Source organism: Zonotrichia leucophrys, unplaced genomic scaffold (assembly GCF_028769735.1).
Source record: "Zonotrichia leucophrys gambelii isolate GWCS_2022_RI unplaced genomic scaffold, RI_Zleu_2.0 Scaffold_128_129040, whole genome shotgun sequence".
In the NCBI taxonomy this organism is placed as follows: domain Eukaryota; kingdom Metazoa; phylum Chordata; class Aves; order Passeriformes; family Passerellidae; genus Zonotrichia; species Zonotrichia leucophrys.
In genome coordinates, this window is record NW_026992333.1 from 1 (window position 1) to 129,040 (window position 129,040).

Below are 129,040 nucleotides of genomic sequence, written 5' to 3' on the forward strand. Positions count from 1 at the left end.
CCCAAAATCCCCCCAGGACCCCCCAAACCCCACCAGAAACCCCCCAAAATTTTCCCCAAATCCCAAAAAATCCCCCCAAAATCCCCCCCAGCCCCACCTGGTTCCCATCACGGAGGGGTCGAAAAATTCCTGAGCGGAGCCGAAGCCGAACCAGAGCGCGGAGCCGGCGGAGCAGAGCCCTGGGGGCACGGAAATGGGGAAAATTCACCCAAAAACGGCAAAAATCGGCACAGAAATGGCGAAAATCGCGAAAAAATGGCGAAAATCGAAAAAAAAATGGTGAAAATCGACCCAAAAATGGCAAAAATCGACACAAAAATGGTGAAAATCGACAAAAAAATGGCAAAAATCAACACAAATCTTCCCCAAATAAATCCTCCCAAATCCCCCCAAAATCCCTCACAAAGCCCCCCAAAATCGCTCCCAAACCCCTCCAAATTTCCTCAAAATCGCCCCAAATTTCCCTCAAATCCCCCAAATCCCTCCCAAAGCCCCCAAAATTCCTCCCAGAATTCCCCCAAGTCCCCCGAAAACCCCCAAAACCCCCCCAAAATTCCCCCAAATCCCCAAAATCCCCCCCAAATTCCCCCAAAAATCGTCAAAATCCCTCCCAAAACCCCCCAAATCCCCTCAAAATCCCCCCAAATCCCTCCCAAAATCCCCCAAAATCCCCCAAACTCCCTAAATTCCCCCAAACCCCCCCCAAACCCCCCCAAACCCCCCCAAAACCCCCCCAAAATCCCCCCAAAATTCCTCAAAATCCCTCCCAAAACCCCCCAAATCCCCCCAAAATCCCCAAATCCCCCCCAGAATTTCCCCAAACCTCCCCAAAACCCCAAATCCCCCAAAACCTCCCCAAAATCCCTCCCAAAATTCCTCCCAAATCCCCCCCAAACCTCCCCAAATCCCCTCTAAATCCCCCCAAAATTCCTCAAAATTCCCCCAAACCCCCAAGACCCCCCAAAATCCTTCCCCCACCCTCCCCCCACCCCTAAATCTCCCCAATATCCCTCCCAAACCCCCCCCAAATCCCTCCCAAGCCCCCCAAAACCCCTAAAATCCCCCAAAATCCCCCTCAAAACCCCCAAAATTCCTCCCAAATCCCCCCCAAACCTCCCCAAACCCCCCAAACCTCCCCAAAACCCCCTAAACCCCCCAAAATCCTGAAAATCCCTCCCAAACCCCCAAAATTCCCCCCAAATTCCCTCAAAATCCCCCAAAATTCCTCCCAAACCTCCCCAAATCCCCTCAAATCCCCCCCAAATCCCTCAAAATACCCCCAAATCTCCTCAAAACCCCCCAAATCCCCCCAAACTCCCTAAATTCCCCCAAACCTCCCCAAACCCCCTTGAATTCCCTCAAACTCCCCCCAAATTCCCCCCAAACCTCCCCAAAACCCCTAAAATCCCCCAAATCCCCCAATCCTCCCCCAAACCCTCCAAAACCCCTCCCAAACCTCCCCATAACCCCCCAAAATCCCCCCCAAACCCCTCCAAATCCCCCAAATCCCCTCAAAACCCCCCAAAATTCCCTCAAAATCCCTCCCAAACCCCCCCCACCCCCCCCAGCCCCTCCCCCACCTGCCAGCAGCAGCAGCGCCCCCCCCGCTGCCCGGGGGCCCTTTCGGGGTCCCGCGAGCCCCCCCAGGAGCCCCCCGAGAGCCCCCAGGGCCGCCCCCAGCACGGCCAGGGCGCGGCTGCCGTGCAGGTACCCTGGGAGAGGGGGAAAAAACGGTGTTAGGGACCCCAAAATCGACCGGAATCACCCCAAAATCACCCCGAAAATATCCCCAAAATCACCCCAAAAATATCCCCAAAATCACCCCAAAATCATCCCCAAAATCACCCCAAAAATATCCCAAAAATATCCCCAAAATCACCCCAAAATTATCCCAAAATCACCCCAAAATCACCCCGAAAATATCCCCAAATTACCCCAAAAATATCCCCAAAATCACCCCAAAAATATCCAAAAAATAGCCCCAAAAATGGCCTAAAATTAGCCCCAAAAATATCCCAAAAATATCCCAAAAATACCCCAAAATCACCCCAAAAATATCCCAAAATTATCCCAAAATCACCCCAAAAATATCCCAAAATCACCCCAAAAATATCCCAAAATCACCCCAAAAATATCCCCAAAATCACCCCAAAATCACCCCAAAAATATCCCAAAATCACCCCAAAAATATCCCAAAATTATCCCAAAAATATCCCCAAATCACCCCAAAAATATCGAAAATATAGCCCCAAAAATGGCCTAAAATAGCCCCAAAATCACCCCAAAAATATCCCCAAAATCACCCCAAAAATATCCCCAAAATCACCCCAAAAATATCGAAAATATAGCCCCAAAAATGGCCTAAAATTAGCCCCAAAATAGCCCCAAAATATCCCTAAAATAGCCCCAAAATATCTCAAAAATCTGCCCAAAAATAGCCCCAAAATCACCCCCAAAATATCCCAAAATCACCCCAAAAATATCCCCAAAATCATCCCAAAAATATCCCCAAATCACCCCAAAATCACCCCAAAAATATCCCCAAAATCACCCCGAAAATATCCCCAAAATCACCCCAAAAATATCCCAAAATTCCTCCAAAAATCCCCCAAAAATTCCCTTAAAAATTCCCCAAAATCTGCCCGTGGTGATCCACGGCAATGGGCCCACAAAGGTACCAAAAACACCCCAAAAATATCCTAAATAACCCCCAAAATATCCCTAAAATTACCCCCAAAATATCCCTAAAATACCCCCAAAACGAATCCAAAATATCCCCAAAAACAGCCCCAAAATAACCCGAAATACCCCCAAAGTATCCCTAAAACATCCCTAAAAATTGACCTAAAATAGCCCCAAAATACTCCAAAAAGATCCCTAAAATTATCCTAAAAATATCCCCCAAATAATTCAAAATATCCCCAGGGCGCGGCTGCCGTGCAGGTACCCTGGGAGAGGGGGAAAAAACGGTGTTAGGGACCCCAAAATCGACCGGAATCACCCCAAAATCACCCCAAAAATATCCCAAAATCACCCCAAAAATATCCCAAAATTATCCCAAAAATATCGAAAATATAGCCCCAAAAATGGCCTAAAATAGCCCCAAAATAGCCCCAAAATATCCCTAAAATAGCCCCAAAATATCTCAAAAATCTGCCCAAAAATAGCCCCAAAATCACCCCAAAAATATCGAAAATATAGCCCCAAAAATGGCCTAAAATTAGCCCCAAAAATATCCCAAAATCACCCCAAAAATATCCCCAAAATCACCCCAAAAATATCCCCAAAATCACCCCAAAAATATCCCAAAAATTATCCCAAAAATATCCCAAAATTATCCCAAAAATATCCCAAAATTTCTCCAAAAATATCCCCAAAATTTCCCAAAAATTTCCCAAAAATCTCCCAAAAAAATCCCCCCAAAAATCCCCAAATTCCCCCCAAACCCCCCTTTCTGTCACCCCTCAATGTCCCCTCAATGTCCCCAAGGTCACCCCAAGGTCACCCCAATGTCCCCAATGTCCCCAAGGTCACCCCAAGGTCACCTCAATGTCCCCAATCCCCCCAATGTCCCCCCAGTGTCCCCAATACCCCCAATGTCCCCCTGGGGTCCTCCCCACTGTCCCCAATGTCCCCTCCCTGTCCCCAATGTCCCCAATGTCCCCAATGTCCCCCCAATGTCCCCCCATGTCCTCAATGTCACCCTCAAGGTCACCCCAATGTCCCCACTGTCCCCAATGTCCCCCCAATGTCCCCAAGGTCACCCCAATGTCCCCAAGGTCACCTCAATGTCCCCTCAATGTCCCCAATGTCCCCAAGGTCACCTCAATGTCTCCAATGTCCCCACCCCCTCTTTGTCCCCAATGTCTCCCCTTCAAGGTCACCCCAAGGTCACCTCAATGTCCCCAATGTCCCCCCCCCCAATGTCCCCCCAATGTCCCCAAGGTCACTCCGATCCCCCCAATGTCCCCAATGTCCCTCAATGTCACCCCAATGTCACCCCAATGTCCCCCAATGTCCCCAATGTCCCCCACCCCCTCTTTGTCCCCAATGTCCCCAATGTCCCTCGATGTCCCCCAGTGTCCCCCCTCCCCCCGTCCCCGTGTCCCCTCCCTGTCCCTTCCTGTCCCCATCGCTGTCCCCTCACTGACGTCCCCATGTCCCCAATGTCCCCCTGTCCTTCCTGTCCCCCCCCCTCCTCATCCTGGCCCCGTCCTGCTGCTGACAATGTCCCCAATGTCCCCAATGTCCCCAATGTCCCCTCCCTGTCCCCAATGTCCCCTCAATGTCCCCCCAATGTCCCCAATCCTCCCCCTGTCCCCAATGTCCCCCCAACGTCCCCAATGTCCCCGCAATGTCCCCTCCCTGTCCCCAATGTCCCCAATGTTCCCAATGTCCCCAATGTCCCCTCTCTGTCCCCAATGCCCCCCATGCCTCCAATGTCTTCAATGTCCCCAATGTCCCCTCCCTGTCCCCAATGTCCCCTGTCCCCAATGTCCCCAATGTCCCCAATATCCCCCCAACATCTCCAATGTCCCCAATCCCCCCAATGTCCCCCAATGTCCCCAATGTCCCCCAATGTCCCCCAATGCCTTCAATGTCCCCTCCCTGTCCCCAATGTCCCCCTGTCCCCAATCCCCCCAATGTCCCCTCAGTGTCCCCAATGTCACCCCCAAGGTCACTCCAAGGTCACTCCTAGGTCCCCAATGTCCCCAATCCACCAATCCCCCCAACACCCCCAATGTCCCAATGTCCCCCAATGTCCCAATGCCCCTGATGTCCCCAACCCCCCAATCCCCTCACTGTCCCCAATGTCCCCAATCCCCCCAACACCCCCAATGTCCCCAATGTCCCCAAGGTACCGGGCAGGGTGACAAGGGACAGCAGCGGCACGCAGGACATGACCCCAATGTCCCCAATCCCCCCATTGTCCCCAATGTCCCCAATGTCCCAAGTCCCCCAATGTCCCCAATGTCCCCAATCCCCCCAACACCCCCAATGTCCCCAATATTCCCCAATGTCCCCATTGTCCCCAATCCTCCCAACACCCCCAATGTCCCCAACTCCCCCAATGTCCCATTGTCCCCAATGTCCCCAGTGTCCCCAATGTCCCCAATGTCCCCCAATGTCCCCAATCCCCCCAATCCCCCAATGTCCCAATGCCCCCAATCCCCCAATGTCCCCAATCCCCCAATGTCCCCAATCCCCTCACTGTCCCCTCTGTCCCCAATGTCCCCAACACCCCAATGTCCCCAATGTCCCCACTGTCCCCAACCCCCCCATTGTCCCCAGTGTCCCCACTGTCCCCAATGTCCCCAACCCCCCCAATGTCCCCACTGTCCCCAACGTCCCCAACCCCCCAATGTCCCCAATCCCCCCAATCCCCCAATGTCCCCACTGTCCCCAATCCCCCCGATGTCCCCATACCGGGCAGGGTGACGAGTGACAGCAGCGGCACGCAGGACATGACCCCGCTGTCCCCAATGTCCCCAATGTCCCCAATGTCCCCAACGTCCCCAATGTCCCGAACACCCCCCCATTGTCCCCAATGTCTCCAATGTCCCCATTGTCCCCAATGCCCCAACCCTCCCAATGTCCCAATGTCCCCCAATGTCCCCACCCCCCCAATGTCCCCAATGTCCCAAATCCCCCCAATGTCCCCAAGGTACCGGGCAGGGTGACGAGTGACAGCAGCGGCACGCAGGACATGACCCCGCTGGCGTCGGTGCCGCAGTCGGCCCACAGGCCGCGGGTGACAATGACAGCGGTGACAGCGCTGGTCTGGCCCCCGCCCATCCCCCACACGCCCGCGGCCACCGCGGCCACCAGGAGCCCCCAGCCGGACACGGCCACGGCCACCGCGGCCAGCGCGGCCACCGGCGCCTGGGGACACGCGGCCGGCGCCATCGGGGACACCGGGGACACCGGGGACACCGGGAGCGCTGGTCAGTGGTGGTCACTGGTGGTCACTGGTGGTGATGGTCACTGGTGGTCACTGGTGGTCACTGGTGGTGATGGTGGCACTGGTCAGTGGTCACTGATGGTCACTGATGGCACTGATGGCACTGATGGTCACTGATGGTCACTGGTGGCACTGGTGGTGATGGTGGCACTGGGCAGTGGTCACTGGTGGTCACTGATGGCACTGGTGGTGATGGTGGCACTGGGCAGTGGTCACTGGTGGCACTGGTGGTCACTGGTGGTGATGGTCACTACTGGTGGTGGTCACTCGTGGTCACTGGTGGCACTAGGAGCACTGGTCTGCAGTCAGTGGTCAGTGGTCACTGGTGGTGATGGTGGCACTGGTCAGTGGTCACTGCTGGTGATGGTCACTGGTGGTGATGGTCACTGGTGGTCACTGGTGGCACTGGTCAGTGGTCACTGGTGGTGATGGTCACTGATGGTCACTGGTGGTCAGTGGTGGTCACTGGTGGTCACTGGTGGTGATGGTCAGCGGTCACTGGTGGCACTGGTGGCACTGGTGGTCACTGGTGGTGATGGTCACTGGTGGTCACTGGTGGCACTAGGAGCACTGGTCAGTGGTCACTGGTGGTGATGGTCACTGGTGGTGATGGTCACTGGTCACTGGTCACTGGTGGTCACTGATGGTCACTGCTGGTGATGGTCACTGGTGGTCACTGGTCACTGGTGGCAATGGGAGTGCTGGTCAGTGGTCACTGATGGTCACTGGTGGTCACTGGTGGTGATGGTGGCACTGGGCAGTGGTCACTGGTGGTCACTGATGGCACTTATGGCCACTGATGGTCACTGGTGGCAATGGGAGTGCTGGTCAGTGGTCACCGATGGTCACTGGTGGTCACAGGTGGTCACTTATGGTGATGGTCACTAGTGGCACTGGTCACTGGTCACAGGTGGTGATCGTCACTGGTCACAGTGGTCTCTTATGGTGATGGTCACTGGTGGCACTGGTGGTGATGGTCACTGGTGGCAATAGAGTGCTGGTCAGTGGTCACTGATGGTCACTGGTGGCCACTGGTCACTGGTGGCAATGGGAGTGCTGGTCAGTGGTCACTGATGGTCACTGGTGTCACTGGTGTCACTGGTGGCACTGGTGTCCAGCACTGGTCAGCGCCATAGGGTCAGGATGTCACTGATGTCCAGCTGGGATGTCACTGCTGTCACTGGTTTGTACTGGTGTCCAGCACTGGTTTAACTGGTTTGTACTGGTGTCCGGCACTGGTGTCACTGGTGTCACTGGTGTCCCCGCTGTCCGGCACTGGTTTAACTGGTGGCACTGGTGTCCAGCACTGGTCACTGCTGTCACTGGTGTCCAGCTGGGATGTCACTGGTGGCACTGGTGTCACTGGTCAGCACTGTCCACTCAGGATGTCACTGGTGTCCCCGCTGTCCGGCACGGGTTTAACTGGTTTGTACTGGTGTCCAGCACTGGTGTCACTGCTGTCCCCACTGGCCGGCACTGGTCACTGTGTCACTGGTGTCCGGCACTGGTCACTGCTGTCCAGCACTGGTTTAACTGGTTTGTACTGGTGTCCAGCACTGGTCACTGCTGTCCGGCACTGGTCACTCTGTCCCTGCTGTCCGGCACTGGTTTAACTGGTTTGTACTGGTGTCCAGCACTGGTCACTGCTGTCCGGCACTGGTTTAACTGGTGTCCCCACTGTCCGGCACTGGTTTAACTGGTTTGTACTGGTGTCCAGCACTGGTCACTGCTGTCACTGGTGTCCAGCTGGGATGTCACTGGTGGCACTGGTGTCACTGGTCAGCAGTGTCCAGTCAGGATGCCCTGGTTTAACTGGTGTCCCCGGTGTCTGGCACTGGTTTAACTGTTTTGCACTGGTGTCCAGCACTGGTCACTGTTGTCCAGCACTGGTTTAACTGGTGTCCCCGCTGTCCGGCACTGGTTTAACTGGTGTCCCCGCTGTCCGGCACTGGTCACTCTGTCCCCGCTGTCCGGCACTGGTTTAACTGGTGTCCCTGCTGTCCAGCACTGGTCACTGCTGTCCGGCACTGGTCACTCTGTCCCCGCTGTCCGGCACTGGTTTAACTGGTTGGCACTGGTGTCCAGCACTGGTCACTCTGTCCCCGCTGTCCGGCACTGGTTTAACTGGTGTCCCCGATGTCCGGCACTGGTCACTCCGGAGGGGCGTGGCCGGAGTTTGGGGGGGGGGGGTGTCCCCTCCATTCCCCCCCCCCCGCCCCTCCCCCCAGGAAGGAACCAGGTGTGTCCGGAGCCGCCCCTCCCCCCCCTTCCTGCCCCCGCCCCTCCCCCCTTCCTGCCCCAGCCCCTCCCCCCTTCCTGTGACGTAATCGGGGGGGAGGGACCCCAAAAACCGCGGGAGGGGGGGGCTGAGGGGGCTCAGGTGACATTTGGGGACACTTGGGGGGGGCTCAGGTGACATTTGGGGACACTTGGGGGGGTCCAAGTGACATTTGGGGACACTCAGAGGGGTTCAGGTGGCTCTGGGGACATTTGAGGGGGTCCTGGGGGAGCTCAGGTGACATTTGGGGACACTTGGGGTGCCCAGGTGACATTTGGGGGACTCAGGTGACATTTGGGGACATTTGGGGGGGTCCAAGTGACATTTGGGGGGTGCCCAGGTGACATTTGGGGGGCTCAGGTGACATTTGGGGACATTTGGGGGGTGCCCAGGTGACATTTGGGGCTTGCCACGTGACCCCATCCCCGCCCCTCCCCCTCAGTGACGTCACTCCCGGCGCCCAATCAGGTTTATTTACATCGGGGAGGGGGGGGGGAAAGGGGGAGGGGTTGGGGGACACCCCAAGGCACTGGGGGGGAGGGGCGGCTCTGACGTCAACGCGAATCATGACGTCACCGCGAGCCATGACGTCACCGCGGGCCATGACGCCACTCCGCCGCACCCTGACGTAATCTCCGCGGCGTCATCGCGCAGGCCCCGCCCCCTCACCGGGGAGGGGGGGGCGTGGTCAGTTCCGGGCGCGCGCGATGGCCACGCCCAGCAGCCCGGCCACGCCCATGACCACGCCCCCAACGATGGCCGCGCCCACCAGGCCGTCTGTGGGGGGGGACAGAGGGGACAATGGGGGACAATGGGGGGACAATGGGGACAATGGGGACAATGGGGACAATGGGTCAATAGGGGGACAATGGGGTCAATAGGGGGATAATGGGTGACAATGGAGGGGACAATGGGGGGACAATGGGGGGGACAATGGGGGGACAATGGGGGGACAATGTGGGGACAATGGGGGGACATTGGGGGGACAATGGGGACAATGGGGACACCATGGGGACAATGGGGGGACAATGGGGACAATGGGGGACACAATGGGGACAATGGGGGACAATGGGGGGACAGAGGGGACAATGGGGACAATGGGGACACAATGGGGACAATGGGGGGACAATGGGGGGCAATGGGGACCATGGGGGGGACAATGGAGACATTGGGGGACAATGGGGGGACACAATGGTGACAATGGGGGGGACAATGGGGACAATGGGGAGACAATGGGGGATAATGGGAGACAATGGGGGGACAATGGGGGGACAATGGGGACACTGAGGGGACAATGGGGGGACAGAGGGGACAATGGGGACAATGGGGACAATGGGGACAATGGGGACAATGGGGGGACAATGGGGACAATGTCAGCACCTGGGGGGGCTTTGGCACCTCCCAATGTCCCCAATCCCCCCAATGTCCCCAATGTCCCCAATGCCCCCAATCACCCCCAATGTCCCCATTGTCCCCACTGTCCTCAATGTCCCGCAGTGTCCCCAAATGTCCCCAATCCCATTTTCCCAATTTTTTCCCATTTTTCCCCATTTATGCTCAATGTCCCCAATGTCCCCAATCCCCCCAATGTCCCCATTGTCCCCCATGTCCCCAATGTCCCAAATCCCCCAATGTCCCAATCCCCCCAATGTCCCCATTGACCCCATGTCCCCAATGTCCCATTGACCCCAATGTCCCCATTGACCCCCATGTCCCCATTGACCCCAATGTCCCCAATCCCCCCCATGTCCCCATTGACCCCCATGTCCCCAATGTCCCCATTGTCCCCAATGTCCCCAATCCCCCCCATGTCCCCATGGATGTCCCCAGTGTCCCCTCACCCCTCCTCAGGCGGCTCCGGACGCGGCTCCGCAGTCTCAGCACCTGCGCGTTCTGCGGCTCGGCCACCAGGAGGCGCTCGAGGTGCTCCAGGGCGCGCTCGTACTCCTGAGGGGACACGTGTGTCACCTGGGTGTCACCTGTGTCACCTGTGTGTCACCTGTGTGTCACCTGTGTCACCTGTGTGTCACCTGGGTGTCACCTGTGTCCCCCTCTCCCTCGTTCCAGGTGTGCCAGCAGCTCTGTCACTCCCGTGGGGACATTGGGGACAGACCCTGTGCCCCCACCATGTCCCAACAATGTCCCCAATGTCCCCATTGATGTCCCCAATGTCCCCAATGTCCCCTCAATGTCCTCAGTGTCCCAAACCTCCCCAATGCCCCAATGTCCCCATTGTCCCCTCATTGTCCCCAATGTCCCCTCAGTGTCCCCATAACCCACAATCCCCTTCAATCCCCCCAGTGTCCCCAATGTCCCCACTGTGTCCCCTCATTGTCCCCAATGCCCCCAATGTCCCCATGTCCCCCTCACTGCCCCCAATGTCCCCAATCCCCCAATATCCCAGTGTTCCCCCAATGTCCCCAGCATCCCCTCAATGTCCCCAATGTCCCCTCTGTCCCCAGTGTCCCCAATGTCCCCTCTGTCCCCAATGTCCCCAATGTCCCCACTGTCCCCAATGTCCCCTCTGTCCCCACTGTCCCCAATGTCCCCTCAATGTCCCCAATGTCCCCTCTGTCCCCAATGTCCCCTCTGTCCCCAGTGTCCCCAATGTCCCCTCTGTCCCCAATGTCCCCAATGTCCCCCCTGTCCCCAGTGTCCCCAATGTCCCCCAGTGTCCCCAATGTCCCCACCTTGAGCCGGTAGCAGCCCAGGGCCAGGTAGAACAGGACGTCTCGCTGCTCCTCCGGGGGGGTCTCGGGCAGCAGCTCTGGGGACCCCAAAAACATCAAAGATTCACCCCAAAATTTACCCAAAAAACACCAAATCCCAAAGAACCACCCCAAAACTGCCCCAGGAACACCAAAATCCCAAAGAGTCACCCCAAAACTGCCACCAAAACACCCCAGGGACCCCAAAACCACAAAGAGTCACCCCAAAACTGCAGCCCCCGCCCCTTTGTTTAGCCCCGCCCCTTGGTTTAGCCCCGCCCACCCCTCAGGCCGTGTCCTCCCACTACCAGAGCAGACCCCGCCCCTTTGTTTAGCCCCGCCCCTTGGTTTAGCCCCGCCCACCCCTCGGGCCGTGTCCTCCCGGTACCAGAACAGGCCACGCCCCTTTTGTTTAGCCCCTCCCCTTCTCTTAGCCCCGCCCACCCCTCAGGCCGTGACCTCCCGGTACCGTAGCAGGCCCCGCCCCTTTTTAAAGCCCCGCCCCTCACCGGAGAGCAGCGCCACCCCTCGGGCCGTGTCCTCCCGGTACCGGCTCCGCACCAGGCCCCAGCCGTACTCGAAGCGGCACTGCCGGGACGGCGCCCCCTGCTGGAGCTCGGCCGCGTAGCGACGCTCCAGCGCCTGCGCACAACGAGACAAGGGATGGGGGGGGACTGGGAGCACTGGGAATGGCACTGGGTGTTACTGGGAGCACTGGGAGGGTACTGGGAGCACTGGGAATGGCACTGGGTGATACTGGGAGCACTGGGAGGGTACTGGGAGCATTGGGAATGGCACTGGGTGTTACTGGGAGCACTGGGAGGACACTGGGAGCACTGGGATGAGGCACTGGGTGTTACTGGGAGCACTGGGAGGGTACTGGGAGCATTGGGAATGACACTGGGAGCACTGAGATGAGGCACTGGGTGTTACTGGGAGCACTGGGAAGGCACTGGGAGCACTGGGAATGGCACTGGGTGATACTGGGGGCACTGGGAATGAAACTGGGAGCACTGGGAATGGCACTGGGTGTTACTGGGAGAATTGGGAATGGCAGTGGGGGGTACTGGGAGCACTGGGAATGGCACTGGGAGCACTGGGATGAGTCCCACCGTGTTACTGGGAGCACTGGGAGGACACTGGGAGCACTGGGAATGGCACTGGGGTGATACTGGGGGCACTGGGAGGGTACTGGGAGCATTGGGAACACTGGGAGCACTGGGAATGGCACTGGGAGCACTGGGAGTGACTGGGGAAGATACTGGGAGTGATTGGGAGCACTGGGATGAGTCACTGGGTGTTACTGGGAGCACTGGGAGGATACTGGGAAGGGTTACTGGGAGCACTGGGATGAATCACTGGGTGTTACTGGGAACACTGGGAGGTTACTGGGAGCACTGGGGGGTTACTGGGAACACTGGGATGAGTCACTGGGTGTTACTGGGAACACTGGGAGGTTACTGGGAGCACTGGGGGTTACTGGGAGCACTGGGATGAATCACTGGGTGTTACTGGGAACACTGGGAGGTTACTGGGAGCACTGGGGGGGTTACTGGGAGCACTGGGATGAATCACTGGGTGATACTGGGAGCACTGGGAGGACACTGGGATAAGTAATTGGGGGTTACTGGGAGCACTGAGTGATACTGGGAGCACTGGGAGGATACTGGGAGGCACTGGGGGTTACTGGGAGCACTGGGAATGGCACTGGGTGAAACTGGGAGCACTGGGAATGGCACTGAGGGTTACTGGGAACACTGGGAGGTTACGGGGAGCACTGGGGGTTACTGGGAGCACTGGGAATGGCACTGGGGGTTACTGGGAGCACTGGGAGGACAGTGGGATAAGTAATTGGGGGTTACTGGGAGCACTGGGAATGGCACTGGGTGATACTGGGTGGCACTGGGAGGGTACTGGGAGCACTGGGAGTGACTGGGAAGGGTTACTGGGAACACTGGGGAGTCACTGGGTGTTACTGGGAACACTGGGAGGTTACTGGAAGCACTGGGATGAATCACTGGGTGTTACTGGGAACACTGGGAGGTTACTGGGAGCACTGGGGGGTTACTGGGAGCACTGGGATGAATCACTGGGTGTTACTGGGAACACTGGGAGGTTACTGGGAGCACTGGGGGGTTACTGGGAGCACTGGGATGAATCACTGGGTGTTACTGGGAGCACTGGGAGGACAGTGGGATAAGTAATTGGGGGTTACTGGGAGCACTGAGTGATACTGGGAGCACTGGGAGGATACTGGGAAGGCACTGGGGGTTACTGGGAGCACTGGGAATGGCACTGGGTGAAACTGGGAGCACTGGGAATGGCACTGGGGGTTACTGGGAGCACTGGGAGGATACTGGGAGCACTGGGATGAGTCCCTGGGGGTTACTGGGAGCACTGGGATGAGTCCCTGGGCCCTTACTGGGAGCACTGGGAGTTACTGGGAGGGGATTTATGGGCGTGGCTTATCAGAAGGGCGTGGTCATAAAAATGGGCGTGGCCAAAACGAGCGGAGCCCCCCAAGCCAAGACCCCCGAGGGTCCCGGAGGGGGGGGCGTGGCCAACCCAGATGGGGGCGTGGTCATCCAACCAAAAGGGGGCGTGGTCACATAGAGGGCGTGGCTACGTGAGGGCGAGTGGGAGTGGCCAACCCGGGCGGTTTCGGGGGCCGCAAAATGGGCGTGGCCGGGGGGGGCTCGCGGCACTCGGGGGGTCCAAGGGGGGTGGGCGTGGCTTCCCCAAAAGGGGGCGTGTCCACTCGCGGAGAGGGGGGCGTGGCCTCACCATCAGATCCTCCACCGCCACCACATCGTCGAACTCGGGGTCCATCGCACCCGGAAGCGCCGCCGGAAGTGAAGGCGGAAGTGACGGCTTAACCCCGCCCATCCCCACCCAACTTCACCGCCATTGGCCGCGCCTCACCGCGCCGCGCTCTCATTGGCCGGGCGGCGCGTGAGCCCCGCCGCCATTGGCTCCTCCCCGCGTCAATCACCGTGAGGGGAGAGCAGCACCGCCATTGCCATGGCCGCGTACCGGGTGCGGGTCCGCACCGGGAGCGCTCCCGGCGCCGGCACCAGCGACGCCATCGCCGTGACGCTCGTGGGGAGCCGCGGCAGCAGCGCCAAGACCGCGCTGGACCGCTGGGGACCCGACTTCCAATGCGGGGCGGTGAGAGACAGCGCGGGGAGCGGGCGGCTGAGGGGGCTGAGGGAGTTTGGGGACATTTTGGGGGTTTGGGGACATTTGAGGGAGTTTGGGGGATTTGGGGACATTTGAGGGAGTTTGGGGACATTTTGGGGGAGTTTGGGGCACATTTGGGGCGATTTGGGTACATTTGAGGGGGATTTAGGGATATTTGGGGACATTTGGGGGGGTCTGAAGACAATTAGGGGACATTTGGGGGGGATTTGGGGACATTTGGGGACTTTATGGGATGTTTCAAGGGATTTAGGGACACTTGGGGGGGATTTGGGGACATTTGAGGGAGTTTGGGACATTTTGGGGAATTTGGGGCGATTTGGGTGCATTTGAGGGGGATTTAGGGATATTTGGGGACATTTGGGGGGGGTCTGAAGACAATTAGGGGACATTTAGGGGGGATTTGGGGACATTTGGATGGGGTTGAGGGGATTTGGGGACATTTGGGGCATATTTGGGGACATTTGGGGACTTTAGGGGACGTTTCAAGGGATTTAGGGACACTTGGGGGGGATTTGGGGGACATTTGAGGGAGTTTGGGGACATTTTGGGGGGTTTGGGGCACATTTGGGGCGATTTGGGTGCCTTTGAGGGGGATTTAGGGATATTTGGAGACATTTGGGGGGGGTCTGAAGACAATTAGGGGACATTTAGGGGGGATTTGGGGACATTTGGATGGGGTTGAGAGGATTTGGGGACATTTGGGGACTTTACGGGATGTTTCAAGGGATTTTGGGGTTATTGAGGGGATTTGGGGACATTTTGGATACTGGAGAATTTGGGGACATTTGGGGACATTTGGGGACATTTGTGAGGGATTTGGGATTTGGGGACATTTGGGGAGGATTTGGGGACATTTTGGGGATTTTTGGGGACATTTGGGGGGGGATTTGGGGACATTTGAGGGGGATTCGAGGGGATTTGGGGGAGATTCGGTTGGATTTGGGGACATTTGAGGGAGATTTAAGGACACCTGGGGACATTTGGGGGATTTGGGGACATTTGGGGACGTTTCAAGGGATTTGGGGGACATTTGAGGGTGATTTGGGGATATTTTGTGGGGATTTGAGGAACATTTTGGGGACATTTTTGGGGACATTTGTGGTGGGCTCGATGTCCCAACCTCCCCTCCCCCCCCCAGAAGAACCCTGGCTGTCCCCAAATGTCCCCAAATGTCCCCAAAAAGGGGCTGGGGGGGGGGAGGGGGCAGCAGGTGACACTGCAGAGGTGGCAGCCAGGGCGTGGCCGGGCCAGGTGACAGCGCGTGGGTGGCCCTGGGGACACGATGGGGACACGAGGGTGGCGCCACCACGGCCACCGGGCGGGGCAGGGGACAATGGGGACACGGCGGGGGTGGCAGCGGTGACAAAATGGCGGGGACACAATGGTGACGCAATGGAGGGGACAAAATGGCGGGGACAGGGGTGACACAATGGTGGTGGCGATGGTGACACAGTGATGGTGACACAATGGAGGTGACAGTGGTGACAATGGTGACACAATGGAGGAGACAATGGTGACAGTGGTGACACAGTGATGGTGACAATGGTGACACAATGGAGGGGACAATGGTGACAGTGGTGACACAGCAATGGTGACAATGGTGACACAATGGAGGTGACAATGGTGACACAATGGAGGGGACAGTGGTGACAATGGTGACACAGTGATGGTGACAATGGTGACACAATGGAGGTGACAATGGTGACACAGCCATGGTGACAATGGTGACACAATGGTGGTGGTGACAATGGTGACACAGTGGAGGTGACAATGGTGACACAGCCATGGTGGCAATGGTGACACAATGGAGGGGACAAAATGGAGGTGACAATGGTGACAATGGTGACACAATGGAGGGGACAATGGTGACAATGGTGACACAATGATGGTGACAATGGTGACACAATGGTGGGCACAAGGGTGACACAATGGAGGTGACAATGGTGGCACAGTTATGGTGACAATGATGACAATGGTGACACAGTGATGGTGACAATGGTGACACAATGGAGGTGACAGTGGTGACACAGCCATGGTGACAATGGTGACACAGTGATGGTGACAATGGTGACACAATGGAGGTGACAATGGTGACACAATGGAGGTGACAGTGGTGACACAGTTATGGTGACAATGATGACAATGGTGACACAGCAATGGTGACAATGGTGACACAATGGAGGGGACAATGGTGACACAATGGAGGTGACAATGGTGACACAGTGATGGTGACAATGGTGACACAATGGAGGTGACAGCGGTGACACTGTGACAGTAACGGTGACAACGGTGACATTGTTCCCCAGAGGTGTCGGTGGTGGCAGTGGCACGGTGGCGGTGGTGGCACGGCGAGGTGACAGCGCTGGCACAATGGTGACGGTGGCCTGGTGGTGGTGGCAGCGGTGACAGCGGTGACACAGCGACGGTGACAGCGGTGACACTGCAGAGGTGACAGCGATGGCCTGGTGATGGTGACAGCGATGGCGACAATGGCGACACAGCGATGGTGGCACAATGAAGGTGACAATGATGGTGACAGTGGTGGCACAGCCATGGTGGCACAGCCATGGTGACAATGGTGGCACAGCCATGGTGACAATGGTGGCACAGCCATGGTGACACAGCCATGGTGACAGTGGTGGCACAGCCATGGTGACAATGGTGACACAGCCATGGTGACAATGGTGACACAGCCATGGTGACACAGCCATGGTGACAATGGTGACACAGCCATGGTGACACAGCCATGGTGACACAGCCGTGGTGACAATGGTGACACAGCCACGGTGACAATGGTGACACAGCCATGGTGACACAGCCGTGGTGACAATGGTGGCACAGCCATGGTGACAGTGGTGACACAGCCATGGTGACACATCCATGGTGACAATGGTGACACAGTCATGGTGACACAGCCATGGTGACAATGGTGGCACAGCCATGGTGACACAGCCATGGTGACACAGCCATGGTGACAACGGTGACACAGCCATGGTGGCAGTGGTGGCACAGCCATGGTGACACAGCCACGGTGACAGCGGTGACACATCCATGGTGACAATGGTGGCACAGCCATGGTGACAGTGGTGACACAGCCATGGTGACACAGCCATGGTGACAATGGTGACACATCCATGGTGACAGAGCCATGGTGAAAATGGTGACCCAGCCATGGTGACAATGGTGGCACAGCCATGGTGACAATGGTGACACAGGCATGGTGACACATCCATGGTGACACAGGCATGGTGACAATGGTGGCACAGCCATGGTGACACAGCCATGGTGACAATGGTGGCACAGCCATGGTGACACAGCCATGGTGACAACGGTGGGACAGGTGACACTGTGTTGTCCCCATGCAGGTGACAGAGTACCGTGTCCCTGTCCCCCGTCCCCTGGGGCGCCTCCTGCTGCTCCAGGTGCACAGTGACAGTGACACAGGTGACACAATGGCATTCACACAGGTGACACAATGAGAGTGACACAGTGACAATGTCCCCAATGACAGTGACACAGGTGACACAGATGACATAGGTGACAGTGACACAGGTGACACAATGGCATTCACACAGGTGATACAGGTGACACAGCAACAGTGACACAGTGACAGTGACACAGGTGACACAGTGGCATTCACACAGGTGACACAATGAGAGTGACACAGTGACAATGTCCCCAATGACAGTGACACAGGTGACACAGATGACACAGATGACATAGGTGACAGTGACACAGGTGACACAATGGCATTCACACAGGTGACACAGGTGACACAATGAGAGTGACATAGGTGATACAGGTGATACAGTGACAGTGACACAGCTGGCACAGGTGACAGGTGACACAGGTGACACAGTGACAGTGACACAGGTGACACCATGACCGTGACAGGGACACAGTGACAATGTCCCCAATGACAGTCACACAGGTGACACAGGTGACACCATGGCATTCACATAGGTGACACAGGTGACATAGTGACAGTGACACAGGTGACACCATGACCATGACAGTGACAGTGACACAGTGACAATGTCCCCAATGACAGTCACACAGGTGACACAATGAGAGTGACACAGGTGATACAGTGACAGTGACACAGGAGACACAACAACAGTGACAGTGACACAGGTGACACCATGACCATGACAGTGACAGTGACACAGTGACAATGTCCCCAATGACAGTGACACAGGTGACACATGTGACACAATGACAGTCACACAGGTGACACCATGAGAGTGACACAGGTGATACAGTGACAGTGACACAGGAGACACAATGGCATTCACACAGATGACACAGGTGACACAATGAGAGTGACACAGTGACAATGTCCCCAATGACAGTGACACAGGTGACACAGATGACACAATGGCATTCACACAGGGACACAATGAGAGTGACACAGTGACAACGTCTCCAATGACAGTGACACAGGTGACACAATGGCATTCACACGGGTGACACAGGTGACACAGTGACAGTGACACAGGTGACACCATGACAGTGACACAGTGACCCTGTCCCCAATGACAGTCACACAGGTGACACAGGTGATACAATGGTATTCACACAGGTGACAGAGGTGACACAGTGACACAGTGACAGTGACACAGGTGACACAGGTGACACTGTGTTGTCCCCATGCAGGTGACAGAGTACCGTGTCCCTGTCCCCCGTCCCCTCGGGCGCCTCCTGCTGCTCCAGGTGCACAGTGACAGTGACACAGTGACACAATGACAGTGACACAGGTGACACAGTGACAGGTTACACAGGTGACACTGTTGTTGTCCCCACGCAGGTGACAGAGTACCGTGTCCCTGTCCCCCGTCCCCTCGGGCGCCTCCTGCTGCTCCAGGTGCACAGTGACAGTGACACAGGTGACACAGTGACAGTGACACAGGTGACACAGGTGACACTGTGTTGTCCCCATGCAGGTGACAGAGTACCGTGTCCCTGTCCCCCGTCCCCTGGGGCGCCTCCTGCTGCTCCAGGTGCACAAGGGGCCCTGCGGGGGCCTCCCCGAGAGCTCCTGGTACCTGGAGAGCGTCACCGTCACCGTGTGGGGACAGCGCGGGGACACCGCCGGGGACACAGCCGGGGACAGCCCCGACACCTCGGACAGCGAGGACAGCGCTGGGGACAGCGAGGACGAAGAGGAGGAGGAGGAGGAGGAGGAGGAGGAGGAAGAGGAGGAGGGGACAGGTGACAGCGAGGAGGAGGGGACAGGTGACACCTTGGAGGAGGAGCCGGAGGAGGAAGAGGAGGAGGAGCCAGAGGAGGAGGAGGAGGAGCCAGAGGATGGCACAGGTGACAGCGGTGACGTCGGTGATGACAGTGAAGGTGAGGGCACAGGTGACACTGTGATGGCACAGGTGATGTCACACCTACAGGTGACACTGTGAGGGCACAGGTGACACTGTGGTGGCACAGGTGACACTGTGATGGCACAGGTGATGTCACACCTACAGGTGACATTGTGATGGCACAGGTGACACTGATGGCACAGGTGACATTGTGATGGCACAGGTGATGTCACACTTACAGGTGACACTGTGATGGCACAGGTGACACTGATGGCACAGGTGACACTGAGGGCACAGGTGACATTGTGATGGCACAGGTGATGTCACACCTACAGGTGACACTGTGATGGCACAGGTGACACTGATAGCACAGGTGACACTGAGGGCACAGGTGACACTGATGGCACAGGTGACACTGATGGCACAGGTGACACTGTGATGGCACAGGTGACACTGATGGCACAGGTGACACTGTGATGGCACAGGTGACACTGAGGGCACAGGTGACACTGATGGCACAGGTGATGTCACCCCTACAGGTGACACTGTGATGGCACAGGTGACACTGATGGCACAGGTGACACTGTGATGGCACAGGTGACACTGTGATGGCACAGGTGATGTCACCCCTACAGGTGACACTGTGAGGGCACAGGTGACGTCACCTACAGGTGACACTGGTAGCACAGGTGACACTGATGGCACAAGTGACATCACCCCCAGGTGACACCTGTGCCAGTAGAGGTGACATCACACACCTGTGCCAATAGAGGTGACATCACAAACAGGTGACGTCACACACCTGTGCCAGTAGAGGTGACGTCACACACCTGTGCCAGTAGAGGTGACATCAGACACCTGTGCCTGTAGAGGTGACATCACACACCTGTGCCAATAGAGGTGACATCACAAACAGGTGACGTCACACACCTGTGCCAGTAGAGGTGACGTCACCCCTGGGTGACCCCGTGTCCCCGCAGGTGACCCCGATGACGTCACTCACCTGGGCCCCTTCCACTTCCCGTGCTATCGATGGCTGGAGGGGTTCGGCACCTGGGAGCTGCCCGAGGGCACAGGTGGGGACACACCTGGGGACATTGGGGACACACCTGGGGACACACCTGGGGACATTGGGGACACACCTGGGACACACCGGGGACACACCTGGGGAGATTGAGGACACACCTGGGGAGATTGAGGACACACCTGGGACACACCTGGGGATATTGGGGACATTGAGGACAGGTGGGGACATTGGGGACACACCTGGGGACATTGGGGACACCTGGGGACACACCTGGGGACACCTGGGGACATTGGGGACACACCTGGGACACACCTGGGACACACCTGGGGACATTGGGGACACACCTGGGGACATTGGGGACACACCTGGGGACATTGGGGACACACCTGGGGACATTGGGGACACAGCTGGGGACACACCTGGGGACATTGGGGACACACCTGGACACACCTGGGGACATTGGGGACACACCTGGGACACACCTGGGGGCATTGGGGACACACCTGGGGACATTGGGGACACACCCGGGACACACCTGGGGGCATTGGGGACACACCCGGGACACACCTGGGGACATTGGGGACACACCTGGGACACACCTGGGACACACCTGGGACACACCTGGGGACATTGGGGACACACCTGGGACACACCTGGGACATTGGGGACACACCTGGGGCACACCTGGGACACACCTGGGGCATTGGGGACACACCTGGGGCATTGGGGACACACCTGGGACACACCTGGGGACATTGGGGACACACCTGGGGACATTGGGGACATTGGGGACACACCTGGGGACACACCTGGGACACTGGGGACATTGGGGACACTGGGGACATTGGGGACACACCTGGGGACATTGGGGACACACCTGGGGGCATTGGGGACACACCTGGGACACACCTGGGGACATTGGGGACATACCTGGGGGGACACCTGAGGACACACTTGGGACACACCTGGGGACATTGGGGACACACCTGGGGCATTGGGGACATTGGGGACACACCTGGGGGCATTGGGGACACACCTGGGACACACCTGGGGACATTGGGGACGCACGTGGGGGCATTGGGGACATTGGGGACACACCTGGGGACATTGGGGACACACCTGGGACACACCTGGGGGCATTGGGGACACACCTGGGGACATTGGGGACACACCTGGGACACACCTGGGGACATTGGGGACACACCTGGGGACATTGGGGACACACCTGGGACACACCTGGGGACATTGGGGACACACCTGGGACACACCTGGGGACATTGGGGACACACCTGGGGACATTGGGGACATTGGGGACACACCTGGGGACATTGGGGACACACCTGGGGACACACCTGGAGACATTGGGGACATTGAGACAACCTGGAGGCATTGGGGACACACCTGGGGATTTGGGGACACACCTGGGCACATTGGGGACATTGGGGACACACCTGGGGACATTGGGGACACACCTGGGGACATTGGGATCGGGACAACCTGGACTTGGACACACCTGGGACACACCTGGGGACATTGGGGACATTGGGGACACACCTGGGAACACCTGGGGACATTGGGGACATTGGGACACACCTGGGATGGGACATTGAGGACACACCTGGAGGCATCTGGGGACACACCTGGGGGGACATGGGGACATTGGGGACACACCTGGGACACACCTGGGGACATTGGGGACATTGACGGACACACCTGGGGACATTGGGACACACTTGAGGACACACCTGGGACATTGGGGACACACCTGGTGAACCATGTGGACACACCTGGGACACACCTGGGGACATTGGTGACACCCCTGGGGACATTGTGACACACCTGTGCCACACCGGTGCCGCGGTGTCCCCGCAGCCACCACGCCGGCCATGGAGCGACACCCGCGGCTGCAGAGACAGCGCCGGCGACACCTGGTGCAACAGCGGCGGCGCTACAGGTGAGGGACAGGTGACACTGTGTGTGTGACACTGTGTGTGTGACAGTGACAGGTGTGTGTGTGACACTGCCAGGTGTGTGTGTGACACTGCCAGGTGTGTGTGTGACACGGAGAACGCGGCGGCGCTACAGGTGAGGGACAGGTGACACTGTGTGTGTGACACTGTGTGTGTGACACTGACAGGTGTGTGTGTGTGACACACCTGGTGCAACAGCGGCGGCGCTACAGGTGAGGGACAGCTGTGAGTGTGACAGTGACAGGTGTGTGTGTGTGACACTGAGTGTTGACGTGAAGGTGTGTGTGTGACACACCTGGTGCAACAGCGGCGGCGCTACAGGTGAGGGACAGGTGTGAGTGTGACACTGTGTGTGTGACACTGTGTGTGTGACAGTGACAGGTGTGTGTGTGTGACACACCTGGTGCAACAGCGGCGGCGCTACAGGTGAGGGACGGTGTGGTGTGGACACTGTGTGTTGACACTGTGTGTGTGACATGCCAGTGTGATGTGACATACAGGTGTGTGTGTGACACACCTGGTGCAACAGCGGTGGCGCTACAGGTGAGGGACAGGTGTGAGTGTGACACTGCCAGGTGTGTGTGACAGTGACAGGTGTGTGTGTGTGTGACGCTGACAGGTGTGTGTGTGTGATACTGGCACCTACAGGTGTGTGTGTGTGACACTGCCAGGTGTGTGTGTGTCCTGCCAGTGTGTGGTGTGACACACCTGGGGCATACAGCGCTGCCTACAGGTGTGACGTCGGTGTGAGTGTGACTGTGTGTGTGACCATGTGTGTGTGACGTGACAGGTGTGTTGTACACACCTGTGCCACAGCGGCTGCGTACAGGTGAGGTCATGTGTAGTGTACAGGTGTGTTGTTGTGTGACCAGTGTTGTGAACTGCCATGTGGTGTCACTCCAGGGGTTGTGTACATGTACAGTGTGTGTGTGCATGCAGGGTGTGTGACACACGTGTGCATCAGGCGGCGCTACAGGTGAGTGCTGTGTGTAGTGTGACACTGACAGGTGTGGTGTGTTTACCGTGAGGTGTGTGTACACTGCCCGTGTTGTGACAGTTGACAGGTGTGTTGTGTGTGACATGTCACACCTACAGGTTGTTGTACACTGCAGGTGTGTGCTGTACCATGCCAGTGTGGTGTGTGACACTGCCGTGTGTGGTGTCCCAGGTGTCGCCAGGTGTGTCCGTGTGTCCCAAGTGCACTCAGGTGTGTCCGTGTGTCTGTCCCAAGTGTGTCTGTGTGTCCCCACCTGTCTCAGGTGCTCTCACTCAGGTGTGTCCGTCTGTCTGTCCCAGGTGTGCTCAGGTCTGTCCGTCTGTCTGTCTGTCCCAGGTGTGCTCAGGTCTGTCTGTCTGTCCCCAGGGTGTCGCCGTCGTCCCAGTGACTCTGTGTCCGTCTGTCCCAGGGTCGGCTGTCTGTCCTGGTGCTGTCCCCGAGTGATGTGCCACGTCCTGTCATGTCTGTCCCAGCTGTCATGTCCTGTCCCAGTGTTGTCACTCAGTGTCCTGTCCGTCTGTCTGTCCGCCCAGGTAGTGTCGTGTGCCAGGTCCTCTGTCGTCTGTCTCCAGGTGTGTCTGTCGTCTGCCCGGGTGTGCCAGGTGTGTCGTCCGTCTGATGCCAGTGTGCTCAGTCCTGTCTGTGCCGTCTGACCGACCCATGTTGTCACTCAGTGTGTCCGTCTGTCTGTCTGACTCCCAGTGTGTGCTCAGTTGTCCTCTGCTGTCCCCGAGTGTCTGTCTTCCAGTGTGCCAGGGGCTCGGTCTGTCCTGCCAGGGTGTCTGTCTGTCGTACCCAGGTCTGTCTCTGTCTGTCCTGTCCCAGTGTGTCGACCTGTCGTCTGACCTCAGGTGTGCCCAGGTTGACTCAGTCTGTCTGTCCTAGTTCTGTCTGTCTGTCCCACTGATCTCTGTCCTCCCTAGATGTTCGTCTTCAGTCTGCCCAGTGGCTCGGTTGTGTGTCGCTGTATGTTGTCCCAGTGTGTCTCTGTACTGTCTCAGTGAGTGTCCACTGTCTGTCTGTCCGTGCCAGGTTGGCCCCGTTTGCCCCCGGGCTGCCCTGGGCGCTGCCCCAGGGGACGCCGCTGGACCCCGACCTGAGCTACAGCTGGGCCAAGGCCTCGGCCTTCTACCTGAGAGGGAGCGCCGCGTGAGTGACCACTGACCACTGAGTGACCACTGACTGACCACTGTACCCGACCGCTGAATGACCCTGAGTGACCATGACTCAACCCACCCTGACCACTCCTGAGTGACCATTGATCACACTGACCACCCTGACCATGACTACGCTGGTGCCAGCCTGCCTTCCCTGCAGGGGCACGCCGCTGAGTGACCCTGAGTGACCACTGATACCATTGATGACCACTCGTGACCTGACCAAACCCTGACCATCCCTGATGTCCCCTGAGTGACCATGACCCACACTGACTCACACTGTCCAATCCCCCATGTCCACCCCGACCTGAGCTACACTGGCCAAGCCTCGGCCTTCTACCTAAGTGCGCCGCGAATGTCCACTGACCCACTGAGTGACCCTGACTGACCATGATGACCACATGAATGACCACTGCATGACCCACTAGTGCCACTGATCCCGATGTGACCACTGGTGACCATGACCAATCCCTGACCATCCCTGAGTGACCATTACCACACTGACCCCCCGTACACCATCTGCCAATGGCCCACCGTCCCTAGTGGAGCGCCAGCGTGAGTACCCTGATGTGACCACGATGACCCTGACCCATCCCAATCCTCCCATGTGACCACTTGACTCACACTGACCATCACTGAGTGACCTTGAGTGACCACTGAGTGACCGCTGACCATCCCTGAGTGACCCTGAGTGACCACTGAGTGACCCTGAGTGACCACTGAGTGACCACTGACCAACCCTGACCATCCCTGAGTGACCACTGACCATCCCTGACTATCCCTCTCCATCCCTGACCACCTCTGAGTGACCACTGAGTGACCCTGAGTGACCCCTGACTGACCACTGAGTGACCATGGACTGACCAGTGACACCTGAGTGACCACTGAGTGACCACTGACCATCACTGAGTGACCACTGAGTGACCACTGACCGCTGACCCTCCTTTAACTGACCCCTCTCTGACCCCTGACCCTAAACCTGGCCCTGCCCACGCCCTCCCCCAATGTCCCCAATGTCCCCAATGTCCCCACTGTCCCCACTGTCCCCAATCCCCCCCAATGTCCCCAATCCCCCCAATGTCCCCACTGTCCCAATCCCCCCAATGTCCCCAATCCCCCCAATGTCCCCACTGTCCCCAATCCCCCACTGTCCCATTGTCCCCAATGTCCCTCAATCCCCCCAATGTCCCCAATCCCCCCAATGTCCCCAATGTCCCCACTGTCCCCACTGTCCCCACTGTCCCCACTGTCCCCAATCCCCCAATGTCCCCAATGTCCCCCAATGTCCCCACTGTCCCCCATGTCCCCAATCCCCCCAATGTCCCCACTGTCCCCATTGTCCCCAATGTCCCCAATGTCCCCAATCCCCCCAATGTCCCCAAATCCCCCAATGTCCCCACTGTCCCCAATCCCCCCAATCCCCCCAATCCCCCAATGTCCCCAATGTCCCCAATGTCCCCAATCCCCCCAATGTCCCCAATGCCCCCATTGCCCCCAATGTCCCCAATGTCCCCTCAATGTCCCCCAATCCCCCAATGTCCCCAATGTCCCCAATGTCCCCAATCCCCCCCAATGTCCCCAAATCCCCCAATGTCCCCAATGTCCCCAATCCCCCAATCCCCCAATGTCCCCAATGTCCCCAACGTCCCCAATCCCCTCATTGTCCCCAATGTCCCCAGTGTCCCCACTGTCCCCAATGTCCCCTCAATGTCCCCAATCCCCCCAATGTCCCCCAATCCCCCCAATGTCCCCAATCCCCCCAATCCCCCCAATGTCCCCACTGTCCCCATTGATGTCCCCACTGGTGTCCCCAGGAATCTGGAGGCCAAGCTCCGCGGGTTCCTGGCCAGGCCCTGCTCGTGGCCCAGCGTGGAGGCGATGACCAGAGTGTTCCGCTGCTTCCACACGCCCGTCACCGGTGGGGACACCCGTGGGGACACTGGGGACACTGGGGACACTGGGGACAATGGAGGGATTGGGGACATTGGGGACATTGGGGACATTGGGGACATTGGGGGGATTGGGGACATTGGGGACATTGGGGACATTGGGGACAATGGAGGGATTTGAGGTCATTGGGGACAATGGGGGGATTGGGGACATTGGGAAAAATGGGGGAAAATTGGGAAAAAATGGTATTGGGGGCATTGGGGACATTGGGGACATTGGGGACATTGGGGGCATTGCAGGGATTTGGGGACATTGGGGACAATGAGGGTTATGGGGACATTGGGGAGGATTGGGGGGATTTGGGGACATTGGGAAAAAATGGGGAAAATTGGGAAAAAAATGGAATTGGGGACATTGGGGACACTGGAGACATCGAGGGGACATTGGGGGCATCAAGGGGTCATTGGGATATTGGGGGATTGGGACTTTGGGGACATTGGAGACATTGAGGGGACATTGGGGACATTGGGGTCAATGGGGATATTGGGGGATTTGGGGACATTGGGGACATTGCAGGGATTTGGGGACATTGAGGACATTGGAGGCATTGCAGGGATTTGAGGACATTGGGGACAATGAGGGTTATGGGGACATTGGGGAGGATTGGGGGACTTGGGGATTGGGGACATTGGGGACATTGGGGACATTGGGGGACATTGGGGACATTGGGGACATCGAGGGACATTGGGGACATTGGGGACACTGGGGGGGATTGGGGACATTGGGGACAATGGGGGAAAATTGGGAAAAAATGGTATTGGGGTCATTGAGGGGACATTGAGGACATTGGGGTCAATGGGGATATTGGGGGATTGGGGACATTGGGGGGGTTGGGGACAGTGGGGACATTGGGGGATTGGGGGCATTGGGGACATTGGGGTCATTGGGGTCATTGGGGACAATGGGGGGATTGGGGACATTGGGGACAATGGGGACAATGGGGGAAAATTGGGGACATTGGGGTCAATGGAGGGATTGGGGTCATTGGGGACAGTGGGGCATCAATGGGACACTGGGGACATTGGGGAAATCCCCAAATGTCCCCAAAATCCCAAAAATGTCCATAATGTCCCCAATGTCCCCAATGTTCCCAAATGTCCTAAAACCCCCACAATGTCCCCAATCCCCCCAATGTCCCTAATCCCCCAATGTCCCCGATGTCCCCAAATGTCCCCAATCCCCCCAATGTCCCACTGTCCCAACCCCCCAATGTCCCTCTCACTGTCCCCAATGTCCCCAATGTCCCCAATCCCCCAATATCCCCATTGACCCCAATGTCCCCAATGACCCCAATCCCTCCATTGTCCGCAATGTCCCCCAATGTCCCCAATGTCCCCAATGTCCCCCAACCCCCCAATGTCCCCAATCCCCCACAATGTCCCCAATGTCCCCAATGTCCCAAATGTCCCCAATCCCCCAATGTCCCCATTGACCCAATGTCCCCAATCCCCCAATGTCCCCATAGCCCTCATTGTCCCCAATGTCCCCGCTGTCCCCAGAGTACGTGGTGCGGCACTGGCAGTCGGACGCGTTTTTCGGGGAGCAGTTCCTGAGCGGGGTGAACCCCGTCCTGCTGCGCCGCTGCCGCCGCCTGCCCCCCAACTTCCCGGTCACCGGGGACACGGTGGCACCGAGCCTGGGGACAGGGACCACGCTGGCACAGGAGATGGAGGTGAGGAACCCAAAAAACCCCAAAAAACTGCCCCAAAAAACCCCAAAAAACTGCCCCAAAATACCCCAAAAATATCAAAATCCCAAATAAACCACCCCAAATAAACCACCCCAACTTCCCGGTCACCGGGGACACGGTGGCACCGAGCCTGGGGACAGACCTGAAACAGGAGATGGAGGTGAGGGACCCAAAAAACCCCAAAAAACTGACCCAAAAAACCCCAAAAAACTGCCCCAAAATACCCCAAAAACATCAAAATCTCAAATAAACCACCCCAAATAAACCACCCCAAATAAACCACCCCAACTTCCCGGTCACCGGGGACACGGTGGCACCGAGCCTGGGGACAGGGACCACGCTGGCACAGGAGATGGAGGTGAGGGACCCAAAAAACCCCAAAAAAACCCAAAAAAACTGCCCCAAAAAACCCCTAAATCCCAAAACTGCCCCAAAATACCCAAAAAACTGCCCCAAAATACCCAAAACAAAATGCCCACAAAATACCCCAAATAAACCCCAAGAAATGCCCCAAAAAACCCCAAAAAGAAACCCAAAAACCCAAAATACCCCAAAAACTCCAAAAAACCCCAAAAAACTGCCCCAAAATACCAAAACCCAAAAAACTGCCCCAAAATACCCCAAAAAACTGCCCCAAAAAACCCCAAAAACTGCCCCAAAATACCCCAAAAAACCCCAAAAGATGCCAAAATCCCAAAAAAACCCCAAAAAACTCCCAAAATACCCCAAAAAACCCCAAAAAACTGCCCCAAAATACCCCAAAAAATGCCCCAAAAAACCCCAAAAAAACCCCAAAAAACTGCCCCAAAAACCCCAAAAAACTGCCCAAAATACCCAAAATCCCCAAAAATCCCCAAAATACCCCAAAAAACTGCCCCAAAATACCCCAAGAAACCCCCAAAAAATGCCCCAAAAACCCCAAAAAACCCCAAAAATGCCCCAAAAAAACCCAAAAAACTGCCCCAAAATCACCCAAAAATCAGCCAAAAAACTGCCCCAAAATCACCCAAAAAAACTGCCCCAAAATACCCCAAAAACCCCAAAAAACTGCCCCAAAATACCCAAAAAAACCCAAAAAAATCTGCCCAAAACCAAAAAACCCCAAAAAATGACCCAAAATACCCCAAAAAACCCCCAAAAAAACGACCCAAAATACCCCAAAAAACCCAAAAAAACTCACCCAAAAAACGCCCCAAAAAACCCCCAAAAAACTGCCCCAAAAAACCCCAAAAAACTGCCCCAAAATACCCCAAAAAACCCCAAAAAATGCCCCAAAAAACCCAAAAAACTGCCCCAAAAACCCCCAAAAAACGCCCCAAAAAACCCCAAAAAACTGCCCCAAAATACCCCAAAAAACCCCAAAAACCCCAAAAAACCCCAAAAAACTGCCCCAAAATACCCCAAAAAACCCAAAAAAACCCCAAAAACCCCAAAAAAACTGCCCCAAAAACCCAAAATTTATAAACCAAAAAACATGCCGCAAAAACCCCAAAAAACCCCAAAATACGCCAAAAACCCCAAAAAATGCCAAAATAATCCCCAAAAAAACCCAAAAACAAATGAACCATAAAAACTCCCAATACCCAAACCAAAACTGCCCAAAAAAACCAAACCCAAAATCCCCCAAATTTTTTCCCAAATTTTGGGATTTTTTTCCAATTTTTTTTTGGATTTTTTAAATGGGATTTTGGGTTTTATTACAGGATTTGGGGGATCCCAGATTTGGGGTACCCCCCATTTTTGGGGTCCCCCTGATTTTGGGGTGCTGGGATTTGGGATTTCCTCCCAAAATTTGGAATTTTCTCCCAAAATTTGGTTTGTTTTTTGGATTTCTCCCAAAATTTCGCGTTTTTTCGCAAATTTTTGGGCCTTGTGTTTTTTCGCAGAATTTTGCGTTTTTTCACAGAATTTTTTTTTTTTTTGGGTTTCGGGGTCCCCCTGATTTGGGGTGTCCCTGGTCAATTATGGGTGCTGGGATTTGGGATTTCTCCCAAAATTTGGGGATTTTCTCCCAAAATTTGGGATTTTTTCGCAGAATTTTTGCGTTTTTTCGCAGAATTTTTGCGTTTTTTCACAGAATTTTGGGGTTTTTTTTTGGGGTTTCGGGGTCCCCCTGATTTCGGGGTGTCCCTGGTCAATTATGGGGTGCTGGGATTTGGGATTTCTCCCAAAATTTGGGATTTTCTCCCAAAATTTGGGTTTTTCTCGCAGAAATTTTGGTTTTTTCGCAGAATTTTCGCGTTTTTTCACAGAATTTTGGTTTTTTTTTGGGATTTCGGGGTCCCCCTGATTTCGGGGTGTCCCTGGTCAATTATGGGGTGCTGGGATTTGGGATTTCCTCCCAAAATTTGGGATTTTCTCAAATTTTGGGTTTTTTCCAAATTTGGTGTTTTTTCGCAGAATTTTTGCGTTTTTTCACAGAATTTTTTTTTTTTTTTTGGGATTTCGGGGTCCCCCTGATTTCGGGGTGTCCCTGGTCAATTATGGGGTGCTGGGATTTGGGATTTCCTCCCAAAATTTGGGATTTTCTCCCAAAATTTGGTGTTTTTTCGCAGAATTTTTGCGTTTTTTCGCCAAATTTTCGCGTTTTTTCACAGAAATTTTTTTTTTTTTTGGGATTTCGGGGTCCCCCTGATTTCGGGGTGTCCCTGGTCAATTATGGGGTGCTGGGATTTGGGGTTTTCTCCCAAAATTTGGCGTTTTTTCGCAGAATTTTTGCGTTTTTTCGCAGAATTTTTGCGTTTTTTCGCAGAATTTTTGCGTTTTTTCACAGAATTTTGGGGTTTTTTTTGGGATTTCGGGGTCCCCCTGATTTTGGGGTGTCCCTGGTCAATTATGGGGTGCTGGGATTTGGGATTTCCTCCCAAAATTTGGGATTTTCTCCCAAAATTTGGTGTTTTTTCGCAGAATTTTTGCGTTTTTTCGCAGAATTTTTGCGTTTTTTCACAGAATTTTTTTTTTTTTTGGGGTTTCGGGGTCCCCCTGATTTCGGGGTGTCCCTGGCCGATTATGGGGTGCTGGGATTTGGGATTTTCTCCCAAAATTTTGGGATTTTTCTCCCAAAATTTGGGATTTTCTCCCAAAATTTCGAGGTTTTTTCGCAGAATTTTTGCGTTTTTTCACAGAATTTTGGGGTTTTTTTTTGGGGTTTCGGGGTCCCCCTGATTTCGGGGTGTCCCTGGTCAATTATGGGGTGCTGGGATTTGGGTTTTCCTCCCAAAATTTCGCGTTTTTTCGCAGAATTTTTGCGTTTTTTCGCCGAATTTTCGCGTTTTTTCACAGAATTTTTTTTTTTTTTTCGGGATTTCGGGGTCCCCCTGATTTTGGGGTGCCCCCCCAGGCAGGGAACATCTACCTGGCCGATTATGGGGTGCTGCAGGGGCTCCCCACAGCCACCATCGACGGGCGCCCCACCTTCGTGGCCGCCCCCCTGTGCCTCCTGCACCAGCGCCCCGACGGAGCCCTGCTGCCCCTGGCCATCCAGGTGAGCCAAAAAACCACAAAATCGCCCCAAAAAACACAAAAAGTTACCCTGAAAACCACAAAAACCTCAAAAACCCACCCCAGAAACCACAAAAACCCCAAAATCCGACCCCAGAAACCCCAAAAAGTGACCCCAAAAACCCCAAAAACTGACCCAAAAAACCCAAAAATGACCCAAAAATTGACCCCAAAAATTGACCCAAAAAACCCCAAAAACCAACCCCAAAAAACCCAAAATTGACCCCAAAAATTGACCCCAAAATCACCAAAAATTACCCCAAAAACCCCCAAAAGTGACCCCAAAAATGGGGGGAATCTGAAACAGGGAACTGCTGCCCCTGGCCATCCAGGTGAGCCAAAAAACCACAAAATCGCCCCAAAAACCTCAAAAACCGACCCTGAAAACCCCAAAAACCCAAAAACCCACCCAAGAAACCCCAAAAACCACAAAAACCGACCCTGAAAACCCCAAAAACCTCGAGAACTGACCCCAAAAATGACCCCCCAAAACAACCCCAAAAACCACCCCAGAAACCCCAAAAACCCCAAAATTTACCCCAAAAATTGACCCCAAAACCCCATAAATTCCCCAAAAACCCCAAAAATTGACCCCAAAAACCACAAAAATTACCCCAGAAACCCACCCCATAAACCCCAAAAACCCACCCCAAAAACCCACCCCAGAAACCCCAAAAACCCCAAAAACTGACCCAAGAAACCCCAAAAACCCCAAAACTGACCCCAAAAATTGACCCCAGAAAACCCAAAAACCCCAAAAACCAACCCAAGAAACTCCAAAAACCCCAAAAATTGATCCCAAAAACCCACCCCAGAAATCACCCCAAAAACCCCAAAATTTACCCCAAAAATTGACCCAAAAAACCCCAAAAATTCCCCCAAAACCCCCAAAAATTGACCCCAAAACCACCAAAAATTACCCCAGAAACCCCAAAAACCCCAAAAACCGACCCAAGAAACTCCAAAAACCCCAAAAACTCCAAAAATTGACCCCAAAAACCCCCAAAACCACCCCAAAAACCCCAAAAAACCAACCCAGAAACCCCAAAAACCCCCAAAAGTGACCCCAAAAACCCCAAAAACTGACCCTGAAAACACCAAAAACCCACCCCAGAAACCCCAAAAATTGACCCCAAAAACCCCAGAAACCCCAAAAATCGACCCAAAAATGGGGGGGATCTGAAATGGGGGATGAGAATGGGGAGATGCTGCCCCTGGCCATCCAGGTGAGCCAAAAAACCACAAAATCACCCCAAAAAACCCAAAAACCCACCCTGAAAACCCCAAAAACCCCAAAAACCGACCCAAAAAACCCCAAAAACCCCAAAAACCCACCCCAAAAACCCCAAAAAGTGACCCCAGAAACCCCAAAAACCCCAAAAACTGACCCAAGAAACCCCAAAAATCCCAGAATTTACCCCAAAAATTACCCCAGAAACCCCAAAAATGGGGGAATCTGAAACAGGGAACTGCTGCCCCTGGTCATCCAGGTGAGCCAAAAACCCCCAAAATCACCCCAAAAACCTCAAAACTGACCCTGAAAACCCCAAAAACCCCAAAAACCCACCCCAGAAACCCCAATACCCCCAAAAAATGACCCCAAAAACCCAAAAATTCAAAAAGGGACCCCAAAAACTGACCCCAAAAACCCCAAAAGTGACCCCAGAAACCCAAAAAACCAAAAACTGACCGCAGAAACCCCAAAAACTGACCCCAAAAACCCCAAAAACTGACCCTAAAAACCCCAAAAACCCCAAAAACTGACCCCAAAAACCCCAAAAACTGACCCAAGAAACTCCAAAAACCCCAAAATTGACCCTAAAAACCCCAAAAATGACCCCAAAAACCCCAAAAAGTGACCCCAGAAACCCCAAAAACCCCAAAATTGACCCCAAAAACCCCAAAAACCCCAAAATTGACCCCAAAAACCCCAAAAACGACCCCAAAAATCCTCACAGGGGGTCATTTTTGGGGTTCCCCTGACCATTTTTGGGGTTTCTGTGCCCATTTTTGGGGGTGCCCTTTTTGACCATTTTTGTGATTTCTTTGCCCATTTTTGGGGTTTCTGTGCCCATTTTTGGGGGTGCCCTTTTTGACCATATTTGTGATTTCTCTGCCCATTTTTGGGGTTTCTCTGCCCATTTTTGGGGTTTCTGTGCCCATTTTTGGGGTTTCTGTGCCCGTTTTTGGGGTTTCTCTGCCCATTTTTGGGGTCCCTCTGACCCTTTTGGGTTCCATTTGAGGTACGAAAATTTGGGGTTCCTGTGATGGTTTTGGGGTGATTGTTTGGGGTTTCTCTGCCCATTTTTGGGGTTTCTGTGCCCATTTTTGGGGGTGCCCTTTTTGACCATTTTTGTGATTTCTCTGCCCATTTTTGGGGTTTCTCTGCCCATTTTTGGGGGTGCCCTTTTTGACCATATTTGTGATTTCTCTGCCCATTTTTGGGGTTTCTGTGCCCGTTTTTGGGGGTGCCCTTTTTGACCATTTTTGGGGTTTCTGTGCCCATTTTTGGGGTTCCTGTGCCCATTTTTGGGGTTCCTCTGCCCATTTTTGGGGGTGCCCTTTTTGACCATTTTTGTGATTTCTTTCCCCATTTTTGGGGTTCCCTTTGACCCTTTTGGGTTCCATTTGAGGTACAAAAATTTGGGGTTCCTGTGATGGTTTTGGGGTGCCCTTTTTGACCATTTTGGGGTTTCTGTGCCCGTTTTTGGGGGTGCATTTTTTGACCATTTTTAGGGTTTCTGTGCCCGTTTTTGGGGTTCCTGTGCCCATTTTTGGGGTGCCCTTTTTGACCATTTTTTTGATTTCTGTGCCCATTTTTGGGGTGCCCTTTTTGACCATTTTTTTGATTTCTCTCCCCATTTTTTTGGTTCCCCAGCTGTCTCAGGACCCCGGCCCCTTGTCCCCGGTGTTCGTGCCCCAGGACCCGCCCTGGCTCTGGGCCCTGGCCAAGGCCTGGGTGCCCTTTTTGACCATTTTTGTGATTTCTGTGCCCATTTTTGGGGTTCCCTTTGACCCTTTTGGGTTCCATTTGAGGTACGAAAATTTGGGGTTCCTGTGATGGTTTTGGGGTGATTGTTTGGGGTTTCTGTGCCCGTTTTTGGGGTTTCTCTGCCCATTTTTGGGGGTGCCCTTTTTGACCATTTTTGGGGTTTCTGTGCCCATTTTTGGGGTTTCTCTGCCCATTTTTGGGGGTGCCCTTTTTGACCATTTTTGTGATTTCTCTGCCCATTTTTGGGGTTTCTCAGCCCATTTTTGGGGGTGCCCTTTTTGCCCATATTTGTGGTTTCTCTGCCCATTTTTGGGGTTTCTGTGCCCGTTTTTGGGGTTCCCCTGACCCTTTGGGTTCCCCAGCCCATTTGGGGTCCCTGTGATGGTTTTGGGGTGCCCTTTTTGACCATTTTTGGGGTTTCTCTGCCCATTTTTGGGGGTGCCCTTTTTGACCATATTTGTGATTTCTCTGCCCATTTTTGGGGTGCTGTATTTGACCATATTTGTGATTTCTCTGCCCGTTTTTGGGGTTTCTGTGCCCATTTTTGGGGTTTCTCTGCCCATTTTTGGGGTGCCCTTTTTGACCATTTTTGGGGTTTCTCTGCCCATTTTTGGGGTTTCTGTGCCCATTTTTAGGGTTCCTGTGCCCGTTTTTGGGGTTCCTGAGCCCGTTTTTGGGGTTCCCTTTGTCCCTTTTAGGGTTCCATTTGACCCTTTTGGGTTCCATTTGAAGTACGAATGTTCTGGGTTCCCTCTGGTGGTTTTGGGGTGCTGTTTTTTACCATTTTTGTGATTTCTCTCCCCATTTTTGGGGTTTTTCTGACTGTTTTCGGGTTCCCCAGCTCTCTCAGGACCCCGGCCCGGCCTCCCCGGTGTTCGTGCCCCAGGACCCGCCCTGGCTCTGGGCCCTGGCCAAGGCCTGGGTGCCCTTTTTGACCATTTTTGTGATTTCTCTGCCCATTTTTGGGGTTCCCTTTGACCCTTTTGGGTTCCATTTGAGGTACGAAAATTTGGGGTCCCTGTGATGGTTTTGGGGTGATTGTTTGGGGTTTCTGTGCCCATTTTGGGGTGCCCTTTTTGACCATTTTTGTGATTTCTCTGCCCATTTTTGTGATTTCTCTGCCCATTTTTGGGGTGCCCTTTTTGACCATTTTTGTGATTTCTCTGCCCATTTTTGGGGGTGCCCTTTTTGACCATTTTTGTGATTTCTCTGCCCATTTTTGGGGTTCCTCTGCCCATTTTTGGGGTGCCCTTTTTGCCCATTTTTGGGGTTTCTCTGCCCATTTTTGGGGGTGCCCTTTTTGACCATTTTTAGGGTTTCTGTGCCCGTTTTTGGGGTTTCTTTCCCTTTTTTTTGGTGTTTCTTTGCCTGTTTTTTGGGTTCTTCTGCCCATTTTTTGGGTGCCCTTTTTGCCCATTTTTAGGGTTTTTGAGCCCATTTTTGGGGTGCCCTTTTTGACCATTTTTGGGGTTTCTGTGCCTGTTTTTGGGTTTCTGTGCCCATTTTTGGGGTGCCCTTTTTACCATTTTTGTGATTTCTCTCCCCATTTTTGGGGTGCCCTTTTTGACCATATTTGTGATTTCTCTCCCCATTTTTTGGTTCCCCAGCTCCTCAGGACCCCGGCCCCTTGTCCCCGGTGTTCGTGCCCCAGGACCCGCCCTGGCTCTGGGCCCTGGCCAAGGCCTGGGTGCCCTTTTTGACCATTTTTGTGATTTCTCTCCCCATTTTTTTGATTTCTTTCCCCATTTTTGGATCCCCAGCTCTCTCAGGACCCCGGCCCGGCCTCCCCGATTTTCCTGCCCCAGGACCCGCCGTGGCTCTGGGCCCTGGCCAAGGCCTGGGTGCGCAGCTCCGAGTTCCAGGTGCACGAGGCGCTGACGCACCTGCTGCGGGCGCACCTGCTGGGCGAGGTGTTTGCGCTGGCCACGCTGCGGCAGCTGCCGCCACAGCACCCGCTCTTCAAGGTAACATAAAAATGTAAAAAACTGAAAAAAAATCCACAAAAAAATCCACAAAAAAATCCCCAAAAAATCCCACTTTGATAGCTCAAAAAATCCCAAAAAAATCCCACTCTTGATAGCTCAAAAAATCCCAAAAATCCTCAAAAAAATCCCATTCTGAAAGCACAAAAAATCCCAAAAAAATCCCGGTCCGTTAGCTCAAAAAATCCCCAAAAAAATGCCTAAAAAATCCCACTCTGATAGCTCAAAAAATCCCCCAAAAAATCCACAAAAAAATCCACAAAAAAATCCCAAAAAATGCAAAAAAAAAATCTCCAAAAATCCCAGTCTGATAGCTCAAAAAATCCCCAAAAATCCCCCAAAAAAATCACCAAAAAAATCCACAAAAAAATCCCGGTCCGATAGCTCAAAAATCCCCAGAAAAATTCCCGAAAAAATCCACAAAAAAATCCACAAAAATATCCACAAAATAAATCCCAAAAAAATCCCCCCAAAAATCCCCAAAAAATTCTCAAAAAAATCCCAAAAAAACCCAAAAAATCAAAAAAAAAATCCCAAAAAATCCACAAAAAAATCCACAAAAAAATCCCAAAAATCAAAAAAATTCCCTCAAAAAATCCCCCAAAAAATCCCGCTCTGATAGCTCAAAAAATCCCAAAAAAATCCCCCCCAAAAAATCCCCAAAAAATCCCATTCCGAAAGCTCAAACTACAAACCGCAGCACCCGCTCTTCAAGGTAACAACAAAAATGTAAAAATGCCCCAAAAAATCCCCAAAAATCCCGGTCCGATAGCTCAAAAAATCCCAAAAATATCCCCAAAAAATCCCAAAAAAATGCACAAAAAAAATCCCAAAAAAATCCCGGTCTGAAAGCTCAAAAAATCCCAAAAAAATCCCCAAAAATACCCAAAAAATCCCCAAAAATCCCACTCTGATAGCTCAAAAAATCCCAAAAAAATCCTGCTCTGATAGCTTAAAAAATCCCAAAAATCCAAAAAAAATCCCCAAAAAATCTTGTTCTGATAGCTCAAAAAATTCCCAAAGAAAACCCCAAAAAATCCCCCAAAAAATCCCGGTCCGAAAGCTCAAAAAATCCCCAAAAAAACCCCCAAAAAAAGCCTCAAAAAAATCCCCAAAAAAATCCACAGAAAAATCACCCAAAAAATCCCACTCTGATAGCTCAAAAAATCCCCAAAGAATCAAAAAAAAATCCCGGTCCGATAGCTCAAAAAATCCCCCAAAAAATCCCCAGAAAAATCCGCAAAAAAATCACCAAAAAAATCCCAAAAAAATCCCACTCCGATAGCTCAAAAAATCCCAAAAAATTCCCAAAAAAATCCACAAAAAAATCCCAAAAAATCCCCAAAAAAATCCCCAAAAAATCCCGCTCTGATAGCTCAAAAAATCCCAAAAATCCTCAAAAAATCCCGGTCCGAAAGCTCAAAAAATCCCCCAAAAAATCCCGCTCTGATAGCTCAAAAAATCCCCCCAAAAATCCCGCTCTGATAGCTCAAAAAATCCCCAAAAAATCCCCAAAAAAATCCCCAAAAAATCCCGGTCTGAAAGCTCAAAAAATCCCCAAAAAAATCCCCAAAAAATCCCCAAAAAATCCCCCCAAAAAATCCCAAAAAAAAATCCCCAAAAAAATCCCACTCTGATAGCTCAAAAATCCCCCAAAAATCAAAAAAAAATCCCCAAAAAATCCTGTTCTGAAAGCTCAAAAAATGTCAAAAAACCCCAAAAAAATCCCCAAAAAAATCCCCAAAAAATCCCAAAAAAATCCCGGTCCGATAGCTCAAAAAATCCCCAAAAAATCCCCAAAAAATTCCGCTCTGATAGCTCAAAAATTCCCAAAAAAAGTCCCCAAAAATAAAAAAAAAATCCCCAAAAAATCCGCTCTGAAAGCTCAAAAAATCCCCCAAAAAATCCCCCCAAAAGTCCCATTCCAAAAGCTCAAAAAATCCCAAAAACCCCAAAAAAATCCCATTCTGAAAGCTCAAAACACAAAAAAATCCAACCCCAAAACCCAAAAACCCCAAAACCCAAAAACCCAAAAAAAACCCCAAAAAACCCCAAAAAAACCCCAAAAAAACCCCCAAAAAACCCCAAAAAGTCCCAGTGCCCCCTCCCCATTAATTGCCCCCCATTCATTAATTACCCCATTAATTTCCCCATTAATTACCCTATTTATTGCCCCATAATTTCCCCATTAATTACCCCATTTATTGCCCCCATTAATTACCCCCTGCCCCATTAATTGCCCCGTTAATTGCCCCCATAGCTGTTGATACCCCACACCCGGTTCACGGTGCAGATCGGGGGTACCCCCATTAATTACCCCAATAATTTCCCCATTAATTTCCCCATTAATTTCCCCATTAATTTCCCCATTAATTACCCCATTTATTGCCCCCATTAATTACCCCCACATTAATTAATTGCCCCGTTAATTGCCCCCCAGCTGTTGATACCCCACACCCGGTTCACGGTGCAGATCGGGGGTACCCCCATTAATTACCCCCAATAATTACCCCATTTATTGCCCCCATTAATTACCCCCACATTAATTAATTGCCCCGTTAATTGCCCCCCAGCTGTTGATACCCCACACCCGGTTCACGGTGCAGATCGGGGCCCTCGCCCGGCGCTTCCTCCTCAACCCCGGGGGGGTCTTTGACCGGGTAAGGGGGAAATTGTGGGTCTGGGGGCTTCAATGGGGTCTGGGGGCTTCAATGGGGCAATAATGGGGGGCAAATTGTGGGTCTGGGGGCTTCAGTGGGGCAATAATGGGGGGCAAATTGTGGGTCTGGGGGCTTCAATGGGGTAATGGGGAGCACTGGGGGGGGGCGGGATTTGGGGAAGAATCGCGAGATTTTGGGCGGGATTTTGGTGTCCCCAGTTGGGGGCGGGGTCTGCTGGCATTGATGGGGCGGGGTTTGGGGAAGAATCGCGAGATTTTGGGGTAGAATCGCGAGATTTTGGGGTAGACTCGCGAGATTTCGGGGTAGAATCGCGAGATTTGGGGTAGAATTACCGAATTTTGGGCTGGAATTTCGGGATTTCGGCGGGATTTTGGTGTCCCCCCGATGTCCCCTCGATGTCCCCAATGTCCCCTCGGTGTCCCCAGGCGGTGGCGCTCGGCCGACGGGGTCTCCTGGCGCTGGTGGCGCGGGGGCTGCGGGCGCTGCGCTGGCGCTCGCTGGTGCTGCCGCGGGACCTGCGGCACCGCGGGGTGGCGGCCACCAGGGGGCACCACTTCGGCAGCGACGCCACCAAGGTGTGGCGAGCCATCCGCAGGTGGGCGCATGCGCGGTGTCACCAATGTCCCCAATGTCCCCTCAGTGTCTTCAGTGTCCCCTCAGTGTCCCCAATGTCCCCTCAGTGTCACCAATGTCCTCTCAGTGTCCCCAATGTCACCTCAGTGTCCCCAGGCCACCAAGGTGTGGCGGGCCATCCGCAGGTGGGGACACCCCCGGTGTCACCAATGTCACCAATGTCCCCTCAGTGTCACCTCAGTGTCCCCAATGTCCCCTCAGTGTCACCTCAATGTCACCTCAGTGTCCGCAATGTCCCCTCAGTGTCCCCATTAATGTCCTCAATGTCCCCAATGTCCCCAGGCCACCAAGGTGTGGCGGGCCATCTGCAGGTGGGGACACCGCCACAATGTCACCTCAGTGTCCCCATTAGTGTCACCAGTGTCCCCTCAGTGTCCCCTCAGTGTCCCCATTAATGTCCCCAGTGTCCCCAATGTCCCCCATTGTCCCCAATGTCCCCAATGTCCCACTGTCCCCAATGTCCCCCACTGTCCCCAATGTCCCCAATGTCCCCACTGTGTCCCCAGCTTTGTCGCCTCCATCGTGTCCCTGTACTATCGATGTGACATCAATGTCCCCAATCCCCTCAATGTCCCCAGTGTCCCCAATGTCCCCACTGTCCCCAATGTGTCCCCAATCCCCCTAATCCCCCCAATGTCCCCAATGTCCCCATTGATGTCCTCAATTTCCCCAATGTCCCCAAATCCCTGCAATGTCCCCAATCCCCCCAATGTCCCCAAATCCCTGCAATGTCCCCAATGTCCCCAATGTCCCCCAATGTCCCCAATGTCCCCAGTGTCCCCACTGTGTCCCCAGCTTTGTCACCTCCATCGTGTCCCTGTACTATCGCGGTGACGCCGATGTCCCCAATCCCCCCAATGTCCCCAATGTCCCCATTAATGTCCCCAATGTCCCCAATGTCCCCACTGTCCCCAATGTCCCCATTGACCCCAATCCCCCCAATCCCCCCACTGTCTCCATTGCTGTCCCCTCAGTGTCCCAATGTCCCCTCAGTGTCCCCATTCTGTCCCCAGCTTTGTGGCCTCCATCGTGTCCCTCTATTACCGCGGTGACGCCGATGTCCAGCAGGACCCCGAGCTCCAGGCCTGGGTGGGCGAGATCTTCACCCGCGGCTTCCTGGGCAGGAGGAGCTCAGGTGGGCACGGGGGGCACGGGGGGCACCTCAGGTGGGCACAGGTGGGTTTAGATGGGCACAGGTGGGTTTAGATGGGTTTAGATGGGCACAGGTGGCATCACAGGTGGCATCTCAGGTGGGCACAGGTGGGTTTAGATGGGTCAGGTGGGTTTAGAGGGGTTTAGATGGGTACAGGTGGCACCACAGGTGGGCACAGGTGGGCTCAGGTGGGCACAGGTGGGTTTAGATGGGCACAGGTGGCACCTCAGGTGGGCACAGGTGGGTTCAGGTGGGTTTAGATGGGCACAGGAGGGTTCAGGTGGCATCTCAGGTGGGCACAGGTGGGTCCACAGGTGGGTTTAGATGGGTTTAGATGGGCACAGGTGGCACCTCAGGTGGGTTTAGGTGGGCACAGGTGGCACCTCAGGTGGGCACAGGTGGGTTCAGGTGGGTTTAGATGGGTTTAGATGGGCTCAGGTGGGCACAGGTGGGCACAGATGGGCACAGGTGGCATCACAGGTGGGTTCAGGTGGGCACAGGTGGCAGCTCAAATGGGCACAGGTGTGTTTAGATGGGCTCTGGTGGGCACAGGTGGCATCACAGGTGGGCACAGGTGGGTTCAGGTGGGTTTAGATGGGCACAGGTGGGCACGGGGGGCACCTCAGGTGGGTTTAGATGGGTTTAGATGGGCACAGGTGGGTTTAGATGGGCACAGGTGGGCACAGGTGGCACCTCAGGTGGGCTCAGGTGGGCACAGGTGGGTTTAGATGGGCACAGGTGGCAGCTCAGATGGGCTCAGGTGGGTTTAGATGGGCACAGGCGGCACCACGGGTGGGTTTAGATGGGCACAGGTGGGTTCAGGTGGATTTAGATGGGTTTAGATGGGCACAGGTGGCACCTCAGGTGGGTTTAGATGGGCACAGGTGGGCACAGGGGCACGGGGGCACCTCAGGTGGGCACAGGTGGGTTTAGATGGGCACAGGTGGGCACGGGTGGCATCTCAGGAGGCTTTAGATGGGTCAGGTGGGCACAGGTGGCACCTCAGGTGGGTTTAGATGGGTTTAGATGGGCACAGGTGGCAGCTCAGGTGGGCACAGGTGGGCACAGGTGGGTTTAGATGGGCACAGGTGGGTTTAGATGGGCACAGGTGGCACCTCAGGTGGGTTCAGGTGGGCACAGGTGGGTTCAGGTGGGTTTAGATGGGCACAGGTGGCAGCTCAGGTGGGCACAGGTGGGTTTAGATGGGTTTAGATGGGCACAGGTGGCACCACAGGTGGGTTTAGATGGGCACAGGTGGCACCTCAGGTGGGCACAGGTGGGTTTAGGTGGGTTTAGATGGGTTTAGATGGCTCAGGTGGGCACAGGGGGAACCTCAGGTGGGCACAGGTGGGCTCAGGTGGCACCACAGGTGGGTTTAGATGGGCACAGGTGGCAGCTCAGGTGGGCACAGTTGGGTTTAGATGGGCACAGGTGGGCACAGGTGGCACCTCAGGTGGGTTTAGATGGGTTTAGGTGGGCACAGGTGACCCCAGGTGACCCCAGGTGACCCCTGAGGTGACCCCAGGTGACCCCAGGTGACCCCAGGTGTGTCCCGTCCCAGGTGTCCCCTCCCGCCTGGACTCCGTGCGCGGCCTCGTCACCTTCGTCACCACCGTGATCTACACCTGCTCTGCGCACCATGCGGCCACCAACAGCGGCCAGGTACTGACCACTGACCACCCAGAGTGACCACACACTGACCACACTGACCACTGACCCACCACAGTGACCACTGACCCACCATAGTGACCATTGATACCCCATAGTGACCATTGACCCACCGTGATCTACACCTGCTCTGCGCACCATGCGGCCACCAACAGCGGCCAGGTACTGACCACTGACCACTGACCACTGACCTGAGTGACCACTGACCCCTTATAGTGACCACTGACCCCTCATAGTGACCATTGATACCCCATAGTAACCATTGACCCACCGTGATCTACACCTGCTCTGCGCACCATGCGGCCACCAACAGCGGCCAGGTACTGACCACTGACCACTGACCACTGACCTGAGTGACCACTGACCACTGACCTGAGTGACCACCCAGAGTGACCACACTGACCACACTGACCACACTGACCACTGACCCACCATAGTGACCATTGATCTCACACTGACCCACCGTGATCTACACCTGCTCTGCTCACCATGCGGCCACCAACAGCGGCCAGGTACTGACCACAGTGACCACTGACCACTGACCTGAGTGACCCCCCAGAGTGACCACACACTGACCACAGTGACCACTGACCCACCATAGTGACCACTGATACCCCAGAGTGACCACTGACCCCCCATAGTGACCATTGATCTACACCTGCTCTGCTCATCATGCGGCCACAACAGCGGCCAGGTACTGACCAGAGTGACCACACTGACCACTGACCACTGACCTGAGTGACCACAGTGACCATTGATACCCCTGAGTGACCACTGACCCACCATAGTGACCATTGACCCACCATAGTGACCATTGACCCACCGTGATCTACACCTGCTCTGCCCATCATGCGGCCACCAACAGCGGCCAGGTACTGACCACTGACCTGAGTGACCACCCAGAGTGACCACAGTGACCACTGATACCCCAGAGTGACCACTGACCCCCAATAGTGACCATTGATACCCCATAGTGACCATTGACCCACCGTGATCTACACCTGCTCTGCGCACCATGCGGCCACCAACAGCGGCCAGGTACTGACCACAGTGACCACTGACCACTGACCTGAGTGACCACAGTGACCATTGATACCCCTGAGTGACCACTGACCCACCATAGTGACCACTGATACCCCATAGTGATCATTGATACCCCAGAGTGACCATTGATCTCACACTGACCCACCGTGATCTACACCTGCTCTGCGCACCATGCGGCCACCAACAGCGGCCAGGTACTGACCACTGACCACTGACCACTGACCTGAGTGACCACACACTGACCACACTGACCACTGACCCCTTATAGTGACCATTAACCCACCATAGTGACCACTGACCCACCATAGTAACCATTGATCTACACCTGCTCTGCGCACCATGCGGCCACCAACAGCGGCCAGGTACTGACCAGAGTGACCACTGACCACTGACCTGAGTGACCACTGATACCCCAGAGTGACCACTGATACCCCATAGTGACCATTGATAGCCCAGAGTGACCACTGACCCACCGTGATCTACACCTGCTCTGCGCACCACGCGGCCACCAACAGCGGCCAGGTACTGACCACTGACCACCCAGAGTGACCACACACTGACCATTGATACCCCAGAGTGACCACTGACCCCTCATAGTGACCATTGACTGCTGAGCATTGACCACACTGACCACACTGACCCACCGTGATCTACACCTGCTCTGCTCACCATGCGGCCACCAACAGCGGCCAGGTACTGACCACTGACCACTGACCACTGACCTGAGTGACCACTGACCCCCCAGAGTGACCACTGACCCACCATAGTGACCACTGACTGCTGAGCATTGAACACACTGACCACACTGACCCACCGTGATCTACACCTGCTCTGCTCACCATGCGGCCACCAACAGCGGCCAGGTACTGACCACTGACCTGAGTGACCACTGACCACTGACCTGAGTGACCACTGATACCCCAGAGTGACCACAGTGACCACTGACCCACCATAGTGACCACTGACCCACCATAGTGACCATTGATACCCCATAGTGACCATTGATCTCACACTGACCACACTGACCCACCGTGATCTACACCTGCTCTGCGCACCACGCGGCCACCAACAGCGGCCAGGTACTGACCACTGACCACTGACCACTGACCTGAGTGACCACAGTGACCACTGACCCACCATAGTGACCATTGACTGCTGAGCATTGACCACACTGACACACCGTGATCTACACCTGCTCTGCTCACCATGCGGCCACCAACAGCGGCCAGGTACTGACCACTGACCACACAGTGACCACACTGACCACTGACCCACCCCAGTGACCACTGACCCCTTATAGTGACCATTGATACCCCATAGTGACCACTGATCTCACACTGACACACCGTGATCTACACCTGCTCTGCCCATCATGCGGCCACCAACAGCGGCCAGGTACTGACCACTGACCTGAGTGACCACTGACCCCCCAGAGTGACCACAGTGACCACTGACCCACCATAGTGACCACTGACCCACCATAGTGACCATTGATCTCACACTGACCCACCGTGATCTACACCTGCTCTGCGCACCACGCGGCCACCAACAGCGGCCAGGTACTGACCACAGTGACCACTGACCACTGACCTGGGTGACCACAGTGACCATTGATACCCCTGAGTGACCACTGACCCCCAATAGTGACCATTGATACCCATAGTGACCATTGACCCACCGTGATCTACACCTGCTCTGCACACCATGCGGCCACCAACAGCGGCCAGGTACTGACCACTGACCACTGACCACTGACCACAGTGACCACTGACCCCCCAGAGTGACCACTGATCCACCATAGTGACCATTGATACCCAGAGTGACCATTGACCCACCGAGATCTACACCTGCTCTGCGCACCATGCGGCCACCAACAGCGGCCAGGTACTGACCACAGTGACCACTGACCCCCCAGAGTGACCACTGACCCCTCAGAGTGACCACAGTGACCACTGACTCACCATAGTGACCATTGACTGCTGAGCATTGAACACACTGACCCACTGTGATCTACACCTGCTCTGCGCACCATGCGGCCACCAACAGTGGCCAGGTACTGACCACTGACCACTGACCACTGACCTGAGTGACCACTGATACCCCAGAGTGACCACTGACCCACCATAGTGACCATTGACTGCTGAGCATTGAGCGTTGACCACACTGACCCACACTGGTCACACCTGCTCTGCGCACCACGCGGCCACCAACAGCGGCCAGGTACTGACCACTGACCTGAGTGACCACCCAGAGTGACCACACACTGACCACACTGACCACTGACCCCTTATAGTGACCATTGATACCCCATAGTGACCACTGACCCACCGTGATCTACACCTGCTCTGCTCACCATGCGGCCACCAACAGCGGCCAGGTACTGACCACTGACCTGAGTGACCACCCAGAGTGACCACACACTGACCACACTGACCACTGACCCCTCATAGTGACCACTGACCCACCACAGTGACCACTGACCCACCATAGTGACCATTGATACCCTAGAGTGACCACTGACCCACTGTGATCTACACCTGCTCTGCGCACCATGCGGCCACCAACAGCGGCCAGGTACTGACCACTGACCTGAGTGACCACTGACCTGAGTGACCACAGTGACCATTGATATCCCAGAGTGACCACTGACCCGTCAGAGTGACCACTGACCCACCATAGTGACCATTGGCCCACCGTGATCTACACCTGCTCTGCGCACCATGCGGCCACCAACAGTGGCCAGGTACTGACCACTGACCACCAGAGTGACCACACACTGACCACACTGACCATTGATACCCCAGAGTGACCACTGACCCCCAATAGTGACCATTGATACCCCATAGTGACCATTGACTGCTGACCATTGATCTCACACTGACCCACCGTGATCTACACCTGCTCTGCTCACCATGCGGCCACCAACAGCGGCCAGGTACTGACCACTGACCACTGACCACCCAGAGTGACCACTGACCCCCCACAGTGACCACTGACCCACCATAGTGACCACTGACCCACCATAGTGACCATTGATCTCACACTGACCCACCGTGATCTACACCTGCTCTGCTCACCATGCGGCCACCAACAGCGGCCAGGTACTGACCACTGACCACTGACCACCAGAGTGACCATTGATACCCCATAGTGACCATTGACCCACCGTGATCTACACCTGCTCTGCGCACCACGCGGCCAGGTACTGACCACTGACCTGAGTGACCACCCAGAGTGACCACACTGACCACACTGACCACTGACCAAAGTGACCACAGTGACCACTGACCACAGTGACCACAGTGACCAGAGTGACCACACTGACCACACAGACCAGAGTGACCACAGTGACCACACTGACCAGTGACCACACTGACCCACACTGACCACAGTGACCACACTGACCACAGTGACCACACTGACCCACACTGACCACTGACCAGAGTGACCACACTGACCAAAGTGACCACAGTGACCATTACACAGACCAGAGTGACCACACTGACCAGAGTGACCACACTGACCACACACTGACCACACAGACCAGAGTGACCACACTGACCACAGTGACCACAGTGACCACAGTGACCACACAGACCAGAGTGACCACACTGACCAAACTGACCACTGACTTTGGGGTCCCTCTCCCCATTTCCGGGGTCCCCGAGTGTGATTTTGGGTCTCTTTTCCCGTTTTTGGGCAGTTTGAGCTCTCGGCTTTCCCCCCCAACGCCCCATTTTTGGGGTCTCTTTTCCCATTTTTTCCCATTTTTTCCCATTTTTTTCCCATTTTTTCCCCATTTTTGGGGTCCCTCCCCCCATTTTCGGGGTCCCTCTCTCCATTTCCGGGGTCCCCGAGTGTGATTTTGGGTCTCTTTTCCCGTTTTTGGGCAGTTTGATCTCTCGGCCTTCCCCCCCAACGCCCCATTTTTGGGGTCTCTTGTCCCATTTTTTCCCATTTTTTCCCATTTTTGGGGTCCCTCCCCCCATTTTCGGGGTCCCTCTCCCCATTTCCGGGGTCCCCGAGTGTGATTTTGGGTCTCTTTTCCCATTTTTGGTCACTTTGATCTCTCTCACATTGGGGTCTCTCTCCCCATTTTTGGGGTCTCTTTTCCCATTTTTTCCCATTTTTTCCCATTTTTGGGGTCCCTGACTCTGATTTTGGGGTCCCTCCCCCCATTTTCGGGGTCCCTCTCCCCATTTTTGGGGTCCCCGAGTGTGATTTTGGGTCTCTTTTCCCGTTTCTGGGCAGTTTGAGCTCTCGGCTTTCCCCCCCAACGCCCCATTTTTGGGGTCTCTTTTCCCATTTTTTCCCATTTTTGGGGTCTCTCCCCCCATTTTTGGGGTCCCTCCCCCCATTTTCGGGGTCCCTCTCCCCATTTTTGGGGTCCCCGAGTGTGATTTTGGGTCTCTTTTCCCGTTTTCGGGCAGTTTGAGCTCTCGGCCTTCCCCCCCAACGCCCCATTTTTGGGGTCTCTTTTCCCATTTTTTCCCTTTTTTTCCCATTTTTGGGGTCCCTCCCCCCATTTTCAGGGTCCCTCTCCCCATTTTCGGGGTCCCCGAGTGTGATTTTGGGTCTCTTTTCCCGATTTTGGGCAGTTTGAGCTCTCGGCCTTCCCCCCCAACGCCCCGGCCGCCATGCGGGCGCCCCCTCCCCAATCCAAGGCCGCCCTGAGCGAGCGCGACTTCCTGGAGGCTCTGCCGGCCATGAACACCTCGGCCACGGTGCTGGCCGTGCTCTGGGTGCTCAGGAACGAGCCCATGGACATGGTGAGACCCCTCCCCAAATTTGGGACCCGGCCCTTGAGACCCCTCCCCAAAATAACCCCAAAAAACCCACCCAAAATCAACTCAAATCCACCCAAAACCCACCCAAAACTGACCCCTGGCCGTGCTCTGGGTGCTCAGGAACGAGCCCATGGACATGGTGAGACCCCTCCCCAAATTTAATGAACCCCTGCGGGACCCCTCCCCAAAATAACCCAACAAAAACCCCCAAAAAAACCCAAAAAAACCCCCAAAAAAACCCAAAAAAACCCAAATAATGCACCAAAAACCACCCCAACCCAACCAAACCCACCCAACCCGACCCAACCCAACCCCCTGAGACCCCTCCCCAAATTTAGAACCCGTCCCTTGAGACCCCTCCCCAAAATAACCCAGCAAAAACCCCAAATAACCCACCCCAAAAACCCAAATAACGCACCCCAAAATACCCCAAATCCACCCAAAACCCACCCAAATCCACTCAAAACGGACCCAAACCAACCCAGCCCAACCCCCTGAGCCCCCTCCCCAAATTTGGAACCCACACCCTGAGACCCCTCCCCAAAATAACCCAGAATAAACCCCAAAAAAAACCCAAAAAACCCCCAAAAAACCCAAAAAAACCCCAAATAACGCACCAAAAATCACCCAAACCCACCCAAACCGACCCAAACCAACCCAACCCAACCCCTGAGACCCCTCCCAAATTTGGAACCCATCCCTTGAGACCCCTCCCCAAAATAACCCCAAAAAACCCCAAAAAACCCACCCGAAATCCACCCAAAACTGACCCAAAACCGACCCAAACCCACCCAAAAGTGACCCCTGGCCGTGCTCTGGGTGCTCAGGAACGAGCCCATGGACATGGTGAGACCCCTCCCCAAATTTGGGACCCGTCCCTTGAGACCCCTCCCCAAAATAACCCAGCAAAAACCCCAAAAAAACCCAAATAACGCACCCCAAAATACCCCAAATCCACCCAAAACCAACCCAAAACTGGCCCAAACCGACCCCTGGGTGCTCAGGAACGAGCCCATGGACATGGTGAGACCCCTCCCCAAATTTAATGAACCCCTGCGGGACCCCTCCCCAAAATAACCCAGCAAAAACCCCAAAAAAACCCAAATAATGCACCAAAAATCACCCCAAAACTGACCCAAATCCACCCAAAACCCACCCAAAACTGGCCCAAAACCGACCCAAACCAACCCAACCTAACCCCCTGAGACCCCTCCCCAAATTTGGGACCCGTCCCTTGAGACCCCTCCCCAAAATAACCCAGCAAAAACCCCAAAAACCCCCAAAAAAACCCAAAAAAACCCAAATAATGCACCAAAAATCACCCAAACTGACCCAAATCCACCCAAACCCACCCAACCCACCAAGGCCCTGAGACCCTCCCCAAAATTGGAACCCAACCCTTGAGACCCCTCCCAAAATAACCCAACAAAAACCCACCAAAAAAACCCCAAATAATGCACCCTAAAATACCAAAAAGTGACCCAAATCCACCCAAAACCCACCCAAAACTGGCCCAAAACTGACCCAAACCAACCCAACCCAACCCCCTGAGACCCTCCCCCAAATTTAGAACCCGGCCCTTGAGACCCCTCCCCAAAATAACCCAGCAAAAACCCCAAAAAAACCCAAAAAACCCCAAATAATGCACCCTAAATCCCCCTGAACTGACCCAAAACCAACCCAATCCCACCCAAACCAACCCAATCCCACCCAAACCCACCCAACCCACCCAACCCCCTGAGACCCCTCCCCAAATTTAGAACCCGTGCCCTGAGACCCCTCCCCAAAATAACCCAGCAAAAACCCCAAAAAACCCACAAAAAACCCCAAAAAAACCCCAAAAAAACCCAAAAAACCCCAAATAACGCACCAAAACCCACCCAAACCCACCCAAACCCACCCAAACCCACCCAAACCAACCCAGCCCAACCCCCTGAGACCCCTCCCCAAATTTGGAACCCACACCCTGAGACCCCTCCCCAAAATAACCCAACAAAAACCCCAAATAACCAACCCCAAAATATCCCAAAAGTGACCCAAATCCACCCAAACCCACCCAAAACTGGCCCAAACCCACCCAACCCAACCCAACCCCCTGAGACCCCTCCCCAAATTTAGAACCCATCCCTTGAGACCCCTCCCCAAAATAACCCAGAAAAAACCCCAAATAACCAACCCCAAAAAAACCCAAATAATGCACCAAAAATCACCCAAACCCACCCAAACCAACCCAAACCCACCCAACTCGACCCAAGGCCCTGAGCCCCCTCCCCAAATTTAGAACCCGGCCCATGAGACCCCTCCCCAAAATAACCCAGCAAAAACCCCCAAAAAAACCAAAAAAACCCAAATAATGCACCCTAAATCCCCCTGAACTGACCCAAAACCAACCCAAATCCACTCAAAACCATCCCAAACCAACCCAACCCAACCCCCTGAGACCCCTCCCCAAATTTAGAACCCATCCCTTGAGACCCCTCCCCAAAATAACCCAGCAAAAACCCCAAAAAAACCCCAAAAAACCCCCAAAAAACCCAAATAACGCACCAAAAATCACCCAAACCCACCCAAACCCACCCAACGCACCCAAGGCCCTGAGACCCCTCCCCAAATTTGGAACCCGGCCCTTGAGACCCCTCCCCAAAATAACCCAGCAAAAACCCCAAAAAAATAAAAAAAAACCCAAATAATGCACCCTAAATCCCCCTGAACTGACCCAAAACTGACCCAAATCCACTCAAAACTGACCCAACCCAACCCCCTGAGACCCCTCCCCAAATTTAGAACCCATCCCTTGAGACCCCTCCCCAAAATAACCCAGCAAAATCCCCAAATAATGCACCAGAAACCACCCCAAAACTGACTCAAAATCGACCCAAATCCACTCAAAACCGACCCAAACCCACCCAAACCAACCCAACCCAACCCCCTGAGACCCCTCCCCAAATTTAGAACCCAACCCCTGAGACCCCTCCCCAAAATAACCCAACAAAAACCCCAAAAAAACCCAAAAAAACCCCCAAAAAAACCCAAAAAAAACCCAAATAACGCAACAAAAATCACCCAAACCCACCCAAACCCACCCAACCTGACCCAAGGCCCTGAGCCCCTCCCCAAATTTGGAACCCAGCCCTTGAGACCCCTCCCCAAAATAACCCAACAAAAACCCACCAAAAAAACCCAAATAATGCACCCTGAAATACCCCAAAAGTGACCCAAAACCGACCCAAACCCACCCAAAACGGACCCAAACCAACACAGCCCAACCCCCTGAGACCCCTCCCCAAATTTAGAACCCATCCCTTGAGACCCCTCCCCAAAATAACCCAGAAAAAACCCCCCAAAAAAACCCCAAAAACCCCAAATAACGCACCAAAAATCACCCAAATCCACCCAAAACCACCCCAAAACCCACCCAAACCCACCCAAACCAACCCAACCCAAGCCCCTGAGACCCCTCCCCAAATTTAGAACGCGGCCCCTTGAGACCCCTCCCCAAAATAACCAGGAAAAACCCCAAAAAAACCCAAAAAAAACCCCCCAAAAAAACCCAAAAAACCCCCAAAAATGCACCAAAACCACCCAAACCCACCCAACCCAACCCCCTGAGACCCCTCCCCAAATTTGGGACCCATGCCTTGAGACCCCTCCCCAAAATAACCCAGCAAAAACCCCAAAAAAACCCCAAAAAAACCCAAATAACGCACCAAAAATCACCCAAACCCCCCCAAACCCCCCCAACCCGACCCAAGGCCCTGAGACCCCCCCCCAAAATTGGAACCCAGCCCTTGAGACCCCTCCCAAAATAACCCAGCAAAAACCCCAAATAACCAACCCCAAAAACCCAAATAACGCACCTCAAATCCACCCAAACCCACCCAAATCCACCCAAACCGCCCAAAGCAACCCAACCGAACCCCCTGAGCCCCCTCCCCAAATTTAGAACCCAATCCTTGAGACCCCTCCCCAAAATAACCCAGCAAAAACCCCAAAAAAACCCAAAAAACCCCCAAAAAACCCCCAAAAACCCCAAATAACGCACCAAAACCCACCCAAACCCACCCAACCCACCCAAGGCCCTGAGCCCCCTCCCCAATTTGCCTCCCCAGCGCCCCCTGGGCCGTTACCCCGACCGTCACTTCACCGAGGGCGCCCCCCGGGCGCGGATCCGGCGCTTCCGGCGCCGCCTGCGCCGAATCTCGCGCCAGATCCGGGCCCGGAACGCGGCCCTGGAGAGACCCTACCCCTACCTGGACCCCGAGAGCATCGAGAACTCCGTGGCCATCTGAAAACGGTGAAAAAACGGGGAAAAAACGGGGAAAAAACGGCAAAAAAAGGCGGAAAAATCGCCCCAAAATAGCCCAAAATCACCCCAATAATATCCCAAAATTACCCCAAAATCACCCCAATAATATCCCAAAATCTACCCCAAAAATATCCCAAAAAACACCCTGAAAACAACACAGAAATATCCCAAAATATCCCCCAAAAATATCCTGAAATTACCCCAAAAAACACCTCAAAAATATCCCAAAATCACCCCAAAATCCACCACAAAAATACCCCAGAAATAGCCCAAAATTACCCCAAAAAACACCTCAAAAATATCCCAAAATATCCCCCAAAATACCCCAAAATCACCCCAATAATATCCCAAAATACACCTCAAAAATATCCCAAAAAACACCCTGAAAACAACACAAAAATATCCCAAAAATATCGCCCAAAAATACCCTGAAATTACCCCAAAAAACACCTCAAAAATAGCCCAAAATATCCCAAAATCACCCCAAAATCACCCCAATAATATCCCAAAAATCACCTCAAAAATATCCCAAAATATCCCCCCAAAATAGCCCAAAATCACCCCAAAATAGCCCAAAATCCACCACAAAAATACCCCAGAAATATCCCAAAATTACCCCAAAAAACACCTCAAAAATATCCCAAAATCGCCCCAAAATATCTCAGAAATATCCCAAAATCCACCCCAGAAATATCCCAAAAAACACCCCAAAAATATCCCAAAATATTCCCCAAAAATATCCCAAAATCACCCCAAAATATCCCAAAAAACACCCTGAAAACAACACAGAAATATCCCAAAATAATCCCCACAAATATCCCAAAATACACCCCAAAAATATCCCAGAAATATCCCAAAATATCCCCCAAAAATATCCCAAAATCACCCCAAAATATCCCAAAAAACACCTCAAAAATATCCCAAAACCACCCCAAAAAGTCCCAAAAATCACCCCAAAAAATCCCAAAATTCACCCCAAAAACAGCCCAAAAATATCCCAAAATCACCTCCAAAAATTCCCAAAATTTCCCCAAAAATTCCCAAAATTTTCCCAAAATGCCCCAAAGTTCCCCCAGGATGGAGAACGGCGATGGAGCCGTGATGTGCCCGGTGTGGCACTGGTTTGGACTGGTTTGTACTGGTTTGTACTGGTTTGTACTGGTTTGTACTGGTCTGTACTGGGAGCTGTTACTGGTTTGTACTGGATTGTACTGGACTGTACTGGTTTGTACTGGTTTGTACTGGGCTGTACTGGTTTGTACTGGGAGCTGTTACTGGTCTGTACTGGTTTGTACTGGTCTATACTGGTTTGTACTGGTTTGTACTGGTCTGTACTGGGAACCATTACTGGTTTGTACTGGGAGCTGTTACTGGTCTGTACTGGTTTGTACTGGTTTGTACTGGTTTGTACTGGTTTGTACTGGGAACCATTACTGGTTTGTACTGGGAGCTGTTACTGTTCTGTACTGGTCTGTACTGGTTTGTACTGGTTTGTACTGGGCTGTACTGGTTTGTACTGGGAGCTGTTACTGGTCTGTACTGGTTTGTACTGGTTTGTACTGGTTTGTACTGGTTTGTACTGGGAACCATTACTGGGCTGTACTGGTTTGTACTGGGAGCCGTTACTGGTCTGTACTGGGAACCATTACTGGTCTATACTGGGGGCTGTTACTGGTCTGTACTGGGAACCATTACTGGTCTATACTGGGGGCTGTTACTGGTCTGTACTGGGAGCTGTTACTGGTTTATACTGGGGGCCGTTACTGGTCTATACTGGGAACCATTACTGGTCTGTACTGGTCTGTACTGGTTTGTACTGGTCTGTACTGGTTTATACTGGGCTGTACTGGTTTGTACTGGGAGCTGTTACTGGTTTATACTGGGGGCTGTTACTGGTTTATACTGGGGGCTGTTACTGGTCTATACTGGTTTATACTGGGAGCTGTTACTGGGTTATACTGGGAACCGTTACTGGTCTATACTGGTTTGTACTGGGAACCATTATTGGCCTATACTGGGAATGTTGTTGTATACTGGGAACCGTTACTGGTCTGTACTGGTCTATACTGGGAGCTGTTACTGGGAGCTATTACTGAGTTATACTGGGGGCTGTTACTGGTCTGTACTGGTTTATACTGGGAACTGTTACTGGTCTATACTGGGAGCTGTTACTGGTCTGTACTGGTTTATACTGGGAACCGTTACTGGTCTATACTGGGGGCTGTTACTGGTCTGTACTGGTTTATACTGGGAGCCGTTACTGGTCTATACTGGGAGCTGTTACTGGTCTGTACTGGTTTATACTGGAGCGTTACTGGTGTCAATAAAGGTGTTGGTGGAGCGGCACTGGTTTGTACTGGTCTGTACTGGTTTGTACTGGTCTGTACTGGTTTGTACTGGTTTGTACTGGGCAGAGGTGGGACATACCCAGGGAAGGAACTGGGATGGACTGGGACAAACTGGGACGAACTGGGACAAACTGGGACGAACTGGGATGAACTGGGATGGACTGGGATGGACTGGGATGGACTGGGATGAACTGGGATGGACTGGGATGAACTGGGATGGACTGGGACAAACTGGGACAAACTGGGATGGACTGGGACAAACTGGGATGGACTGGGATGAACTGGGATGGACTGGGATGAACTGGGATGAACTGGGACAAACTGGGATGGACTGGGATGGACTGGGATGAACTGGGATGGACTGGGATGAACTGGGATAAACTGGGACGAACTGGGATGGAACTGGGATGGACTGGGATGAACTGGGATGAACTGGGACAGACTGGGATAAACTGGGATGAACTGGGATGAACTGGGATAAACTGGGACAAACTGGGATGAACTGGGATGGACTGGGATAAACTGGGATGGACTGGGATGAACTGGGATGAACTGGGATGGACTGGGACAAACTGGGATGAACTGGGATGAACTGGGATGGACTGGGATGGAACTGGGGTAGAGGGCAGCCCCAGTGTCGCAACTGGGATGGAACTGGGCCAAACTGGGCCAAACTGGGATGAACTGGGCGGGAGCGGTGCGGGGGTGGCTGAGGCCGGCGGGGCTGGAACTGGTCAGACTGGGAGCGGTGGTGAAACTGGGAGGGAACTGGGACACACTGGGACAAACTGGGAGGGAACTGGGAGGGGATTGGTATGAACTGGGACAAACTGGGAGGGAACTGGGAGGGAACTGGGAGGGACTGGGACATTCCTGAGGCCGGGAGTGCCCTGACCGGCCGGACTGGGATAAACTGGGAGGGACTGGGATGAACTGGGAGGGAACTGGGATAAACTGGGAGGGACTGGGAGGAGACTGAGGGGAAACTGGGAGGGGACTGGGACAAACTGGGAGGAACTGGGAGGGGATTGGGACGAACTGGGACAAACTGGGAGGGGATTGGGAGGAACTGGGATGAACTGGGACAAACTGGGAGGAACTGGGAGGGGATTGGGAGGGACTGGGAGGGACTGGGAGCTGTTACTGGGAGCACTGGGAGCAGCCGAGCCCGAGCGACTCCGGAGCCGCCGAGGGACCCCCAGGACCCCCCCCAGGAACGAGAGACCCCCGGGGACCCCCCCAAAATCCCCAAAATCCCCCCGGGACCCCCCAAAACCCCCACAGGAACCCCCAAAATCCCCAAAAACCCCACAGGGACCCCCCAAAAACCCCAAAACCCCTCTGGGACCCCCCAAAATCCCCCTGGGACCCCCCAAATCCTTAAAGGGACCCCCCAAAAAAAAACCAAAAACCCCCGGGACCCCCCCAAAATCCTTAAAGGGACCCCCCAGGACTGGGAGACCCCCAGGGACCCCCAAAAACCCCAAAATCCCCCTGGGACCCCCCCAAAATCCCCCCGGGACCCCCAAAATCCCCACAGGGACCCCCTAAAACCCCCCAGGGAACCCCAAAATCCTTAAAGGGACCCCCCTAAAACCCCCCGGGACCCCCCTAAAACCCCACAGGGACCCCCCAAAACCCCACAGGGACCCCCCAAAGACCCCTCAAGGGACCCCAAAATCCCTCAGGGACCCCCCGAAAAACCCCCCAAGGACCCCCGAGTGACCCCTGGGTGACCCCTGACTGACCTTGAGTGACCCCCTGACCATTGACTGACCACTGAGTGACCCCTGATTGACCCCTCAGGACCCTTTGTGACCCCTGACTGACCTTGAGTGACCCCTCAGGACCCTCCAGGACCCCTGAGTGACCACTGGGTGACCCTTGAGTGACCCCTGAGTGACCCTTGAGTGACCCCTGAGTGACCCACTGACCACTGAGTGAGCCCTGACTGACCTTTAGTGACCCCTGACCACTGACTGACCACTAACTGACCCCTGACTGACCCCTGAGTGACCTTGAGTGACCCCTGACTGACCTTGAGTGACCCCTGACCACTGACCGACCCCTGACTGACCCCTTGACTGACCTTGAGTGACCCCTGAGTGACCCATTGACCACTGAGTGAGCCCTGACTGACCTTGAGTGACCCCTGACCACTGACCGACCCCTGACTGACCCCTTGACTGACCTTGAGTGACCCCTGAGTGACCCCCTGACTCTAACTGACCCCTGAGTGACCCCTGAGTGACCCCTGAGTGACCCCTGAGTGACCCCGGCGATGTCCAGCGGGGGTGGGGGAGGGGCCCGGTACCGCCTGGGAGTGACCACAGGTGACCAATGGGGAGGGGGCACCCTGGGGACAGTGACGGTGACACTGGAGGGGACAGCGGGGGTGGCACCGCCCTGGCCCCTGGGCTGGCACCAACTCAGGGCCGGCACGGTGAGTCCGCACTGGTTTGGACTGGTTTGTACTGGTTTGTACTGGTTTGTACTGGTTTATACTGGGATATAATGGTTTATATTGGATATAATGGTTTATATTGGTTTATATTGGATATAATGGTTTATATTGGTTTATATTGGATATACTGGTTTATACTGGTTTATACTGGTTTATACTGGGATATAATGGTTTATATTGGATATAATGGTTTATATTGGTTTATATTGGATATACTGGTTTATACTGGTTTATACTGGGTTATACTGGGATATAATGGTTTATATTGGATATAATGGTTTGTACTGGTTTATACTGGGATATAATGGTTTGTAGTGGTTTATATGGGATATAATGGTTTATATTGGTTTATATTGGATATACTGGTTTGTACTGGTTTATACTGGTTTATATTGGATATAATGGTTTATACTGGGATATAATGGTTTATATTGGATATAATGGTTTCTATTGGTTTATATTGGATATACTGGTTTGTACTGGTTTATACTGGGATATAATGGTTTATATTGGATATAATGGTTTCTATTGGTTTATATTGGATATACTGGGTTATACTGGGTTATACTGGTCTGTACTGGTTTGTACTGGTTTATAGTGGGATAGAATGGTTTATATTGGATATAATGGTTTATACTGGTTTATACTGGTTTGTACTGGTTTATACTGGGATATAATGGTTTATATTGGATATAATGGTTTATATTGGTTTATATTGGATATACTGGTTTGTACTGGTTTGTACTGGTTTGTACTGGTTTATACTGGGATATAATGGTTTATATTGGATATACTGGGTTATACTGGTTTATACTGGTTTATACTGGGTTATACTGGGATAGAATGGTTTATATAGGATATAATGATTTACATTGGTTTCTATTGGATATACTGGGTTATACTGGGTTATACTGGGATATAATGGTTTATATAGGATATAATGGTTTATATTGGTTTATATTGGCTATACTGGTTTGTACTGGTTTGTACTGGGATATAATGGTTTATATTGGATATAATGATTTACATTGGTTTCTATTGGATATACTGGGTTATACTGGGTTATACTGGGATATAATGGTTTATATTGGATATAATGGTTTATACTGGTTTATACTGGGTTATACTGGATATAATGGTTTATACTGGGATATAATGGTTTATATTGGATATAATGGTTTACATTGGTTTCTATTGGATATACTGGGTTATACTGGGATATAATGGTTTATATTGGATATAATGGTTTATAGTGGTTTATATTGGATATACTGGTTTATACTGGTTTGTACTGGTTTATACTGGGATAGAATGGTTTATATAGGATATAATGGTTTACATTGGTTTCTATTGGATATACTGGGTTATACTGGTTTATACTGGTTTATACTGGGATATAATGGTTTATATTGGATATAATGGTTTATACTGGTTTATACTGGATTATACTGGTTTATACTGGGATATATTGGATATAGTGACACAGGTGACACAGAGGTGACACACAGGTGACACACAGGTGACACAGGTGACACACAGGTGACACACAGGTGACACAGGTGACACAGGTGTGACACAGGTGACACACAGCTGACACAGGTGACACCCAGGTGACACACAGGTGACACAGGTGACACACAGGTGACACAGGTGACACACAGGTGACACACAGGTGTGACACAGGTGACACACAGGTGACACAGCTGTCCTTGTCCCCAGACCCTGTGGCTCGATGTCACCTGTCCCCGGCCCTTGGGGACACTGCTGTGCCTGTCACCGACACTGGGGGTGACACAGGTGACACACAGGTGACACAGGTGACACACAGGTGACACACAGGTGACACAGGTGACACAGGTGACACAGGTGACACACAGGTGACACACAGGTGACACAGATGTCCCCATTACAGACCCTGTGGCTGGATGTCACCTGTCCCCAGCCCTTGGGGACACTGCTGTGCCTGTCACCGACACTGGGGGTGACACAGGTGACACACAGGTGACACACATGACACAGGTGACACAGGTGACACAGGTGACACACAGGTGACACAGGTGACACAGATGTCCCCATTCCAGACCCTGTGGCTCGATGTCACCTGTCCCCGGCCCTTGGGGACACTGCTGTCCCTGCGCCTGCACAAGGAGCCGCTGCTGTCCCTTGTCCCCGACCGCTGGTTCTGTGACAGCGTCACCGTCACCGGGCCCCTGCCTGGGGACATTGGGGACATCAAGGACGGCTCTGGGGACAGCGTTGGGGACATCGGGGACGTCCCCACGGCCACCTTCCCCTGCCACCGCTGGGTGGAGAGCGGCGAGCTGGAGCTGCGCGAGGGGACAGGTAGGGGACAGTGGGGACAGTGGGGACATTGGGGACATTGGGGACAGTGGGGACATTGGGGGGGTTGGGGACAGTGGGGACATTGGGGACATTTGGGGGATTGGGGACATTGGGGACAATGGGAACAGTGGGGACATTGGGGACAGTGGGGACATTGGGGACATTGGGGACATTGGGGACATTTATGGGATTTGGGAGATTTGGGGACATTGGGGACATTGGGGACATCAGGTTCCTTCACAATGTTCCCACTGATGTCCCCAATGTCCCCAATGTCCTCAATGTCCCCAAATGTCCCCAATCCCTTTTCCCCCCCCCTAATTTCCCCCATTTATTCCAATGTCCCCAAAGTGTCCCCAATGTCCCCATTGATGTCCCCATGAATGTCCCCAACCCCCCCAATGTCCCCAATGTCCCCATTGGTGTCCCCAATCCCTTTTTCCCCTCATTTCCCCCATTTCCCCCAAAATATCCCCACTGTCCCCAATGTCCCCAATGTCCCCAATGTCCCCATTGTCCCCATTAATGTCCCCAATGTCCCCATTATCCCCAATGTCCCCAACCCCAAAAATGTCCCCAAATCTCCCAAATTCCAAAAATGTCCCCAATGCCCCCAATGTCCCCAACACGCTCAATCCCCCCATTGTCCCCAATGTCCCCATTAATGTCCCCACTGTCCCAATGTTCCCAATGTCCCCATCGATGTCCCAATGTCCCCAGTGTCCCCATTAATGTCCCCAATGTCCCCAACCCCAAAAATGTCCCCAATCCCCCAAATGTCCCCAATCCCTCCCAATGTCCCCAATCCCCCCCAATGTTCCCAACACCCTCAATCCCCCCAAAATTCCCCCAATGTCCCCATTGACCCCAATGTCCCCAATGTCCCCAATCCCCCCGATGTCCCCAATGTCCCCATTGATGTCCCCAATGTCCCCACCGCTGTCCCCGCTGTCCCCAGCCCGCACTCCCCGTGTCGCCGCCCGGGTGCCGCAGCTGCTGCAGCAGCGCCAGGAGGAGCGGAGAGAGCGGCGGGAGAGCTTCCAGTGAGCGCTGGGTTATACTGGGATAGACTGGTTTATACTGGGATGGGACTGGGAGGGGACTGGGATGGACTGGGATATACTGGTTTATACTGGTTTATACTGGGATGGGACTGGGAGGGGACTGGGATATACTGGGATGGACTGGGATATACTGGTTTATACTGGGATGGGACTGGGAGGGACTGGGAGGGGACTCGGACATACTGGGATATACTGGGAGGGATTGGGAGTGACTGGGAGGGATTGGGGGGACTGGGATATACTGGGATGGGACTGGGAGGGACTGGGATGGATTGGGATATACTGGTTTATACTGGGAGGGGACTGGGAGGGGACTGGGATGAACTGGGATGGACTGGGATAGACTGGTTTATACTGGGAGGGACTGGGAGGGGACTGGGATGGGACTGGGAGGGAACCGGGACAAACAGGGATGAACTGGGATGGACTGGGATATGCTGGTTTATACTGGTTTATACTGGGAGGGACTGGGAGGGACTGGGAGGGAACCGGGACAAACAGGGATGAACTGGGATAGACTGGGATATGCTGGTTTATACTGGTTTATACTGGGATGGACTGGGAGGGAACTGGGAGGGACTGGGAGAGGACTGGGATATACTGGGATATACTGGTTTATACTGGGATGGGACTGGGAGGGACTGGGAGGGAACCGGGACAAACAGGGATGAACTGGGATAGACTGGGATATACTGGTTTATACTGGGATATACTGGGAGGGATTGGGAGTGACTGAGAGGGACTGGGGGGAACCGGGATATACTGGGATATACTGGGATGGGATTGGGTTATACTGGGATGGACTGGGATGAACTGGGATGAACTGGGCGGGAGCGGTGCGGGGGTGGCTGAGGCCGGCAGGGCTGGAACTGGTCAGACTGGGAGCGGTGGTGAAACTGGGAGGGAACTGGGAGAAACTGGGAGGGGACTGGGAGGGACTGGGAAGGGATTGGGTTATACTGGGATGAACTGGGATATACTGGGAGGGACTGGGGGGGATTGGGAGGGGATTGGGTTATACTGGGATGGACTGGGAGGCAACTGGGAGGGGGTTGGGATAAACTGGGGCATACTGGGATATACTGGGATGGACTGGGAGGGACTGGGAGTGGACTGGGAGGGACTGGGAAGGGATTGGGTGATACTGGGATGAACTGGGATATACTGGGAGGGACTGGGAGGGACTGGAGGGGATTGGGAGGGGATTGGGTTATACTGGGATGGACTGGGAGGCAACTGGGATGGACTGGAATAAACTGGGACATACTGGGATATACTGGGAGGGACTGGGAGGGGATTGGGATATACTGGGATATACTGGGACATACTGGGATATACTGGGATGGACTGGGAGGGACTGGGAGGAACTGGGATAAACTGGGACATACTGGGATATACTGGGAGGGACTGGATGGACTGGGAGGGAACTGCTGGTCGCTCCTGGTCACTGATGGTCACCAGTGGTCACTCGTGGTCACTGATGGTCCCTACTGGTCACCAGTGGTCACTCGTGGTCACTCTGTCCAGCTGGCCTCTGGGATCACCAATGGTCACCAGTGGTCACTCGTGGTCACTCTGGTCACTCGTGGTCACCCGTGGTCACTCTGGTCACTCTGTCCAGGTGGGCTCCCTATGCCCCGGGCTGGCCGTGGCGTCTCCGGGCGCTGCCCCCGACCCTGTGCCCGTGGCCACGCCCTCCGGACACGCCCCCTCCGGACACGCCCACGACGATGACTCCGACACGCCCACGAGAGAGGAGTCGCAGTCGCTGGCGTCAGAGGGACAGTCAATGACGTCACGGGAGCGGCAGATGACGTCACAGGCCCCGCCCACCGCGCTGTCGCCCACCCTGAGCTTCCCCCTGGGGCACCGGGCCCAGCTGGCCGCGCGCGCCGCCGCCGCGTCAGTGACGTCATCGGGGTCACCGGGGGGTCACTGGGGGTCATGGGGGGTCATCGTGGGTTAATGGGGATCAATGAGGTCAATGGGGGTCAATGGACTCAATGGGGGTCAGTGGGGGTCAATGGGTGTCAATGGGGGTCAATGGGGTCAATGGGGGTCAATGGGGGTCAATGGGGGTCAATGGAGGTCAGTGATGGTCAATGGGTCAATGGGGGTCAGTGGGGTCAATGGAGGACAATGGGGGTCAATGGGGTCAGTGGGGATCAATGGGTGTCAATGGGGTTCAATGGGGTCAATGGGGGTCAATGGAGGTCAATGGGGTTCAATGGGGGTCAATGGGGCAATGGGGATCAGTGGAGGTCAGTGATGGTCAATGATGGTCAATGGGGTCAATGGGGTCAATGGGGGTCAATTGGGGTCAATGGAGGTCAATGGGGGTCAATGGGGGTCAATGGGGCCAATGGGGTCAATGGGGGCCAATGGGGTCAATGGGGATCAATGGGGGTCAATGGGGTCAATGGGGTCAATGGACATCAGTGGGGGTCATTGAGGGTCATCAGTGGTCATTGGTCAGTGGGGGTCAGTGGAGGTCAGTGATGGTCAATGGGGGTCAATAGGGGTCAATGGAGGTCAGTGATGGTCAATGGGGTCAATGGGGTCAATGGGGTCAATGGGGTCAATGGGGTCAATGGGGTCAATGGGGTCAATGGAGGTCAATGGGGTCAATGGGGATCAATGGGTGTCAATGGGGGTCAATGGGGGTCAGTGTGGGTCAACAGTGGGCACTGAGGGTCATTGAAGGTCATCAGTGGTCATTGGTGGTCATCATGGGTCAATGGGGGTCAGTGGTGGTCAATGGAGGACAATGGGGTCAATGGAGGTCAGTGGGGTTCAATGGGTCAATGGACATCAATGGGGTCAATGGGGATCAATGGGGTCAATGGGATCAATGGGGTCAATGGAGGACAATGGGGGTCAATGGAGGTCAGTGATGGTCAATGGGGTCAATGGGGTCAATGGGTCAATGGGGTTCAATGAGGTCAACAGCAGTCAATGCGGGTCAATGGGGTCAATGGGGGTCAATGGGGATCAATGGAGGTCAATGGGGGTCAATGGGGGTCAATGGGGTCAATGGAGGTCAGTGATGGTCAATGATGGTCAATGGGGGTCAATGGGTCAGTGGGGTTCCATGCAGGTCAATGGACATCAGTGGGGGTCATTGAGGGTCATCAGTGGTCATTGGTGGTCAGTGGGGTCAATGGAGGTCAGTGGGGTCAATGGGGGTCAGTAGGGGTCAATGGGATCAATGGAGGTCAGTGATGGTCAGTGATGGTCAATGATGGTCAATGGAGGTCAATGGGGGTCAATGGGGTCAATGGACATCAGTGGGGGTCATTGAGGGTCATCAGTGGTCATTGGTGGTCAGTGGGGGTCAATGAGGTTCATCAAGGGTCCCCAATGTCCCCAATCCCCCCAATGTCCCCACTGTCCCCAATGTCCCCAATGTCCCCAATGTCCCCACTGTCCCAATGTCCCCACTGTCCCCAGTGTCCCCAATGTCCCCATCGATGTCCCCAATGTCCCCTCAGGCGCATCCGGCTCCGGCTCCGGGGGCTCTGTCCCGGCGGGTCCTGGCGCAGCCTTGGGGACGTTCGGGCGGCGCTCGAGGGGCCCGGGACCCCCATCAGCGGTGGGTGGCGCTGTCCCCGATGTCCCCAATGTCCCCAATCCCCCCAATGTCCCCAATGTCCCCAATAATGTCCCCAAGGTGTCCCTTAATGTCCTCAAGGTGTTCCTCATGTCTCCCCAAGTGTTCCCAATGTCCCCAGTAATGTCCCCCAATGTCCTCAAGGTGTCCCCAGGTGTCCCCAATGTCCTCAAGGTGTCCCCAGATGTCCTGGAGGTGTCCTCAAGGTGTCCCCCAATGTCCTCAAGGTGTCCCCAAGGTGTCCCCAGATGTCCCAAGGTTTCCCCAAGGTGTCTCCGATGTCCCCAATAATGTCCCCAATGTCCCCAAGGTGTCCCTTAATGTCCTCAAGGTGTTCCTGATGTCTCCCCAAGTGTTCCCAATGTCCTCAAGGTGTCCCCCAAGGTGTCCCCAAGGTGTCCCCAATGTCCCCAATGTCCTCAAGGTGTCCCCAGATGTCCTGGAGGTGTCCTCAAGGTGTCCCTCAATGTCCCCAAGGTGTCTCCAAGTGTCCCCAAGGTGTCCCCAGATGTCCCAAGGTTTCCCCAAGGTGTCTCCGATGTCCATTGTCCCAATGTCCCCAATGTGTCCCTTATGTCTCAAGGTGTTCCTGATGTCTCCCCAAGTGTCCTATGTCCCCATAATGTCCCAAGGTGTCCCCAATATCCTAAGGTGTCCCCAGATGTCCTGGAGGTGTCCTGAAGGTGTCCCTGATGTCCCCAGATGTCCCAAGGTTTCCCCAAGTGTCCTCAAGGTGTCCCCAATGTCCTCAATGTCCCCAAGTTTCCCAAGTGTCCTCAAGGTGTCCCCAGATGTCCTGGAGGTGTCCCCAAGGTGTCTCTGATGTCCCCAATAATGTCCCAAATGTCCCCAAGGTGTCCCCCAAGGTGTCCCACAAGTGTCCCCAATGTCCCCAATAATATCCCAAATGTCCCAAATAATGACCCCAATGTCCTCAAGGTGTCCCCAAGGTGTCCCCAGATGTCCCCAATAATGTCCCCAATGTCCCCAACATCCCCAAAAATATCCCAAATAATGTCCCCAATGTCCTCAATGTCCCAAATATCCCAAATAATGTCCCCAATGTCCCCAATAATGTCCCCAGCAGTGTCCCCAAGGTGTCCCCAAGGTGTCCCCCAGTGTCCCCATTGATGTCCCCGCTGTCCCCAGAGTACGTGGTGCGGCACTGGCAGTCGGACGCGTTTTTCGGGGAGCAGTTCCTGAGCGGGGTGAACCCCGTCCTGCTGCGCCGCTGCCGCCGCCTGCCCCCCAACTTCCCGGTCACCGGGGACACGGTGGCACCGAGCCTGGGGACAGGGACCACGCTGGCACAGGAGATGGAGGTGAGGAACCCAAAAAACCCCAAAAAACTGCCCCTAAATACCTCAAAAATATCAAAATCTCAAATAAACCACCCCAAATAAACCACCCCAAATAAACCACCCCAACTTCCCGGTCACCGGGGACACGGTGGCACCGAGCCTGGGGACAGGGACAGACCTGAGACAGGAGATGGAGGTGAGGAACCCAAAAAACCACCCCAAAATCCATAAAAACCACCCAAAAAATATCAAAATCCCAAATATAAACCACCCCAAATAAACCACCCCAAATAAACCACCCCAAATAAACCACCCCAATGTCCCGGTCACCGGGGGAAGGTGGCACCGAGCCTGGGGACAGGGACCACGCTGACACAGGAGATGGAGGTGAGGAACCCAAAAAACCACCCCAAAATCCATTAAAACCACCCTAAAATCTGTAAAAATCACCCCAAAATCATCAAAACCCCATAAACACCCCAAAAACCCCAAACAAATATCGAAAGGCCATGGTGGCCCTGAGCCTGGGGACAGGGACGTCCCTGCAACGGGAGATGGAGGTGAGGGATCCTAAAAACACAAAATCACCCCAAAACCCCTAAAAACCATAAAAACCACCCCAAAATCATCCAAACCCCATAAACACCCCAAAAACCCCAAACAAACCTCCCAGCTTTTTTGGTGTCCACATTTTTGGGGTGTCTGGGGATTTCCATTTTTGGGGTGTCTGAGGTTTCTCACTTCAATGTCCCAATTTTGGTGTCCCCATTTTTGGGGTTCCCATTTTTGGGGTGTCTGACGTTTCTCCTTTCCCTGTCCTCATTTTTGGGGTGTCTGGGGGGTCCCATTTTTGGGGTTCACATTTTCGGGGTCCCATTTTTGGGGTGTCTGAGGGTTTCTCCTTTCCCTGTCCCCATTTTTGGGGTGTCTGACGTTTCCCATTTCTGTGTCCCCATTTTCTGGGGTGTCCCAATTTTTGGGGTGTTTGGGGGTTTCCCATTTTTGGATCTCTGGGGGTTTTCATTTCGTATCTCCATTTTTGGGTGTCTGACCTTTCTCTTCCTGTATCCCATTTTTGGGGTGTCTGACGTTTCCCATTTCTGTGTCCCCATTTTCGGGGTGTCCCCGATTTCGGGGTGCAGGCCGGCCGCCTCTTCCTGGCCGATTACATTTCAATGTCCCCAATTTTGGTGTCCCCAATTTTGGGGTGTCTGACGTTTCTCCTTTCCCTGTCCTCATTTTTGGGTGTCTGGGGGGGGTTCCCCATTTCGGGTGTCCCAATTTTGGGTGTTGGGTTCCCATTTTTGGGATCTCTGGGGGGTTTCTCATTTCCGTATCTCCATTTTCGGGTGTCTGACCTTTCTTCCTTTCCTTACCCCCATTCGGGTATCCCCATTTTTGGGGTGTCCCAATTTTGGGTGCAGGCCGGCCCTCTTTTCTGGCCGATTACATTTCAGTGTCCCCAATTTTGGTGTCCCATTTTTCGGGGGTCTGTCATTTCCCATCCCATTTTTGGGTGTCTGACCTTTCCTCTTTCCTTACCCTCGTTTTTGGGGTGTCCCGATTTCGGTGTCCCATTTTTGGGTGCAGGCGGCCGCCTCTTCTGGCGATTACATTTCAATGTCCCCAATTTTGGGTCCCCATTTTTGGGGTGTCTGACGTTTCTCCTTTCCCTGTCCTCATTTTTGGGTGTCTGGGGGGTTCCCCATTTCGGGGTGTCCCAATTTTGGGGTGTCTGGGGGTTTCCCAGTTTTGGGATCTCTGGGGGGTTTCTCATTTCCGTATCTCCATTTTTGGGGTGTCTGACCTTTTCTCCTTTCCTTACCCCCGTTTTTGGGGTGTCCCCGTTTTCGGGGTGTCCCCGATTTCGGGGTGCAGGCCGGCCGCCTCTTCCTGGCCGATTACATTTCAATGTCCCCAATTTTGGTGTCCCCATTTTCGGGGTGTCTGTCATTTCTCCATCCACATTTTTGGGGTGTCTGACGTTTCTCATTCCTGTATCTCCATTTTTGGGGTGTCTGACATTTCCCATTTCTGTGTCCCCATTTTCGGGGTGTCCCAATTTTGGGGTGTCTGGGGGTTTCCCAGTTTTGGGATCTCTGGGGGGTTTCTCATTTCCGTATCTCCATTTTTGGGGTGTCTGACCTTTCTCATTCCTGTATCTCCATTTTTGGGGTGTCTGACGTTTCCCATTTCTGTGTCCCCATTTTCGGGGTGTCCCCGATTTCGGGGTGCAGGCCGGCCGCCTCTTCCTGGCCGATTACTCGATGCTCGAGGGGCTCCCCACGGGCACCATCGGGGGGCGCCCCCAGTTCGTGGCCGCCCCCCTGTGCCTGCTCTGGCTCAGCCCCCGCGGGCGCCTCCTGCCCGTGGCCATCCAGGTACGGCCCCCCAATGTCCCCAATGTCCCCAAGTGTCCCCAAGGGTCCCTAAATGGACCTAAATATCCCTAAATGTCCTTCATGTTTCACCTGTGTCCCCCCAATGTCCCCAAATGTCCCTAAATGTCCTTCATGTGTCGTCTGTGTCCCCAAATGTCCCCAAATGTTCTCTGTGTCTCCCCAATGTCCCCAAATGTCCCCAAATGTCCTTCATGTGTCATCTGTGTCCCCAAATGTCCCCAAATATTCTCTGTGTCTCCCTCAATGTCCCCAAATGTCCCTTTGGGTTCCCTCGGTGTCCCCCAAATATTCTCTGTGTCCCCAAATGTCCCTAAATATCCTTCATGTTTCACCTGTGTCCCCAAATGTCCCCAAATGTCCCCAAATATTCTCTGTGTCTCCCTCAATGTCCCCAAATGTCCCTTTGGGTTCCCTCGGTGTCCCCAAATATCCTCTGTGTGTCCCCAATGTCCTCAATGTCCCCAATGTCCCCAATGTCCCCAATCCCAATGTCCCCAATGTCCCCATTGACCCCAATGTCCCCATTGTCCCCAATGTCTCCCAATGTCCCCAATCCCCCCAATGTCCCCCAATGTCCCCAATCCCCCCATTGACCCCAATGTGTCCCCATTGACCCCAGTGTTCCCCAATGTCCCCCAATGTCCCCAATCCCCTCAATGTCCCAAATCCCCCAATCCCCCATTGACCTCAATGTCCCCATTGACCCCAGTGTCCCCAATGTCCCCAATGTCCCTAATATCGCCATTGACCCCAATGTCCCCAATCCCCCCAATGTCCCCAATGTCCCATTGACCCCATTGACCCCAATCTCCCCATTGACCCCAATGTCCCCAATGTCCCCAATGTTCCCCATTGACTCCAGTGTCCTCAATGTCCCACAGTGTCCCCAATCCCCCCAATGTCCCCAATGTCCCCATTGACCCCAATGTCCCCAATGTTCCCCATTGTCCCAATCCCCCCATTGACCCCAATGTCCCATTGACCCCAATGTCCCCAATCCCCCCAATGTCCCCAATGTCCCCAATGTCCCAAATCCCCCAAATGTCCCCAATGTCCCCAATCCCCCCAGTGTCCCCAATGTCCCCCAATGTCCCCAATCCCCCCAATGTCTCCAATCCCCCCAATGTCCCCAATGTCCCCATTGACCCCAATGTCCCCAATGTCTCCCAATGTCCCCAATCCCCCCATTGACCCAATGTCCCCCCAATGTCCCCATTGACCCCAATGTGTCCCCAATGTCCCCCAATGTCCCCAATCCCCTCAATGTCCCAAATCCCCCCAATCCCCCCATTGACCTCAATGTCCCCAATGTCCCAATGTTCCCATTGACCCCAATGTCCCCAATGTCCCCCATGACCCCATTGACCCCATTGACCCCAATGTCCCCATTGACCCCATTGTTCCCAATGTCCCCAATGACCCCAATGTCCCCATTGACCCCAATCCCCCAATGTCCCCAATGTTCCCCATGTCCCCATTGACCCCAATGTTCCCAATGTCCCCATTGACCCCAATGTTCCCAATGTCCCCACTGACCCCAATGTCCCCAATGTCCCCCACAGCTGTCCCAGCACCCCGGGCCGGAGTCCCCGATTTTCGTCCCGGTGGCCGTGGGTGGGCCCTGGCCAAGCTGTGGGTCAGGAGCGCCCACTTTGTGCTGACCCCTGTCACCCCCCTGATGTCCCCAATGTCCCCCATATCCCCAATGTCTCCCAATGTCCCCAATGTCCCAATCCCCCATTGACCCCAATGTCCCCAATGTCCCCAATGTCCCCAATCCCCCATTGACCCCAATGTCCCCATTGACCCCAATGTCCCCCATCCCCCCATTGACCCCAATGTCCCCAATGTCCCAAATCCCCCAAATGTCCCCAATGTCCCCCCAATGTCCCCATTGACCCCAATGTCTCCCAATGTCCCCAATCCCCCAATGTTCCCCCAATCCTCCCATTGACCCCAATGTCCCCAATCCCCCCAATGTCCCCAATGTCCCCATTGACCCCAATGTCCCCAATGTCCCCAATGTCCCCAATCCCCCCATTGACCCCAATGTCCCCCCAATGTCCCCATTGACCCCAATGTCTCCAATGTCCCCCCAATGTCCCCAATGTCCCCAATCCCCCCCAATGTCCCCAATGCCCCCAATGACCCCACTGACCCCAATGTCCCCAATGTCCCCAATCCCCCCATTGACCCCGATGTCCCCATGTCCCCATTGACCCCAATGTCCCCAATCCCCCAATCTCCCAAATCCCCCCAATGTCCCCCACAGCTGTCCCAGCACCCCGGGCCGGGGTCCCCGATTTTCGTCCCCGGTGGCCGTGGGTGGGCCCTGGCCAAGCTGTGGGTCAGGAGCGCCCACTTTGTGCTGACCCCTGTCACCCCCCTGATGTCCCCAATGTCCCCAATGACCCCAATGTCCCCACTGACCCCAGCGTCCCCAATGTCCCCATTGACCCCAATGTCCCCAATGTCCCCATTGACCCCAATGTCCCCAATCCCCCCCAATGCCCCCAATGTTCCCCATTGTCCCCAATGTCCCAAATCCCCCCATTGACCCCAATGTCCCCAATGTCCCCAATCCCCCCATTGACCCCAATGTCCCCAATGTCCCCAATGTTCCCCATTGACTCCAGTGTCCCCAATGTCCCCCAATGTCCCCAATCCCCCCAATGTCCCCATTGACCCCAATGTCCCCAATCCCCCCAATTTCCCAAATCCCCCCAATGTCCCCCACAGCTGTCCCAGCACCCCGGGCCAGGGTCCCCCATTTTCGTCCCCGGTGGCCGTGGTTGGGCCCTGGCCAAGCTGTGGGTCAGGAGCGCCCACTTTGTGCTGACACCTGTCACCCCCCTGATGTCCCCTATGTCCCCAATATCCCCAATGTCCCCCAATGTCCCCAATGTCCCCAATCCCCCCATTGACCCCAATGTCCCCATTGACCCCAGTGTTCCCAATGTCCCAAATCCCCCAAATGTCCCCAATGTCCCCCAATGTCCCCATTGTCCCCAATCCCCCCAATGTCCCCAATCCCCCCAATGTTCCCAATCCCCCCATTGACCCCAATGTCCCCAATCCCCTCAATGTCCCCATTGACCCCATTGACCCCAATGTCCCCAATGTTCCCCATTGTCCCCAATCCCCCCACTGTCCCCAATCCAATGTCCCCATTGACCCCAATGTCCCCAATGTCCCCCACAGCTGTCCCAGCACCCCGGGCCGGGGTCCCCGATTTTCGTCCCCGGTGGCCGTGGGTGGGCCCTGGCCAAGCTGTGGGTCAGGAGCGCCCACTTTGTGCTGCACGAGATGGTGACGCACCTGCTGCACGGCCACTTCCTGGCCGAGGCCTTCGCCGTGGCCACCCAGCGCCTGCCGGCCGCGCACCCCGTGCACCAGGTACCCCGAAAAATGGACCCTGAACCCTGAAAATGAACCCCGAAATCCCCGTCCCAAAATCCCAACCCTGAGCCTAAAAATGAACCCCGAAATCCCCGTCCCAAAACACCAAACCTTACCCGAAAAACTGCACCCGAAATCCTCAATCCTGACCCCAAAAACTGCACCTCCACCCCGTGCACCAGGTACCCCGAAAAATGGACCCTGAACCCTAAAAATGAACCCCGAAATCCCCGTCCCAAAATCCCAACCCTGACCCTAAAAATGAACCCCGAAATCCCCGTCCCAAAATCCCAACCCTGACCCCAAAATCTCCAAACCTGACCCCAAAAACTGCACCCAAAATCCTCAATCCTGACCCCAAAAACCACACCCTGACCCTAAAAACTGCACTCTGAAATCCCTGTCCCAAAATCCCAACCCTGACCCCAAAAATGGACTCAAAGCCCAAAAGATGGACCCCAAAATCCCCATCCCAAAATCCCAACCCTGACCCAAAAATCCCAACCCTGACCCCAAAAACTGCACCCGAAATCCCCAACCCTGACCCCAAAAAATGCACCCTAACCCCGAAAACTGCACCCCGAAATCCCCGTCCCAAAATTGCAACCCCGACCCCAAAATCCCCAACCCTGACCCCAAAATCTCCAACCTCAACCCCAAAAACTGCACCTTGACCCCAATGTCCCCAATGTCCCCAAATCCCCCAAATCCCAAAAATGTCCCCAGTGTCCCCAATGTCCCCAATGTCCCCAATGTCCCCAATGTCCCCACTGTCCCCAATGTCCCCAAAAATGTCCCAAATATCCCTGCTGTCCCCAAATGTCTCCCATGTCCCCAAATCCCATAAATGTCCCCAATGTCCCAAAATCCCTCAAATCCCAAAAATGTCCCAAACACCCCCAATGTCCCCAATGCCCCCAAATGTCCCCAAAGTCCCCAATGTCCCAAATTCCTCCAACGTCCCCAAATGTCCCCAATCCCCCAATGTCCCCAAATGTCCCCAATCCCCCCAATGTCCCCACTGTCCCAAATGCCCCCAATGTCCCCACTGTCCCCAATGTCCCCAATGTCCCCAATGTCCCCAATGTCCCCAAATGTCCCCAATGTCCCCAATGTCCCCAATGTCCCCCAATGTCCCCAATGTCCCCCCCAATGTCCCCAATGTCCCCAATGTCCCCAATGTCCCCAATGCCCCCAATGTCCCCAATCCCCCAATGTCCCCAATCCCCCCAATGTCCCCAATGTCCCCAAATGTCCCCGCTGTCCCCAGCTGCTCCTCCCCCACGTGCGTTTCACCTTCCACATCAACATCCTGGCGCGGGAGACGCTGCTGAACCCCGGGGGCATCATCGACCAGGTGAGGGGACACACCTGGGACACGCCTGTCACCTGTGTCACCTGGGTGTCACCTGGGTGTCACCTGGGTGTCACCTGTGTGTCATCTGTGTCACCTGTGTGAGCTGTGTGAGCTGTGTCACCTCTCTGTGTCACCTGTGTGTCACCTGTGTCACCTGGGTGTCACCTGGGTGTCACCTGGGTGTCACCTGGGTGTCACCTGGGTGTCATCTGTGTCATCTGTGTGAGCTGTGTCACCTGTGTGAGCTGTGTCACCTGGATTACCTGTGTCACCTGGGTGTCCCCTGTGTCACCTGAGGCACCTGGGGCACCTGTGTGATCTGTGTCACCTTTGTCATCTCCCTGTGTCACCTGTGTCAACTCCTGTGTGTCACCTGTGTCACCTGTGTCACCTGTGTCACCTGTGTGTCACCTGTGTGTCACCTCCCTGTGTCATCTGTGTGCCACCTGTGTGATCTGTGTCACCTTAGTCACCTCTCTGTGTCACCTGTGTCACCTGTGTGTCACCTGAGTGTCACCTCCCTGTGTCACCTGTGTGTCACCTGTGTGATCTGTGTCACCTTTGTCATCTCCCTGTGTCACCTGTGTCAACTCCTGTGTGTCACCTGTGTCACCTGGGTCACTCGTGTGTCACCTGTGTGTGAACTGTCACCTGGGTTTCACCTGTGTGTCACCTCCTGTGTGTCACCTCTGTCACCTGAGTGTCACCTCCCTGTGTGTCATCTGTGAGATCTGTGTCACCTGTGTCACCTGGGGCACCTCTGTGTCACCTGTGTGTCACCTGTGTGTCACCTGTGTGTCACCTGTGTGTCACCTGGGTCATCTCCCTGTGTCCTCTGTGTCACCTGGGAGTCACCTGGGTGTCATCTGTGTGAGCTGTGTCACCTGTGTCACCTGGGTGTCACCTGGGTGTCACCTGGGTGTCATCTGTGTGTCACCTGTGTGAGCTGTGTCACCTGGGTTACCTGTGTCACCTGGGTGTCACCTGTGTCACCTGAGGCACCTGGGGCACCTGTGTGATCTGTGTCACCTTTGTCATCTCCCTGTGTCACCTGTGTCACCTGTGTCACCTGTGTGTCACCTGGGTGTCATCTGTGTGAGCTGTGTCACCTGTGTGTCACCTTTGTCATCTCCCTGTGTCACCTGTGTCAACTCCTGTGTGTCACCTGTGTCACCTGGGTCACTCGTGTGTCACCTGTGTGTGAACTGTCACCTGGGTTTCACCTGTGTGTCACCTGTGTGTCACCTCCTGTGTGTCACCTGTGTCACCTGAGTGTCACCTCCCTGTGTGTCATCTGTGTGATCTGTGTCACCTTTGTCACCTCCCTGTGTCACCTGTGTGAGCTGTGTGAGCTGTGTCACCTCTCTGTGTCACCTGTGTGTCACCTGGGTGTCACCTGGGTGAGCTGTGTCACCTCCCTGTGTCACCCATGTGTGATCTGTGTCACCTTTGTCACCTCCCTGTGTCACCTGTGTGTCACCTGTGTCACCTGTGTCACCTGTGTGTCACCTGTGTGTCACCTGTGTGTCACCTGGGTGTCACCTGTGTCCCCACTGGTGGCACCAGGACATGTTGGTCACCCTCGGTGTCACCTGGGTCCCCCTGGGGACACCTGGGGGACACTGAGGGGTGTCAAGGAGGGGACAATGGGGACACCGAGGGGTGTCATTGTCCCCAGGCCACCTTGGTGGGCCAGGAGGTGACACAGATGACACTGAGGGTGACACTGAGGGTGACACTGATGGTGTCCCTGTCCCCAGGCCACCTCGGTGGGCCAGGAGGTGACACAGGTGACACTGAGGGTGACACTGAGGGTGTCATTGTCCCCAGGCCACCTTGGTGGGCCGGGAGGGGACACTGGTGGCCCTGAGGGTGACATTGAGGGTGTCATTGTCCTCAGGCCACCTCGGTGGGCCGCGAGAGGACACAGGTGACACAGGGGGACACTGAGGGTGACACTGAGGGTGTCCCTGTCCCCAGGCCACCTCGGTGGGCCGCGAGGGGACACTGGTGGGACACAGGTGACACTGAGGGTGACACTGAGGGTGACACTGAGTGGTGGCACTGTCCAGGAGGTGACACTGGTGGCACTGAGGGGTGTCATTGTCCCCAGGCCACCTCGGTGGGCCAGGAGGTGACACAGGTGGCACAGGGGACACTGAGGGTGACACTGAGGGTGACATTGTCCCCAGGCCACCTCGGTGGGCCGCGAGGGGACGCTGGTGGGACACAGGGGACACTGAGGGTGACACTGGTGACACTGATGGTGTCCCTGTCCCCAGGCCACCTCGGTGGGCCAGGAGGGGACACAGGTGACACTGAGGGTGACACTGAGGGGTGTCATTGTCCCCAGGCCACCTCGGTGGGCCAGGAGGGGACACTGGTGACACTGAGGGTGACACTGAGGGTGTCATTGTCCCCAGGCCACCTCGGTGGGCCGGGAGGGGACACTGGTGGGACACAGGGGACACTGAGGGTGACATTGATGGTGTCCCTGTCCCCAGGCCACCTCAGTGGGCCGCGAGGGGACACTGGTGACACTGAGGGTGGCACTGATGGTGTCCCTGTCCCCAGGCCACCTCGGTGGGCCAGGAGGGGACACTGGTGGGACACAGGTGACACTGAGGGTGACATTGATGGTGTCATTGTCCCCAGGCCACCTCGGTGGGCCAGGAGGGGACACTGGTGGGACACAGGGGACACTGAGGGTGACACTGGTGACACTGAGGGGTGTCATTGTCCCCAGGCCACCTCGGTGGGCCGCGAGGGGACGCTGGCGCTGGTGGCCCGGGGCACGGCGGCGCTGACGTTCCGCGAGCTCTGCGTCCCCGACGACGTGGCCGAGCGCGGCGTTGGGGACATCCCCGGCTACCACTACAGGGACGACGCCATGGCCATCTGGGGGGCCATCCAGGGGTGGGGACACCGAGGGGACAGTGGGGACATTGGGGACAATGGGGACATTCGGGACATGGGATGATGGGAAATGGGGATGAGGACAGTGGGGACAATGGGGACAATGGGGACAATGGGGACATCCCCGGCTACCACTACAGGGACGACGCCATGGACATCTGGGGGGCCATCCAGGGGTGGGGACACCGAGGGGACAGTGGGGACAATGGGGACAATGGGGATATTGGGGATAATGGGGACAACGGGGACAATGGGGATAATGGGGACAATGGGGGACATGGGGACAATGGGGACAGTGGGGACAATGGGGACATGGGGCAGTGGGGGCAATGGGGACATTGGGGCAATGGGGAAGTGGGGGACAATGGGGACAATGGGGGACATGGCTCGGCTAACAAGGGACGACGCATGGACATCTGGGGGCATCCATGGGGTGGGGACACGAGGGGACAGTGGGGACATTGTGGGACATTGGGGACAATGGGGACAATGGGGACAATGGGGACAATGGGGATAATGGGGGTCATGGGGACAATGGGGACAATGGAGACAATGGGGCAATGGGGCAAGGGTGGGACATGGGGACAAGATGGGGACAATGGGGACTATATGGGATTATGGGGCAATGAGGACAGTGGGGACAAGGGGCAATGGGACAGTGGGGACAATGAGGACACGAGGGGACAATTGGGGATAATGGGGAATGGGGACATTGGGGACAATGGGACAATGGGGGACATTGGGGACAATGGGGATAATGGGGGGCAATGTGAGTATGGGGGCAAAATGGGTGACAATGGGGACATGGGGACATTGGGGACACCATTGGGGACAATGGGGACATGGGGACAGTGGGGCTGATATGGGTGTAATTGGGGTTAATACGGGGACAATGGGGACATGTGGGACCTTGGGGACATTGGCCAATGGGGGCAAGTGGGGGGAAAATGGGGATAATGGGACAATGGGGACAATGGGGAAAATGGGGGCATTGGGGACAATGGGGGACAATGGGGGGGACAATGGGGGGACAATGGGGACAATGGGGACAATGGGGACAATGGGGGCAGTGGGGACAATGGGGACAATGGGGACAATGGGGACACTGAGGGGATAATGGGGGCAATGAGGATAATGGGGACAATGGGGGCAATGGGGGCAATGGGGACAATGGGGACAATGGGGATAATGGGGACAATGGGGGCAATGGGGACACTGAGGGGACAATGGGAACATTGGGGACAATGGGGACAATGGGAACATTGGGGACAATGGGGTGGAGATGATGGGGACAACAGGCTGGGGACAATGGGGACAATGGAGATGGGGATGGCAGGGACAGTGGGGACAATGGGACAATGGGATGGGGACAATGGGGACACTGAGGGGACAATGGGGACAATGGGGTGGAGATGATGGGGACAATGGGGACAATGGAGATGGGGATGGCAGGGACAGCGGGGACAATGGGACAATGGGATGGGGACAGTGAGGATGGGGACAAAGCCCCCATGGAGGTGACAATGGGAACAGGGGCCACAGGGATGGGACACCAGCAATGGTGGGGACACGGGGACAGGGCTGTCACCCGCGTGTCACCGGTGTCCCTGAATGTCACCGGTGTCCCTGAATGTCACCGCGGTGTCCCAGCTACGTGGAGGGCATCGTGGCGCTCTTCTACGCCGAGGATGAGGAGGTGGCCGAGGATGAGGAGCTGCAGGAGTGGGTGGGCGAGATCTTCACCTACGGCATCCTCGGCAACGAGAAGAGCGGTAGGGGACACCGGGGGGGGGTGACAGGGACAGCCGGGGGGACACGGGGATGTGTGGCGTGTGATGGGGCGGTGGTCGTGGTTCATGGTGGATGGTGGTGGTGTGGTGATGGTGGGTGGTCAAGTCATGGTGGTTGGTGGGTGGTCGTGGTCATGGCTTGTGGTCATGGTTGTGGTCTATGGTCATGGTCAGGTCAAGGATGGTCATGGTGATGGTGGTGGTCATGGTCATGGTGGTGGTCATGGTCATGGTGATGGTCAATCATGGTCATGGCATGGTCATGGTGATGGTCATGGTCAAGTCATGGTGATGGTGATGGTCAATCATGGTCATGGTCATGGTTGTGGTCATGGTCAGGGTCAAGTCATGGTGATGTGATGGTGGTGGTCATGTAGGTCAGTCGGTTGTGGTCATGTTGTGGTATGGTGATGGTGATGGTGGTGGTCGTGGTCATGGTTGTGGTCATGGTCAGGGTCAAGTCATGGTGATGGAGATGGTTGTGGTCATGGTCAAGTCATGATGATGGTGATGGTGGTGGTCATGGTCATGGTCATGGTCATGGTCAAGTCATGATGATGGTGATGGTGGTGGTGGTCATGGTCATGGTCAATCATGGTCATGGCATGGTCATGGTCATGGTCATGGCATGGTCATGGTCATGGTCATGGCATGGTCATGGTCATGGTCATGATCATGGTCATGGTCCCCAAAGTCTCCAAAGTCCCCAATGTCCCCAATGTCCCCAATTCCCCCAATGTCTCCAATGTCCCTGCAATGTCCCCAATCCCCTCAATGTCCCAAATGTCCCCAATCCCTCAATCCCTCAATGTCCCCAATGTCCCCAAAGTCCCCTCAATGTCCCCAAACGTCCCCAGGGTTCCCGTCCAAGCTCTGCAGCCGCCCCGAGCTGGTGAAGTTCCTGACCATGATCATCTTCTGCTGCTCCGCCCGGCACGCGGCCGTCAACAGCGGCCAGGTGACACCGGGGACACCTGGGGACACCTGGGGACACCTGGGGACATTGGGGACACCTGGGGACATTGGGGACACTGGGGACACTTGGGGACACCATGGGGACATTGGGGAAACCTGGGGACATTGGGGGATTGGGGACATTGGGGACATTGGGGACATGGGGACATGGCCCTGGAGACATTGAAGACACCTGGGAACACTTGGGGACATTGGGGACATTGGGGAACCTGGGACATTTGGGACATTGGGGACATTGAGGGAATTGGGGACATTGAGGGATTTGGGACATTGGGGACATGGGGACACCTGGGGACATTGGGGCCCCTGGAGACATTGAAGACACTGGGACGACCTGGGGACATTGGGGACTGACGGGGGGATTGGGACATTGGGGACATTGGGGCACCTGGGGACATTGGGACACCTGGGACATTGGTGGGGACATTTGAGGGACACCTGGGGACACTTGGGGAATTGGGACACTGGGGAATTGGGGACATTTGAGGGACACCTGGGGACATTGGGGACATTGGGGAGATTGAGGACTTTGGGGACACTGGGAAGACGTGGGGACATTGTGGACACTGGGGACATTGAGGGACATTTGAGGGACACCTGGGGACATTGGGGACATTGGGGAGATTGAGGACTTTGGGGACACTGGGAAGACCTGGGGACATTGGGGACATTGGGGGACATTTGAGGGACACCCAGGGACATTGGGGACACCTGGGGACATTGGGGACACCTGGGGACACCTGGGGACATTGGGTGGACATTGGGGGGATTGGGGACATTTGAGGGGACTGGGGACATTGAGGGGGTTGGGGACATTGGGGACATTGGAGGACATTGGGGACATTTGAGGGACACCCAGGGACATTGGGGACACCTGGAGACATTGAAGACACCTGGGGACACCTGAGGACACTGGGGACATTGGGGACACCTGGGGACACCTGGGGACATTGGGGACACCTGGGGACATTGGGGGATTGGGACATGAGGGTGGGGACATTGGGGACATTGAGGGACACCTGGGGACATTGGGGCCCCTGGGACATGGAAGACATGGGGGGATGGGACTTGGGGGGATTGGGGACATTGGGGACATTTGAGGGACACCTGGGGGACATTGGGGACATGGGACATTGGGACACTGAAGACCTGGGGACATTGAGGGGATAGCAGATATTGGTGACCTTGGGGATGTTGGGGACGTTGGGGACACCTGGGGACACCTGGGGACATTGGGGACACTGGGGACCTGAGGGACACTGGGGACACCTTTGGGACACCTGGGTGGACACCTGGGGGACATTGGGGGCACCTGGAGACATTGAAGACACCTGGGGACATTGGGTGGACGGGGGGGATTGGGGACATTGGGGGACATTTGAGGACACCTGGGGACATTGGGGCACCTGGGGACATTGGGGATACGTTGGGACATTGGGGGGATTGGGGACATTGAGGGACATTGAGGGACACCTGGGCCCATTGGGGACTTGTGGACACTGGGGACACTGGGGACATTGAGGGACACCTGGGGACATTGGGACATTGGGAATTGAGGACTTTGGGACACTGGGAAGACCTGGGGACATTGGGACATTGGGGACATTGGGGACATTTGAGGGACACCCTGGGACATTGGGGACACATGGTGCCCATTGAGGACACCATTGGGACCACTGGGACATGGGGGGATTGGGGACATTTGAGGGGACTGGGGACATTGAGGGGGTTGGGGACATTGGGGACATTGGAGGACATTGGGGACATTTGAGGGACACCCAGGGACATTTGAGGGACACCTGGGGACATTTGAGGGACACCTGGTGACACTGGGTGGCTCAGGACACATCCCAGCATGTCCATCAACCTCATCTCGGCCACCAACCCCACCTTGGTGACCACCAAGGACACACGGGGATGTGACAGCACCCAGGTGACCCCAGGTGACCCCAGGTGACCCCGGGTGACCCCAGGTGACCCCAGGTGACCCCGCTGTCCCCTCCCCCCAGTACGACTACGCCGCCTGGATGCCCAACACGCCGGGGACAATGCAGCGGCCACCGCCGGCCGGTGACACCGAGGCCACCGAGGAGCTGCTGGTGGCCACGCTGCCGTCCCCCGAGGCCACCGGCGCCCTGCTGGCCCTGCTGAGCGTGGTCAGCTACGAGGGCGGAGAGCTGGTGAGACCCTGGGGACATTTGGGGACATTTGGGGACATTTGGGGACAGTGGGGGATTTGGGACAGTGGGGGCGTTGGGGACAGTGGGGGTGTTGGGGGCGTTGGGGACATTGGGGACATTGAGGGTGGACAGGGACATCGGGGAGTTGTGAACTTCATGGTGACCTTGGTTTGTGGTGTCCCCTCAATGTCCCCAATGTCCCATGTCCCAATCCCCCCAATGTCCCCAATGCCCATCCCATTTCCCATTCTCCATTTTCCATTTCCCATGTCCATGCCCCAAGTCCCACGCCCCATGCCCCCAATGTCCCCAATGTCCCCAATGTCCCAATCCCCCCAATTCCCCAACCCCCATGTCCCCCAATGTCCCCAATGTCCTCAGTCCCATTTTTCCCAATTTCTCCCATTTTTTCCCATTGTTCCCCATTTTCCCCTCAATGTCCCCAATGTCCCCAATGTCCCTTGGTGTCCCCAGTGTCCCCCAATGTCCCCAATGTCCCCAGTCCCATTTTCCCAATTTCTCCCATTTTTTCCCGTTTTTCCCCTCAATGTCCCCAATGTCCCCAATGTCCCCAATCTCCCCAATGTCCCCAATGTCCCCAGTCTCCCCAATGTCCCCAGTGTCCCAGTGTCCCCAATGTCCCTTTGGTGTCCCCAGCGCCCCTGGGCTCCCGTTCCCAAGTCTCCTCTCCGGTTCCGGCCCCGTTCCGTCCTGGGACATTGGGATGTTTGTTGATGTCCCCAATGTCCCCAATGTCCCCAATGTCCCCAATGTCCCCAGTGTCCCCAATGTCCCTTTGGTGTCCCCAGCGCCCCCTGGGCTCCCGTTCCCAGGATCTCCTCTCCGGTTCCGGTCCCCGTTCCGTCCTGGCCGCGTTCCGGGCTCGCCTGGCCGAGATCTCGGAGCGGATCCGGAACCGGAACGCGGAGCTGGAGCTGCCCTACCCCTACCTGGAGCCCACCTGTGTCACCGAGAGCATCTCCATCTGATGGCACCTGTCACCTGTGTCACCTGTGTCACCTGTGTCACCTGTGTCACCGAGAGCTTCCATCTGTGCACCTGTCACTGTGTCACCTTGTGTCACCTGTGTGTCACCTGTGTCACCGAGAGCATCTCCATCTGAGCTGGCACCTGTGTCACCTGTGTCACCTGTCCTGTGTCACTGTGTCACGAGAGCTCTCCATCTGATGTCACCTGTGTGTCACCTGTGTGTCACCTGTGTCACCTGTGTCACCTGTGTCACTGAGAGCCTCATCTGATGCCGTCACTGTGTCACCTGTGTCACCTGTGTCCCTGTGTCACCTGTGTCACTGGTGTCACCTGTGTCACTGTGTCACCTCGTGTCACCGAGAGCATCTCCATCTGATGGCCTGCCTGTGTCACCTGTGTGTCACCTGTGTGTCACCGTGTCACCTGTGTCACTTGCACTTTTCACCTGGTGTCACCTGTGTGTCACCTGTGTCCACCAGAGCATCTCCATCTGATGGCACCTGTCACCTGTGTCACCTGTGTCACCTGAGTGTCACCTGTGTCACCTGTGTCACCTGTGTCACCGAGAGCATCTCCATCTGATGGCACCTGTGTCACCTGTGTCACCTGTGTCACCTGTGTCACCTGTGTGTCACCTGTGTGTCACCTGTGTGTCACCTGTGTCACCTGTGTGTCACCTGTGTGTCACCTGTGTCACCGAGAGCATCTCCATCTGATGGCACCTGTCACCTGTGTGTCACCTGTGTCACCTGTGTGTCACCTGTGTCACCGAGAGCATCTCCATCTGATGGCACCTGTGTCACCTGTGTCACCTGTGTGTCACCTGTGTGTCACCTGTGTGTCACCTGTGTCACCTGTGTCACCTGTGTCACCTGAGAGCATCTCCATCTGATGGCACCTGTGTCACCTGTGTGTCACCTGTGTCACCGACATCTCCTTGATGGCACTGTGTCACTGTTCACCTGTGTGTCACCTGTGTGTCACCTGTGTCACCTGTGTCACGATGTCACGGTGCATCCATCTGATGGCACCTGTGTCACCTGTGTGTCACCTGTGGTCACCTGTGTGTCACCTGTGTGTACACCTGTGTCACGGAGCATCTCCATCTGATGACTGTGTCACCTGTGTGTCACCTGTGTCACCTGTGTGTCACCTGTGTGTCACCGTGTCACCGTGTGTCACCCGTGTAACGTGTCACCTGTGTGTCACCTGTGTCACCTGTGTGTCACCGTGTCACCTGTGTCACCTGTGTCACCTGTGTGTCACCTGTGTCACCTGTGTGTCACCTGTGTCACCTGAGTGTCACCTGTGTGTCACCTGTGTCACCTGTGTCACCAAGGTGTCCCCAACCCCTTCCCGAGTGTCCCCAAACCCCCTCTGAAAATCACCCCCAAAATTTTGGGGATAAACCCCAAAAATTTGAGAAAAAAAAAACCAAAAAATTCAGATTAAAAAAAATCCCAAAATTTATAAAAAATCCCAAAAATTATAAAAATCCCCAAATTTATAAAAATCCCAAAATTTATAAAAATCCCCAAAAAATTATAAAAATCCCCAAAATTGCAAGGAAAACCTCTTCAAAATTCAAGGGGAAAAAACAACCCCAAAAATTAGGGAAGAACCCCAAAAATGAGGGGAAAAAAATCCAGAAATTCAGGGGGAAAAAAAACCCCCAAAACTTTCCTGAAAATTGGGAAAGAACCCCAAAAATTCAGGGGGAAAAAACCCCAAAAATTCAGGGAAAAAAAATCCCAAAATTCAGAGGAAAAAAAACCCCAAAAGTATCCTGAAAATTAGGGAAGAACTGCAAAAATTAAGGGGAAAAAATGCCAAAAATTCAGGAAAAAACGCCAAAATTCACCCAAAAATTAGGGGGAAAAACCCAAAAAAATTCTGGAAAAAAACAAAAAAAAATCAGGGGAAAAAACCCCAAAAAAATCAGAGAAAAAACCCCAAAAAATCAGAGAAAAAACCCAAAAAAATCAGAGGAAAAAACCCCAAAAAGTCAGGAAAAAAACCCAAAAAATCAGGGAAAAAATTTTGAATTTTGGGATTTTTAAGGGGATTTTTAGGGGATTTTTGGGGCTCCTCAGCTTCGTCTGAATCCCAAAAAAACTCCCAAAAAACCCCAAAATTTTTGAACACCCAAAAATTTATTTCAAACCCAATAAACGGATTGAAAATGAGTCGGATTTGGAATTTTTGGGGGATTTTAGGGGCTTTTGGGGGGATTTTTGGGGTATTTTAAGGGGATTTTAAAGGGGATTTTTATGGGATTTTTATGGGATTTTGGGGGCATTTTCAAGGATTTTTGGGGTATTTTAAGGGGATTTTAATGAGATTTTATGGGATTTTTGGAGGGCATTTTATGGGATTTTCGAAGGATTTTTATGGGAATTTTATGGAATTTTTATAGGAATATTTTAGGGGAATTTATGGGATTTTTGGGGGGATTTTTGAGGGGATTTTAGGGCATTTTCGAAGGATTATTAGAGATTTTTATGGGGGATTTTTATGGGATTTTTATGGGATTTTTTGGGGATTTTTAAGGGATTTTGGGGGGCATTTTAGGCATTTTCAAATGATTTTTGGGGGATTTTATGGGAATTTTTAGGGGATTTGGGGGGGATTTTTTATGGGAATTTTTATGGGATTTTGGGGGAATTTTTAATGGGATTTTTTGGGGGGATTTTCGAAGGACTTTTAGGCTATTTTAAAGGGGATTTTTGGGGATTTTAATGGGATTTTTATGGGATTTTGGGGGATTTTATGGGATTTTTATGGGATTTTTGGGGGGATTTTATGGGATTTTTGGGGGGATTTTGGGGGGATTTTGGGGGGATTTTAAGGCATTTTCGAAGGATTTTTTAGGGCATTTAATGGGATTTTAATGTGATTTTTGGGGCTATTTTTATGGGATTTTAATGGGATTTGTTGGGGGGATTTTTGGGGATTTTTTGGGGGATTTTAATGGAATTTTAAAGGAATTTTTAGGGGGCATTTTCGAAGGATTTTTAGGGAATTTTAATGGGATTTTTGGGGCTATTTTAATGGGATTTTAATGGGATTTTTGGGGGGGTTTAATGGGATTTTAATGGGATTTGTTGGGGCTATTTTTATGGGATTTTAATGTGATTTTTGGGGCTATTTTTGTGGGATTTTAATGGGATTTGTTGGGGGGATTTTTTGGGGGGATTTTTTTGGGGATTTTTTTGGGGATTTTTTTGAATTTTAAATGAATTTTTAGGGGGCATTTTCGAAGGATTTTTAGGGCATTTAATGGGATTTTAATGTGATTTTTGGGGCTATTTTTATGGGATTTTAATGGGATTTTTTGGGCTATTTTTATGGGATTTTAATGTGATTTTTGGGGCTATTTTAATGGGATTTTATTGGATTTTTGGGGGGATTTTTGTGGGATTTTTGGGGGATTTTGGGGGGCATTTTAAGGCATTTTCGAAGGATTTTTAGGGAGTTTTATGGGATTTTAATGTGATTTTTGGGGCTATTTTTATGGGATTTTAATGGGATTTTTGGGGCTATTTTTATGGGATTTTAATGGGATTTTTTGGGGGATTTTTTGGGGGGATTTTTTTTGGGATTTTAAATGAATTTTTAGGGGGCATTTTCGAAGGATTTTTAGGGAATTTTATGGGATTTTAATGTGATTTTTGGGGCTATTTTTATGAGATTTTAATGGGATTTTTGGGGGGGTTTAATGGGATTTTGATGTGATTTTTGGGGCTATTTTTATGGGATTTTAATGGGATTTTTTGGCTATTTTAATGGGATTTTAGGGGCTATTTTTATGGGATTTTAATGGGATTTTTGGGGGGGTTTAATGGGATTTGTTGGGGGGATTTTTTGGGGATTTTTTTGGGGATTTTAAATGAATTTTTAGGGGGCATTTTCGAAGGATTTTTAGGGCATTTAATGGGATTTTAATGTGAGTTTTGGGGCTATTTTAATGGGATTTTAATGTGATTTTTGGGGCTATTTTTATGGGATTTTAATGGGATTTTAATGTGATTTTTGGGGCTATTTTCATGGAATTTTAATGTGATTTTTTGGGGCTATTTTTATGGGATTTTGATGTGATTTTTGGGGCTATTTTTATGGGATTTTAATGGGATTTTTGGGGCTATTTTAATGGGATTTTAATGTGATTTTTGGGGCTATTTTTATGGGATTTTTTGGGCTATTTTTATGGGATTTTAATGGGATTTTTTGGGCTATTTTTATGGGATTTTAATGTGATTTTTGGGGCTATTTTAATGGGATTTTAACGGAATTTTTTTTAATTTTTTGGGGGTTTTTTTTAGCATTTTCCTCCCCATCATTTTTTAAGGTTTTGGGGTTCCCTTTTTGGGGTTTCCTCCCCTTTTTTTTCCCCTCCCTTCCCCTCCCCAACCCCTCCCGGCTCCTTCCCCGCCCCGATCAAAGTTCGGGGCTCGCTCAGGACGTGGCAGGTACCAAACGGGGGATGGGGGGGGGTTCGGGTTCGGGGCCATTTTTGGGGTCCCCCCCGAGGTTTTTTGGGGTCCCCCCGAATTTGGGGGATCCCCCCCGACCCCCCCCACCCCCCCCAGTGGTGTCACCCCAAATTTTGTCCCCCCCCCCCGTTTTGGCAGTGATGGCGCCAACTTTGGGTTCCGCGCTGCAGGCGCTGAGCGTCGTTCAGTGGATGCTGACCTTCCTCTTCCTCGGTAATTAGCGCGGGTTAATTAGGGTTAATTAAGGGGTTGGGGGGGGTAATGGAGGCCTTGAGGAAGGGGTCTAGCCGTGGAGGGGGGGGATTAATGGCGGGGTTAATTAGTTAGGAGGGTTAATTAATGAGGAAAGGGGGCGTCAAAGTGTTAGAGGTAGAGGGCGCAATTAGCGGAGGTTAATTAAGGCTGGGGGAGGGTAATTAACGTCGAATGGGGGTTAATTAATGGGGAGGAGAGAATAATTAATTAATCAACGCGGAATTAATTAGCTCAAGGGGGTTAATTATTGCTAGATGGAGGAAATTAACCCTTAGAGGGAAGGACGCAATTAACGGCGGTTAATTAACATTGAATTTGGGGTAATTAACAATGAATGGCGATTAATTAAGTAATTAATTACTTAAGGGGGGGTTAATTAATTCGAGCGGGTTAATTAATGAGGAAGGGATCAAATTAACCCTTAGAGGGGAGGATACAATTAACAAGGTGGGGTTAATTAACCCGGAATGGGGATAATTAACAATGGATGGAGAATAATTCATTGATTTATTTATTTATTTATCAATGGAGGATTAATTAACTCGAGCGTGTTAATTAATGAGGAGGGGAGAAAATTAACCCTTAAAGGGGAGGGCGCAATTAACGACGGTTATTTAACCTGCACTGGGGGTAATTACAATGAATGGACACTAATAAATAAATAAATTAATTAATTAACAGGGGATTAATTAATTCAATTGGGTTAATTAATGACAGGGGGAGGAAATTAACCCTTTGAGGGAAGGATACAATTAACAAAGTGGGGTTAATTAATACCGGGAATGGGAAAAGTAAAGGGAAGGGCGTTGTTGTATGGAGATTTGTGCTAATTAACGCTAATGAATATGCAAATGAGGGCCGGGCTCGGTGCTGGCGCTGCTGCTGCTGCTGAGGACGCGGCTCTGGATCGTCCCCGTCACCTACGCGGGGTGGTGGCTCTGGGACTGGCACGGGCCCGAGCGCGGTGGGGACAGTGGGGACATCAATGGGGACAGTGGGGACAGTGGGGACATCAATGGGGACATCAATGGGGACACCAAGGGGACAGTGGGGACATCAATGGGGACATCAATGGGGGAGTGGGGACATCAATGGGGCAGTGGGGACATCAATGGGGCAGCAATGGGACAGTGGGGACATCAATGGGGCAGTGGGGACATCAATGGGGCAGCAATGGGGACATCAATGGGGACATCAATGGGGACAGTGGGGAGATCAATGGGGACAGTGGGGACATCAATGGGGCATTGGGGGACATCAATGGGACATCAATGGGGACAGTGGGGACAGTGGGACAGTGGGGACATCAATGGGACATCAATGGGGACAGTGGGGACACCAATGGGACACGAGGGGACACTGGGGACAGTGGGGACACCAATGGGACAGTGGGGACATTGGGGACAATGGGGACATCAATGGGGACATTACTGGGGACATTAATGGGGACACGGAGGGACAGTGGGGACATCAATGGGGACATCAATGGGGACAATGGGGACATCAATGGGACACCAATGGGGACACCAATGGGGACACCAATGGGGACAGCAATGGGGACAGTGGGGACAGTGGGACACCAATGGAGACAGCAATGGGGACAGTGGGGGACTGGGACATCAATGGGGACATTAATGGGGACACCAATGGGGACATCAATGGGGACATCGATGGGGACAGCAATGGGGACAGTGGGGACACCAATGGGGACATCAATGGGGACATCGATGGGGACATCAATGGGGACAGTGGGGGGATTGGGACATCAATGGGGGACATCAATGGGGACAGCAATGGGACAGTGGGGACACCAATGGGGACACCAATGGGGACAATGGGGACAGTGGGGACACCAATGGGGACACCAATGGGACATTGGGGACATCAATGGGGACAGTGGGGACATTAATGGGGACATTAATGGGACATCAATGGGGACAGTGGGGACAGTGGGGACATCGATGGGGACACCAATGGGGACAGTGGGGACATCAATGGGACACGAGGGGACAATGGGGACAGTGGGGACAGTGGGGACATCAATGGGGACAGTGGGGGGATTTGGGATATTTGGGACATTGGGGGACATTTTTGGGATTGGGGACATTGGGGGTGTTGGGGACATGGGGGGGATTGGGGACATTGGGGACATTTATGGGATTTGGGGACATTTATGGGATTTGAGGACATTGGCGACATTAATGGGGACATTGGGGGATTGGGGACAGTGGGGACACCCAGGAGATTTGGGGACACTGGGGGGATTGGGGGCATTGGGGACATTTGGGACAGTGGGGACATTGGGGGGATTGGAGGATTTGGGGACATTTGGGGGGATTTGGGGTCATTGGGAGGGATTTGGGGACATTTTTGGGCTTTGGGGACATTGGGGACAGTGGTGGCAGCACCCCCTGCCTGTGTCCCCCCGATGTCCCCAATGTCCCCATTGATGTCCCCAATGTCCCCAACGATGTCCCCATTGATGTCCCCAGGGCCCCGGCACTGGGATTGGCTGCGGAATTGGCGCATCTGGGACCATTTCTGTGACTACTTCCCCATCACGGTAACCACGGCAACGGTGACACCCATGTCACCAATGTCACCAAATCCCATAAATGTCCCCAATGTCCCCAATGTCCCCAAATCCCATAAATGTCCCCAATGTCCCCAATGTCCCCAATGTCCCCAAATCCCATAAATGTCCCCAATGTCCCCAATGACCCCAATCCCCCCAATGTCCCCAATGACCCCAATGTCCCCAAATCCCATAAGTGTCCCCAATGTCCCCAAATCTCCCAAATCCCCCAAATCCCATAAATGTCCCCAATGTCCCCAATGTCCCCAAATTCCATAAGCGTCCCCAATGTCCCCAATGTCCCCAATGACCCAATGTCCCCAATGTCTCCAAATCCCATAAGTGTCCCCAATCCCCCAATGTCCCAATGTCTCCAAATCCCCAAATCCCATAAATCCCCAAGCCCATAAATGTCCCCAATGTCCCCAATGACCCAATGACCTCAATGTCCCAAATCCCATAAGTGTCCCCAATCCCCCAATGTCCCCAATGTCACCAAATCCCATAAATGTCCCAATATCCCAATGTCCCAAATCCCATAAATGTCCCCAATGACCCCAATGTCCCCATGTCCCCAAATCCATAAATGTCCCCAATGTCCCCAATGTCCCCAGGTGATCCGGGAGTGTCCCCTCCCCCCCGGGCGCAGTTACATCCTCCCCGCTCACCCCCCAATGTCCCCAAATGTCCCCAAACCCCATAAATGACCCCAAATCCCATAAATGTCCCCAATGTCCCCAATGACCCCAATGTCCCCCAATGTCCCCAGGTGATCCGGAGTGTCCCTCCCCCCGGGCGCAGTTACATCCTCCCGCTCACCCCCAATGTCCCCAAATGTCCCAAACCCCATAAATGACCCCAATGTCCCCAATGTCCCCAAATCCCCCAAATCCCATAAATGTCCCCAAAGTCCCCAAATCCCATAAATGTCCCCAATGACCCCAATGACCCCAATGACCCCAATGACCCCAATGTCCCCAATGTCCCCAATGTCCCAAATCCCATAAATGTCCCCAATGTTCCTAAATCCCATAAGTGTCCCCAATGTCCCCGATGTCCCAAATCCCATAATGTCCCAATGTCCCCAATGTCCCCAATGACCCCAATGACCCCGATGTCCCCAATGTCCCCAATGTCCCCAATGTCCCCAGGTGATCCGGGAGTGTCCCCTCCCCCCCGGGCGCAGTTACATCCTCCCCGCTCACCCCCACGGCATTTCCTGCATCGGCGTCTTCGGGGCCTTCGTCACCGGCGGCTGCGGGGCCGCGGGCAGGGACCCCCAAAGGGACCCCAAATCCACCCCAGATCCCACCCAATCCCACCAAATCTCTGGTACCCCAATTGACCAAATCCGACCCCAAATCTCAGTGGAGTGACCAATTTACCCCAAAATGACCCCAATCCACCCCAAATCCCCCAATCACCAATGCCAATCAGGAGTGACCAATGACTCAATCTCATGGACCCAAAATTGACCCCAAATCTCAGTGGGGTGACCCCAAATCCGACCCCAAATCTCAGTGGAGTGACCCCAAAACTGACCCCAAATCCCACCCCAAATCTGACCCCAAATCTCAGTGGGGTGACCCCAAATCTGACCCCAAATCTGACCCCAAATCTCAGTGGAGTGACCCCAAATCCGACCCCAATCGGACACCAAATCTGACCCAAAACTGACCCAAAACCAATGGGTGACCCCAAATCCGACCCCAAATCTGATTGGATGACCCCAAAATCGACCCTAAATCCATGGGATGACCCCAAATCCAACCTCGAATCCGACCCCAAATCCGATTGGAATGACCCCAAATCCTACCCCAAATCTGACCCCAAATCCGACCCCAAATCTGATTTGGATGATCCCAAATCTGACCCCGACCCCAAATCCAACCCTGACCCCAAACTTGACCCCAAATCCCATTGGGATGACCCCAAAACTGACCCCAAATCCGACCCCAAATCCGACCCCAAATCTGACCCTAAATCCCATTGGGTGACCCAAACCAACCCTGACTCAAATCTGGGACTGACCCCAATTCCAATCCCAAATCCGACCCCAAATCTGTTGGGGTGACCCCAAATCCGACCCCGAATCTGATTGGGGTGACCCCAAATCCGACCCCAAATCCGACCCCAAATCTGATTGGGGTGACCCCAAATCCAACCCCAAATCTGACCCCAAATCCCATCGGGATCACCCCAAATCCGACCCCGAATCCGACCCCAAATCCAGGGAACCAAATCCGACCCCGAACCCGACCCCAAATCTGATTGGGGTGACCCCAAATCCGACTCCGAATCCGACCCAAATCCATGATCCCCAAATCTGACCCTAAATCCCATCGGGATCACCCCAAATCAACCTGAATCTGACCCAAATCTGACCCCAAATCTGATTGGGGTGCCCCAATCAACCGATCCGACCAATCCCATTGGGATCACCAAACCGACCCAAACTTGGTGACCCAATCCGACCGACCAACCCTTTTGGGGTGACCCCAAACCTTTGGGGGGTCCCTGCCCGGGGCTGCGCCCCAACCTGGCTGCCCTGGAGGGGCTGTTCCGGCTGCCCCTGTACCGGGAGTACGCCATGGCCGCCGGTCAGTGGGATTTTATAGGATTTTTATAGGATTTTATAGGGTTTTTATAGGATTTTATAGGATTTTTATAGGATTTGGGGTTTTTTAATGGGATTTTTTGGGTTATTTTTATGGGGTTTTTTATGGGGTTGTTCTGGTTTATGATCTACCAGGAGTACACCATGGCCGCTGGTCAGTGGGATTTTATAGGATTTTTATAGGATTTTATAGGGTTTTTATAGGATTTCGGGTTTTTTTGGGGTTTTTTATGGGATTTTTTGGGGTTTTTTTGAGGGTTTTTTATGGGGTTGTTCTGGTTCTTGATCTACCGGGAGTACGCCATGGCCGCCGGTCAGTGGGGATTTATGGGATTTTATAGGGTTTTATAGGATTTTATAGGTTTTTATAGGGTTTTTATAGGATTGGTTTTTTATGGGATTTTTGGTGGGATTTTTTATGGGATTTTTAATGGGGATTTTTTATGGGGTTTTTATGGGTTTTTATGAGGATGCTGATGTACCGGGAATCCACCATGGCCGCCAGTCAGTGGGAATTTATGGGATTTTATAGGATTTTATAGGATTTTTATAAATTTTTATAGGATTTTATAGGATTTTAAGGATTTATGGTTTTTATAGGGATTTGGGTTTTTTTGGGTTTTTTTTGGATTTTTTTATGGGGTTTTTATGGGGTTTTTATGGGGATGCCGATCTACCGGGAGTACGCCATGGCCGCCGGTCAGTGGGGATTTATGGGATTTTATAGGATTTTATAGGGTTTTTATAGGATTTTGGGTTTTTTAATGGGATTTTTGGGTTTTTTTGGGGATTTTTTATGGGTTTTTTTATGGGGCTGTTCCGGCTGCCCCTGTACCGGGAGTACGCCATGGCCGCCGGTCAGTGGGATTTTATAGGATTTTATAGGATTTTATAGGGTTTTTATAGGATTTCAGGTTTTTTTGGGTTTTTTATGGGATTTTGTGGGGATTTTTCATGGGGTTTTTATGGGGTTTTTATGGGGATGCCGATCTACCAGGAGTACGCCATGGCCGCCGGTCAGTGGGATTTTATAGGATTTTTATAGGATTTTTATAGGATTTTATAGGGTTTTTATAGGATTTTATAGGGTTTTTATAGGATTTTTTGGGGTTTTTTTGGGGTTTTTTTTAGGGTTTTTTTTGGGGTTTTTGGTTGCTTGATCTACCGGAGTACCCATGGCCGCCGGTCAGTGGGATTTATAGGGATTTTATAGGGTTTTATAGGTTTTATAGGTTTTTTATAGGATTTGGGTTTTTTTGGGATTTTTTTGGATTTTTTTTGGGATTTTTTATGGGGCTTTTCTGGCTGCCCTTACCGGGAATACGCCATGGCGCCGGTCAGTGGGATTTTATAGGGTTTTTATAGGATTTTATAGGGTTTTTATAGGATTTTCGGGGTTTTTTGGATTTTTTAGGGATTTTTTAGGGTTATTTTTATGGCTGTTCCGTGCCTTCGGATACGCATGGCCGTCATGGATTTTATGGGATTTTATAGGGTTTTTATAGGATTTTTATAAATTTTTATAGGATTTTTATAAATTTTTATAGGATTTTTATGGGATTTTATAGGGTTTTTATAGGATTTTTATAGGGTTTTTATAGGATTTGGGGTTTTTTTCCCCATTTTTTCCCCTTTTCCCCCATTTCCAGGGCTGTGCCCGGTCAGCCAGCGCTGCCTGGACTGGGATTGGGATCAGATTTGGGGGAATTTTGGCCATTTTGGGTCAATTTTAACCCTTTTTTCATCGGTTTTTTTCCCATTTTGTGTTTTGGGATTTATTTGGGATTTTTTGATTTGGGATTTTTTGGGGATTTTTTGGATTTTGGGGGATTTTTTCGGGGATTTTTTGGGATTTTTGGGGATTTTTTGGGGGATTTTTTTGGGGATTTTTTGGGATTTTTTGGGGATTTTTTGGGGGATTTTTTTGGGGATTTTTTTGGGGATTTTTTGGGATTTTTTGGGGTTTTTTGGGATTTTTTGGATTTTTTGGGATTTTATTTTGGATTTCTGACACATTTGGGATTATTTCAGAGGACGACTGGGTTGGTCAATTTGGGATTTTGGCATTTGGGTCATTTACCTTTTTCACGGGTTCTCCATTTTGGTTTTATTTGGATTTTTGGATTTTGGGTACTTTTGGATTTTAATATTGGGATTTTTAATATTTGGATCTGCCATTTGGATTATTTCATAGAGACTGGGTTTGGTCTCTTTTGGGGTAATTTGGGGATTGGATTTGGTCAATTTTGGCATTAGGGTCAATTTTAACCCTTTTTTCACCGGGTTTTTTCCCATTTTTGTTGATTTTTCCCATTTTTTCCCGTTTTTCCCCCATTTCCAGGGCTGTGCCCGGTCAGCCAGCGCTGCCTGGGCTGGGATTGGGATCAGATTTGGGGGAATTTTGGCCATTTTGGGGTCAATTTTAACCCTTTTTTCACCGGGTTTTTTCCCATTTTTGGGGTTTTATTTGGGATTTTTTTGGGATTTTTTGGGGATTTTTTTGGGATTTGGGATTTTTGGGGATTTGGGATTTTTTTGGATTTTTTTTGGATTTCTGGGATTTGGGATTTTTGGGGGATTTTTTTGGGATTTTTTGGGGGATTTTTTGGGATTTTTTGGGAGATTTTTTGGGGGATTTTTTTTGATTTTTTGGGGATTTTGGGGATTTTTTTGGGATTTTTTGGGATTATTATTTTAGGATTTCTGACACATTTGGGATTTATTTTCAGTAGGACTGACTTGGGGGTTTTGGGGTCCAATTTGGGGGAATTTTGGCCATTTTAGGGTCAATTTTAACCCTTTTTTCACCGGGTTTTTTCCCATTTTTGGGGTTTTTTTTGGGATTTTTTGGATTTTTTTGGGATTTCTGGGTTTTTGAGATTTTTGGGGTTTTGGATTTTGGGATTAGGGTTTAAGATTTTGATTTTGGATTTTTTGTTTTTTTTGGGATTTATATTAGTCGAATTGGATTATTCAGTGATGATTGGGTTTTGGTCAATTGGGTGATTGCATTAGGTAATTGCCATTTTAGTAATTTAACCTTTTCACGGTTTTCATTTTTTTTTCCTTTTTCCTTTTCCCCTTTCCGCTTGCGTCACCACGCTGCCTGGACTCGGTGCTGGCCCGGCCCTCGCAAGCGCTGCTGATCATGGTCGGGGGCGCGGCCGAGGCGCTCGAGGGGACCCCGGGGCGTCACCGCGTCACCCTGAGGCGGCGCCGCGGCTTCGTCCGGCTCGCCCTCAAACTGTAAGATCGGAAATCTGGAAAATTCGGGAAAATCGGGAAAATTTGGGAAAAATGGAAATTTGGAATTTTGGTGATTTTTCGGTGTTTTTTGGGTGATTTTTGGTGTTTTGGGCATTTTTGGGCGTTTTTTTGGTGATTTTTGGGACGATTTTTGGTGGTTTCTTGGGTGGTTTTGGGCAGTTTTTGTGTATTTTTTGTGTAATTTTGGATTTTTGGTTGTTTTTGGTGTCTTTTGGGTTTTTGTGTATTTTTTGGGTGATTTTTGGGTGTTTTTGGGTTTTTTTGGGCATTTTTCGGTATTTTTTGGTGTTTTTGGGCGTTTATTGGGTGTTCTTGTGGCGATTTTTTTGGTTTTTGGTTGTTTTTGGGCGATTTTTGGTGGTTTTTGGGCGTTTGTTGGGTATTTTTGGGTGTTTTTGGTGATTATGGTTGTTTTTTGTGTCTTTTTGTGTATTTTTGGGTGTTTTTTGTGTATTTTTTGGGTGGGTTTTGGGTGGCTTTTGGGTGATTTTTGGGTGGTTTTTGGGTGTTTTTTGGCGATTTTGGTGTCTTTTGGGATTTTTTGAGCGTTTTTGTGGCATTTTTTGGGGTTTTTTGGGCGTTTTGGCATTTTTGGGTGTTTTTTGGGTATTTTTTGGTGTTTTTGGGTTTTTTGGTGTTCATTGGGTGATTTTGTTGTTTTGGTTGGTTTTTGGGTGTTTTTTTGGGTTTTGTATTTTTTGGGTGTTTTTGTTGATTTTTGGTGATTTTTGGGTTTTATGGTTGTCTTGGGATTTTTGAGTGATTTTTGGTTGTTTTTGTGTTTTTTGTGTATTTGTGTATTTTTTGTTATTTTTTGTGTATTTGGTATTTTTGGGTAATTTTTGGGTGGTTTTTGGGTGGTTTTTGGGTGTTTTTGGGGACCCCGGGGCGTCACCGCGTCACCCTGAGGCGGCGCCGCGGCTTCGTCCGGCTCGCCCTCAAACACGGGTAAAATTCTGGGAAAATTGGGAAATTTTGGGAAAATTTGGGAAAAATTGGGAAAATTTGGGAATTTTTGGTGATTTTTCGGTGATTTTTGGGTGATTTTTGGGTGATTTTTGGGCGATTTTTGGGTGTTTTTTGTGTATTTTTTGGGTGATTTTTGGTTTTTGGGCGTTTGTTGGGTGATTTTTGGTTGATTTATGGTTGTTTTTTGTGTACTTTTTGTGTATTTTTTGGGTGTTTTTTGTGTATTTTTTGGGTGGCTTTTGGGGCTTTGGTGCTTTTGGGTGTTTTGGCGATTTTGGGCGATTTTTGGGTGTCTTTTGGCATTTTTTGAGCGTTTTTTGGGCATTTTTTGGGTTTTTTGGGCGTTTTGGGCGTTTTTTGGGCATTTTTTGTGTATTTTTTGTGGTTTTGCATGTTTATTGGTGTTTGTTGGGCGATTTTGGTGGTTTTTGGGTGGTTTTTGGGTGTTTTTTGGGCGTTTTATGGGTGATTTTTGGTGTTTCTTGGGCGATTTTGGGGATTTTTGGGTGTTTTTTGTGTATTTTTTGGCGATTTTGGTTGTCTTTTGGGTGGTTTTGGGTGTTTTTGTGTATTTTGTGTATTTTTTGGGTGGTTTTTGGGCGTTTTTTTGGTATTTTGTTGGTGTTTTTGGACGTTTTTGGGTGTTCATTGGGCGTTTTTGGGCACTTTTTTGTGTATTTTTTGGGTGTTTTTTGGGCGTTTTTTGGGTGATTTTTGGGTGATTTTTGGGTGATTTTTGGGTGATTTTTGGTTGTTTTTTGTGTATTTTTTGTGTATTTTTTGTGTATTTTTTGTGTATTTTTTGTGTATTTTTTGGGTGGTTTTTGGGTGATTTTTGGTTGTCTTTGGTGATTTTGCTGTTTTTTGTGTATTTTTTGGGTGGTTTTTGGGCGTTTTTTGGGCGATTTTTGGGTGATTTTTGGGTGATTTTTGGTGATTTTTGTTGTCTTTTGGTGATTTGTTGTTTTTGTGTATTTTTTGTGTATTTTTTGGGTGGTTTTTGGGCGCTTTTTGGGTGTTTTTTGGGTGTTTTTGGGGACCCCGGGGCGTCACCGCGTCACCCTGAGGCGGCGCCGCGGCTTCGTCCGGCTCGCCCTCAAACACGGGTAAAATTGGGAAATTTGGAATTTTTTGGTGATTTTTGGTGATTTTGGGTGATTTTTGGGTGTTTTTTGGTGTTTTTTGGGCGGTGTTTGGTTGTTTTTTGTATTTTTTTGGCCGATTTTTAGTTGTTTCTTGGGTGGTTTTGGGCAGTTTTTGTGTATTTTTTGGGTGGTTTTTGGGTGGTTTTTGGGTGTTTTTTTGGTGTTCTTTGGACGTTTATTGGGTGTTCATTGTGTGATTTTTGGTTGGTTTTTGGGCGTTTTTTGGGTGATTTTTGGCCGATTTTTGGGTGTTTTTTGTGTATTTTTTGGCAATTTTTGATTGTCTTTTGGGTGGTTTTGGGTGTTTTTTGAGTGGTTTTTGGTGTTTTTTTGGGTATTTTTTGGGGTGTTTTTTGTGGTTTTTTTGGGTGATTTTTTGTTGTATTTTTTTGGTGTTATGGAGGTTTTGGGTGTTCATGGGGTTTTTTGGGTGGTTTTGGGGTGATTTTTGGGCGATTTTTGGGCATTTTTTGTGTATTTTTTGGGCGATTTTTGGGCGTTTTTTGGGTGATTTTTGGGTGATTTTTGGGTGATTTTTGGGCATTTTTGGGGTGATTTTTGGTTGTTTTTTGGGCGATTTTTGGGCAATTTTTGGGTGTTTTTTGTGTATTTTTTGGGCGATTTTTGGTTGTCTTTTGGGCAGTGTTTGGGTGTTTTTTGTGTATTTTTTGGGCGATTTTTGGTTGTTTTTTGGGTGGCTTTTGGGCATTTTTTGAGCATTTTTTTGGACATTTTTTGGGTGTTTTTTGGGTGATTTTTGGGTGATTTTTGGGTGATTTATGGTTGTTTTTTCTGTATTTTTTGTGTATTTTTTGTGTGGTTTTGGGGCGTTTTTTGGGTGATTTTTGGGTGATTTATGGTTGTCTTTTGGGCGATTTTTGGGCGATTTTTGGGTGATTTTTGGGTGTTTTTTGTGTATTTTTTGTGTATTTTTTGGGTGGTTTTTGGGTGTTTTTGGGGACCCCGGGGCGTCACCGCGTCACCCTGAGGCGGCGCCGCGGCTTCGTCCGGCTCGCACTCAGACACGGGTAAAATGGGAAATTCTGGGAAAATTTGGGAATTTTTGGTGATTTTTCGGTGATTTTTGGGTGATTTTTGGGTGTTTTTTGGGTGTTTTTTGTGTATTTTTTGGGCGATTTTTGGTTGTGTTTTGGGTGTTTTTTGTGTATTTTTTGAGTGGTTTTTGGGTGGCTTTTGGGTGTTTTTTGGGTGTTTTTTGGGTATTTTTTTGGTGTTTTTGGACGTTTATTGGGTGTTCGTTGGGCGATTTTTGGTTGGTTTTTGGGTGGTTTTTGGGGGTTTCTTGGGTGGTTTTGTGCATTTTTTGTGTATTTTTTGTGTAATTTTTGGGCGATTTTTGGTTGTTTTTTGGGTGATTTTTGGGTGGTTTTTGGGTGGTTTTTGGGCATTTTTTGGGTATTTTTTTGGTGTTTTTGGACGTTTATTGGGTGTTCGTTGGGCGATTTTTGGTTGGTTTTTGGTTGGTTTTTGGGTGTTTTTTGGGTGATTTTTGGGTGATTTATGGTTGTCTTTTGGGCGATTTTTGGGTGATTTTTGGGTATTTTTTGTGTATTTTTTGGGTGGTTGTTGGGTGTTTTAGGGGACCCCGGGGCGTCACCGCGTCACCCTGAGGCGGCGCCGCGGCTTCGTCCGGCTCGCACTCAAACACGGGTAACATTCGGGGTGAAATCTGGAAAATTTGGGATTTTTGGGCGTTTTTTGGGTGATTTTTGGGCGATTTTTGGGTGTTTTTTGCTGATTTTCAGAGTGGGTTCAGGGCGGTTTTAGGGTGGGTTCGGGGTGATCTGAATGAGATTTGGGGAGATTTTGGGTAATTTTTGGGCGCTTTTTGGGTGTTTTTTGTGTATTTTTTGAGTGGTTTTTGGGCAGTTTTTGTGTAATTTTTGGGCGATATTTGGGTGATTTTTGGGTGATTTTTGGGTGTTTTTTGTGTATTTTTTGGGTGATTTTTGGGTGGTTTTTGGGCGTTTGTTGGGTGATTTTTGGGTGATTTTTGGTTGATTTATGATTGTTTTTTATGTTTTTTTTTGTGTATTTTTTGGGTGGTCTTTGGGGTTTTTTTGGGTTTATTTTTGGGTGATTTTTGGGTGTTTTTTGTGTATTTTTTGTGTATTTTTTGTGTATTTTTTGGGTGGTTTTTGGGCGCTTTTTGGGTGGTTTTTGGGTGTTTTTGGGGACCCCGGGGCGTCACCGCGTCACCCTGAGGCGGCGCCGCGGCTTCGTCCGGGGTTTGCCTCAAACACGGGTAACATTGGGAAATTCGGGGAAAAAATGGGAAAATTTGGGAAAATTTGGGAATTTTTGGTGATTTTTTGGTGTTTTTTGGGTGATTTTTGGGTGTCTTTCGGGCGGTTTTTGGGCGGTGTTTGTGTAATTTTTTGTGGTAATTTTTGGGTGATTTTTGGTTGTCTTTTGGGTTTGGGTTTTGTGTATTTTTTGTGTATTTTTGGGTGGCTTTTGAGCATTTTTTGGGCATTTTTGGGGCAATTTTTGGGCATTTTTGGGTGGGTTTTGGGTGGGTTTTGGGTGTTTTTTGGGTATTTTTTTGGTGTTTTTGGACGTTTATTGGGTGTTCGTTGGGTGTTCGTTGGGCGGTTTTTGGACACTTTTTGGGTAATTTTTTCGGTGTTTTTGGGCATTTATTGGGTGTTTTTGGGGTCCTTTTTGGGTGTTTTTTGGGTGTTTTTTAGGCAATTTTTGGGCGGTTTTTGGGTGTTTTTTGTGTATTTTTTGGGTGATTTTTGGTTGTCTTTTGGGTGGTTTTTGGGTGTTTTTTGTGTATTTTTTGGGTGGTTTTTGGGCGATTTTTGAGCAAGTTTTGGGTGGCTTTTGGGTGGTTTTTGTGTATTTTTTGGGTGGCTTTTTGGGTGGCTTTTGGGCATTTTGTGGGTATTTTTTTGGTGTTTTTGGACGGTTTTGGGGTGTTCATTGGGCCATTTTTGGTTGGTTTTTGGTTGTCTTTTTGGGCGATTTTTGGGCGGTTTTGGGGTGTTTTTTTTGTGTATTTTTTGGGCAATTTTTGATTGTCTTTTGGGTGGCTTTGGGTGTTTTTTGAGTGGTTTTTGGGTGTTTTTGGGCAATTTTTGGGTGGCTTTTGGTGTGTTTCGTTGGGCGGTTTTTGGGCACTTTTTGGGTACTTTTTGGGTGTTTTTTGTGTATTTTTTGGGTGGTTTTTGGGCATTTTTTGGGTATTTTTTTGGTGGTTTTGGACGTTTATTGGGTGTTCCAAGGGCACAATTTTGGGGTTTTAATGGCAAAATTTTGGGGTTCGGGAGTAGTTTTGGGGTCACAATTTTTGGGGGTTCAGGGGGACAAATTTCGGGGTTTTAATGGCAAAATTTTGGGGTTCGGGGGGACAATTTTGGGGTGTCCAAAGTCAAATTTGGGGTTCCAGGGACACAATTTTGGGTCCAAGCTCCGAATTTTTGGGGGGTTTAAAGGGCCAATTTTGAGGTTCAGGGGGTAAATTTCGGGGTTTTAATGGCAAAATTTTGGGTTCAGGGGGACAAATTTCGGGGTTCCAAGGGCACAATTTTGGGCGGTTCAGTGGGAAAAATTTTGGGGGGGTTCCAAGGGCACAATTTTGGGGTTCAGGGGCACAATTTGGTGGGTTTTAATGGAAAATTTTGGGGTTCAGGGGGACAAATCATAGGAGGGTTCCAGGGCCACAATTTTGGTGTTCAAGGGGGCAGTTTTGGGGTTTTAATGGCAGAAAATTTGGGGTTTGGGAGCAATTTCGGGGTTCAATCTCCGAAATTTGGGGTTTGGGGACCCCCATATTTCGGGGACCCCTGTCCGATTTTGGGGTGCCCGCAGGGCCCCGCTGGTGCCGTGTACGTTTTCGGGGAGCAGGACCCCGTTTCCGGGACACAATTTCTGGGTTTAATGGCAAAATTTTGGGGTTCGGGAGCAAATTTGGATCACAAGTTTTGGGGTTCAGGGGCAATTCTGGGGAGGTTTCAGTGGGACATTTTCGGGTTTTTAATGGCAAAAAATTTTTTTTTGGGGGTTTAGGAGGACAATTTTGGGTGTTCCAAAGTCAAATTTGGGGGCTCCAGGGACACAATTTTGGGGTCCAAGCTCCGAATTTTGGGGGTCCAAGGGCGCAATTTTGGGGCGTTTAAAGCACAATTTTGGGGGGTTCCAGGGGCACAAATTTGGGGTTGAAAGGGCAAATTTCAATGACAAAATTTCGGGGTTCCAGCTCCCAGTTTGGGGTTCAGGGTTTCCCAAATTTTGGGGGGGTTCAGATTTCGGGGTTCCAGGGGCACAATTTTGGGGTTGAAAGGGGAAAATTTCGGGGTTTTAATGGCAAAATTTTGGGGTTCGGGAGTAGTTTTGGGGTCACAATTTTTGGGGTTCAGGGGGACAAATTTTGGGTTGAAAGGGGAAATGTCGGGGTTTTAATGGCAAAATTTTGGGGTTCAGGGGGGACATTTTTGGGGTCCAAGCTCCGAATTTTGGGGGGTTTAAGAGCCAAATTTTGGGGTTCCAAGGGCACAATTTTGGGGTTGAAAGGGGAAAATTTTGTGGGTTTTAATGGCAAAATTTTGGGTTTGGGAGTAGTTTTGGGATCACAATTTTTGGGGTCAGGGGGGCAAATTTGGGGGTTCCAAGGCACAATTTTGGGTTTTAATGGCACAATTTTGGGGTTCAGGGGGACAATTTTGGGGTGTTCCAAGTCAAATTTGGGGGTACCAGGGACACAATTTTGGGGTCCAAGCTCGAATTTTGGGGGGTTTAAGGGCACAATTTTGAGTTCAGGGGGTAAAATTTCGGGGTTCCAGGGGCACAAATTTGGGGTTCATTGTTGACAATCTTTTGGGGTTCGAGCTCTCAGTTTTGGGGTAGGGAGCAAATTTTCGGGGGTACCAGGGGGACAATTTTGAGCTCCAGGGCACCATTTTGGGTTGAAAGGGAAAATTTTGGGGGTTTCAATGACACAATTTCGGGTTTTAATGGCAAAATTTTGGGGTTTGGTATTCAAATTTGGGGTTCGGGGGGCCCAACCCGATTTTGGGGTGTCCGCAGGGCCCGCTGGTGCCCCTGTACGTTTTCGGGGAAGCAGGGCGCGTTCCGGCAGCCCAATTTTGGGGTTCAATCTCCTGATTTTGGGGTTCAATGTCACAATTTTTGGGGTTCCAGCTCCGAATTTTGGGGGGTTTAAGGGCACAAATTTGGGGTTCAGGGGGACAAATTTGAGGGGCGCCAAGGGCACAATTTTGGGGTTTTAATGGCAAAATTTTGGGGTTCGGGAGTAGTTTTGGGATCACAATTTTTGGGGTTCAGGGGGCAAATTTTGGGAGGGTTTCCAGGGCCACAATTTTGGGGTTGAAAGGGAAAATTTCGGGTTCAATGCCACAATTCGGGTTCAATTCCTGATTTCGGGTTTGGGGGACCCCCCCCTATTTCGGGGACCCCTGTCCGATTTTGGGGTGCCCGCAGGCCCCGCTGGTGCCCGTGTACGTTTTCGGGGAGCAGGACGCGTTTCCGGGACACAATTTCGGGGTTTTAATGGCAAAATTTTGGGGTTCGGGAGCAGTTTTGGGATCACAATTTTTGGGGTTCAGGGGGACAAATTTTGGGGTTCCAAGGGCACAATTTTGGGGTTTTAATGGCACAATTTTGGGGTTCAGGGGGACAATTTTGGGGTGTTCCAAAGTCAAATTTGGGGGTACCAGGGACTCAATTTTGGGGTCCAATGCTCCCAAAATTTTTGGGGGGGTTTTAAAGGGGACAATTTTGAGGTTCAGGGGGTAAAATTTCGGGGGTTCCGGGGCACAAATTTGGGGTTGAAAGGGCACAATTTCAGGGTTTCGATGACAAAATTTCGGGGTTCCAGCTCCCAGTTTGGGGTTCAGGGTCCAATTTGGGGGGTTCAAATTTCGGGGTTCCAGGGGCACAATTTTGGGGTTGAAAGGGGAAAATTTGGGGGTTTCAAGGACACAATTTTGGGGTTCGGGAAACCAATTTGGGGTCACAATTTATGGGGTTCAGGGGGCAAATTTGGGGGTTCCAAGGACACAATTTTGGGGTTTTAATGGCAAAATTTTGGGGTTCAGGGGGACAAATCTGGGAGGGTTTCCAGGGCCACAATTTTGGGTTCAGGGGCACAATTTTTTGGGGGTTTAAAGGGGACAAATTTTGGGGTTTTAATGGCAGAATTTGGGGGTTCGGAGTAGTTTTGGGGTCACCATTTTTGGGTTCAGGGGGACAAATTTCGGGGTTCCAAGGGCACAATTTTGGGGTTCGGGAGCAAATTTGGGGTCACAATTTTGGGGGTTCAGGGGGACAAATTTTGGGGTTCCAGGGGCACAGTTTTGGGGTTGAAAGGGAAAAATTTCGGGGTTCCAAGGGCACAATTTTGGGGTTTTAATGGCAAAATTTTGGGGTTCAGGGGGACAAATTTGAGGGGCGTCAGGGGCACAATTTCGGGGTTCGGGGGTGACAAATTTGGGGTTTTAGTGGCAAAATTTGGGCGTTCGGGGGCAGAAATTTGGGGGTTCCAGGGACACAATTTTGGGGTTTTAATGGCAAAATTTTGGGGTTTGGGAGCAAATTTGGGGTTCGGGGGACCCCCCCATATTTCGGGGAGCTCTGTCTGATTTTGGGGTGCCCGCAGGGCCCCGCTGGTGCCCGTGTACGTTTTTGGGGAGCAGGACGCGTTTCTGGGACACAATTTCGGGGTTTTAATGGCAAAATTTTGGGGTTCGGGAGCAAATTTGGGGTCACAATTTTTGGGGTTCAGGGGCACAATTTTGGGGTTGAAAGGGAAAAATTTCGGGGTTCCAAGGGCACAATTTTGGGGTTTTAATGGCAAAATTTTGGGGTTCGGGAGCAAATTTGGGGTCACAATTTTTGGGGTTCAGGGGGCCAAATTTGGGGGTTCCAAGGGCACAATTTTGGGGTTTTAATGGCAAAATTTTGGGGTTCGGGGGACAATTTTGGGGTGTTCCAAAGTCAAATTTGGGGGCTCCAGGGACACAATTTTGGGGTCCAAGCTCCGAATTTTCGGGGTTTAAGGGCACAATTTTGAGGTTCAGGGGGTAAAAATTTCGGGGGTTCCAGGGGGCACAAATTTGGGGTTCATTGTTGACAATTTTTTGGGGTTCGAGCTCTCAGTTTTGGGGTACGGGAGCAAATTTTCGGGGGGTACCAGGGCTGCAATTTTGAGCTCCAGGGGCACCATTTTGGCGTTGAAAGGGAAAATTTTGGGGGTTTCATGACACAATTTCGGTTTTTAATGGCAAAAAATTTGGGGTTTGGGAGCAAATTTGGGGTTCGGGGAGCCCAACCCGATTTTGGGGTGTCCGCAGGGCCCCGCTGGTGCCCGTGTACGTTTTCGGGGAGCAGGACGCGTTCCGGCAGCCCAATTTTGGGGTTCAATCTCCTGATTTTGGGGTTCAATGTCCCCAATTTTTGGGGTTCGAGCTCCAAATTTTGGGGGGTTTAAGGGCACAAATTTGGGGTTCAGGGGGACAAAATTTTAGGGGTTCCAAGGGCACCAAATTTTGGGGTTTTAATGGCAAAATTTTGGGGTTTGGGAGCAAATGTGGGGTCACAATTTTGGGGTTCAGGGGGGCAAATTTTGGGGTTGAAAGGGGAAAATTTCGGGGGTTTTAATGGCAAAATTTTGGGTTCAGGGGGACAAAATTTTGGGGGCCAAGCTTGAATTTTGGGGGGTTTAAGAGCCAAATTTTGGGGTTGAAAGGGAAAATTTTGGGGCGTTTAAAGCACAATTTTGGGGGGTTCCAGGGGCACAAATTTGGGGTTTCAATGACAAAATATCGGGGTTCCAGCTCCCAGTTTGGGGTTCAGGGTCCAATTTGGGGGGTTCAGAATTCGGGGTTCCAGGGGCACAATTTTGGGGTTGAAAGGGAAAATTTTGGGGTTTCAATGACACAATTTTGAGGTTTGGGAGCAAATTTCTGGATCCAGGAGCAAATTTCGGGGTTCAATCTCCCGATTTTGGGTTTGGGGGACCCCCCCATATTTCGAGGAGCCCAACCCGATTTTGGGGTGCCCGCAGGGCCCCGCTGGTGCCCGTGTACGTTTTCGGGGAGCAGGACGCGTTCCGGACCCCCGTCCTGGCCGAGCGGTCGCTGCTGCGGCACCTCCAGCGCGGCCTCAAGAGGATTTTGGGGTTCGCCCCCTGCCTGTTCTGGGGCCGGGGGGGGCTCCCGGTGCTGCCCTTCCGGGTGCCCCTCACCGTGGTCGGTGAGTTTTGGGGGATTTTTGGGGTTTTGGGGGTTTTTGGGATTTTTTGGGATTTTTTTGGGGGTTTTTTGGGGTTTTTTTGGGGTTTTTTTTTTGGGGGATTTTTGGGGTGATTTTGTGGGTTTTGGGGGGATTTTAAAGGGATTTTTGAGGGGGTTTAGGGGGATTTTAAGGGGATTTTTAAGGGGATTTTTAAGGGGATTTTAAGGGGATTTTGGGGGATTTTAAGGGGATTTTAAAGGGATTTTTGAGGGGGTTTGGGGGGGATTTTTAAGGGGATTTTAAAGGGGATTTTTAAGGGGATTTTAAGGGGATTTTAAGGGGATTTTAAGGGGTTTTGGGGGATTTAAGGGATTTTTAGGGGGTTTTTAAGGGATTTTGGGGTGATTTGTGGAGTTTTGGGGGGATTTTAAGGATTTTTAAGGGGGTTTTAAGGGGATTTTAAGGGATTTGGGGGATTTTTAAGGGATTTTAAGGGGATTTTAGGGGATTTTTTGGGGTTCGCCCCTGCCTGTTCTGGGGCCGGGGGGGGCTCCCGGTGCTGCCCTTCCCGGGGGCCCTCACCGTGGTTTGGTGAGTCCGAATTTGGGGGATTTTGGGTTTTTTTTTGGGGTTTTTTTTTGGGTTTTTTTTGGTATTTTTGGGGGGTTTTTGGGTTTTTTTGGGGTTTTTGGGGTTTTTTTTGGGTTTTTTTTGGGGGTTTTTTTGGTGTTTTTGGGGTGATTTTGTGGAGTTTTGGGGGGATTTTAATGGGATTTTGAGGGGGCTTGAGGGGATTTTGAGGGGATTTTTAAGGGGATTTTTAAGGGGATTTTAAGGGATTTTAAGGGATTTTAAGGGTTTTTAAGGGGATTTTTAGGGGTTTTTTAGGGATTTTGGGGTTCGCCCCTGCCTGTTCTGGGCCGGGGGGGCTCCCGGTGCTGCCCTTCCGGGTGCCCCTCACCGTGGTCGGTGAGTTTTGGGGGGATTTGGGGGTTTTTGGGGGTTTTGGGATTTTTTGGGATTTTTTTGGGATTTTTTGGGATTTTTTTGGGATTTTTTTTGGGTTTTTTTGGGGTTTTTTTGGGGTTTTTTTGGGTATTTTTGGGGTGATTTTGTGGAGTTTTGGGGGGGTTTTAAGGGGATTTTTGAGGGGGTTTAGGGGATTTTAAGGGGATTTTTAAGGGGATTTTAAGGGGATTTTAAGGGATTTTTTGGGGGAATTTTGGGGCGATTTTAAAGGGATTTTGGGGGATTTTTAGGGAATTTTAAGGGATTTTAAGGGTTTTTAAGGGATTTTTTGGGGGAATTTTGGGGCGATTTTAAAGGGATTTTATGGGGATTTATGGGAGAGATTGGGGGGAGATTTGAGGGGATTTTTAAGGGGATTTTAAGGGGATTTTGGGGGGATTTTAAGGGGATTTTTTTGATTTTTTGGGGGATTTTGGGGGATTTTTAAGGGGTTTTTTAAGGGGACTTTAAGGGGTTTTTAGGGATTTTTTTGGGGAATTTTGGGGCGATTTAAAAGGGATTTTAAGGGGATTTTAAGGGGATTTTTCGGGAATTTTAAAGCGATTTTAAGGGGATTTTGGGGCGATTTTAAAGGGATTTTAAGGGATTTAAAGGGGATTTTTAAGGGGATTTTAAGGGGATTTAAAGGGGATTTTGGGGGAATTTTAAGGGGATTTTAAGGGGATTTTAAGGGGTTTTTAAGGGATTTTGGGGGGATTTTAAGGGGATTTTTAAGGGGATTTTTAAGGGGATTTTGGGGGGATTTTGTGGAGTTTTGGGGGGATTTTAAGGGATTTTTGGGCGATTTTAAGGGGATTTTAAGGGGTTTAGGGGGATTTTAATGGGATTTTAAGGGATTTTTTTTGGGGAATTTGGGGCGATTTTTTAAAGGGATTTTTTAAGGGATTTTAAAGGGATTTTAAAGGGATTTAAAAAAGATTTTTAAGGGATTTTAAGGGGATTTTGGGAGGATTTTTAAGGGGAATTTGGGGGATTTTAAGGGATTTTGGGGAATTTTAAAGGATTTTGGGGGGATTTTGGGGGATTTTAAGGGATTTTAGGGGGTTTTAAGGGGATTTTGGGGGGATTTAAGGGATTTTGGGGGGATATAAAGGGATTTTTTAGGGGATTTTAAAGGGGGTTTTTAAGGGGTTTTTAGGGATTTTTTAGGAATTTTTTTGTGGGAATTTTGGGGCGATTTCAAAGGCATTTTAAGGGATTTTGGGGGGATTTTAAGGGGATTTTTAAGGGGATTTTTAGGGGTTTTTAAGGGAATTTTTAGGGATTTTAAAGGGGATTATTAATGGGGATTTTAAAGGGGATTTTAAGGGGAGATTTTTAAGGGGATTTTAAGGGGATTTTAAGGGATTTTTTGGGGGAATTTTGGGGCGATTTTAAAGGGATTTTAAGGGGATTTTTAAGGGGATTTTAAGGGGATTTTTAAGGGATTTTAAGGGGAATTTAAAGGGATTTTTAGGGGATTTTAAAGGGGTTTTTAAGGGGATTTTTAGGGGATTTTTAAGGGGATTTTGGGGGGATTTTAAGGGGTTTTAAGAGGATTTTTGAGGGAATTTTTTGGGATTTTTAATGGGATTTTTAAAGGGGGTTTTAAGGGGTTTTGAGGGGGTTGAGGGATTTTGAGGGATTTTTAGGGATTTTAAGGGGATTTTAAAGGGGATTTTAAAGGGATTTTTTGGGAATTTTGGGGGTTTTTAATGGGATTTTAAGGGGTTTTTAAGGGGGTGTTGGGGGTTTGCCCTGCCTGTTCTGGGGCCGGGGGGGGCTCCCGGTGCTGCCCTTCCGGGTGCCCCTCACCGTGGTCGGTGAGTCCCAATTTGGGGTTTTTTGGGTTTTTTTTGGGGTTTTTTTGGGTTTTTTTGGGATTTTTTTTGGGTATTTTTGGGATTTTTTGGGTATTTTTGGGGGTTTTTTTTGGGATTTTTGGGGTGATTTTGTGGAGTTTTGGGGGATTTTAAGGGGATTTTTTGAGGGGTTTTAGGGATTTTAAGGGGATTTAAAGGGATTTTAAGGTTTTTAAGCATTTTTTGGGAATTTTGGGGGATTTTTAAGGGGTTTTGGGGGATTTTAAGGGGATTTTAAGGGGATTTTAAGGGATTTTAAGGGCATTTTTTGGGGGAATTTTGGGGGGATTTTAAAGGGATTTTAAGGGGATTTTGGGGGATTTTAGGGGATTTTAAGTGGGATTTTTAGGGGATTTTGAAGGGTTTTTTTGGGTATTTTTGGGGTGTTTTTGTGGAGTTTTGGGGAGATTTTAAGGGGATTTGGGGTGATTTTAAGGGATTTTTTGAGGGGGTTTGGGGAGATTTAAGGGGATTTTAAGGGGATTTTGGGGGATTTTAAGGGGATTTTTAAGGATTTAAGGGATTTAAGGTGGGATTTTTGGGGGGATTTTTAAGGATTTTTTTGGGAATTTTGGGGCGATTTTAAGGGGATTTGAAGGGATTTTAAGGGGATTTTGGGGGGTTTTTTGGGATTTTTTAAGGGGATTTTTAAGGGGATTTTGGGGAGATTTTGTGTGAGTTTTGGGGGGGATTTTAAGGGATTTTTAAGGGGATTTTAAGGGGATTTTTAAGGGGATTTTGGGGGGATTTTAATGGGATTTTTAAGGGGATTTTAAGGGGATTTTAGGGGGATTTTTAAGGGTTTTTAAGGGATTTTTAAGGGATTTTTTTGGGGATTTTTGGGGCGATTTTAAAGGGATTTAAAGGGCATTTTAAGGGATTTTTGGGGGGAATTTTGGGGCAATTTTAATGGGTTTTGGGGGATTTTAAGGGATTTTTAATGGGATTTATAAGGGGATTTTAAGGGGATTTTAAGGAGGTTTTTAAGGGGATTTTAACGGGATTTTTAAGGGGATTTAAAGGGGATTTTGGAGGATTTTAGGGGGTTTTTTGGGATTTTTTGGGGAATTTTGGGGGGATTTTGGGGGGAATTTGGGGGGATTTTGGGGGGATTTTAAAGGGATTTTTAAGGGGATTTTTAAGGGATTTTGGGGGGATTTTTAGGGGATTTTAAGGGGATTTTAAGGGTTTTTAAGGGGATTTTAATGGATTTAAGGGATTTTAAGGGGATTTAAAGGGGATTTTATGGGGTTTTTGGGGGTTTTTAATGGGATTTTTAGGCGATTTTTGGGGGGATTTTAAGGGGATTTTTGGGACATTTTAAGGATTTTAAGGGAATTTTGGGGGGGATTTTAGGGGATTTTAGGGATTTTTAAGGGGTTTTTTAGGGATTTGTTGGGGGATTTTTGGGCGATTTTAAAGGGATTTTAAGGGGATTTTATGGGATTTTAAGGGGTATTTTAAGGGGATTTGGGTTCGCCCTGCTGTTCTGGGGCCGGGGGGGGCTCCCGTTGCTGCCCTTCCGGGTGCCCTCACCGTGTCGGTGAGTTTTGGGGGGATTTGGGGGTTTTTGGGGGGTTTTGGACTTTTTGGGATTTTTTGGGATTTTATTTTGGGTTTTTTTTGGGTTTTTTTTTGGGGGTTTTTGGGGTTTTTTTTGGGGTTTTTTTGGGATTTTTTGGGGTTTTTTTGGGATTTTTTTTGGGATTTTTTTGGGATTTTTTTTGGGGGTTTTTTGGGTTTTTTTTTTGTTTTTTTGGATTTTTTGGGGTTTTTTTGGGTATTTTTGGGGTGATTTGTGGAGTTTTGGTGGGGATTTTAATGGGATTTTAAAAGGATTTTAAGGGATTTTGGGGGGATTTTTAAAGGGGATTTTTAAGGGGATTTTGGGGCGATTTTAAGGGGATTTTAATGGGATTTTAATGGAAATTTTAAGGGATTTTAATGGGATTTTAAGGGAATTTTAAGGGATTTAAAGGGATTTATGGGGTTTTGGGGGGATTTTTAAGGGGATTTTATGGGATTTTTGGGAGGGATTTTTAAGGGATTTTGGGACATTTTAAGGGGATTTTAGGGAATTTTGGGGATTTTAGGGGGATTTTTAAGGGATTTTAAGGGGTTTTTAGGGATTTTTTGGGGAATTTGGGGCATTTTAAGGGGATTTTAAGCGGATTTTAAGGGGATTTTAAGGGGTTTTTAAGGGGATTTTGGGGTTCGCCCCCTGCCTGTTCTGGGGCCGGGGGGGGCTCCCGGTGCTGCCCTTCCGGGTGCCCCTCACCGTGGTCGGTGAGTTTTGGGGGATTTGGGGGTTTTTGGGGGGTTTTGGGACTTTTGGGATTTTTGGGATTTTTTTGGGGTTTTTTGGGTTTTTTTTGGGGGTTTTGGGGTTTTTTTTGGGTTTTTTTGGGTTTTTGGGGTTTTTTTGGGGTTTTTTTTGGGATTTTTTGGGTTTTTTTGGGGTTTTTTGGGGTTTTTTTTGGGATTTTTTGGGGTTTTTTTGGGGGTTTTTTTGGGATTTTTTTGGTGTTTTTTGGGGATTTTTAGGGTGATTTTGTGGAGTTTTGGGGATTTTAAAGGGATTTTTAGGGGATTTTTTTGGGGATTTTAAGAGGATTTTTAGGGGATTTTAAAGGGATTTTTAGGGATTTTGGGCGATTTTGGGGGATGTTAAGGGATTTTGGGGGGATTTTAAGGGATTTTAAGGGGATTTTTGGGGTATTTTATGGGGATTTTGGCGGAATTTTAAAGGATTTTAAGGGATTTTGGGCGATTTTGGGGGATTTTAAGGGATTTTGGGGTGATTTTAAAGGGATTTTTTACGGGATTTTAAGGGTTTTTTAAGTATTTTTTGGGGGAATATTGGGGCGATTTTAAGGGATTTTAAGGGAATTTTATGGGGATTTTTTAGGGGATTTTTAGGATTTTTAAGGGGGATTTTAGGGATTTTAAGGGATTTTAAAGGGATTTTGGGGGGATTTTAAAGGGATTTTAAGGATTTTGGGGGGGATTTTGAGGGGGTTTTTAGGGGGTTTAAAGGGGATTTTAAAGGGGATTTTAAGGAGATTTTAAGGGGTTTTTTAAGGGATTTTAAGGGGGTTTTTGGGGGGTTTTAAGGGGATTTTGGGGGGATTTTGGGGGGATTTTAGGGGATTTTTAAGGGATTTAAGGGGATTTAAAGGGATTTTGGGGGAATTTTTAAGGGGATTTTAAGGGGATTTTAAGGGGAAATTTGGGGGGATTTTAGGGATTTGAAGGCGATTTGGGGAATTTTTAAGGGGATTTTAAGGGGATTTTTAAGGGGATTTTGGGGGGATTTGGAGGATTTTGGAGGGATTTGGGGTTATTTTTTGGGGTAATTTTTGGGGTAATTTTTGCTATTATTTTTGGGTTATTTTTGGGCTTATTTTGGGATTAATTTGGGCTTATTTTGGTGTTATTTTTGGGTTTATTTTGGGATTATTTTAGTGTTATTTTTGGGATTATTTTGGTGTAATTTTGGGGTAATTTTTCCTATTATTTTTGGGATTATTTTGGGGTTATTTTTGGGTTTATTTTGGGATTATTTTAGTGTTATTTTTGGGATTATTTTGGGGTTATTTTGGGATTATTTTGGTATTATTTTAGTGTTTTTTTGGGCTTATTTTGGGATTATTTTAGTGTTATTTTTGAGATTATTGGGGATTGTTTTGGTGTTATTTTGGTCTTATTTTGGATTATTTTGGGATTATTTTTGGTTTATTTCGGGACTATTTAGTGTTATTTTTGGGATTATTTTGGTGTTATTTTTGGGCTTATTTTGGGGTTATTTTAGTGTTATTTTTGGGATTATTTTGGGATTATTTTGGTGTTATTTTTGGGATTATTTTGGTGTAATTTTGGGGTAATTTTTGGGGTAATTTTTGCTATTATTTTTGGCTTATTTTTGGGCTTATTTTGGTGTTATTTTTGGGATTATTTTTGTGTTATTTTTGGTCTTATTTTGGGATTATTTTTGTGTTATTTTTGGTCTTATTTTGGGGTTATTTTTGGGTTTATTTTGGGCTTATTTTGGTGTTATTTTTGGTATTATTTTGGTGTTATTTTTGGGTTTATTTTGGCATTATTTTAGTGTTTTTTTGAGATTATTTGGTGTTATTTTTGGGATTATTTTGGTGTAATTTTGGGCTTATTTTGGGATTATTTTGGTGTTATTTTTGGGCTTATTTTGGGATTATTTTAGTGTTATTTTTGGGATTATTTTGGTGTTATTTTGGGATTATTTTGGTGTAATTTTGGGGTAATTTTTGCTATTATTTTTGGGTTTCTTTTGGGGTTATTTTAGTGTTATTTTTGGCCTTATTTTGGGATTATTTTGGTGTTATTTTAGTGTTATTTTTGGGATTATTTTGGTGTTATTTTTGGGATTATTTTGAGTTTATTTTGGGATTATTTTTGGGTTATTTTAGTGTTATTTTTGGGATTATTTTGGGGGTTTTTTAATGTTATTTTTGGGATGATTTTGGGGTATTTTTGGGCTCATTTTGGGATTATTTTTGGGATTATTTTGGGATTATTTTGGTGTTATTTTTTGGGTTATTTTGGGTTATTTTGGTTATTTTGGATTATTTTGGGTTATTTTAGCGATATTTTGGATTATTTTAGTGTTATTTTTGGGTATTTTGGTGTAATTCTGGGCTTATTTTGGGGTTGTTTTTGGGGTGTTCACCCCATTTTTGTCCCCTCTCCCCGGCAGTCGGGACCCCCCTGGAGGTGCCGCGGGTTCCGCGCCCCTCGCCCGAGTTGGTCGCCCACTACCACGGGCTCTACGTGCAGCGGCTGCAGGAGCTCTTCGAGAGGCACAAAGTGGCCTGTGGGGTGTCCCCCGAAACCCCGCTGATCATCGCCTGAACCCCCAAAAAATCCGTCAAAATCCCCCCCAAAAATCCCCACAAATTCTCAAAATCCCCAAAAAAATCCCCCAAAAATCCACCCAAAAACCCCCAAAAAATCCATCACAAAAAACCCACAAAAATCCCACAAAAAATCCCCAAAAATCCCACAAAAAATCCCCCAAAAATCCGTCAAATTCCCCCCCAAAAAACCTTCCCAAAACCCTCCAAAAAAACCTTCAAAATCCCCACCCCAAAAATCCTTCAAAATCCCTCCAAAAATCCCCAAATCCACTCAAAAAATCCCACAAAAACCCCAAAAAATCCCTCAAAATTCCCCAAAAAATCCCCCAAAAATCACAAAATCCCCCAAAAATCCCCCAAAAATGCCACAAAATCTCCCCCAAAAATCTCTCAGGATCTCCCCAAAAAGACCCCCAAATCCCCCCCAAAAATCCCCCCAAATCCCCTCAAAAATCCCTCAAAATCCCCCCAAAAATCCCACAAAAAATCCCCCAAAAATGCCACAAAATCTCCCCAAAAATCCCCCAAAACCTCCCCAAAAATTCCTCAAAATCCCCCCAAAAATCCCACAAAAAATCCCCCAAAATCCCCAAAAAAAATCCCACAAAAAAATCCCTCAAAATCCCATCAAAAAATCCCCAAAAAATCCCTCAAATCCCCCCAAAACCTCCCCAAAAATTCCCTCAAAACCTCCCCAGAAATCCCTCAAAAAGCTCCGGAACTGCCTCACAAAATTCCTGGGTTTTGCCCAAAAATGGGAGATTTCCCCTCAAAAAAGGAATTGTACATGTTTAAATTGTGTTTGTGTCTTTTCTACACCCCCAAAAATTGGGGTGAACCCCAAAAAAAGGGGATTGTCCACCAAAGATGGGGTGCGGGGAAAAAGACGCCGGCGGGATTCGAACTCGCGACCTCCCATTTACTTTATGCAGAAGCTTTAACGAACGAAATAAACCCCTAAAATTCGGATTTTTTCGCCCATAATTTGGGGGGTTTTTTCCCCAAAATTCTTCCGTTTCCCTTTTAATTGAATATCCACCATGAATTTGGGTTGTCCCCCCCTAAAAAAGGGGGTGCCCCGGTAAAAGGCATCGGCGAGATTCGAACCCGGGACCTCCTTTTTACTTTAATCACATATTTTAATCAAATAAACCCCTAAAATTCGAGTTTTTTCACCCAAAATCCGGGGTTTTTTTCCCCAAATTTCGGAGGTTTCCCCTCCAATAGATTGTCCCTCTTTAATTATAGGGGTCTCCCCCCAAAAAGGGGGTGCCGCGGTAAAAGGCACCCCTGGGATTCGAACCGGCGACCTCCCATTTACTCTAACCAGGCGTTTTAAGCAACCAAATAAACGTGTAAAATTCGAGGATTTTTCACCCAAAATTCGGGGTTTTTTACCCAAAATTCAGGACTTTTCCGCCCAGTGGTGTATTCCCCATTAAACAGGGGGTGTCCACCTAAATTGGGGGTGTCCCCCCCAAAAAGGGGTTGCTCCGGATAAAAGGCACCGCTGGGATTCGAACCCAGGATCTCCTGTTTACTAGACAGGCGCTTTAACCAACTAAGCCACGGCGCCGCCTGCCCCGCTCGCGCCGCCGGCTCCTTCCCGCGCCTGAAGCGCGCATGCGCGGGGGACGCCGTGCAGGGAGGAATTTTTGGGGTATTTTTTTGAGGAATTTTGGGGGGGATTTGGGGGAAATTTGGGGGTGAGAGTGGTGGGAAATTGGGTGGGAGAATGGGGGGGGATTTGGGGTGGGATACGAGTGGGATTGGAGGGATTTGGGGAGGATTTTGGAGTGGAATTATGGGAGAACTGGGGGGATTTTTATGGGATTTTGAGGTGGGGTTTGAGGAGATTCTGGGGGAATTTTTGAGGAGGATTTTGGGGTGGGAATAGGGGAATTTGGGTGGATTTTTGACGGGGGGATTTGGGAGAATTTTGGGGGGATTATGGGGGGATTTCGGGGCATTTTGGGGGTTACGATGGAGGGAATTAAATGTGGGGAACGATGGGGTGGGATAAGGGGAGGGATTGTGGGAAAATTTGGGAAAAATGGGGAGGAATGAGGGGGAGAATGAAGGGAATTGGGGGAGGAACTGGTGGCAAAGAGGGGGAACTGGGGGAGAAAATGTGGGCAAAAAGAGGGAATGGGTGTGGAGATGAGAACTGGGACAGAAATTGGGGGAGTAATGAAGATTTTGAGGGGCAATGGCGTTACTGGGGACACTGGGAGCAAAACCAAAGCTTGCAAGAGCAGCTACTGGGAGGAACTGGGATGGCGAGCGACAATTCCGGGCAGGCACGCGCCACCACGGAGTGTCACTCGTGTCACACTCGTGTGTCACATGCACGTATCACATGCTTGTCCCTTCCTGCCCGAGGTCAGTCTCGAACCCCTAGTTCTCTGCTTGGCGGGCGGCGACGCTTCCGCTGCGCCACGGGGCCGCCGGCGGAGCCGGCGCGGCGGGAGCTGCCCCATTGGTAACGGGATTGGTTTTTATGATGGGAAAGGAATTTGAGGAGGGGTCTTGGGAGTCCTGAGTGATTTTTTGGGGGCATTTTGGTGATTTTTTGGGGGTGATCTTAAATTTGAGGAGGAGTCTTTGGGGTCTTCAGTAATTTTGGGGGGATTTTGAGGGGATTTTTGGTGATTTTGGGGGGGATCTTGGGGGTCTTGAGTGATTTTTGGGGGGGGGGATTTTTGGGGGGGGTTTTGGTGATTTTTGGGGGAGGGGGCGGGGCTGCATTTCCCGCTCAGCCGTTGCCATGACAACGTTGAGGGGGGGGGTTGGGGGGGATCCCGATTTTCCCCTCCCCCCACTCGGGGTCACCCCCAAGGACGGCGGGGGGGGGAAGGAAGGGGGGGGGGGGGGCGGCTCGTGCCGCCCCCTCCCCCACCCCTTCCCCACCCCCCCCGCCACACGTGACGCCGCGATGACGTCACGCCCCCCCCCCCAATCCAAAAGAGGCGCGTGGGAACGCCGGGGGTGGGGGAAGGGCGGGGGGCGATGCCGCAGGGGTGAATCATCGGCGGGGGGAGGGGGAGGGGCGGGGAAGGGAGGCCCCAGTGGGTCCCCACGGGCCCTATAGAACCCTATGGACCCTATAGACACCTATAGAACCCCATAGAACCCCTTCGGACCCTATAGATCCCTATAGGACCCTATAGAACACCCTCGGACCTTTTAGACACCTATAGACCCTATAGGAACCTATAGAACCCCCCCCAGCCTATAGAACATCCGCAGACCCTATAGAACCCCATAAAACCCTATAAGACCCTATAGAACCCCCCCCATACTCTATAGAACCCCTTCCATCCTATAGAATTCCCCAAAAAATCCCTCCAAAAATCCCAAAAATCCCCCCAAAATCCCCCCAAAAATGCCACAAAATCTCCCCAAAAATCTCTCAGAATCTCCCCAAAAAGTCCCCCAAATCCCCCCCAAAAATCCCCCAAAATCCCCTCAAAAATCCCTCAATATTCCCCCAAAATCCCCCCAAAAATCCCTCAAAATCCCCCTCAAAAATCCCTCCAAAAATCCCCAAAATCCCAACAAAAATCCCACAAAAAATCCCCAAAAATCCCCAAAAAAATCCCACAAAAAATCCGTCAAAATCCCCACCAAAAATCCCCATAAGGTCTCTATGTGTCCCTGGACCATATAGATCCTTATAGACCCCTATAGGACATAGCCCGACCCTATAGACCCCTACAGGAATCTACAGACACCCCCTGGACCCTATGGATCCCTATAGGGCCCTATAGAAACCCTGTGCCATATCCTATAGATCCCCCCATAGCCCTCATAGCTCCCCGTAGCCCCCTATAGGTCTCAATAGGTTCCTATAGGTCTCTATGGGTCTCTATAGGTCCCTATAGGTTCTTATAGGTCTCCGTAGGTTCTTATAGGTCTCAATAGGTTCCTATAGGTCCCTGGATGTTCCTATAGGTCTCTATGGGTCTCTATAGGTTCCTAAAGGTCTCAATAACTTCCTATGGCTCTCTATAGGTTCCTATAAGGCTCAATAGATTCCTGTAGGTTCCTATAGGTCCCAGTAGGCCCCCATAGGTTCCTATATGTTCCCATAGGTCTCTGTAGGTTCCCATAGGCCTCTCCACGTTCCTATAGGTCTCAATGGGTCTCTATAGGTTCCCAGAGGTTCCTATAGGTCTCTATAGGTTCTTATAGGTCTCCATAGGTTCCAATAGGTCTCAATAGGTTCCTATAGGTCTCTATAGGTTCTTAGGGGTCTCTATAGATCTCTATAGGTTCCTATAGGACTCTATAGGTTCTTATAGGTCTCTGTAGGTTCTTATAGGTCTCCATAGGTTCCAATAGGTCTCAATAGGTTCCTATAGGTCCCTGGATGTTCCTATAGGTCTCTATGGGTCTCTATAGGTTCCTAAAGGTCTCGATAACTTCCTGTGGCTCTCTATAGGTTCCTATAGGGCTCAATAGATTCCTGTAGGTTCCTATAGGTCCCAGTAGGCCCCCATAGGTTCCTAAATGTTCCCATAGGTCTCTGTAGGTTCCCATAGGCCTCTCCAGGTTCCTATAGGTCTCAATGGGTCTCTATAGGTTCCCAGAGGTTCCTATAGGTCTCTATAGGTTCTTATGGGTCTCTATAGATCTCTATAGGTTCCTATAGGACTCAATAGGTTCCTATAGGTCTCTATAGTTTCTTATAGGTCTCCATAGGTTCCAATAGGTCTCAATAGGTTCCTATAGGTCCCTATAGATTCTTATAGGTCTCAATGGGTTCCTACAGGTCCCTGGAGGTTCCTATAGGTCTCAATAGGTTCCTATAGGTCCCTATAGTTTCCTATAGGTCTCAATAGGTTCCTATAGGTCTCAATGGGTTCCCATAGGTCTCTATAGGTTCTTATGGGTCTCTATAGGTCTCTATAGATTCCTGAAGGTCCCAATAGGTCCCCATAGGTCCCTATAGGTCTCAATAGATTCCTATAAGTCTCTGTAGGTTCCCATAAGTCTATATAGGTACCCACGGGTCTCAATAGGTTCCTCTAGGTCCTTATAGATCCCTATAGGTCTCAATAGGTTCTTGTAGGTCTCAATAGGTTCCTATAAGACTCAATATGTTCCTATAGGTCTCTATAGTTTCTTATAGGTCTCAATAGGTTCCTATAGGTCTCTATAGTTTCTTATAGGTCTCAATAGGTTTCTATAGGTCTCTATAGTTTCTTATAGGTCTCAGTAGGTTTCTATAGGTCTCTATAGTTTCTTATAGGTCTCAATAGGTTTCTATAGGTCTCAATGGGTTCCTACAGGTCCCTGGAGGTTCCCGTAGGTTCCTATAGGTCTCTATGTGTCCCAGTAGGTTCTTATAAGTTTCTTTAGGTCCCTATAGATTCCTATAGGTCTCAATGGGTTCTTATAGGCTCCTATAAGTCCCTATAGATCTCTATAGGTCCCTATAGGTCTCAATAGGTTTCTATAGGTCTTAATGGGTCTCTATGGGTCTCTATAGGTCTCAATAGTTCCCCATAGGTCCCCATAAGTCTCTATAGTTCTCTACAGGTTCCTATAGTTCTCTATAGGTCTCAATAGGTTTCTATAGGTCCCAGTGGGTCTCTATGGGTCCCTATAGGTCCCTATAGGTCTCTATAGGTCCCCGTGGCTCCCCAGATGGCCCCGGTCCCCTGTAAGCCCCCCCTCATCCCCTATATCCCCTATATCCCCTGCATCCCCTACAGGCCCCATAGCCCCCACATCCCCTATATCGCCCCTATAGCCCCTATAGGCCCCATATCGCCCCTATAGCCCCCATAGCCCCCATCCCCCCCCCAGGGGTGGGGGAGGGGCGGGAGCTCCACACGGGCCCCTCCCCCCCCCCAGCAGCTGCATTGGTGACTCACCGAGGCCGCAGTGCTGGGGGGGGCACCTATGGGGGCCATAGGGGACCGGGGGGGGGCAGGGGGCCATGGGGACCTATAGAGACCCATAGGAAACTATAGGAACCTATAGGGAGCCATAGGAATCTATAGGATTCTATAGGGACCTATGGGGAGAGCCAGTGGGACCCATGGCAGAGCCAGAGAGGGACCTATGGGGGCCATAGGGGACCAGGGAGGGGCAGGGGACCATGGGGACCTATAGAGACCCATAGACACCCATAGGAACCTATAGGAACCTATAGAGACCTATAGGGACAGGCACGGGGACCTATGGATCCAGTGGGACCCATGGAGAGAACCAGAGAGGGATCTATGGGGGCTATAGGGGATGGAGGGGGGGGCTCGGAGAGCCATGGGGAGCTATGGGGACCCATAGGAACCTATAGGGATCTATAGGAAACTATAGGGACAGGCACGGGGACCTATGGATCCATTGGGACCCATGGAGAGACGTAGGAATTCTATAGGGGAGATCCATAGGGACCTATGGACAGCCAGAGAGGGACCTATAGATCCATAGGGGGACCTATAGAGGGACCTATGGGGATCCACAGAGACCCACAGAGAGACCCATGGCCACCTATAGATCCATAGGGACCTATAGAGAGACGTATGGAGAGATCCACAGGCGCCTATAGGAACCTATGGGATTGGTGTGGGGACGTATAGAACACGTATAGGGACCTATAGGAGCACCTGTAGATGGGTGTGGTGCTTATGGACGGACAGACAGACACAGGCCGGGGTGGAGGGGGTGTGGAGGTGTATAGGGGGAGTGTGTAAGGTGTGAGTAGGGTGTGTGTAGGTCCATAGGGGTCTATAAGGATCTATAGGGGTCTATAGGGGTGTGTAGGGGGTGTCCATGTGTGTCACAGCCCCCCCAAAATTCACTCCCCCAGCCCCATTGACCCTCCTGCCCCATTTCCCCCCCCCCCATTCATGCCCTGCCCCATTCACCCCTTCCCCATTCATCCCCTTTGAGCCTCATTCATTCCCCCCTGGCTCCATTCATGCCCCAGTCCCGTTCACCCCCATTCACCCCCGGCTCAAATTCACCCCCAGCCCCATTCATCTCCCCCTGCCCCATTCATCCCCAGCCCCATTTCCCCCCCAACCCCATTCATTCCCTCCCTTGCCCCATTCATCTCCCCCAGACTCATTCATGCCTCCACCCCATTCACCCCCAGCCCCATTCATCCCCCTACACCCATTCATTACCCCCAGCACCATTCACTCCCAGCCTCATTCACCCCCTGCCCCATTAATTCCTCCCTGCCCCATTCATTCCCTGCCCCATTAATTCCTCCTTGCCCCATTAATTCCCCCCCAGCTCCATTCATTCACCCCCAGCCCCATTTCCAACCCGACCCCATTCACCCCCCAGCCCCATTCATCACCCCCACCCCATTCATGCCCCCACCCCATTGATCCCCCCCACCCAATTCATTCATCACCCCCCACGTCACACCCTCAGCCCCACCCCATTCACCCCCCATTAATCCTCCCCAGCCCCATTCATTCCCCCAGCCCCAATTCACCCCCAATCCCATTTAAGTCCCCCCAACCCCATTCATTCATCCCCATTTAACGCCCCCACCCCCCATTCTCCCCACCCCATTCATTCCCCCAGCCCCAATTCACCCCAATCCCATTCATGCCCCCAACCCCATTCATACCCCCAGCCCCATTCATGTTCCCCCAGCCCCATTTCACCCCCCCCAACCCCATTCATCCCCCCAGCCACGCCCCACCCCCCCCCCCCCCCTCCCCCTCCGCCCATTCATCCCCCCGAGTCCATTCATTCATCCCTCCGCGGCGACGCTCTCTGCGCATGCGCGAGGTTCCCCCCCTCCACGACCCCACCCCTTTTTTTTTCCCCAGGCCCGGCCGGATTTTTATGAATGGGCCATTGACGTCATCGGAGACCCCCCACGTGGGGCCCCCGCGCGTATAAAGGGGGCGGAGCCGGCGCTGTCCGCGGTGCTGAAGGGCGAGACGACGGCGAGACCACCGCGACCCCTCCCCCCCGTTTTTCTTTCCCCCCTTTTCTCACCGCGACCCCTCCCCCCACCCCTATCGCGACCCCCCCCCCTCCCTTATCGGGACCACCCCCCACCCCCGCTCGGAGCCACCTTTCTTCAAGCCCCCCCCCCCCACCCCTCCCCAAAATTTTTGGCGCCCCTCCCCCACCGAGGACCGCCCACCCACCCCCCCCAGGCTGGAAAAGGGGGGGGAACCCCCCCGGATCGGCTGAGACCCCCCCGGAGCCGGTAGGAGCCCCCTCCCCATTTTGGGTTGATTTTGGGGTGGGGAGGGAGGGGGATTTGGGTGGGGTTTCCCCGCATGGGGGGGTTTTTTTGGGGTGGGGGGAGGGCGCGGGAATTTGGGGTGGGGGGAGGGGTGCGAGGAGCCCGTGGGCGCGCGGGGATGGGGGAGGGGGGGCTGGGCGAGCGTGGGAGCGATGCTTGGGGGGGGGAGGGGGAGGGGCGGGATCCTCGTGGGTGTGGCCGTGGGGGAGGGGAGGGGGAGGGGGATGGGGCGGGGGGAAGGGGGGAGGGGGGGGAGGGGTCGCTCACGTGCGGGTGAGGGCGCGCGCACGTGAGTGGGCGTGGTCACGCGGGCGCGCACGCGAGCGATCCAGGTGTGCTCACACGTGCGTGTGTTTTCTCTGTGTGTGTTCACACCTGTGAATTCCATGTGTGTGCTCACATGTGTGTGCTCTGTGTGTTCACACCTGTGAATTCCATGTGTGTGCTCACAGGTGTGCGTTCCGTGTGTGTTCACACCTGTGCGTGTGTGTTCCGTGTGCTCACACCTCTGTGTGTGTGTTCCAGGTGTGTGCACGCCTGTCTGTGTGTGTTCTGTGTGTGTGTGAGTGTCCCCTGGGGTTGTGTGTCACCGTGTGTGTGTCACCGTGTGTGTGTCACCCACTCTGCGTGTGTCACCCTGCGTGTGTCACCGTGTGTGTGTCACCCACCCTGCGTGTGCCACCCTGTGTTTGTCACCATGAGTGTGTCACCGTGTGTCACCCACCCTGCGTGTGTCACCCCACGTGTGTCACGTGTGTGACTGTTCCCCAGGTGTTCACAGTGTGTTCTCTGTGTGTGTCACCTGGGAATGTGTCACCGTGAGTGTGTCACCGTGAGTCACCCTGCGTGTGTCACCGTGTGTGTGAGTGTCCCCATGTGTTCACACCTGTGTGTGTGTCACCCTGAGTGTGTCACCCACCCTGCATGTGTCACCCCGCGTGTGTCACCGTGAGTGTGTCACCATGAGTCACCCTGCGTGTGTCACCCTGCAGGGTGAGAGTGCTCCCGTGTTCACACCTGTGTGTTCTGTGTGTGTGTGTCATCCTGTGTCACTGTGTGTGACCATGAGTGTGTCACCGTGTGTCACCGTGAGTCACCCTGCGTGTGTCACCATGAGTGCGTCACCCTGCAGGGTGTGTGAGTGCTCCCCAGGTGTTCACACCTGTGCGTGTGTTTTTTTTGTGTGCATGTCACCCTGTGTCACCGCGAGTGTGTCACTGTGTGTGACCATGAGTGTGTCACCCTGTGTCACCGTGAGTCACCCTGCGTGTGTCACCATGAGTGCGTCACCCTGCAGGGTGTGTGAGTGTTCCCCAGGTGTTCACACCTGTGCGTGTGTTTTTTTTGTGTGCATGTCACCCTGTGTCACCGCGAGTGTGTCACGGTGTGCATGTCACCGTGAGTGTGTCACCCTGTGTCACCGTGAGTCACCCTGCGTGTGTCACCATGAGTGCGTCACCCTGCAGGGTGTGTGAGTGTTCCCCAGGTGTTCACACCTGCGAGCGTGTTTTGTGTGTGTTCCGTGTGTGTTCACACCTGTGCATGTGTGTTCTCTGTGTGTGTGTGTGACCTGGGACCTTGTCACCATGAGTGTGTCACCATGCGTCACCGTTGAACATGTCACCCACCCTGCGTGTGTCACCCTGCAGGGAGTGTGAGTGTTCCCGAGGTGTTCACACCTGTGAGTGTGTTTTGTGTGTGTTCCGTGTGTGTGTCACCTGTGTGTCACCGTGAGTGCGTCACCCTGCAGGGGGAGTGTGAGTGTTCCCCAGGTGTTCACACCTGTGTGTGTTCTGTGTGTTCACACCTGTGAGTGTGTTTTGTGTGTGTTCCGTGTGTGTTCACACCTGTGTGTGTTCTGTGTGTTCAAATCTATGTGTGGTTGTTCACACCTGTGTTCACACCTGTGCATTCCAAGTGTGTTCACACCTGTATGTATCCTCTGTGTGTAGTCACACCTGCGAGTTCACACCTGGGCATTCACACCTGGGCATTCCATGTGTGTTCACACCTGTGCGTGTGAGTTCACACCTGAGCATTCACACCTGTGTGTGAGTTCACACCTGTGTGTGTTCTGTGTGTTCACACCTGTGTGTTCACACCTGTGTGTGAGTTCACACCTGTGTGTGAGTTCACACCTGTGTGTGTGTGTTCTGTGCGTTCACACCTGTGTGTTCACACCTGTGTGTTCACACCTGTGTGTTCACACCTGTGTGTGAGTTCACACCTGTGTGTGTGTTCTGTGCATTCACACCTGTGGGTGAGTTCACACCTGTGTGTGTGCGAGTTCACACCTGAGCGTTCACACCCGCGCGTGCCCCACCTGTGCCCTCACACCTTGGGGGAAACCCCCGGAGGTGCCTGGGGGGACATGGGGGGGGGTCTCTGGGGGGGACACAGGGGGGTGACACGAGGAGGACACAGGGGTGACACGAGGGACATGGGGGGGGTCCCTGGGAGGGGTCTCAGGGGGAACATGAGGAGGACACTGGGGGTGACACGAGGGACATGGGGGGGGTCCCTGGGGGTCCCTGGGGTGGTCCCTAAGGGGGACAACGAGGAGGACACGGGGGGTGACATAAAGGGACAATGGGGTGGGGTCCCTGGGGTGCCACGAGGGACATGGGGAGCGGTCCTGGGGGTCCCTATGGGGACATGAGGAGGACACTGGGGGTGACATGAAGGACATGGGGAGGGGTCCCGGGGGGTCTCTGGGGAGATCCCTGGGGTGTCTCTGGGGGTCCCTTGGGGAGGAAATGAGGAGGACACAGGGGGCAGTCCCTGGGGGTCCCTTGGGGGTCCCTGGGGGGGTCCCTAAGGGGGACATGAGGAGGACACGGGGGGTGACATGAAGGACATGGGGTGGGGTCCCTGGGGGTCTCTGGGGAGATCCTGGGGTGTCTCTGGGGGTCCCTTGGGGAGGAAATGAGGAGGACATGGAGGGTGACATAAGGGGACAATGGGGTGGGGTCCCTGGGGTGACACGAGGGACATGGGGAGGGGTCCCTGGGGTGGTCCCTAAGGGGGACACGAGGAAGACACAGGGGGTGACATAAGGGGGCAATGGGTGGGGGTCTCTGGGAGGTCCCTATGGGGACATGAGGAGGACACAAGGAGTGCCACGAGGGACATGGGGAAGGGTCCCTGGGGTGGTCCCTAAGGGGGACATGAGGAGGACACAGGGGGTGACACGAGGGGACAATGGGGGGGGGGTCCTGAGGTGACACGAGGGACATGGGGGGGGGGGGTCTCTGGGGGGGGGTCTGGGGGTCCCTGGGGGGGAAAACGAGGGAACGCCAGAGTGACAAAACCACTGCTGGGGACGGGGGGGGGGGACACAAGTGACAATGTGAGTGTGGGGGACACAATGACATCACCAACGCCACCACAAGTGGGGACAATGACACCGAGGGGTGCTGGGGACCTCCCCCCTCCCCAAATTCCATCTCTCACCCCCAAATCCCCCCCCCCATTTTTTATTCCAGCCACCATGACGCCCCCACCCCGCCCCTTACGCAGCGCCGCCCTCCTCCTCTCCATCACCCTCCTCGTCCAGAGCCGCCCCCAACCCACCCCAGGACCCCCCAGGACCACCCCGACAACAACCACCCCTCCCACCAGCCCACCCACCCCTCACTCCATCTCCAAACGCTCCCCGCCTTCATCCTCCTCATCCTCCTCCCACCCCTCGGACGTGCTGAAGGAGCTGCAGGAGCTGGGGCGGCTCCGCGCCGAAGCCAAACGGGACCGGCAGCGGGACCGGGAGCGGGAGCGGGAGCTGGGATGGGCGAGCTCGCGGCAGCTGCGGCAGCAGCAGAGCCTGGAGCACCGGCTGCTGGAACGGCGCTACCAGGAGCTGGCCGAGAGCCGGCGGCAGGCGCAGGCGGCGCGGAAAGCGGCGGCCGAGGAGGAACGCTTGGCCGACCTGGCCTCGGATCTTCTGCTCCGCTACCTCCTGAGAGGGCCCGGAGGCGTCGTGGCCGAGGATAAACGCTCCGAGGAGGAGGAGGAGGAGGAGGAGGAGGAGGAAGGGTTTGGAGGTGGGAAGGATGGGTTTGGTGGTGAGGAAGAGGATGAGGAGTTTGGTGGTTATAAGAGGAAGGATGGGTTTGGTGGTGGTGACCTCAACGATCTTGGTGGCTACAAGGGCAAGGACAGGTTTGGTCTTGGTGAGGACATCAATGATGAGCTTGGTGGCCACCAGAGCTACAAGAGCAGGTTTGGCCTCAGCAATGACCTCAACGATGACCTCAATGATGACCTTGGTGGCTACAAGACCAAGGACAGGTTTGGTCTTGGCGATGACCTCAACGATGACCTCAAGGATGACCTTGGTGGCCACCAAACCTACAAGACCAAGGACAGGTTTGGCCTCAGCAACGACCTCAACGATGACCTTGGTGGCTACAAGGCCAAGGACAGGTTCAACCTTGGCAATGACCTCAACGATGACCTCATCGATGACCACCAGACCTTCAAGACCAAGGACAGATATGGGTTTGGCAATGACCTCAACGATGACCTCGATGACCACCAAACCTACAGGACCAGGGACAGATTTGGCCTCAACAACGACCTCAACGATGACTTTGACGTCTACAAATCCAAGGACAGGTTCAACCTCGATGGCTACAAGGGCGGCTACGACGCCAACGACGCCAACGAGGTCTTCAAGGTCAACCGGCGCTTCAAGCTCCGAGGCGGCGCCAACGATGACCTGAAGGCCAACGATGACCTCGGTGACAACTTCAAGATCAGGGGCGGCTTGGACGACCTCAACGGCGGCTTGGAGGACAACGAGATCCTCCCGGCGCGTGGCCACCGCGGCAACCGGATCGCCACGGCTTCATCATCATCATCATCATCATCTTCAGAGGTGACCACCGGCGATTCCGAGGAGGTGTCACCACAAGACCCGGCCGAGGTGGACGAGCTGGACCCCGGCACCATCGACCAACTGATCGAGCTGTCCAGCAAGCTCCACCTGCCGGCCGACGACGTGGTGGACATCATCCACGACGTGGAGCAGAAACGCAAAGAGGAGGAGGCCACGGGCTTGGGCATGGCCATGGCGGCCATGGGCGTGGTGGCACCGGCCGTGGATGAGGAGACGCCGCCGCCGCCGCCGAAGGTGCCGGGTCGGCTCCCCAAATCCAGGATCCGGCCGCCGGAGCAGACGCCGGCCAGGACTTTGGTGCCGCGGCGTCCGCCGCCGCCGCTGAGGGATCGCCAGGTGGAGAAATATCTCGAGAGGGTTTTGGGGAGCCCTCCCCGGGGGTATCCCTGAGGTTTTTGGGGGTTCTTCCCCCCCAAAAAATAAACCCCCCAACCCCCCCATCCTTCCTTCCTTCCCACCCTCCCCATGCTCGGGTGTGTTGTCCTCTCCCAGTTTGTCCCAGTTTGTCCCAGTTCTGATTGTGGAGTTCCTCACCCTGTCCCGGTCTCATGGTTCCAGTTGTCCCTCCCAGTTAATCCCAGCTCTGCCCAGTCCTGGTTCCGGTTTGTCACCATTCGGCCCTTGAGGCGCCCAGTTCCTCCCAGTCTGTCCCAGTTCCCTCCCAGTTCTCCCAGTCCCAGCCCCAGTCCCTCCCAGTTCTCTCCCAGTCCATCCCAGTCCCTCCCAGTTCCTCTCAATCCTCTCCCAATCTCTCCCAGTTTATCCCAGTCCCTCCCAGTCTGTCCCAGTTCCTTCCAAGTCCTTCCCAGTCTCTCCCAATTTTCTCCCAGTTCCCTCCCAGTCCATCCCAGTGTCTCCCAGTCTGTCCCAGTTCCCTCCCAGTCCCCCCCAGTCCATCCCAGTATATCCCAGTCCATCCCAGTTCCCTCCCAGTCCCTCCCAGTCCATCCCAGTCTCTCCCAGTTCCCCCCAGTCTCCCCCTAGTCCCTCCCAGTTTATCCCAGTCTGTCCCAATCCTTCCCAGTCCCTCCCAGCCCTCTCCCAGTCCATCCCAGTCTGCTCCAGTTCCCTCCCAGTCTGTCCCAGTCCCTCCCAGTTTATCCCAGTCCCTCCCAGTTCCCTCCCAGTCTATCCCGGTCTGTCCCAATCCTTCCCAGTCTCTCCCAGTTCCTTCCCAATCCCACCCAGTCCCTCCCAGTTTATCCCAGTTCCCTCCCAGTCTGTCCCAGTTCCCCGCGGGGGGGTTGCCTGTAAATAACCCCCCAATGACGAATTTTGCTAACGAATAAAAGCGACTATTTTAGTACGAGTTCCTCCCGTTCTTTGGGGGGTGGGGGCAAATTCCGACCCCCCCCGGGGCAAATTCAACCCCCCTGGGGCAAATTTGGACTCCCCAGGGGCAAATTCAGACACCCCAGGGGTAAAACTGCCCCAAAAAGGGGTCGAAATAACTCCAAAAAAGGGAATAAATGACACTAAAAAGGGAAATAAATGACCCCAAAAAAGGGCAAATTCTGCCCCCTGGGGCAAATTCGGACACCCCAGGGGTAAAACTGCCCCAAAAAGGGGTCGAAATAACCCCAAAAAGGGAATAAATGACCCCAAAATTTGAATAAAGGACAACAAAAAAGGGAATAAATGAACCCAAAAGGGAATAAATGACACCAAAACCAGAATTATTTACCCAAGAAAGAGAATAAAGGACCCTAAAAAGAGAATTAATGACCCCAAAAAGAGAATGAATTACCCCAAAAGAGAATGACCCCAAAAAGAGAATTAATGACCCCAAAAACGGAATAAATTACCCCAAAAAGGGGTTAAAAAACCCCCAAAAAATGATAAAATAACCCTAAAAAAAAATGAAATAACCCACAAAAATTATAGAATAACCCAAAAAAAGATAAAATGACCCAAAAAAATTATAAAAGAACCCCAAAAATTTATAAAATAATACCCAAAATCCCATTTTGAATCCCCCAAATCACCAAGCTCAGCTCGAGTCTCCACAGATTTTATTCCAAATTTTTTCCTTTTTTTTTTGGGGTGGGGGCTCTGTGGTCCCATAATTGAGGGGGGAGGGGGTCCCTAAAAATTTGGGGGGGGTCCCCAAAAATTTTTTGGGGGGTTCCAAAATTAATTTTTTTTGGGGGGGGGGAGACCCCAAAAAATTTGGGGGAAAAATTTAAATTATTTCCCCTTTCCCCCCCATTTTTTTTGGGTTTGTGCCCCAAATTTGAGAGGGGACCCCAAAATTTGGGGATCCCACCCAGGAAATAATTGGGGATCACCCCCAAAATAATTTTTGGAGACCCCAAAAATTAGGGCCCCCCCCATTATAGATATATTTACAATTTGGGGGGGCCATAGGGGGGTGTCCCCTTCTCCCACCCCCCCAATTTTATTCCAGGCTGGGATTGGTCCCATGGGGTCCCCAAAATTTGGGGAGGGGGTCCCCAAAAAGGTCCTAAAAAT

General features: G+C 52.0%; 6 protein-coding genes and 1 non-coding gene across 9 annotated transcripts; 4 read left to right on the forward strand and 3 right to left on the reverse strand.

Annotated features, from left to right (window-relative positions):
• Nucleotides 1–97: 97 nt before the first annotated feature.
• Nucleotides 98–5,967, reverse strand: LOC135460925 (claudin-15-like; the record flags this gene model as incomplete). The annotated part of the gene is made up of 3 exons (XM_064737898.1): nt 5,670–5,967; nt 1,581–1,712; nt 98–179 (listed from the first exon to the last, which is right to left on the reverse strand). Coding segments are annotated over exons 1-3 (452 nt in total), but the record flags the coding sequence as incomplete, so codon positions are not given.
• A 2,726-nt stretch (nt 5,968–8,693) lies between these two features.
• On the reverse strand, nt 8,694–13,820 carry FIS1 (fission, mitochondrial 1). Of its 2 annotated transcripts, XM_064737902.1 has the most exons (5): nt 13,733–13,820; nt 11,458–11,590; nt 10,931–11,007; nt 10,082–10,187; nt 8,694–9,017 (listed from the first exon to the last, which is right to left on the reverse strand). In XM_064737902.1, the coding sequence occupies exons 1-5, from the start codon at nt 13,775–13,777 to the stop codon at nt 8,929–8,931; spliced, it is 450 nt and encodes a 149-aa protein (XP_064593972.1). In that variant the 5' UTR covers nt 13,778–13,820; the 3' UTR covers nt 8,694–8,928. The 2 variants fall into 2 exon arrangements, with proteins under 2 accessions (XP_064593972.1, XP_064593971.1); XM_064737901.1 differs by lacking the exon at nt 10,082–10,187.
• A 21-nt stretch (nt 13,821–13,841) lies between these two features.
• On the forward strand, nt 13,842–53,374 carry LOC135460926 (polyunsaturated fatty acid lipoxygenase ALOX15B-like). 2 transcript variants are annotated; one of them, XM_064737900.1, is made up of 15 exons: nt 13,842–14,116; nt 19,093–19,498; nt 20,442–20,537; nt 22,361–22,442; nt 24,488–24,604; nt 26,427–26,530; nt 28,062–28,234; nt 31,593–31,736; nt 36,506–36,709; nt 39,301–39,387; nt 39,834–40,003; nt 41,055–41,176; nt 42,756–42,856; nt 48,505–48,675; nt 52,803–53,374. In XM_064737900.1, exons 1-15 carry the CDS (start codon nt 13,970–13,972, stop codon nt 52,980–52,982), a joined length of 2,304 nt encoding a protein of 767 aa, XP_064593970.1. In that variant the 5' UTR covers nt 13,842–13,969; the 3' UTR covers nt 52,983–53,374. The 2 variants fall into 2 exon arrangements, with proteins under 2 accessions (XP_064593970.1, XP_064593969.1); XM_064737899.1 differs by lacking the exon at nt 13,842–14,116 and adding an exon at nt 16,507–16,669.
• Nucleotides 53,375–62,764: 9,390 nt separating this feature from the next.
• LOC135460928 (polyunsaturated fatty acid lipoxygenase ALOX8-like) lies at nt 62,765–82,149 on the forward strand. The gene is made up of 11 exons (XM_064737903.1): nt 62,765–63,120; nt 64,710–64,810; nt 65,978–66,150; nt 68,367–68,510; nt 71,733–71,927; nt 73,201–73,287; nt 76,034–76,203; nt 77,854–77,975; nt 78,851–78,951; nt 80,978–81,148; nt 81,958–82,149. Exons 1-11 carry the CDS (start codon nt 62,765–62,767, stop codon nt 82,135–82,137), a joined length of 1,800 nt encoding a protein of 599 aa, XP_064593973.1. The 3' UTR covers nt 82,138–82,149.
• Nucleotides 82,150–86,771: 4,622 nt separating this feature from the next.
• On the forward strand, nt 86,772–113,467 carry LOC135460930 (2-acylglycerol O-acyltransferase 3-like). The gene is made up of 10 exons (XM_064737906.1): nt 86,772–86,844; nt 87,743–87,850; nt 89,379–89,449; nt 90,613–90,725; nt 91,949–92,061; nt 93,728–93,746; nt 95,178–95,288; nt 98,449–98,487; nt 105,510–105,697; nt 113,282–113,467. Exons 1-10 carry the CDS (start codon nt 86,772–86,774, stop codon nt 113,434–113,436), a joined length of 990 nt encoding a protein of 329 aa, XP_064593976.1. The 3' UTR covers nt 113,437–113,467.
• A 1,476-nt stretch (nt 113,468–114,943) lies between these two features.
• TRNAT-AGU (transfer RNA threonine (anticodon AGU)) lies at nt 114,944–115,017 on the reverse strand. The gene has a single exon. It is a non-coding gene; the product is annotated as a tRNA-Thr (tRNA).
• Nucleotides 115,018–121,602: 6,585 nt separating this feature from the next.
• LOC135460929 (DEAD-box ATP-dependent RNA helicase rde-12-like) lies at nt 121,603–127,874 on the forward strand. The gene is made up of 2 exons (XM_064737905.1): nt 121,603–121,632; nt 125,157–127,874. The coding sequence occupies exon 2, from the start codon at nt 125,162–125,164 to the stop codon at nt 126,956–126,958; it is 1,797 nt and encodes a 598-aa protein (XP_064593975.1). The 5' UTR covers nt 121,603–121,632; nt 125,157–125,161; the 3' UTR covers nt 126,959–127,874.
• Nucleotides 127,875–129,040: the final 1,166 nt, after the last annotated feature.

Excerpts from the sequence above, each read along its gene's own strand:
- FIS1 (XM_064737901.1), bottom strand. The coding sequence starts at position 13,777 with ATGGACCCCGAGTTCGACGATGTGGTGGCGGTGGAGGATCTGATG. Across the intron at positions 11,591-13,732 it reads TGGCGGTGGAGGATCTGATG|GCGCTGGAGCGTCGCTACGC; the intron begins GTGAGGCCACGC and ends CGTTGTGCGCAG. Across the intron at positions 11,008-11,457 it reads AGGGGTGGCGCTGCTCTCCG|AGCTGCTGCCCGAGACCCCC; the intron begins GTGAGGGGCGGG and ends TGGGGTCCCCAG.
- LOC135460926 (XM_064737900.1), top strand. The coding sequence starts at position 13,970 with ATGGCCGCGTACCGGGTGCGGGTCCGCACCGGGAGCGCTCCCGGCGCC. Across the intron at positions 14,117-19,092 it reads CCGACTTCCAATGCGGGGCG|GTGACAGAGTACCGTGTCCC; the intron begins GTGAGAGACAGC and ends GTCCCCATGCAG. Across the intron at positions 48,676-52,802 it reads GGAACGAGCCCATGGACATG|CGCCCCCTGGGCCGTTACCC; the intron begins GTGAGACCCCTC and ends TTGCCTCCCCAG.
- LOC135460928 (XM_064737903.1), top strand. The coding sequence starts at position 62,765 with ATGGTCACCAGTGGTCACTCGTGGTCACTCTGGTCACTCGTGGTCACC. Across the intron at positions 78,952-80,977 it reads CGGCCGTCAACAGCGGCCAG|TACGACTACGCCGCCTGGAT; the intron begins GTGACACCGGGG and ends CCCTCCCCCCAG. Across the intron at positions 81,149-81,957 it reads GCTACGAGGGCGGAGAGCTG|CGCCCCCTGGGCTCCCGTTC; the intron begins GTGAGACCCTGG and ends TGGTGTCCCCAG.
- LOC135460930 (XM_064737906.1), top strand. The coding sequence starts at position 86,772 with ATGGCGCCAACTTTGGGTTCCGCGCTGCAGGCGCTGAGCGTCGTTCAG. Across the intron at positions 86,845-87,742 it reads GCTGACCTTCCTCTTCCTCG|GGCCGGGCTCGGTGCTGGCG; the intron begins GTAATTAGCGCG and ends TATGCAAATGAG. Across the intron at positions 95,289-98,448 it reads CGTCACCGCGTCACCCTGAG|GCGGCGCCGCGGCTTCGTCC; the intron begins GCGGCGCCGCGG and ends CGTCACCCTGAG.
- LOC135460929 (XM_064737905.1), top strand. The coding sequence starts at position 125,162 with ATGACGCCCCCACCCCGCCCCTTACGCAGCGCCGCCCTCCTCCTCTCC.